General features: G+C 47.2%; 4 protein-coding genes across 5 annotated transcripts; all 4 read right to left on the bottom strand.

Annotated features, from left to right (window-relative positions):
- Window positions 1-48,926: 48,926 nt before the first annotated feature.
- On the bottom strand, window positions 48,927-58,426 carry MCM5 (minichromosome maintenance complex component 5). The gene is made up of 17 exons (XM_030959916.1): window positions 58,327-58,426; window positions 57,882-58,064; window positions 56,884-57,010; window positions 56,658-56,786; window positions 55,845-56,017; window positions 54,447-54,602; window positions 54,192-54,358; window positions 53,446-53,617; window positions 53,233-53,344; window positions 52,352-52,495; window positions 52,003-52,068; window positions 51,303-51,479; window positions 51,086-51,198; window positions 50,748-50,876; window positions 50,366-50,508; window positions 49,721-49,848; window positions 48,927-49,300 (listed from the first exon to the last, which is right to left on the bottom strand). The coding sequence occupies exons 2-17, from the start codon at window positions 58,046-58,048 to the stop codon at window positions 49,199-49,201; spliced, it is 2,205 nt and encodes a 734-aa protein (XP_030815776.1). The 5' UTR covers window positions 58,049-58,064; window positions 58,327-58,426; the 3' UTR covers window positions 48,927-49,198.
- Window positions 58,427-60,392: 1,966 nt separating this feature from the next.
- Window positions 60,393-66,628, bottom strand: HMOX1 (heme oxygenase 1). The gene is made up of 5 exons (XM_030960075.1): window positions 66,479-66,628; window positions 66,021-66,141; window positions 63,219-63,710; window positions 62,492-62,603; window positions 60,393-61,161 (listed from the first exon to the last, which is right to left on the bottom strand). Exons 1-5 carry the CDS (start codon window positions 66,508-66,510, stop codon window positions 61,025-61,027), a joined length of 894 nt encoding a protein of 297 aa, XP_030815935.1. The 5' UTR covers window positions 66,511-66,628; the 3' UTR covers window positions 60,393-61,024.
- Window positions 66,629-75,139: 8,511 nt separating this feature from the next.
- Window positions 75,140-96,273, bottom strand: TOM1 (target of myb1 membrane trafficking protein). 2 transcript variants are annotated; one of them, XM_030959783.1, is made up of 16 exons: window positions 96,178-96,273; window positions 88,604-88,688; window positions 86,783-86,861; window positions 86,468-86,617; window positions 86,221-86,355; window positions 85,826-85,972; window positions 84,778-84,894; window positions 84,196-84,329; window positions 83,528-83,561; window positions 82,861-82,969; window positions 81,738-81,858; window positions 79,314-79,389; window positions 78,846-78,908; window positions 77,095-77,154; window positions 76,725-76,761; window positions 75,140-76,619 (listed from the first exon to the last, which is right to left on the bottom strand). In XM_030959783.1, exons 1-16 carry the CDS (start codon window positions 96,227-96,229, stop codon window positions 76,471-76,473), a joined length of 1,548 nt encoding a protein of 515 aa, XP_030815643.1. In that variant the 5' UTR covers window positions 96,230-96,273; the 3' UTR covers window positions 75,140-76,470. The 2 variants fall into 2 exon arrangements, with proteins under 2 accessions (XP_030815643.1, XP_030815644.1); XM_030959784.1 differs by lacking the exon at window positions 78,846-78,908.
- A 1,040-nt stretch (window positions 96,274-97,313) lies between these two features.
- On the bottom strand, window positions 97,314-111,836 carry HMGXB4 (HMG-box containing 4). Its single transcript, XM_030960551.1, has 12 exons — window positions 111,646-111,836; window positions 109,508-109,613; window positions 108,798-108,913; window positions 107,392-107,467; window positions 105,534-106,458; window positions 105,305-105,317; window positions 104,042-104,123; window positions 103,606-103,670; window positions 103,205-103,310; window positions 102,477-102,646; window positions 101,190-101,312; window positions 97,314-99,607 (listed from the first exon to the last, which is right to left on the bottom strand). Exons 2-12 carry the CDS (start codon window positions 109,536-109,538, stop codon window positions 99,563-99,565), a joined length of 1,752 nt encoding a protein of 583 aa, XP_030816411.1. The 5' UTR covers window positions 109,539-109,613; window positions 111,646-111,836; the 3' UTR covers window positions 97,314-99,562.
- Between the last annotated feature and the right edge of the window lie 30,261 nt (window positions 111,837-142,097).

Below are 142,097 nucleotides of genomic sequence, written 5' to 3'. Positions count from 1 at the left end.
AAGAACTTCTCCTATGAAGACAACCCGAGAGACTGTCTCTCCTTTACTGGAGAAGAGAAGGGATTCCTTATAGCACCTTCTAGTACCTAAGTAGAGTCTAAAAGAAAGGAGAGGGGGTAGGACAACTAGTAATGATTTCAAACTGGGAAAAGAGAAATTTTGTATTAGAGTTAAGGAAAACAATACTTACTATGAGAGTAGTGAGGCACTGGAACAAGTTTTCCAAAGAAGTTTTGGATGTCCCATCCCTGGAAATATTCAAGTTCAGGCTGGCTGGAGCTTTGAGCAACTTGGTCTAGTGGAAGGAGTCCCTGCCCATGGCAGGGGAGGTGGAATGAAATGATCTTTAAGGTCTCTTCCAAAAGAAATTGCTCTGTGATTGTGTGGTTTGTTGATGCACTGGCCATTGGCATACGTAGCTGTTGTCTCTGCTGGCATGCAGGTCCTGCCAGCTCATCCGTGGGGTGCTCAGCTGTGGAAGGTGCCACAAATTGTGCAGTTGTGACTGGTACACAAGGTGCCTGTGTGGCTTTTGGCCCTGCCTAGACTGTGGGTGAGCAGAGATGGAGGACTACAGAGGGCAAGTCAAAGGAAGTGAAAGAATGTGGCAGAAAGAGGCTGGGTAGAAAGATGTACAGAGGAATGGGGAGAGACAAGAGGAAGTTAGAGCTGATGTGTGCTGCACTAACCACCTGGTTTCAAATGGTGAAGACCTAAATGAAGTGAGTTCCTATATGGGGAAGCACAACTGCTCCTCAGACTTCTTCAAGGAGTTCCTTCTCCAAAGAAGAGTGCAGCTCTTGGGCACCACACATGCAGCCCACGCTGGCACCAGGATGCAGGGCAGTATGGGCTCATACATTTGCACTGCCACCAGTAATTTAATACCTTCTGCAGCTTCAGGCACTGGCTGCAGCTGGAGACAGAGTCTGATGTGCTGGGCTAATGCAGCAGGACCAATCTGTTTCTCTCCACCTTAAGGCAAATGACAGAAGTGACAATCACATGCCATTCATCTCTGGTCACAATTAGTTAAAGACAAAAGATGTTCCAAGCCTTTTGTCTCCTCTTCAAAAGCAAATGCAAGGGAGATTAAATATTTAAACCAGTTTTTCTCTCTCTTTTCCCATTCCTTTTCACTTTCCTCATTATTCAGTAAAGCTCATTTTTCCACCCCCTCACCTTCCTTCCCTCCCTCCCACATTCATCCCTCCTGCTTGGTGCTTCTCCCTTCCAGCAGTGCTGAAAAGTTAGTGTTCAGGAGCCAGTAAACTGCAGGTACCAAGTCATATTCTGAACAGCAAGTAGATGAGCTGCTGATCTGCTACTGCCTCTGAATTATCTGTAGCTCCACCCCAGTGTTTAAACTCAGTGAAGGGCTCTCCAGGGGTGTTACACTGACTGGGAAAATAACTAATAATCATTAGCTATGAGTGAGAACAGTAATACTTGAGAGAATGCAGTTGGAGAAGGCATACAATTTAGAAAGTGGTGGTTTGACTTTTATTCTTGGTCCTGTCACAGAATTTGTGCACGGCTGTAATTTCTCAGCATCCTGGGGTGTAAAATGTATTAATAGTAATTACTGAGATCCCTGCAAAATGGAAAATATTGCTGTGAAAAATGAATTCAAGTCACCTCTTTTTTTTTTTTTTGCTGCATTTCTTGTGAATAAGTGCTTTATTACATTTTAATTAAATATTTTGGAGAAAAGACTGCATTTCTAGTCCCCCTCCTTTCCATTTGCCACTGGCACAGCATATCCAGATTTCCTTACCAGACATGCATGCATCCTTACATTTGCATTTCACTGCTGAACTTTTTAAAACTCTTCCCATCTTGGAAAATCTACTCAAAAGCAAAATTAAAGCTTAACTTCTCTCCCCTTATTTGGAAAAGCTTCAGGATAGAACATGGGGGAATAAAACAGCTGAAGTGTACAATGAATTTCCTTACCCTCGATGAATATCAATGTAGGGTTGTTTATGGTCTCTCAGACTCTCATGGAGCAAAAGCAATCCCTAACACATCCCTCTGTGTAGCTTATGATCCTGCTGGAGCAGAAGGGCAAGTCAGGCACCTGACAGTCACTACAGAGTGCTTCAGGAAGGAGTGGCTATAGGTAAACTTCACAATTTCCAGTTTCTATTTAGCATCCAATTTCCCTAGCTGCTCCCAGGCCCTGTGTCCACTCAGATAACTGCACACCTGTGAGGGAGCCAGCACATGTCTCTCCTGCTGAATGATGCTGGTACGAAGGAGTTCATTCAAAAAGGCTCAAAATCTCTCCCCTCACTGAAATCTTTCAAAAGACAAAGAGGAAAACAATTCCTTTTGGGCCATTTCTACAGCTGTGTTCCTAGTGATGTTGCTTGGATTCCCAAGATATGTACTCACATGTTCTCTTTCACCATCCCTTCTGACTTCCTACCAGGGCTGATGATCATCTCTTAAACATTTTTACCTGCAATGGGAATATGGACAACTAAGGAGAGCAGAGGGGAAGGAAGACTTGGGAGAAGATGAAGAGGACTGGGGATGAGAGTCCTGTAAGACTTCACAGAAAAATAGCTAACCAAAAGCAAAATTGAGCCCCATTGGATGCAGCTAAAAACAAAGATAAAACAAATGGAACAAGAAGAGGTGCATGAAAAATGCATGAAAGAGAGCATGACAAGCCAGAGCCCTCTGCATCCCACATGGTGCTGCCTGTGACCAACTATTCTATTGGGGTCTCCATTAAGAAGTGGCAGTTGCAAATCTGGGTCTGGCCACTATATTTGGTATCAGCTGGTTCCATATAAAGATTCCCAGTCAGAAACTCTTCTTGCCTAGTGATCTGTCAAGGCCAGAAAATTATTTCTCTAAGGATCTGGTTTCTCACATTCCTTCATACTCCACCAACACATTCAATCTATACCTGTGCCTCCAGAAAACAGGGTTAACTCACCTGTGAAACCTTTACAGGTCTTTACAGGTACAGCCTTCTAGCACAGCTCTGATAACACCAAGGTCTTTTTATGCCTGGCTGCCAAGCTTCTCTAAATCCAGTGCTTCTCCCTGAAGCCATAAGTGTGGACTGCATGATGACAAGCTGATCTCAGACAATTCCCTTGGTTGTCTTCCTGGAGCCAGAGCCTGAGCACTAAAGCTGTCTAATACTAAGTTATCTGCTTGGGTTTCCACCACTCCGTGGTGGCTCTGGCTCTACATCTGCATGATTCTGCGCAGGTTTTATTTGGGACTCGGTTTCACTGCAGTTATTAACAAGAACATGTGAATTAGAGCTCTGTGTCTTTGCACAGGGTTAATTGTTTCTGTGCCTTCCTCTATCTAAAGGATCAGTTCCATGTTAGAACCTGGGCATTTATGGTTCCTTTATTAAGAAAATAAGAATGTGCCAGGGATTGAAAAATGCTTCATCCCTTTGATTTGAGAGATATTATACGCCTTTATTTTTCATGAAAGGAAGCCAGTGAATGGGAATATCACTCTGAGGGAAGAACAGGTGATAATGACAGGTTGTTCTTTTATATTTCTTTTTTGTTCTTGTTCTGTTCCCCTCTCTCAAAGGACTGCAATCATGTACTCAAGAATCAAAGTAAAATCCATTATAATAATAATAAGGTAATACTATATAGTCTTAGTATAACTTTTTTGCTAATATCTCCATACATTCTGCAAATATCTAGGAAGTGAGTCTCAGTGTCTCAGGAACATAAATATTTTAGCAGTTTCCAGATGGAAAAACTGAATGTGCATACAGGTTTTAAACAGTTACTCCCAGGTTACTCAGAGTAAGCATCTCCAGACTTAAGCTCCTCCTGCCCACACTGCAAACTAACTGAAAACTGAGCAGCCATCACTAATGAGCCAGCTGCTGAGCATAAATTAATTGGTCCTGGTGAGAGATTATATAGCTTTTGGCTAGTTCAGAGCATGAGCAGAGTGAATTTTATCTGGCTGCAAAGGGCCACACAAATAATAGCCTTCAGGCTGCATGACTGGAAACAGTCCCCAGCATCATCTGTACAGCCAGGAGGTGACACAGCACACAGAGATGTGTGTATAACAACCTCATTGCAGACAACTAAAACCTTCCTGGGAAGTACACTAATGGACATGTTAACAACCTCATCTGCATCCTTGAAAGGAACCAGAGCACAAAAGTGCTTTGGCCCAGTTTTTAAAAGGCAGTGTTGCCTGCTACAATCTCTCCACAAATATATGTCAGGTCCTCAACATCATAAAACAGGCTTAAAAACTGCAACATTAAAACCAACTAGATAAGAGGAAAGAGACCCTCAGGGTGCTACAAGGTCAGTTTTTTCTCTGCAGTGGAAATGACTAGCATCTTGTTTTTAAACTAAAAAATCAAAACTCTGATCAAGGCTTCTGTATTTGCACATATTTACTGACAGGGGTCAAATTTGAATGGGCCCCTTTTGTTAATATGAAATTGGAGAATTTTTCTGAACCTACCTGGTTCCTCTGCCTGCAAATCTCTAACGATCTGTAATCAGGAAAATTCAGGTTTTTTAGCAACAGCTACAAGCAGGTCTTGTTTGTATGAAGACAGCAGTGCTGTTGCCTGCCTCCTCAGGGGCCAGATTTTAAGGCTGTGGCAATCCCCTTTGAGCCCTGCCCAGCAGAAGCAGGAGGGCAGCACCAGCCTTTTCTTGCTGTGAGTCTGTGTCCTCTGCCCAGGGTGCAGGCTGTGCTAGCCTGGCACCCCACTTTTAGCAATGTAAAGAGTGACCATTTTGACATGAAAGTCTATCAAAGTGCCTTTTTCTCTGGTGTAAATAACAAAGCGAGCTGCTGAATCAAAGGAAATAAGATCTAAGGCATCTTCTATGTGTTCTGGCTGAAGGCTTAGAGGATTTGTGCAGGAGTATAAATTTACCCATTACCTTTTCCATCACACTGCGCTCTCCCAGCCTTCCTCTGTCCAGAGGAGCTTGTTCCTCTTAGATAATTACACAACAGTCCAATTAACAAGAAAACTTCCCATCTTCAGCGCCCAATCAGACCACCAGATTATTAAAAGCTCCCATTGGCACTGACCTGCACTTTGCTTCAAATCAGAGGGCAACTGCATCTGTGAAACGAACAGAAGGGACAAATTTAATTACTGGCAAACTAACTCGTCAGGATTTCCATTCCTGCTTATTGCTGGAGTGTAGAGAAAAGAGTTTGTGGTTTATGTGGGAGGTCAAACAAAGATGGGAAAGGGGCTAACCATAAGAATTAGTGCTGGAAATCACTGTTAATTAAGATAAAATTCAAGAACAGGGAGCTGCTTCATCTGCCAGCCTCTTCTATGCAGCATAGATCTAAGCCACACTGCTTTTATGTTCGCTTTCAAGGACTTGACCCTTTTACCATACAACCTAGGTCCATATAGTGTCCTTCTTAAGCGAGGGGGTTGGTGAAGAGCCTAAGGAGTTAAAGATTTTCCACTTTTGCAGTTGAAGACCATTTATGTAAGCACCTGGAAACAGCGATTCCTCCTTCCCAGTGCCTTTGAAAGGCACTTTATTTTAATGCTACAGAAGGGAAAGCAGGATCACAGACTCATGCTGAACTTGTGATTCCTTTGATGGGTAGCAGCACAGCCTCTGTGCTGTCAATGAGGACTTGAAACCAAACTCAGCAGCAAAGGTAAAGTGTTTGGGACACTGAAGCAGAAGTGCTGCAAACAAGTTGCTCTGGCGCAGTCTCTCATCGGTGGCACAAGGGCCATGGCTGCACGCAGCTCGCAGAGTACTTCCCTCTGCTCCCCTGATGGAGCAGAGCCTCTGCTGCCGGCCGATCTGATCGTTTGTGTTGTTTCAGGATGGACTCCCGCTCCTGCGGGCCCACGGCATTGTTCAGACGGGAGGTGGATGGGAGGAACTACGCAAGTTGGCATAGCAACCTCAGGCTCTGCGCACTGAGGCTTATGCAACCACCAGCAGGTTGAGAAGGTGGGAAAGGGCACTTCCCTTCTCTCGCAGCCTCGTCAACAATTGCTTCACATCCTTGGCAATTAAGCAGAAATAAATGATCTGCCAGAGCTTTGAACTTCCTGCAAAGCCCTCCCCTTGCCTTGGTTTTCCTTCTGGAAGAATGACAAGCTTTTGGGCAACAGCAACAGCCTGCAAAGTGCCCTTCACCCCATCCATCACCCATGAGAGCATGACCTGAGAAAGGTTACTGGCTTTCTGGGTTTTACTCACCACCAGCAGCCAGGCAAGGGTGGTTCAGGTACAGAGTGCATGACTAAAAATAGGATGGATGACCCACTGGCTGCTGTGCTTTAGCCCTGACACACCCAGCCTTACCTAACCATGTGTTCCAGGTCTGCACCACAGAGACACAATGCTGCACCTCCAAGAAGAAAATGAAGAGGTTGTATGACAGCTTTTTGCTCTCCCTGCCAGTACAAAGCATGGAGGTTTCAGGTCCTAAGTGTTTTCAGGTGAACAGCTAAGCAGCTCTTCTGTCCTCCTCACTTAAGTGAAGGAAAAGGTGAAGAAAAGCCAGGGGTTCTGTTAGCGGAATGAATCTCCAGGATACTTTTCTAGCATGTAGTAGTTCATGGGGTTGATTGGAGATTTTCTTCCATCTTAGCTTATTGCACCCTCAGTTATGAGTTTTTTAGACACAACTAGCAACTGTATCTATCATGCTGGACAAATTTTATTTGTGAATACTGAAAAGGGCGAATAGGGAATAAATCTGATGTCCTCGCTGCAGCTGAGCTAATGTAAACTCTTGCCAGCAGGGAGAGCTTTAAAGTGGACAGATAGGCAGCTTGGTCAGAAGTGCAAAAGGGCACTGCACTGAGCTGAGCATATGGCTGGTCAATAACCACTGCAAATCCTTGTGGTTTTATAGTAAATCTCCTAACAGCTGATGAATCCTTCAGGATTTGGATCTATGTGATGAGAAGAATGAACTCCTCAGTTTTATTTTGATTTTAAAACAGAGAAAACAACACAAAGACAACAAAACAAAGTTTTCGTGAATGCAAAGAAAATTCTGTAAGCATCATTGGAATTAATCCTACAGATTCAAAGGTTTGGAAGTAAAGGCAGGTTATTCCTATGTTCAGTCAGAAAATAAATATTAATGACATGTAGGGCAGTCCCATGATTCAGTAAGAGGTGACTCATGCTTCAAGATGCTTGGCAGGCCAGCATTGACATTGCTACAAACACCTTCAGTGTCCCATTAGCACCTAGTCAGAGGTGCTAGGACTTCCCACAGGGCCAGCACAGAAGTAAAAAGCATTGGCTGCCCAGGTTAGTATCCCTCGGTGCCTTGGCCTGCCAAACACCACGGCAGGTGTTTCTCAGTGAACTTGGCCAAGCCTCTCAAGGATCATCAAAGATGGTGAGGAGCTCAGACACTTCTCAACTGCTCTGTGGCTGGATGGCTTTTTTCTATGTGGAAATCATCTCTAGGCAGGGTCAGTTTTCCAGCATTCCTAACACTGAGCTTCAGGGAATTTATTATATGACCTGATGAACAAAGCCAGACCATACACATTCTTTTGGGGTACTTCCAATTTTTCTCATCCTCTGGACAGGAGAAAACAGAGAAGGTGACAGGAGCTGAGCTATTCCAAAGAAGGATGTACTTTTGGAAAGGGAACAGCTGCTTGAGCTGCCTTTAACAGCCTTTGCAGCCCTCTGCCCCAACTCCTGTGTCACAACTGCCCTGTTTGTGGCACATGAGCATCATGAAAATGCAAAGAGGAGGGAGAAAGGGACTTTTACACCTTGTGCCAACATGTCTAGAGGAGAACACTGCTCCTGATAGAACCTGCCCAGAGCAAGAACAGATTTGTTGAGTTCACAATGAGGAAGAAGATTATGGTCTGTTCATGAGCACCTGGGCAAACTAACACTTACATGCAAGCCAGCCTGCACTGCAAGGTCCTCACATGTGGTGGTTTGGGTCTGTAAGCTTCCTTCAGGCTTCCCTTTTGATCAACTCCACGCTATAAAATGAATATGAAAATTGCAGGTAGCCCCAAGAATGACGGGGCAGGTACTGTCACTTCCCCTCTGATTATTGCTGAACGAAGATACACAGACCTAAGGCTGCAGCATGCCAGTCCCAACTACAATTAGATCACACAAAGTCATAAATAGCCAAGAAAAACGTTACAGAACAATTTTAAACTCTTCCTTCAGCTAAAGGTTTTGCATTCCCTAGTTGTCCCGCAGTTGCAGTGCAGAGAGGTCCGGGAATATCACCAGTATCTGTGTGTGGTAAGGGAGATGTCCCCCAGCTTCACTCAGACTGTTAGATCTTGCTGCTGACCTCACAGAGACAGTGTCTCCCTTCCTCACTGACCACCGTCTGTCCCAAGAGAGTCTGACAAAACAGGCCAGAGTTCTGTAGGGACACCACAGTCTTTTGAGGCTGTGATAGAACCCAATGCAGAAATGAAGGCCAAGCACACATGGGCTGCACAGCCAAGCGTGATTTGCTGCCTGCTGTTTCTCTCCAGTGTCTCTGCAGCTTTGCATTTCTGCCTTGACCTAGCAGCAAGAGTAACCCAGCACACAGACACAGTTAGGAAATCAAATCCCAGGTGTTGGAGGGAGTTGTGGGAGACATGGTGAGTGCCTCTCACAGTGCTTCCTTGCTGTTGAAGGAAGTGACAGGCAGTACATTTAAAATGTGGCTCTTGGAGGGGGTGCCTTGCAGGGGCTGGCAGAGGGACGGCATAGAGCTGCTCATTGTTCTCCTCTCTAGCTGCTACCCCCTCAGTCCTTCTGCTCACAAAGGGATTTACCAGCACTCCATGCCAGCCATTTTCTTGGATTTGGACTGATGACCAAAGCCACCCTCAGATGAGAGGACAGACAGATTCCTTCATATCTCTGCTGCTTTCTATAGCCTGCCATTGTCAGGGAGAGTAAAAGAGAATCACGAATACAGTGTCCAACCATGATGGAGTTGAAGTCAGTGGCTGTGGGGAAAGGCTGGCACTCTTGCCATCAGACCTTTAAGGAGCCCTGTAAGACAAGCAGATGCCAATCTGTGCTCAGTGCAGTGCTTGTTCTCTGCAAAACCTCCCTTTGCAGTCCCTTTTTGTCCAGTAAGAGAGAAGTGAGCATGCACTTAACAGAGCCCTGTTAGATACCCCACCCCAGTTGTGGCACCTTACCACTGTAGGCTTTGTCTCCAGTGGCATTTGGGGGTGGGAAGGGGGAACATTACAAATACTTTCCTCTGCCCCCTTCCTGCACACAAAACTTCCCTCTCACTCTCTAGTATTGACTCTTACCAGCCTGATGCAAAGTTAGGCACTGCTCCACTTGCTGTAAAGCTCTTCCTTTCTTCCAACACTCGTTGTTCCACATTGGGTACTGCAGACAGTAAGTGTCAGAAGGAAAACAACCGTGTTAACAGAAATGGATTTTTCTCTCCACACAGATGGACACCAAATATTTTTAAACACACTCTCACCAAGATGTGTTAATTTGTACCTTGGTAACCCCATGAGCCTTTCTTGTAAGAAAGCAAAAGAACAGATGGATAATATTATGAAACACCAGGGAGATGGATGGCGGCATAGTGGACACATTTGATCCTTCTCCAGTTCTCAGACAGGACTCCAACAAAGCACTTAATTTTTGAAGCCTAGCCTGCAGTCACACCTAACCCTGAGATCTGCAGATCAGTCTGGCTCAAAAGCACCAACCATGGTTGCATTAGCAGTCTAAAGAGAGAAAGGATATGTGGACAAGTCAGTAAGAGCAAGTTGTGTCAAATGCTAACTGCTGGAAACAGCAAAAAAGCACAGATGCTCCCTGGGAGGGAGAAACACACAGCAATAGTGTCTAAAGAGACAAGAGAGAGGAATAGCGGGCAGCAAATTGGTCTTGGCTCCACAGGTCAGGTATGTCAGCCAGAAAACTAAACACAAGCAGTGTGGTTGGCATTGCTTTCTGTCACAGCCTTGGAAGGCAACACTTACTACCTAGGTGACTGTGACCAGCAATTTTATGGAATAGTGATCTTGAGTGTGGGCACTCACCAGAAGAGTGCTGGGGAAACTCATTGCTTAGAGTCCAGCTCAGGTCACTCTCATCTCCCAGAGAGTCACATCTCCCTCTTCTCTCGGTCACACTTTGCCAGAATCCACCACAGGAATCTGTAAAAGAAGAAACCTGCTTTTTTACATACCTATTTTACCCTATTTAGAGCAGACACAAATCCAAACCACTGGAAGTGTGACCTGACCATCACATCACTGATGACTCAAGAATTTAGGACCCCAAATCTCACTGGGAGTACTCCTCTTTGATTGAGAAGGACCCTAGAACACTTTCCTCTGCTCTCTGGAGTTTGCTCATGTTGATAAAATGATACCTCTGCAAATAAAGGAATGATGAAACTTTGTGCATGAGGTACCCATAAAAAACACCCATAAAAGCGTTTCCTATAAAATTACTCCTTTGTGAAATGAGTAACTAAAATAAGAGCATCTCCTGCCTCAAATATAGATAGGTCTTTCTGCCCAACTTAAGGGCAGATGAAAGGCTTTCACCTATTAATGTTCCTGTGAAAAGCAGGCAGCAACATTTGGAAAAGGAAATGCATGGAAGAATGGCCCTGAAGAGAGCTTGGAGAAAGACTGCCATGCTGTATGCTCTTTCAAAGGTTTCAGGACCCAAGAAGAAAGAAGCTGCATGGAAGCAGGATTTCATACCTCCTTGTTAAACATCCATGTCAAAAATCTCCACCTCCACTAACAATTTCTTTGCTCGCTGGAAATTACCCTTTGTTTGAAAGACATAGCAGCTGTAGATCCATCCTTCCATAGGTAGTAAGGCCATTTCATATGGGAAATACCTAAAATGGGGCAATTAATAGAGGCTATAATAACCATAGTCCACAAAAGCCCCATGGATCCAGACATCAAGGAAAAGGGAGAACTGTTTGACATGGTTTGTGGAGCAGACATTATGTCCAGTGCCATGGATACTGAGATCCATTTGGTTTTGGACTGATCTCCAGGGAAAGTGGTGCAAGCCACTTTGCTTTTTTAACTTATATAAATCTTGACAGACTCAGACTCTGGGAGGTGCCCTGTAGTGAGCAGTCCTCTTCTGTCAAGGAATTACTATTGCAATAAACACCAGCCTGTCTTACCCTTAAACAACCCAAGCACAGCCCTGACCTTCACAAACAAGAGTCCCAGGAGTCCTCCAGGGCAGGCTGCAACATATTTCAGCCTTTGGACACAGCAGGGCAGAGAACTCTCACAATCAGAAATCCAGGTCTAGTCTGCCATTATGAAGATTGCTTGGAGGCAGTGCATATAAATAAATATGGAATGCACAGCTTAAAATGGGAAGCTGTCCATCTGACTGGCTCCTGGAATAATTTTCTTTGCTTCCACACTCAGACCCTGGGCAGCTTCCTCCCTGCCCTTGAGGTCTGGAGCTATTCTTGGTAGTGCCACTGGATTAATATTGCAGGAAACAGAGAGGTGATGTATGGTGCTGTCAGCCATGGACAGAGGAGAGCATGCCCTTCTCCCTAGGATGGAGACAACAGCACAATGAGTGTGGGAAGGTGTCAGTCAGCATTTGCATCCCTTCTCGAGGCTGGGCTCCTCTTCCAGCAACAGGAATGCTAATCATCTGGATGAGCTACTTGTTCCACTGCTCCAAGGCTGACTGGTACCAGCAATTAAAACTGCATTTCTTTATGGGGCAATTTGGCGTGATTGCCGCATCTTAGGAGCTCAGGCACTTTGGAGGCAGAGTTCAGAGCGGGCTTTGTCATCTGGAGGGGGCTGTAAAGGCCACACTGGCAATGAAGTGGACACTCATGTTGTACAGACCCTCTCAACATGTTAACTTGATTAGCATGTGCTTTGTGGAGGGTTTTTTTTGCTGTGTTTTGTGTTTCCATGCTGCAGATCAACTAATTTTCTTGGTCCAATTAGAGTTACAGCTGCTAAAGCCTAAGGCATGACTGGCTGATTGGGTTTTGAAGAATGTGACATTTTGCAGCTAAAAGCTTTATCAAGGCTAAGCAGCATTAACCTCTTTTCTTGACTCCTTTTTTCTCTTTAAGCAATAGAGATTTGCTGTCTCCAGCTGGACCCACTGCTCATGCCAGAGTCTGGGCAGCTCATGATAAATGATTGATTCTCCGCAGCTTTGCATCCCAGTCCTCCCAGCTCAGCCAGTGAGTGCCCCAGCCTACTGCCAGGGAAGGTAGATGCCTCTCATTAAACCATACACCTGGTGTGGAGCAGCCCCAATGTAAACACAGGTGTGGCACAAACTCCCCTACATGTCCTGGGTGGGCCAGGGCTCCCATTTGCTTTGGTAGGAGTGCCCCCATTTGCCTGCTCATCCCACTTCCCCAGACTGAGTGACTGCCACACAGGGATATAACATGTGGATATAACATTCCCTGCTTCTCTCCTCACAATCCTGCTGCACTGCACCTGCACACACACACCTAACTGCACACTCACAGAACACTCAGCGCACTGGGAGTTAAGGAGACATTACTTTAATAAACAGGCAGATTTAACACAAGCCAGCAATGCTGCCAGAATGGCCCCAAGCCCAGCTCCAACGTGACTCTGGAAAGGCCACCAGCACATGGATGAATGAGCCTTGGCCTCTCTGGCTTCTTGAAAGCGAAATGCCACGGCACAGAGAAACAGGCGTCCTTGTCACGGAGCTAACTCAGGCTGGGCAAGAGACACCTTGTCCTAAGGTGTCCTGAGCTTCCCTCTGTGTAATTCAGCTGAGAGATACTGGCTTGCAAAGATTTGATTAGGAGTCTTCTTCCAAAATGGCAACACTCCTTCACTCTGAAGGAGTGTTGCCCACTGAAGGAATTTCCTCCTCTCATCCCACCCAGCTTTCCCCATTCTTTAAAAGGGTCTTGAGAGAGAGGCTGCAGAGCTGTTCTGGATCATGTACTCCCTAAGCCAAAGGAAGAACCAGGGGTTCCCACAAACAGTATTTTTCTGTAGATACAGGCTCACAGCAAGAGCTTGATTTTAGAAGGGAAAGGATATCAAATCCTTCAAAATGTGTGTGCTTTGAGGATTAAATCATATTCATTGCAGCCTATTTGTATATTTAGCACATTTTCTTGGCAAAGATACAGATGCAATTCTCATTTCATTTACACAGCTGCAAATCCCCATCTAAATTAAAAGAAGAAGGTAAAGTCAGAGCCTGTAAATCCACTCTGGAAAATACATTCAGTCTTGTAAGTCACAGTTTACACTAGACCTTAGCCACAAGAGACTGAGAGGTTGTCTATTTACTGTTGGAGTGAGGATGCGGGACTTAGAGACAGTTTCCTTCTAGAAGCCAGTTCTGCTCCCATCTGGAACTGCAGAGCATCTCAGCACATTATGGGTAATTAGCTGCTCAGTGGTGAAAGACTGCTGTGGTTTCCTTTGGGATAAACCATATCCATAGTCCAAGCATTGAATGAGAGCCTGGCACCGTTGTCAGAGTCTGCATCTTTGCATCAGCATACTCAGCAATCCATAAAAAACACACTTCCCTATTCTTCCAAAGGAAGGTTTAAGCAAAAAAATGTGTGGGGAGAGATATACCATGGATATCTGGAACCACTGGATACACTGGTTGGAGTCAGTTCTGGAGGATGCCTTTTCCACTTGCTCAGGAAGAATTTAGAGATGATTCAAAACTGCTGCTAAGAGCCCAGTCCTAAATGGGACATGGGGATCAGCCAGTTCTCTCCAGTTTCCATCTCTCCTTACTGATAAAGCCAGCTTTGTGCAATTTCTCCTGCCTGTATTCATTATCAGTAGATTGGACTATTCTTTCAAGACTTTCTTTTTCAACTGAAATATGGTATTTTACTGTTACCATGTTTTTTACATCAGGTCCGAAATATGGCATCTCCATAACTTATTAGCCAGTCTGAACATGAACATGGATGTGGAGTTAAATATACAGTAAAAATCTGCTATATAGCTGATAATTCTGTCTTTAACATGTTTTCAACATGTAAAAAACTATACATGTTAATATAAATATCTGTGACTTTTACTCCTTCTATTTGAAACCTGGATCTGGACTCCAAGATTTTCCTGCAAGCCTTCAGACTTGGATTTGGCTTTTGACAGATGAAAACAAATACGAGAGGCTGGTGGATGGAACATCTCTGTTCAGTACTGATGTTGTTCAGAAAGCTGTGCATGTGTGTGGGGAAGGAGGGGCCCCGACAGCTCCCAAACACTGTGCAGCACACCAGCTTTGTGCCAGCTTTTGGCACATAGCCTGCCTGGGAGAAGAGCAGGGAAATCACGGGCTGGGCTGCAGTTACCACCTAGGCGGTGGACTGGTGGTCCCTCAGCCAGTCTGCACTGGTGTAAGTGCTAATAACAATCCTGTGCTGGGAACAGACCGAGCCCCCTCCCTGACAGCGCCCCAGGCAGCAGCAGAGGCAGTGGGAGAAAAATCAGTGTTTAATATTAAGAGATGGTTCAAGAGATGCCAATACTTGGGCAGGGGAATAGCCTGCTTCTTTGGACAAGAGCTCTGTCTGTCTTACTCCCCAGCAGTGGGACAGGGGTGATGTGATTCTCTGGGTCAGCCCTCTCATTGCAGAGTGTGGTCATGGGAACATCCACACTACACCTGTTAGCTTACTCCTAGTCTCTGCTGCAACAGATAAACCAGCTGCTACTGAGGCAAAAGCTGTGTGTGCTGCTGTGAACATTTAGCTGCGCCCTTCAGGGAGAATAGTGGAGTCCTCACCAGACTTGGCTTCCTCAGCCCTACACAGCCCTTCAGTATTGTACCCCCAGGCACTGACTACTTACCTCTTCTGCCAGGGTGCTTTTCTGACTCTTTCTCTGGCCCAGAGTGCTGACTGTCTGATGTGAGCCTTGGAGTAATCCCTAGGCACTCTGCCCAGCAACCACAGGAGGTTGATGTAACTTCCAGATCTATGGGAACTGGTTTTTAGATGATGTCCTCAGCAACTGCTAATCAGTGCTCCCCCGGCATCTGAGTTTTGATGGTGAGGTGGCATGTAACTTCCACCCAAGACCTTCTGGAGCAAATTTCTTAGATGGGGAGTTTCCAAGTCTAACTTGCCCCTTTAGGAGTTTAATAATGCCTATAAAGGCATGAAATAGCCTTTGATTAGGAACTCCTCACTGCTACTTATTTCTCTGGAGAATTCTGCTGTTTACAGCTTTGCTCATTCTTCTGTACTCTCACTCCCAACCAAATGGAGGTTGTTATTTTGGGGCTGCATTCAAAAACACCCATATGGGAAGAACATAAGTTGCTTCCAGAACAAAAATAAGCCATGGATATGTACATGCCTTAAAAAGACAGTCAGTCCCTGTCTGCTTCTTGCAGCGGTATTCAAGCACCTTGATCATTTGCAGTATTTACCCAGCAACTCAGTCAGCAAAGCACCTGGGAAAGATGGGATGTAACCATAACTCCCTTTTTAGATGTGTATTGGCTAGTTTAGGCACTGTCTTAGTCTACAAGGAAACCAATTGCAAACCCTAATTCTCCCAATTAATTGCTCAGGCATCTAATTCACAGTGGGTCACCTGGGCAGCCATCTCCTCCTCTCCTATAGCATCTGCCTGTAGCATCTTCTGCCTTTTTCCCCTTCCCTCTCTCCATGCAAGAGGTGCCTGCTATGCCTGGCTGTACCCTATCCAGCTGCCTTCACAGACTGAGGGGAGCAGGGGGACACAGATGGGACAGGCTGTGGAGGCTTCTTGTAGCCTTAAGGATCCACATTTGTTCCTCTGGAGCATAGGAAAGGTGCAGGACCAAGGTTTAAAATTAACAATTGTCAGGAGAGATTATTTGCTGTAAATTTAAAAAACTGGCTGAACCAGCTATTTGTTAAGAGTGAGAGTTTACTGAAGTGGTGGATTGCTTTCACAACTGAGATCCCTTTTGCAGCTGAATAACATTTTCCTTGCTTTTGTTTCTAGTTTACATCAGTCCAACAGTTAACCCACTCAAAGCTAAGAAGCAGAATAGATAATGAAAAGGGGAAGTCTGTTCTCTCCAAATTTAGGCTGATATCTAGTAGTTCTACAGACCTGATGAACACCAGAAGCAAAATAACTTCCATTAGCATATTTTCTTTGGGTAACAAACCATATGTTTTCTGTAAAGTCTTTTGATAAGTGACTTCTGTCCAGCACATGTAATGTTTGACTTCACTTATAATATCAGTTTGAATGCTAGTTTTCTGGATTGTAAGCTGTTTCCTAATGAAATTTATATAGATTAAGAATTTTAAAAATGTAACTATTTTAAAAACAGTGAATGGTTGTTCTGCTATACTAAGATATATAAGCATGTGGCCAAGTTGTTCTCTTGATTTGCAAATAGAAATACCTTATTTATTCTTCAGGGTGTAACTAGTTGCAAATCAGACTGTCAAGTAGTAAAGGGGAAAGAAAAACTACCTTTTTGTTTTTCCCCAGAAAACAATTTAAAAGAAAAAAATAAAAGGAAAAGAAAAAAAACCCCACAAAACCCTCAAACCCATGAATAACAATAATACATTAAACTTTCTTGTTTAGCTTTAGTCACAGCTAAATGCAGTGATTTTAAAAACACATTCATTTCAGCCAGCTGCCCTTGCAATGATGACCTGACATTTCTGAGGGGAGCAATCAAATATGATCCAGTTATTTGTTTGTCCACCTGTTACAAAGCAGGGATAGACAGGTCCCTGTGCTGGAATGAGATTGAGTTCCCGTGTCCTCTGGCTCAGCTATCTCTAACCTTGTGTGCACCATGCTGTCTTTGTGGGATCGTATTCTTGCCCGAGACATTCAAATGTGCTTCATTGCCTGGATCCTGGGGTCTGCTGAAAGGAGTGAAAGAATGGTATAGCTCACGTGTGCAATCTTTATGGGTGGTCCTTTCTTCCTGTGCCGGGGAGTTTGCTGTCTCTGTAAGAATCAACCTCCCACCCAGCCTTGCTCAGGACACTCCGGCTCAGGACACTGTGGACCTGAAATACCTTTCCAAGTACAGCAGCCTTGTCATGCAGTGCTTAATGTTTCTTGATCATGTAGCCAAGTAAGTTAGAAAGATTGATTGCCTTGTCTTTCCATGTTGCTGTAGCTCTGGGCTGGATGATGCGTGATTCTTGGCTCTCTTGGTCCAGCTTCACTCTTGCAGCTTCTCCTTGCCAACTTTTGTCAGCCCTTCAGTGCCTCCTCCAGCTTTTGCCACTGGTGGGTCTGTCTGCATGCTCAGTTCACAAGCTCCTAAAAAGGCTTTTGCTACAAATCCCTGGGTCTGTCCAGGACATGGATCTTTTTCAATGTGGGAAAGTCACTGCTGAGTTGACTTCTGCTGTCCCTGTGGACTTTGTAACCATGGCTCCTCTTCTTAGATGTGAGCAATGTTTTCTTCTAGCTCCCAGCAAACGTGTCTCAGCCGCACTGCAGATGTGGGGAGCCCATGTCTCCTAGGTAAGGATGCTTCCTTAGAGATACCTTGCAGATAAACACAGTGCCCTGTACTGGAAATACTCTGGGACATCCTTAAGGGGAACTTGAAGGGGAGCATTTACACCTAATTCGAGAACTCTCTACTCTTCCCTTCCTACATACAGCATACAAAAAATTAAAGTGCCCATATTTTGACTAAGAATCGGGTTAAGTCAAAGCCATATTTTAGGTGCAAGTGTACATCTGGGTGATGCTGCACCACAGACACCAGATCTTGATCATCACCAAGGCAGTTTTTCTGGGACATGTCCTTCAGTTCACCCCTGTCCAGGTGGCACCAGGTCTTTGCCACTCCTGGGAGAGCCAGGAGAAGTGTTGGTATCTGCAAGACACTGTGGCAGAGGAAGGGAGCCCTAGGAGGCAGGTGTGGAATGGGGAGATCAGCATGTTCCAGTCTTGCAGAAACCCTGGGAGTGAAAAGCCCAGCTGGTGTGAAGTCTTCAGATCCCACAGGAACAGGAGCTGCAGAAATTCCTCAGGAAGATGGATAAGTGCTCTCCCAAATTAGTCAGCATCTAAATATAGTAGCTCAACCCTAGCTGAATGACATGTAATCAGACCTCTTCCTCAATGCTGTATTATATTGTTAAGCTGCATTATCAAGAATAATCATCACATATGTGTGATTAATATATCAATACCAACGCAATGTATTAGAATTCATTTTTTTTCCCAGAGGGAACAGATATGGGAGTATGTAGTAGTGAAGACATCCTTTAAAGGCAGGCTTTAAACATTCTCAAAAATGAGTCATCTTGAGACGTGTGGGTCAAAAGATCGCTGTAAATATATCTGTTACAAACTTTAGGATAACTGCAGTTCACTGGCTTGCTTTTCAGGTGGGGAACTTTGTTCTTCCACTTTCCTGAATTTTAGGGGAACTTGGGGGTTTTTTTGGCCAAAAGGATTCAGGTTTTAGAAGTATAATTCTTAAAAATGTTAAATGGCCAGCTGAAAATATATAATAAAGACTAAATGACTCAATGATCACAAGAGCCTCCTCAAGAAGTTCAGATATTCCCACATTTATAAAATATGCCATGATGTTACAACAGCAAAGAGACTTTACAAGATTTCTGTGGAACGCAGAGCTTTTTAAAAAAATCATAGCTTTTTTCTAGAAAAATATCTTATGAAGGGCAGTAGCATCTTCTTAGAACAAAGGCCTGGGAGGACCAATTAACTCTATTCCCTTTTCCATGGCAAAGTGTATTGCAATACCCAGTTCACAAGCTCCACTTTAAAAGCATTGCTAGTTTTTCCTCACTAGTCCTCTCAGCAGAGGTTGCTCAAAGGTCAAATGCATTTGTGGAAAACTTCTGCTCATTTACCACTTTTCAACATTGTCCTGTGCCTGGAACAGCTGCTCTCCCAAGCTGGTATTTTCCTCCTGCCGTGTTTTGCTGAAACCAGACTCAAGAGATAGAAGGTTGTAGTCCTTCCTTGTCTGACAGCATCTCCTTAAACTCCCCAGGAAACTCCTTTCTCTGTCTTGGATTCACCTTTCCTGAACATGGCTTGACTAGGGTTGAATGCAGCCTGCTAGCCTGAGTTTCACTGCAGCTGATACCCACTATTCTTTAGATGTCTGAGCATCTGAACAGTTATTTTCTAATTCCCTGAAGAGGTACTCACATGTATCCTCAGAAAACCTGGACTCACCTCCTGTTCCCTTAGGAATATCTCTTTCCAAAGGCTTTTCATTTCAGAGGTGAATGCAGAACGGGTGATTAACCCATGAAATTTACCTTATCACAGCTGCTGTCATCTGCTTCCCTGTTTCCACCAGGATAAAGTCTCATTGAGATGAAATTCTTTTTGTGTAAAGTGAGTTCTCAAGGAAGGCGGCTTTGGGCAGTTTTGGCTGAAGCAGGCAGCAGATTACAAGCCTGTGTTGTATTTTTGGCTGTGCTGCTGATTTGATATTAAGCATTCAGCAGGTCATTCCTTCTCTGTGTCCCCTCCATCCATATTTCTGTTTTGTCTGTTCACACTTTTATGGTCCTTGGGGCACCAGCTCTTCACTATAAAGCACAGAATAAAGCCCAGCACAATGGCTCTAGGATTCAGTGACTAATTGCTGCTGTTTTAAATACTAAGAATTGCAATTCAACAGAAAATTTGTTTTTGAAGTAGGAATTCTGCTCTCATCCCAGAGGCTGATTACTCTGACGTAATCAGTGCACATTTCTAGTTTAGCTTTACCATTTCAGTCCAAAGCTGTAATACTGCGTCATGGGAGCTCAGGGCTTTAAGAATAGCTTCTTTCCTATTCACATCAGACCATTCAGCATGTAATCTTTTTATCTCCTGCTGCAAATGCTTCTTGTGGTGAGTCCAATCTTCTATTTCAGAATTATTTGAAGTGATTAGCTTTGACAGATTCTTAAATTTTGACTCCCAAACTTGATTTTTTGAGGTATTGAGCTTCATGATACATTTCCCCCCAGATTATGATCAAAAATGGAGCAGTGATTGTTGTTTGTTTGAAGCTGAATCTTATTTCCCTTTAGGCATCTGAATAAGGCAGTTTTCTGGAGCTTGATACTCACAGAGGAAACACAAGATTAAGAGCTTAATCAAACTAAGAAACAATGCCTGGCAGGAGCCAAATACCTCCCAGTCTCCTTCTCAGTATCAGCCTGTGCTTAGAATTCTCTGTTACAGAATTCCTGGTCAAGAACTTTCCAAAGAAGGTTTTTCTTTTTAATGTTTTCATACCCATCCACTGAAACTAAGGATTTGTTTCAGGGATAAACTATCTGAGTTGAAACTTGTCCTTGGGGGAGGTTGGTTGTAATTCTGCACTTTGCTGTGTGTTTTTTGCAATTGTTGAAACTGAAGAGGGAGACCCATCCCCTGGTAGAGTCATATCAATGCAGGAATAGAAGAATATTTGCCCTTCAAAAAACATCTGAGGATGGAAAAATATATTTACTATACATATTTATTCTGAAATATATCTCCTATTGAAGACTGCAGGCTGATTTCCATCTCAAATGAATCACAGACACTTGTACTGGCCTGCAGGGATGTTCTGTATCTATGTGGTCTTCTTATCCCAAAGAACTTGCAAATATCATCTTATCCCAAAGAACATGCAAATATCTTTACAGCCCATAGATATGTGATCCAGACATTAGTCCTCTCTATACACAGCTGGATTTACTTTAGGAAATTCACATCTGGTATGAAATGTGACATCTGTGTAACAGTCCAGAGAGAGCTTTAAGGTTCTCCAGAGTAAAAAAAAAATTTAAAAAGGAAAAAAATTTTAAAATTCTATCCCAAACTGCAGTTAAAGTCTGTGAGACTGGAATACGACCAGGACATAAGCAGTCTGACCACTGCTCTTTGAGAAGGTACTTGCAAATGACCATAAATTATGAGTAGCCTGAGTTTCTGTCTAATCAGAATTTAGAAGGTATATTGATACCTGAATATCACTCTCCTATTAAAAATATCATTACATTTCTGAGGAAAGAAAATGGTAGAGTTATGCCAAGCAGCAGGAAAAGAAACATCTACTTTGTAGGAGCTGGGCTAAAACTGGTCACTATCTTGCACTAACACTGTAAACAGGGATCCAGGAGGCAGCCAAAACACTGAAATAAAATGATGGGGTTTATACAAAAAAAAAGGGGTAAGTTGTCTCTTTAAATGGGAAATGAGAATTGTGGTAAAGCAATATATTTCTAACATTTTGCAAGTTACGCTGTTCATCTTTTGGACTGTAGGAGGTGGGATAAGTCTTTATCCTCCTCTGAAATGGATGATAGTTCCTTTTGCAAAGGATGGGACAAAAGGCTGCACTTTATTTTAATCATCCCTCTGACTCTAGCTGGTACTGAAAGCCACCTAATTGGCAGCCCACAAGAGTGAAATCTTCCACTTACTCACAAAAAAGCTGCAGCTGTGATAGTAGGAAGGCACCAGGAGAGGACTGTGGAGGAAATGCTTAGACCAAGTGAAAAAGGTGCTGTTCATAATACATTTGAACCATTCAATTCCATTGAAAATTATACTGGGGGGCTGTGATGTTGGCATCTGGCCATTGTGTCAAGGATCCCCTCCACTTTGCCTCTATTTATGTCACTCAATGAAAATCCATCAGGCAGGAACCAATTCCAGTTACTAAGGACCAAGGCTATGTTTGAATGAGTGGCTGCCAGGGCAAAGTATTTGCACTGCCTAAATTCAGTCTCTTTTGTAAGGATGCTCTTAAACCTGTAATCTCTGCATTGTTGAGGGTTTGATTACTAGTCTTTTAAAAAACTAAAAATACCTTCAGTTTTAATATAACTATTTTTAGCAAATATCTATAGTGAGGTAAGAAATATGTCAGCGAAGCCCAGCAGTTTTAGGTGAACAGCAGATACCAGCAGTTCAGCATCTAGACAGCATCAACACCCTGGCAAGCATTCCCCACCTCCTGGAGCAGTATGGTCTGAAATGTGTGTTTTCAAATCCAATGGCCACTTGTCTCTGGCAGGTTTGTCCTGCACTCTGTCCACAGCTAGGTCCCCTAATCCCTTCCCTTGCCCTGATACTGATGAGTTTCTGTACCTGCAGTGAATCAGATAACAGGGTTAGGTAAAAAAAAAAATTCTCAAGAGGTTTCTTTCTCTAAACCAGTGTACTGAAGGGGTCAAATAAGTCCCAGTTCCATCATGAAGGAGGGGAAAGAAAATAGTAGCTGCCACATAACTTTCTCATCTGGACGCTGTGTGGTGATGGCCACATGAGTCTCAGCCAAAGGCTGCAGTTAGGGTTTGGGAGAAGGTTAGGATTAGAAAACCCACAAAGCCTAGAGCTCCAGGAATACTGGAAGTGCAAAAGTCATGCCAAAGGGAGCATGGCACTGCCCCAACATCACTCCCTCTTGCACCTTGACTACCCATGGTGGCAGAGCGAAGGAGAGAAATCTCCCTTAAAGAATGGTATCATCAGAAGTTGGGTGAGCTACCTCAGATTGTGACCAGGAAAATGCCTGCAAAACCCCTTGTTTCCTAACTTACTCCAACTCAGCATTCTTCTGATGTAGGTGTTGGGAAGCACATATGCAGATGGAATTGACTGAATGAATAGATTTATATCTAATGGATTAATTGTTACTGGCTTGTGAATTCAAACCTCCATGGAGACAGAACATAAGTTGCCCTTGGAGTCCTTTCAGAAAGCAAAGTTGGTCCTTGGATTCTAAAAGCTTGTGAAACCATCCTAAGGACATTTCTGTTTGACAAGTTTAGGTCTGATGGCTCTACACAATAAGTCAGTGGAGCCATTTCTTTGTTAGTCTGAGTAAAGTGAGGGTGTCAAGGAGACGCCCAGGTAAGAGGAATGGAAAGGACCATGCCAACAAAAGGTAATAAGTCTGGGTCTGACAGAAAAATCCCTTCAGTCTGACATTGAAAATAGGGCTTAATATTCACTGATGGCAGCAAAAATATCCCAGGATGGCAGAGGATACACCTGGAAGGGACACAGCCAAATTAGACAGAATAACTCAAAGCCACATGGAATTTGAAACAGAGCAGAAGCCGTGTGTGGAGATGGGAACAGGTGTCCTTTATATACATGAAAGTCCTGGATAGAGGAGTTGAGTGGAATCTTGTACAATTGCACTCTTGTACAATATGCCCTCTGGTACATTGGGCCTCTGATCACTCATCTTCCCCCTAAAATTTGTGTTCCAGAGGTCCCTGTGGTCTTTAGTGCCCTCATCTCGTCCTCTTCTGAATCAAACCAGCCCGTTCACAAGTCCTTGTCCTTCCTATGCTAGAGCTCAGATCAGCTCAGTACCTTGGTACAGACCAACCATTTTTATTTTGTGGTTGAAGTGATTTTCCTTCAACTTAGTGAGTCAAATCTGCAAACCAAGGAGTCCACTGTGTGTCAGAGTACCCATGAGATGCTGCTGGGGGTTGTGACTTTTCTCCTCTACTGAAAGTCATACCCTGGATCCATGGCCGTGCTGGTTGTATGTGCCTGCAGCTGCTGCCATGACACAGAGTGCTTTTGTGAATTTAAATGAAGGGATTAGACTAAGAATCAGCTAACCTAAAGTGCAGCACTGCTTTGTTAGAATTAAAACCTTTCTACATTTTTCACTAGCTCTTTTATACTTTGTTTAAAAATACATTGCTTAGATATTTAATTTTCACGTTGACATGTTTCTGGCAGCTTTTTTTTCCTGCCTGTAAATACAGGACACAGTGCTATCTAATCCTTCTTTGGTTCTACATTTCAAGTATTTGTTGGTCAGGCTGGGGCCTATGCTGTCCCCTTATCCTGCAAAGGCAATATTGTTCCGCGGTCACCCTAAGCCAAGAGCCAGCTAAGTGCTGCTTCCTTCTGCTTAAGAGATCAGCCTTGTACAACAGCAACCTCTGCACAGTCTGACTCCTCATTCCAGCTGCTGCTTGAGGGAACCTCCTTCCTCTGCCTGCACCACTCAGGCAGGACAGAAACATGTAGGATGAAGTGGAAACTGCATGAAGGTGTTGAGACTCTCCCACATTCCCTAGAACTGGAATTCCTTTGTTCCTAGTTGATATGTTTACAAGGAAATTATTTTCATGGGTTAAAAGCTAGAGGAGCTTAGATGCTTATTTTATTAACCCCATTTTCATAGCTTAAAAGCCTGGGGAGCCTAGAGCAAAGACTTGAACATGGTGTGACTCTCACTGTGGAATCATTCTTCCTTCCTGAGCATAACCCAAGAGCTCTCTACCTGTTTTGTTGTTTTCACTAGAAAAGCATTCATAAAATGAAAGGACACCCATGAGAAACAGGGAACTAAAGGCAGAGTACATAGGACACAGCCAAAGCCAGAGAAAGTGACTGGATCAATGGCAACATCGGGGATTTGAGGATTTTGATCTCATGTTGAGCTGAGAAGGATGCTCTCAGTTTACTAACGGAGGAGAGAGCATGAGAACAACTCACTGTGTGTGCTGAGTAGCAATGCTGATTTACTCTAGCTGAGAATCCACATAATTGTTCCTCTGTGCAGAGGAGAAACAAGAGCTTGCAATAACTCTCTCCAATTAGCTCTGGAGAGATGAGTACTATTTGTTCCCCCTCCTTGCTGAAAATTCCCCTACCTTCCTTGCCCAGATCTCTCAAGCATCCTCCTGTGTAATGCTAGAGCAATCCTGTTATGTGATGACAGACACATCCAGCATATCAGGGAGGATGGGGAAGGGGCTGCAGTGGAACACAGCAGCTGTGGAGCCTGGTGTACTTTCTGTGGCAGTGTGCTACTGCAGTGCCTCTCTCACCCAGGCACCATGGATCAAAAGACACTCAGGACATTCAGCTCTGTCTGGCCCAGGAGGGCTTTGGGGAAGGAAATAGCCAGAGTATTGTGTCCTACACACAAGTTATGGGACACCTGGCCTGCTGCAAGGAAGAGTGAGGCAATTTGAGTTTCACATTTCAATCACCAGCCTCTATTGTCATGCCTCCCACCACCACTGCTTGCAAAAGTCCAAATCTGCCCATATTCCTTTATCCCTAGAGATTTTCTGTATTCTTGAGGAATATCTAAAATATGTGGGCTTCCTCCAGCCCTGTGGGTGAGTACTCTTTGCCATGGCTGTCTCTTCTCCTTAAATATCACAGAAGAACACAGACATGAACAGAAACAAGTCTGTAGTAGTTTACTGTGGAAGCCAGCCCAAGAGGTAAATAATAGGAAGGAGCACAGGTCCCCATGGGCTCAGAAGATCTGCTTGGCTCAAACTGCTGTGACATCTCAGTGCTGTGTACCTCCACTAGATGCTTCTGTCCCTGAGCAGCATTAGAGTGATGCATAGCCATTTGTTCTGGTTTGAAAGTAAACTAGGAGGAGAAATGAACCCCACTCTATTGCCTTAAGAGAGATTTCAGGTCATAGTTACAATTTACGAGAGAGATTCCAATAAATGCAACAATACAGAGGAAAAACTGACTTAAATTCACCAAGTCAGAGTACAACCTGTTGGTCAGGGTGGTTACAGTCCTGTTGAAAGCAATGGCCCTGTGAAATTTCTAGTCCTTCTCTGGGGGAATGGTGGTGGTGGTGGTGTCCTAGGCCTCCAAACCCAGAGATTATATAGCCTCAGGTTCAGGTGGGAATGCTCAGTACCTCCCCCAGGACAGCGACTTTCACAGTGGAATGATGCAATCCTGTAAGTCATGGAGGACTTTGGGAGTCCTTGATGGTCCCAGTGCTTGCAGCTGTCTATTCTGGTGGTGTCCTTGAGTTCATTATGGCCCATTAGAATAGATGATCCCTTCAGGATGGGTGTAACTGTGCTGGTGCTTCCCCCGGAGGGAGTTATCACAGCTGGGTCATTTGTGAAGAAAATGAACACTACCCTGCCTTGCAGAGTTTACCTCTTTTTCCTTATATCATTTAACACCCAGCTTGTAGCCTGAGGTGTCAGGTGTGCCCTAGGCAGCTCCTGCAAACCATGCACCATTAATAATTCATCAGAACCTACTTAAGAGGAGCAGAATACACACTTCTGTTACAGTCCTGTAGCACTACACTGGCACTCTACTTCTGTCATCAGGACACCATGGAAAAGGGAAGAGGGGAAAACTGACTGCAAGTTTTTTAAGATGTTGTTTCCTGAAACCCTTTCCTAGATTTCCTGATCTTTATGTTTTAGTGCACACCTGTCTCAGTTTTCCTTTGCTGCCTGCAGAGACAGCCCCTGTTCTCTTTCACAGTTCAGCTCTGCCGTGTGCCATGGGCCTGGCACTGCCACCTGGCCACAGGGAGCTGGCTCAAACCCAGGGCTGTGAGGAAACCCAGCCAGTGTCTGAACACAGAAGCTTTACCTTCAAGAAGCATGGTGTTATCTAAGGGCAGAAGTGAATTTGAGGGGTATGGTCTGTGTTTTCAGTGTGTTGTTCACAGGGAACCACAGGCAGTACACAACACTTCACATCTCTCACCCCAGGGTGTGTCTGGGCTCTGAGGGGCTTGGCTTCTCTGGCCACCATGGGCACAGCAATGCAAGCACAGCCTGCTTCATTGCAAGTGAGATCAAGAGCTCATAGTCTGCTGGCATTCTAATGGGTGAAAAACTTGAGCCAGTGTTTTGGGTTTCACCCTCTCCCCATTCCTGTTCAGCCAGCTTCAAAGCCATGTTGCTCAGCTGGCTGAGCTTAACCCTCTGCATTCCCATCTGCCTCTGCTTTAAATCACTTCTGTTCATTCAGTTCCTTACTGGGCTATGATGAATTAGTGTGGCTTTACTGTCACCCGAGAATACATACATGGTTTATTTTGGTTGTTCCAATTAACTCTATCTCTCTTTCCCCTCAGCTCTTCTCCTGGAGCCTTCTGCACTCCAGGTTTTCCTCCAACTTCTTCCCTGAGTGGTTGTGACATCCCATTTGCTGAATTAAAGAACCTGCAACGAGGAGGTGGCCAGAACCAGCTGTGTCCCTGCTCAGCCATTCCCACCTCTGCCCTCTGTTCTTTCCTTACACAGCCCTTGCTGCATCCCGTGCCTCCTCCTGGCCTCTCACCCCAGCACATATAGATCATCTGGAAGATGTTTTGACTAAATGGAACTACTTGCAAAACTGGGTCAAAATCAACAAATAATTTTGGCTGGGGAAAAAAAAGTTGCGAAAAGAGGAGGAATTTTGAAAATGCCATGCAATGTCACTTAGACATGTGCACAGTGAGATGTTCCATTTTGGAAAAACTTAAATCACATCAAAGATTTTCTGACTGACTTCAGACTTTCAAGGAGAATTCCAATCACAGGATTCCAAAACAGTGGGTTTTGTTAGTTGACTAGCGGTTTTGTATTAAAAAATAAAAAAATGTCAAAGAAGTGGCAGAAGATTCAGAAGACGATGTTTTCTCTTGGCCTGAGCAAAAAGGCCTAAGGATGACCTGAAACACCTTTACTTTCTGGTTTTCACTTATTTATTTCGAGAAAAAGATATGTAAAACTTTCTACTTCAGTTTGACCCAAACAATCCCCTCTACCTCTCCAATATTCATCCCAGTAAAAAGACACACTAAGAAGGATCCTCTTTCACTCAGTCCAAGCCGTGGCCTTGATTTCTACCATTTTAAACAGAATTTTGTACAGCTTCTTTCATCTTTGGCAACAGGGGCAGCTCCCCAAGACAGATTGGCTTTGCTGGGCTAACAGTAGCCTTTGAAAATCCACCCAGTAGGCACACCTAGAGTGTAAATATAATGTGAAGAGATTTGAAGTTAATGTAATGCACTTTTAATGCATCCAAGCCTAGAGGTAACAGCTTTCAGCACAATGTCTCACTCAGAAAATGAAGCCACTCCACTGAAGTTTGGAATTGAAATGGAAATGATCTTCCTGACTCATCCATCATGACATCCTCACCTTAAAAAAGCTTTGGTCATCAAGAGAAAAGATGGGATGTATTCTTTAATTCTGTTTCCATTATGCTGTCAGTTAATTTTCATGGAAATTCTGAGAAATCACTTGGGAGAGAGCCCAGGAAAAGAAGGCAAAGGAGGTTGGATTTTAAGTGGTTTATAGGAACTTTAAAGAGAAGACTCTGAGATTCATTTCTGAAGTGCAATGCCCCTTCCTCCAGCCAAGAACAGTCATAGCAGTGTCCTGGCATTCCAAGGAGCCAGGTCAGGACCTGCTGTGCAGGGGATGCGCCTGACCTGGCTTGGCCAAGGGCACTGTTACTCAAAGTGAGGGTGACAAAGGACAGCAGCAGCACCCAGAGCCACAGCCATACCCCGGCTGGCACGTCCCCAGCTGGTGCCTGCCCACCCCAGAGCTTGCTGGCTGTCACTACTCTGCTCTGTCACAGCAGTGACTTGTGCTCTCCCATCTGCATCCCATTCTGCACATCAGGGATTGCAGTGTGGGCTCATCTTCACCACACAAAGGTGTCAGCAGGAAATGTGACTTCAAAGGCTGGAAATGCCCCGCCATGAAACCAGGAGTCTGACTGCAGGGTCTGAATCTGGCTCAGAGCCGAAATGCGCAATCCTGTGAACCATTTGTGGCATTTCTTCTCCTCCAGCATCTCTTTGGTGTCTCTCATCACTGCCACTTGCTAATTAGCATGCTTATTGTGGGTTGCTTGCTTCTTTTGAAATGTGCTAAGACACACAGTTCTGGAAAAAGCCCACTGACAAACTTGAAACACCTGTAATTATCTGCAGTAATAGCTACAACTTGGGTCCAATGGCAGGGAGCCACGCTATCCTACTGTATCACATGCTCTGCCTATGAGCAGGCACATGTCCCCTGCCCCACAAAGCACCTTCCCCACAACCAAACTGCACTTGGTTCTCCTCAGCAAGGAGTGCTCATCACTGCCAGGCAGCAGCACCACTTCCACACCACGCTCAGAATGTGCCTGTTGCTACAGGGGATGATTGAGTACAGCTGCCAAAAATCACCAGGGAATCTTTAAACTCCACGGTTAAGATAATTTCACTGCCTTCCTTGTCATTTCCTTGTTAGATCTGAATTCTGTAGGACTCAGTCAGGACCCACCCCCTCTTTCTCACCGGGCCCACAGTGCTGAAATCAAATGCAACACTGTGAAACCTGAATCGCTGTATGTCTCCTTAATGAAACTTCAGGGCACAGGCAGTGTGGCACAGAAAACCACTTCTGGAGAAAACAAACATTGTGTTTTAACCAGCACCATCCTCCCTGCCTGATAAGGAGGACACCAGTTTGTAGGTTCTTCCATGTTCTTCCAACCTACGCATCAGCCCCAGCATCCTTGCTCAGATCACACAGCATCTGCACGATCTGAATCACACAGGCAGGGCTTATTCATTGTCACATGGCTGGGGAAACCCACACTCATCACTTGACATATCTGCAACTCAATCCAGGACAACAGAGAGACCCACAATTTAGGCAGCAGTTGGAAGCTCCCTCTCTGCAAGTTCTTGTGGGACATGGAGACCTGATGAAGCTGCTCAGGCCTCCAGGAAGCTCTGTAGCAATGAGTGCACCAGCCATGTCAGCACAAAACTGAGCGTCCTGAAAAATGCTTTATCTGAAACACAGAAGAGGAACAGGAAAGTTGAACCCAAAGAGCAGAACATTCTCTGCCCCTCATCTGAAATGGGCAGCACTCTCTGATCAGTCTAGAAAAAAAGAGCTCATCTCTACCTTAAAAGAGTAGCCAGCCTACCTGCTCACTCCTGGAGGTGCACCCATAAACCCTCCCTGCTCCTTTAGCTGGGTCCAGCTGCAGTGTTAACAGGGGCTAGGCTCTTGGGCTGATTCTTGTCACCTGTGCCATTCCCCATCACTAATTTAAAAATACTGGTATACTCCATTACTCTCTGCTAGGTGCAGCTTTCTGTGAGCCCACAGAGTAATTCCAGCTCAGGCTTCACAGTGTGGTGAAAGTACAAGATGGAGGAGAAGATGAGGCAGGAGTTCTACACTTGGCATTTGCAACATTTGCCCACCTGTGAAACACAGTGATCTGTAAAGGGATGGTGGCATTTCTTCATCACCCCTGAGATAATGTCTGTGCCTCTGGGCTTGCCTTGCTCACATCTGAATCACCCCATGATGGTTGCTTGCATTTCCCTTCCTGCTCTCTGCCGGGTTCTCACCTGAGCTTAGGAGCAAGCGAAGACATTGTCCCGTGTGGGCACACAGCAGTGACCACTGTGACACCTCTCCTGTGACACCCTGCCAGTGCAGGACAACCTTTGTGACCTTGTGTGTGTGAGCAGATGCATGACCATGAGGGGAGCAGAGGGTTTCCATCAGAGGCTGACACAGTCCCTCTGCTGACCAGGGCCAGCCACCATGTCAGAGGGAGGACAGTGAGGGACAGAGGCAGGGAGGGATGCTCCTCACTGCATGGATTAGAGCAGGAGGCTGGGAGGGTGCTTGGCCACTCTGTACCTCCCTGTCTTGGGTCTGCAGCCATGTGGCAGCAGATACTCTGCATGATCATGGCCCTTATCTTGGAGGGGCAAGAGGGGCCAAAGTGGTGATGGGAGGTGCCTTGGTCCTGCAGCCCATGGAGCTGGAGCTGAGCTATGAACCCAGGTTGGGACCTCCTGCCTCTCTTCCACAGCCCCCAGCCTACTGCCCTGGGTCCTGCTGGACACCAGTCCAAACCTCAGCTCTGGGTCTTTGACCACAGTGTAATATCCATCCTTGCAGCCAAAAGCACTTTGGAACATTGATGTCTAAGCACCTGGCTAAAACCATCATGGCAAAGGACCAAATCATGTCACCCATCCTCTTAATATAATTTAATATATACAGTGTGCATACATTCAATGGTCCAAACTGAGATCCACCAAAATAAACAGAAACAGCTGATATTTGACAGCTGTTTTTGCAGATGACATAACTAAATTTTCTAATCCTTTAATGTTTGTCTTTAATAGAGAAACATTATTTAATTGCATCTTATTTGCAAGGCAGTTTAAATTCATTTCATAAATAACCAGCGTAAAATTCCTTTACCTAAATATCTGTGGATTACTTTTGATTCTTTATCTCTGTTTCTTCTCATTACTAGTCTTCTTTTCCCCTCTCACATTACCTTAAAATGTAATTTTTCCTTTGTTCACCATACTTCTCCCTCCCTCCCTCTCTGCCTTCCTCTCTTTCTCTTTTTTTCCTTTCTTTCTCTTTCTTTCCTTTCTTTCTCTTTCTTCCTTTCCTTTCCTTTCCTTTCCTTTCCTTTCCTTTCCTTTCCTTTCCTTTCCTTTCCTTTCCTTTCCTTTCCTTTCCTTTCCTTTCCTTTCCTTTCCTTTCCTTTCCTTTCCTTTCCTTTCCTTTCCTTTCCTTTCCTTTCCTTTCCTTTCCTTTCCTTTCCTTTCCTTTCCTTTCCTTTCCTTTCCTTTCTTTATTTCTTTCTTTGAAATAATAATAATAAAAAAAAAGAGAGTGGATTTATTTAGTGTTTCTCATCTCGCTGTCCCATGGAAATAAGACATGAGACAATGCAGTCTGGCCGTCAGTCTCCCTAGTTTCTACAGTGAAAGCCTCAAACATAACAAATTCTTATGAGTTGCATGAAAACCAATGACCAAGTGAAGATATTCAAGCTAGGAATGTGCTGAGGGGGAGGCCACAGCATAAATTTGAATTATTTTTCCTGTTCAGTATGCAGTCAAGCCAAACTGCAAATGGGGATCAGACACATGATCACTGTGTTGTTTGGGCTCTTGAGTGGATATAGAGACAGGGACAGTGGGTAAAATTTTACAGGAGCTCACATTACATTCTTTCTGCTGTTCACTGCACAGCTTGCTTTCTGAATTTCCTAGAAGACATTTTATTACAGTAAAAATAAACAAAACCTCTGCTGCATCTGGTTTATGAGGGGGGAAAAAATGCTGGCACTGAGAAAGGGAAAACATAGGAATGACAGAACATAGAGAAAAAGGTTGTGGGACTAAATGCTGCCTCAGAGTTGTGAACAAAGAAACTGTTTCCTGCTGTTTCATTTCTGTTTTGTTCAAAGAAAGAGGGTTTCATATGCCTTCAGTGTAAATAAAGCAGGGCTGCAATAAGAAAATACATGGCTCCATTATTAGCTTTTTTCCCCTAAATGAAGCAGTCCTCAAGACTTTTAAAACTGGCTAAAAATACAAGTCAAAAATGGATAGTAGCTTTGTGAAGTGATCTAAAATGGTCCCGACATTGCACAGGCCTGGTGTGTGTGCTTTATCTTAACACTCCACTGGTGTTTATTTTATATGTGTTGCCACGTCAGAGCTCTGACAAGGCTGAGCTGAGTTTCCATTCCCCAGGAAACACTTAACCCTCCCCAGACCAACAGCCCTGTCCCAATGAACAGAGATCAACCTCCACCTCCTCCCCTTCTCCTGACCTTTCCCCACACCCCCTGCCTCCCCCCATCCACAGCACACCTTCTAAGCAATCCTGTCCTCAAGTGGCACCCGAATTGCAGTGCTGATGGCTCCAGAACACTACACTGGGCCTAGGAAATTCCCAGTTGTACTTTGAACTCTGAAATGTTAATACAGAAATCTTGGGTTTGTTGTTTTTCCCTTCTGGTTTTGAATTTCCATGTTGGTCTTTTTTGTTATGTTTGTCTCTTTTGACATAAAAAGTCTTTAAGAGATCTTCTCTTCTCTTCTCTTCTCTTCTCTTCTCTTCTCTTCTCTTCTCTTCTCTTCTCTTCTCTTCTCTTCTCTTCTCTTCTCTTCTCTTCTCTTCTCTTCTCTTCTCTTCTCTTCTCTTCTCTTCTCTTCTCTTCTCTTCTCTTCTCTTCTCTTCTCTTCTCTTCTCTCCTCTCCTCTCTCCTCTCTCTCTTTCTCTCTCTCCTCTCTCCTCTCTCTCTCTCTCTCTCTCTCCCTCTCTCTCTCCCCCTCTCTCTCTCTCCCTCTCCCCCCCCCCCTCCCTCCCCCCTCCCCCCCTCCACTCCCCCCCCCCCCCCCTCCTCCCCCCCTCCCTCCCTCCTTCCTCCCTCTTTCCCTTCCTTCCCCTCTTTCCTTCCTCCCCCCTTCCTCTTCCCTTTCCTTCCTCCCTTCCTTCCTTCCTTCCCTTCTTTCTTCCCTTCTCCTTCCTTCCTTTCCTTCCCTTCCTCTTCCCTTCCTCCTTCCCCTCCCCTTCCCCTTCCCCTCCTTCCTTCCCTTCTTCCTTTCCTTTCTTTCTTCTCTTCTCTTCTCTTCTCTCTCCCTTCCCTTTCCCCTTTTTTTATTTTGGTCACCTAGCTCATGGCTCCTGGGGTCTGGGTTTTAGAAAAGCAGCATCACAGGCCACAGATAAAGGTTGTGATAAAGATTGAGTGGTACTGGCATCTGTTTTAGTACACTTATTCTGTGATTCCTGCTCTTGTGGCTGTCCCTAGCTGTCAAAGAGCTTTTGCTTTTTTGACTCCCAACATCAGGCTCTTTACCCTCCTCGTGATGAAGAGGATTTTTGATGTCAAAAAACAAAATTATATGGATAAAGTGCTTCATGACTCTGTCCAAAAAGAAGTCACAGATTGTTTTGCTTTCCAAATTGTTTCAACAACCTCACACAAATCTCAAGCTCTGGAATCCTGATATCCCCATTTCTCAGATTTCAGACATCTTTTGCCTGCATGGGGCGCTGTCCAGTGACTGAAGCATTAAGGAAGTTTCATTTATTGAATTTTGTTTTCATTCTGTCTGTCTCTACTCTTCCCCACCCCACACCCCCTCAGGATTTTATAACCTCCATGCTCTATTTTGGCTAGTGATGTCAGAGGCAGAGCAGTTACCATGGAGAAGGGGACAGACTCCACTGAGATGGACACAAACATAGCCTAAATCTACAGCAAACCCGTGATTCATCAGCCAAATTGTGTGTCATCATTAATGACTTGCAAAAGGGGTCATTGATAATTTTTCATTTTAATGTATGTGGTGGTGGACAAGTTTATTAAAAACCTAATGAAAGACTGGCTAATGTTTACATCAGAAAAAGCCACAACACATGTTATTAATGAATAAGTGGAACAATATCAGGCACCCTCTGAAGAATGGTTACAAGAACATGGCTATAGAAACCAAGCTGGGGGCTGGAAATTTTCACTAAAAGAAAGCACAGTTACTCATTGCACGCTAGGATCAATGTCACAGTGATGCACAGAAAATGCAAGGAGCTCCTTAAATGGTGAGGAGAGAACAAATCCAATGGCACTAGGTTGATTAAAGGGCATCTCTATGAGGATGCAGTGATGTGTTTCAAAATATTTCTGCTTTTCTTTCTGTTGTTTTTTTATTCCTGGTGTTTGGCTTACTTCTTAAGTTTTGCTTATTATGTGAAATATTTCACTCCTGCATAACCCTCTTTTCTCAACAGCTGTTTAAACTTTTTCCTCTTCCATCACTCTAGGAACGTTTTCATAAGGTGAATGCTCCACAGTAACCTTTGCTTGCACATTTGCTCAGTACCAGGAGAGGGTCTAGGAACACCATTTGGCTCCAGAACACTGTGACTTGCCATGTGTTCTGGAGCCAAGTAAGTGTCTAAGATCAGTGAAAAATCCTATATACTACCTAGATTTAGGAAAAGCAGTTCAGAAACACCAAAGAACCCTTTTTTGGTCATAGAATTTAGCAGTGAGATGCTCTGCAAAAGTTTTCCATGAAAATAGCTTCCCACATTATTTCATAAGAATAGGAAATATTCTCATCTTATAAATAATAACAGAGCTGAGAGTTATTTGTTTTCTCAATTTCCTTTATGATTGGGAAGCTTTTTTGCTCACCATCGGGGTGCTGGGAGTGTTTCTCTCTCTAGCAATACAGAGGCTAGGCTGAAACACCAAATTCAGCTCCAGCTCACAATCCAGCATAGGCAGAACAGCATTCAGTTCATTCTTGTATAACTTTATAGTGTTTTGAAAATTGTCAAGTATAAAAATGTAGTTAAAATGACAGCACTAAGAGCTCTCTGGATGTTGGCAAAAAATGCTCATTATTGCTCCAGTGGAATTTCTTGATGAGCTGTAGCTGGCTTCTTCAGTGTTTATTAAGCACAGCACCCAGAAGCATCTCCTGGCTCAGGAATTCCTGTAACTTCTGATTTTCAGAAGGGTTCTTCTGAGGCAGCACCACTAAGGACTTACCCTGCATGCTGTACTCTTCCTTGTGCAAAACTGCCTGCTGGAAGAGGCAAAGGAAAGTTGGATCTCAGGCTAGTACCACCACATCTTTCTTTACCTTACATTCACCTTAGCTCCACTGGCATGAATCACATGAGCCTGCCTTGGAAATTGCGGAGTTGTAGGGGCTCCCAGGCCTTCAGGACCCAGGATTCTGGAGAGCACTCTTCCATGAGTACAGCATGTACACAACCCTTGTCCCTAGATGTCCTGACCCCTCTCAACTGGGCTTGTTCTCTGCCATGGAACAGAAAGTCCTGCTTGGGAGAGAGAGGTATAACACCCTTCAGAAACACTTCCCACCCTGCCAGAGCAGGGAAAGAAAAAATGGAAAAAAAAAAAAAGAAAACCCAACCAAACGGAAGACTCCCAACTGTGCTGCAGTACAAAGGAATATCTTGTTCTTTTTGAGATCCATATGGGAAACTTAAAATGAATTGATTTGCTTTATGGATTTTTAACTCTGAAGCCAAACAATCCCATGTATTAAAAAAAATTGTGGAATGGGAGATCCTGACACAGATCTGCAGTTCCAAGAGAAGAAGAAATACATCTCATTTCCCTCCATTTGTTTCCTTTCCTCATCTCTCATCTTCCAGCTAAGGGAGCATCCCTGCAGAGTGCTTTTAATTAAGCAAAACCCATTTGTTTAATGTCTGGAACCTGGGGAAGTAGGAGTAAACATTCCTGTGAAACACCAATGTAAATTTATTTAAGGGTGGGATTTTGTAATGACCAAATCACATCTTGTACTCAAACTCCACTTAAATAATCAGATTGAGAGTGCCCAGAGACTGCCTGGGAGCTGTTTTTAGAAGAAGAAATGTTTTGTTCTGTTATCTGAGCTGTCCCAGGACAATTCTGCTGAGAGGATGTTGTTACCAAAGGGTGTCCTAAGTGGGTACTCATGGAATGACCCTCTGTGCAAACTGAGAAAGACATGGAACACAGCATGACAAAATATTCTTGTAGAAAATCATCTGACTTTTCCCTTAATGTGTTTAGAAATTACCTATTTTATTCCTTCCAAGGTGAATCTTCACTCAATCCATCTTCATGAAGCTATCTTCACCAATTTCCACTCCTGGATTTGGTAGAAAATGAAGTATTGAAAATTAAAAAGTGGGTTTTTTTCTTCTGAAATTCTAGCATTTTTCTTTTCTCTGTGAGAAAGCAAACAATACTAACATGAAGTTTTGCAAAAAAAACCTCCTAACGTTTTTGCTTTCACTAAAATTTTCCATTTGTTGACCAGCCTTGCCTGCCAATAAAGACCCCTGCCTGTGCCCCCCTCCGACCCTCCTCAGGGTGAGATGTTGCTGGCTGAAAGCTCTCAAGGCAAGGGTTTCCAAGAAGGGACATTCACAGTGGCCTCAAAACAAATCTTCTGAAAGTGGTCACTGCTGGGTGTCCCAGCTTGCACGCTCTCCACAAATTGGCTCTGGCAAATCAAGTGGGGCTGACCTTTTTCTGAGTGAGTCATTTATTTCTGTGTACCTGTCATTGCCTGCTCCAGCTCCAGCCTGATGGCCTCAATACTCAGAGGTGATGCTTCTCACCTCCCTTCTGATTTCAGGTGCTCCTGGGTGTTAATCAACATGCTTTCATCTCTTTCTGCTGTCTTGTGCTCATTCCTCTGGATGTGGGAGATATGCTGCCACTGTCTCCTCAAAGCAGCAGTGTCTTCAGGCTTGGGGCTGAGTGCAGACCAGTCCTGAGAGGACATGCTGGCCTTCCTGGTGTGAGAGATGGAAGGTCTGTTGAGGAAAGTTACTGGAAAACCCATTTTACCATTGCATCTCACACTGGGTGTTAGCAAGTGGCCACGGGTGAAGCCCAGAGCAGTGCACAGCCAAGCTGGCAGCCCCAGGGTGCACAAAAGAAGGAAGAGTGCAGCCCCAGGGCACAGGAGCAGCTCTGCCCTGGTTACAAGAAGCTGGGATGGATCCAGTCCCACTGCCTCAGGGGTGTCATAGCACGCCTTGTTTGAGGACAGGCAGCTTTTAGGTGGAGAGCAAATTTCCAGGAGAAGCTCCTGCTAACCAACACCTAATCTCCCCTTCCTCATCTGCTCCTTTTCCTCTTTCTGGCGCTGTCAGTGATGCCACCCTCTCTGCTCTGTCACACATATACCAAAATCCTGTGTGACCTTCAGCTCCCTCTTCCCTTTCCTCCTTCCCTGACTTTATAACAAATCCCTGCAGTCACAGTTCAGCAGACCAGGGGTGGCAGGGCTTTGTTCCAGCCCTGGCACTGGGGCTGGTTCTGCACATCTGTACACACGCTATAAACAGTGCTTTCTGCCAATTGCTGAGACCAGAAAGCAGGGATTCATTCAGTCACAAGCCCCCTATTAAAAAAAAAAAGAAAAAAAGGAGAAATTGGAGCCATTTTCCTATTTTGGGATGTGGGAAATTGCAGGTCTCCCTGGTTATTTATGCTGGTAGTGTTTCCAGCCAGCAGTTCTCAAGGGTGTTGAGAAGGAGCCTACAGTGTCTTTTGGTTGAGCAGCAGAGTAATTTACAACTTACAGATGAGTGCACACACACAAAACCTTGTGCACATATCAAAGCCCAAGCACCAAAACTGCAGGCAACCACGGAGCCACACTGCAGAAACCTTCCTGACAGGCCCTGTGAGGAACTGTCAGAGGAAATGGCACATGGTCCTCTCCACCATCCTGGGAAAAATCCACGTCACCACACTCTGTCCTGTGAGGCAGCTTCTGCTGCTGCTGATCAGGTCCCCTCTGGACAGAGTGAGTCAACTCTGAGCAATAAAGTATTAGCAAAGCAACCACCATGGACCCACTGGGACTTCTCTAGAAAACCAGTTCTGCTTCATTCCCACCAATTCAACTTTACTCATCCCTTCTAATAGAAACTACAACACGAGCAAAAAATACTAACCTAACATGAAACAGACCTTCCCTCCTTATCTGAACACCCTACACTGATCCCACTCCCTGAAAGCCTCCACTGCTGGGGCAGACTGACTGCCTTGGGCTGGGGTACACACAATCTACTTTCAATGCCCTCTTCTCACATGGTGACTGTGATACCCTTATAGCCTGTACACTGAGAGGAGACAGACCCATTCCATGCAAAATAACAAAATGTGGTGGACAGGATCAAGGCCAGGACAATACTTTAATTTTGGTTAATAATGCTTCTCTATGCTTTTTCTTACATAGACTGAGAAGAGGTTTCTGTCTAAATATATAAAATGTGCGGCTCAGAAATATATTTAGCCCTCATGGCACAAAATAAACCTCCTAAATGGGGTTGCTGTAGGCTTGAGCACTTACTTGTCTAGTAAACTAGAACAATCTCAAATGTACTAATGACTATGGATTTTAAACAATTTCGTTATTAAATAATTGTGACATTAATCTCCAGCAAAACTGCCTCAGACCTCAACAGGCTCAGATCAAGGGATCCATTTGAAATGAGTATTTAGAGTGACCTCACATTCTTTCAATTTATTTTCCAGATCCCATCTTCATCTGCTGGGTATGTACCACACCTTTCCATCTATTGGCATGGCTCTGTACAAACAGCAGATAAGAAAGAGTAATTAGGTGGAGGGGCAGAGAGGAGCTCCATGAGGGACGAAGCTCATAGCCCTGCAGTACCAAACATCATGGGCAGAGCACAGCTGCAAAGAGGAACCTGTCACCAGGCATGGGACTGACTCCCTGTCAGTCTGCTGCAGTTGTGGAGGCCAAGAGAAGGAAAGGCAGGTGTAGGAGTGGAGGCTGGGGAGCTGGGACTGAGCTGAGCGTGCCTTTGCAGAACAGCCAGCGTTTCTCTGCCTGCCTCCTCAGAGGCAGCTGTGTGTTTTGTCTGAAGCCAATCTCTCACTGGAGCTGCTTGAGAGCAAGCACTGAAGAGCCCCTATTGTAAAAGCCACACAAAAACACAAAGGCGAGAGCCCAGAGTAAAAAATATTTCCATAATAAAACTGTCAGGGGAAAATGAGAGACTAGAAACATTTGTACTGCTGAGTAATTAGGAACAGTGACTGCTCTCTCCAAAGCACTTGAGATAAACTGTCTCCTTGGAGAGGAGCATTTGGGATGAGATGCACACATGGACCAGGGGAGTAGATGACCCAGGGAAGAGTGCCCAGGAGCTGCAGGGGATGGATACGTGGCTTGAGCTCCTGCCAAGGAGGTCAGAAATTCCCACTTCCTTGTGGGCTTCCAGATGTTTCTCCCACAATTTCTCCAAATTAGGTCACTCCCACACAGCCTACAAGGCAGAGCAGCCAGCGCTGGCCCACCCAGGGCAATGGGGAGGATGCTGAGGATGATGAAGCAGTGTCCACACTCCAGTGGACAAGGGGCAAAGAAAAGTCCCAGATGATGGTGGGATGTGATCTCAGAGTTGTGGCCCAGCCCAGGTGGGAAGTGCTCGTGTCACCGTGCTCTGTGCATGCACTCAGCCCAAGCTGGCACACGGGCACCTGTCCCTGGCCTCGCTGCACCCGTACTGTGGTGGCTCCTCAGCTGAGGTGTTTCTCTGCCAACAGAGGAGAGTTGACTTTGTCAAAGTCATATTTGCTCTAGCCAGCTGAGAGAGCTGTTCCCATGCTTAGCTTTCCACCAGCAAGGAATGAAATGTGGTGTCAGAGCCCCAGGTTATTTCTCAGCTAAATACTGAGAATCTGCCTCCTTCTATGAATGTCTGGGATTCAGTCTTCCCAGCACTGGACTAGTGCCTGTTCCCTGCTGCATCTCACAGCCCTTTTCCTACCCACACTGCTTTTACCACAGGGCTGGCTGCCTGTGACAGTGAAGAATAATAGCAGCAGATCACCAAAATTAAATTTCTCATCCTCCTTCTGCTCTTACTTCCCAGGTCACAGGAAGCCCTACCAAGAAGCTGCCAAACAATAATCAGGCCCTTCTAGGGCAAATGGTGATGAACTCCAGATCTGGATGGGCTTACAGACTCAGAAGAATTCGGTTCACATTTGGGTTTGCAAAGTGAGTCTGTCCAACAGGCACAGGAATACCTTCAGGCTGATTATTCCTCTTCCTCACTGTAATTAGGAGAAGGCATCTAGCTGATGGAGAAAAATCATGTTTGGTTCAGCTCACAGAGCTGAATGAAAAAGTCTGTGTTCCCTGAAAGCCACTCATGCACCTCATGGCTCAAAAGAAAAACTGTGGTTCTAGCAAGAGGACCCATCCCTTTGAACAAATCACCTGCTGTTTTTAGCCAGACACTGAGACACAGAAATGCACCAAATGAAATAACGGATGAAACACAGATGTGGAAACCAAGACAACCAAGAACTGATGGAGTTCAAATGACAGAAATAACCCTAACAGATCAATACCAGACTAGGCAGCCTGGAAGAACGTGTGGTCTCAAATAGTCGTCTATCAGACTGGGAGCAGAAGTTACTTTCATTTCAGAAATGATGAAGTCATTCACATGCCAGCTATAAAACACAAATGCCAGACCCTTGGCATTGTGCAGCTACCTGACAAAGGCATTAAGTTAGTTGGACTCATTTGAAGCACAGTCTTTTTATATTTTCAAAACACCGAGTTCTGTGCAAGTATTCAGGCTGCCATGGCAACATGGTACATTTGTTCCTGAGTGTCATTTCCCATCACAATTGGTTGGGCTTTTTCTTCAGAACTTTGCCCAACTTCAAAACTTTGGTTGCTGAGGCAACATCTCTCTTTAAAGGGAAGTGATTGGCTCTGCCTATCTGTGCCAAGGCAAGGGCTCTTCTGTGGAGACCGGCGTGCTATGGCAAGGGCGGAGGTGTTAGGGAGGCTACAAAGATATCCAGGGAAGCAGGGGGAGAGGAAGGAAGTGTGCTGAGAAGGGCAACACACACCTTCATGTGAGGCAGGTGGGACGGGCTCTGAGTGGGAGGCTCTAGGCTTAGCACAACGAGCTAATGTGCCACATTACATCAGTGAGGAGATTAAATGAGATCTCGTTGAGAAAACACTTTGCCTTTGATATATCCCGTGAGGATCTCGTGGAGATGCATAGTCCTCACAAGACCTCTGCAAGAAAGGAATTTGTCACTGGGCTTGTTTGACAAAAAAATTGATGGAGGCAGAGAGAGCTTGAATGAACTACTGAAGGTCATGCAGTAAATTAGTGGCTGATACAGGAATAAGCCCCTGGGGGTGTTATGTTTCATTTGTAAGATCATCATTTCTCTGATATTTAACTTATGCTTAAACAGAAACCAATTTTCCTTCTGCAGAGAAGCGCCGCAATCCCTTTTTCTCTCACTAACATATTACAGTGCTCACCTCTGCTATTTGTCAATGTATTTGGCTGAATGCACTGAAGCAGGGATTAGTTTCTTTCCAGATAGCGAGGCAAGGATCCGGACTCTTCCTGCCATCCTGCTGCAATCAATGTGATTACCACCAATGAGCATAACAGATCTGGGCAACACTTTGGGAACCAGGTTAGGACTGGGAAGTGGGATTGCCCTGGAATGGTTTACACAAGACCTCCCCTCCCAGCAGCTCCCACCAGCCCTGTGCTTTCCTTGCCTCCACCAGCACCCAGTGGTGCCCTGGGCAGCCTCTCACTGTTCCTTTTGTGCTGCTGTCACCTTCACATGAGGGAGGCCACAAAAGGGGCCAGAGAAAGCAGAGACATTAACTAGCAGAGAAGTTACAGTCATTTGGACTGTGCAGGTTTCACCTACCTCTTGCTGCTTGCAGTGACCCAGAACAGAACCATTGACATTCTTTTATGTCATAAGCAGGCGGATGACATGCTTTAAACAAATTACCACTTCAACAGGAGCTCTCCAAAGCCCTTGGCTATTGCAATGCCTGTGAGCCAGCACCTCTTCCAGCCTGGAGGTGCACACAGGATGTGCTGCTGAAAAGCAAAGCCAGTGAGTAAATCTATTGGGTTGGTACCAGCAAAGGCTTGACCAGAGGGCACAACTGATTCATTAGGCCAGCTCTTGCCAGGTGTCCACTTTCCAGCCTGTATCTCAGTGCCCCAGTTCCAGACTCTGATGGTGACTCTGATGCCTGTGTATGGGTCACTGGAGATTAGGCTTTGATTTCTTTCAATTTCAGCATTTCATAGCTGACTGCATAAGCAGAGCCAGATATAAACCCACTGCCTGGATCACCACCTGCCTGTTCCAAATCTGGGTCAATGTAGCATTAAAACACATAAACAGCCAACACAGCCCTGGCAGGCAGATGCAAGAAGAAAAGTAAACATGAGAAGTGCTCTTGATGTCAACAAAGAAACATACAGAGACAGGGGCCATCAAGCTTTGTCTTTCTCTTGTATTTAATTGTCCTTGATGCTTCCTTCCCATGGGTATTCAATTTGAACTGCCTCTTCCAAGCTGATGGAGGAGATCAAAAATGGCCTATGGTGGTGGCATGTCTGGCAGACAACCTCCCTGGAGCTGCATCCTCCACATCTGGGACATTTTCTTCTGTCCAAGTGACCACAAAAGCAGCCTGAGGAGTGACTCCCATGGTGATAATATTTTTAGAATTGTCTACACCCCAAGACTTCTCTTGCCTGTCTGGACACTGACTGCAGGAATTTTCCCTCACTGGTCCTGGATGTCTCATAGCCTTGGCTATGAACCCCAACTCATGTGTAGCAGCATTTACTGAGGTTATGAGACCTGAGGCAGAGCATTGCCTCTGCTCTCCCACGGGTAACACAGAACACCTCTGGGCCACACATGAACCAGGTGAAGAAGTCAAAGGAGGACCAAATGGCTCCTAAAATACTTCAGCACATGGCAGATGTTGAAAAAGACCTCAGGACCTCTTCCCTGCCTGCTGATCCCAGTGTGGGGGGAACAAGTCCTCTCCCATGCTCTAGCATCTGAGAATTGCCTGGGAGTCTCCTATTCCCAAAGACTGGATATTCAGCAGCTGCTGGACAGCCCAGCAAACAAACAAGCAACTTCTGCAAAACGTGTCTGGACATCAGCCATATTAACCATGAGTGCTGCTTTCCCATGTGGATACAACAGCTGTCCCTTGAAATAAACAGGAAACCATTTTATCCTCTGAGGAGCAAGAAAGGTGAAGGGGTCACGACTGTAAATTGTGTCTCTGGATTTGGGGCGTGCAGCATGAGCCACAAACAAATAGGTCTTCTGGTTTTTCTCATAGAGAAGGGACTCAAATACTGGGCTTTTCCTTCTGAGCTGGTTCTCTGACCTAGCATTACCCTTTTCTCCAGTGCAAGAGATACAACAGCAGAAGCTTCACCTTCTTTGCATGGGATTTATCTATTACTCTAAGTTGCATCTGTACCTGAGTAGGGGACAGTAAAGCCATGTTGGTGCAGTGTGGCAGTACTGATGTTACTGTGGAAACCACGGTATTTTAATTGCCTGACTCAGGAGAAGCCAGGTAAATCAGACATTGTAGTTCCCCCACTGCAGTAGCTATGCTGCCAAAAGATCTGGACTGAGTATGCAGGACTCTGGCACTGAGCAGTTTGTTAGAGCCATGTGCTGCTGGCAGAGCTGTTTTCCTCTGTATCTTTGGTTCTCCCCGGCTCATGCCCTCACCCTTCACCTGCTGGACCCACATGAATGACAAACCTCCCAGGCTGGTGACAGTCTGCACTCCTGGGCAGACCACCAAACACCGCCTCATTACAGGACACAAATGGAAGATAACTGATAATGTATACTGAGCACCTTATTCTGGTGCAAGGGTCTAGGACAGTGATATTGCCTGTATGCTAGATGAGCTGTCAACTGTTTCTCTAAAAATCTTATAAATATCTTTAACATTATGCACTTAGCTCCAGAGTCCTAGTGAAATATTGAAGTTCACCTTTTTGATCATTTTTGTCAAAGAGTGCAAAAAGTACCAGGTGCAGTTTGAAACCTGACAGACTCTATCAAGTGAAGGATTTCCAGAAAGGAAGGATGCCTGGGCATCTATTTATAGATGCATATTTAAAGTGCAGAGGTGCTGGGTGCTGATGGGCACACAGCACGTGGCCAGATATGGACAGACCTGCCTCCCGCTCAGCAAGCAGTCCATGGGTACCGGGATCAAGGCAAGCAGGATAGTGCCCCTGCTTTTATTCTGAGGGTCCAGAAGGCTTATAAACCAGTGCTGCCTGGCTTTCCTGGCCAGAGATCTGGGGGATTTCTGGCCAAATTACCCACACCCTAGTCTGAGAAAAAGAAAACAAAAGCTTTGTGAAAAAATAAAAAAGGGAGGCAAGATAAGGTGAAGATAAATAATGAGGAGAGGAGGTGGAGCACCTTGGCTGGTGAAAGCTGAAGGGCAAGGAGAGAGGAATGGCCAGGGAGCAGCAGATGGTCCAGGGAGTGTTCTCTGAGGAATGTCCCTTGGTGTCTTGTTCCTAAGAGGCAGTGCTGAAAGTTGATCCAGCAGGTTATAACCTGCTGTCCTGCCTGCCTGTGGAGCAGGGAGGCTTTTGCTAAGCACTCTGTAAGGTGGCAGGGTGGCATGGGACACACCACAATGGTCAGGAAGGGAAACAGGAAGGGATGACCATGCAGATGAGAAAAGAGAGCAGGTATGAGGCATGAAGAGGGGAGGAGGAGTAAATGGACTGCCTGGGATTGCTGGGAGAGACCTGGAGCAGAGGAGTCCAGGAAAGAGCAAAGGATGTTGCAAAAGGATGGCAAAACATGGCAAAGAGCAGTCCCAGAGATTGGTACATCACTGCTGTGGGAGAATGAGTGGTTTGGGCTTTTGAAGGAACCTAGCCCAGAATGAGGGGGTACAGGCTGCTAACCAAACTTAGAGGACTTGAGACTCAGCATGAGAGCCCCACCCAGCAGAGCACTTTACAGGCACCCCGACCCATGCATGGGCACTGTTCCACATGGCAGCCCAGCACTGCTGCACCATGGTCTTCCTTCATTTCTTCATCTTTTCTGGCATTGTCCAGAGCAAATCACAGGAATTTCTTTGTCTACAGGAGATAATTTCTCATCCTAACAAGGGCTGGAGAAGCCCTAGAATGTATTAATGTTACTTAAGCCAGCAGGTAAACTCTGCCACTGAGATTGGGCTACTGGTTCTCTCAGGCACTGCACAAAATCATGGTAAGAAGTGATCTGTGCTCCAAAAACATCATTATCCAGAACAGGCAAGGAGATAAAGTCACTTGCTCAACTAAGTCAGCAGCAGAAAGGGGGAAGGAGTCCCAACTTCATTTGTCTGAGATTGGTGCTTGCTGGACCAGATGAGATTGTTTCTCACATTGCCCATATCAGCCTATCCCACTCGCCAGTGTTTATCTCACATCCTTGAGCAATAGCCCTCAGGACTCTGCAGTTCAGTTCTGTTTTATTTCATGGAGGAAGTGACACTCACAACATGCTCAGAGGTTATGTTGCTGCATTGCAACAGCTCTCATCCCACACAGAGATGGAAGAAATCTGAGTGGTGCAGATGTGATGACTCAGCTTTGCTGGATTTTACAGTAGTGGAGCTCCACTGACATTTCACAGAAATATTCTGATGAGCTTCACAGAATCACAAATCCACTAGATTGGAAAAGACCTTTGAGATCATCAGGTCTGACCTATGACCTAATACCACCATGTCAACTAGACCATGGCATTAAGCACCATGTCCAGTCTTTCCTTACACACCTCCCTGGGCAGCCCATTCCAAGCATCTTTTCTGTGAAGAAATTCCTCCTAATGTTCCACCTAAACCTTCCCTGGTGCAACTTAAGGCTATGTCCTTGGACAACCAAAGATGCTGGCAAGAGCCCAGTGGACTGGATGTCTTTGGAGTGATCCACTCACACAGAGCAACCCATCTCATGCAGAATCAGATGTAGTTTACAAGTTCTCCAGGTACTAATTCATTGGGGCAAGAGGTCTTCTACAACAGCCCAAGCTGAATGAAAGGCACCTGATCCTTGTTGGTGCCTGCCTGGTTTGGGGTGATTACATTCATCCAGCTGTGCTTCCCAAAGAGCCAAGCCAGGGGTAGGGAAGGGGCTTCCTATGCCAGAGACAGCACTGAGGTGAGGAAGGGACAGGGTTAGGTCAGCAGGCCAGGTAAGGTAATGCTCTGCTGCTCAGATCCAACTTGCTAAGCCTGACTGGTTTTGCTCTCTCTGTTAGTATTTTTGCCATCTAACCACACTTGGACAGGACTTTATCCCAAATCTCAGCATGCCAGAACTTCAGATGAGACTGACACACCTTCACCAGGAGGATGATGGTTCTTTATCAAGTAGGTATCACCGTGCACCTACCCAACTGAGAACTGCTGTTCCTCACACAATTTCCACCTGCAGTGCTGTGCTCAACACAAGTCAGCACTAAGCAGTGAGCTCAAGTTCCAAACAACAGCAGTTGTGCACATTCCCAGCTACACTCCTTGGGATAACATTGCATGCATTAATTGCTAAAAGATGTTGTTTCACGTCCTATGTACACTTACATAACCTCATACCATATCATCAACACAGTTCTTGGCACAAAGAGATCAATCATTCTGATCCCCAGCACAGAAATCCACCTCAGCTCTTATCATGTCACGAACACAACACTAAAAAATTACAATTTCCAACCTCCACACCTGCCAACGCCCAGCACAGCTTGATCTTCCTGAAGATGATGGCTCATTTAAAACCTCTGAATGACACATGACCACCTCTGGCAGCCAGCAGCAGCCAAAGTCCAGCCATGTCCTATTGCTCCAGCACAGAAAAAAAACCATTGTGATGATGGGGGGGTATCTGAGGGAAGAAAGGAGGGAAGGGGGGAAAGGAAGGTACATGAGGGAAATTGAGTCCTTTGCACTGTGTTCCCTTACCCTACATCCATCTCCCTCCCCATGCAGCCCCACCACTGGGTGCTCTTTTCCAGCCTGGGAACAGAGGCTCAGTCTCCTCCAGAGGCAGCACTAGCAGCAGGCTGTGGATACTGATCCTGGACTCCAACACTCACTCCCGTTTGCTGGGCTCTTGTGCACCTCTGAAAGGACCACAGACAGACACTGCCTGCACCTCCAGAGCAAGCACAGGGCTACTTGTGGGACAGTGGCAGGGGCTGAGACCTGCAGGACCCATTACTACAGCTCTGCAGGGGCCGTGGCAGAAAACACCATGCTGCTGCCTCAGGCCTGGGCTGACCCTGCTCTGAGAGCCCCTCCTGATGCTGCAAGCTCGTGAGGAGGGCAGGATGCTCTCCAATAGACACCTGCAGTTTTGAGAACTTCGGTCTCTAGGGTAGGATGTGCCTGTTATTCCCACATCCACTTACACTTCTTCCTGGAGATGATCCCCTCCATGGAGCAGCAACATCCCTCTCTTATTTTTCCATCCAGGGAGCACTGTGAGGGCAGAAGGTGCCTTTTTTTTCCCTGAGGGGAAACCAAGGGGCCCTCTTTTGCCTCAGCATTGCTTGGGGCATCCAAAAAACACTGCAAGGTGCTTGGCACATGCAAAAACATGGGGCAATAAAATCACTAGAATGAGACACCCATACTGGGCTATTCTTTGGGAGTCTAGGCCAGCCTCCTCTTCCTTCTAGCCCTCCTCCACAAAGGCTGACCCTAACCAAAAAATTCGGAGAATGAAGAGCAGAAGGCTGTTCCTCCAATTTGCAGCCAGTCTCTTCCCATGCCACCGCCATCCAGCCCCTCCAGACTTCCAACTCTACAACCACACACGGAGTGCACCATGTGCCTCTCAAACCCCAGCAGCAGAGGGATGTTGTTGGACCCCCAAGTGCTGCAGTGGGGCCCAGCCCTCGTGTGGCAGCTGCCAGACTGAGTGCACAGCACAGCCCATTGGGATCCCTTGGTTTTCCCTCTAGGAGAAGGAGGCAGCGCCACAAGCAGGGCCACAGTTTGGCATCCTCGAGGCTCTGGTACCCTCTGCTGGCCCTGAACGTTTCTGTTGCTATTGAAACCTCTCCTGCGGTTTTTCAGCCTGAAAGCAGCCACAGGCACCAGCCTGTCCACCACGGGCAGCAGCTCTGCTCACCCAACACTGCTGCCTTCAAAGGCCCCACCACTGTCCTCACAGGCAAGGTGGCCCCAGGCTGCTGAGAGCAGGGACCTACCAGCACCATACATCTTCGTGAGAACACTTAAGAGAGCCAGTACTAATTTGCTAGAAATAACAAAAATCTACCAAGTTTTTAAGGGCAAGGCTGCGCTGCAAATGCAGAAGGGTGAGTAGCTGCACAAGGGCACCCTGGGGCAGTGTCCTGGTGTGTGGGACAATCTTCCCTAAGGCCACTGGCATAAAGGGGGAGGTGGCAGGGACTACTTGGAGGACAGCACACAGCCCATGGGGATTTATCCTTCATCTCCATCCTCACTGGAGCAAGCAGGGAACTCTGCCCATGCCTCAAGCAAGACTTTCACATAGCCCATTAACACTGCAGGGTAAAGGGTGTCCCTGCTGCAGCTCTGGAGGAGAGCAAAGAGGGGTTAGCAAAGAGCAGGGACCAAACAGCATATAATTTCCTTCACTGCCACTGGCTGAGGGGGAACAAAGCAGCAGACTGCACACAGGGAGTGGTAAAGGCCTCCTGCACTGCTGAGCCCAACTGGACAGCTTGTGCCAACAGGCCTCATGTCTTAATAGACAAACCCTGAGTGAGAAATGAGTTTCTGGCTTCAGGGCTGCTGGTGCTGCCCATGAGGATGGAGCCTGAGTGAGAGTAAGTGCGTAAGGGGGGGCAGGGAGGAGGGACACCTTTCTATCCAAAATCTTGCACCCCCTTCAAAGGAGGAAGGGTATCCATCCTCTCTGGCCCTCAGGGGCAAAGATTCCAAGCTACTAACATCAGGTTTTATTTTAATACAAACTAAAAGCATTTGGAGTTCAAAGAAACATGGACATGACACAGCAAGAGAGCACACAAGGGACGCCCTGACCACCACAAACCCTGGTTCAAGATGGAGGCCTGGGGCTTTTGGGCTCCCCAAGGAAAAGCTTCTTTCAGGAGCAGGCCCCAGCTCCCAGGGGCACTCTGCCTGCTCCTGGGCAGTGTCACAGCAGCAGTTCCCTCCTGGAGCCTGGGACAGGGAGGTCACTTGATGCGGTACAGGACCTTGCGCTGCATGCGGTGCTGGATCTCCCCCCGCCGCATCATCAGCTGCAGCACCTTGTAGATGGCGTGTTCTGGGTACTTCTGCAAAGGGGGAGAGCAGGGGAAGATGAGCCAGCATGGAACAGCCAACAGGAGCTCAGCAGGAACCTGCAACCTCTGTCAAAGCCTGGCTAGGACTCTCTAAAAGGAGCAAGCCCAAGACACTGATGCTTCCTTCCCCTTTCCCTACTTTAGATCTGACTGCAGCCAGTGTCACAAATCAAATAGCTCTGGTTTCAAGGGTAGGACCCCAAACCAGCCCCAGCCCTCAGAGCTTTTGCAGAAATTTACCTCAGTCTCCTTAAACTCTGCAATCACATTGCACACCATTCCCTACACACAACTTCTAAAGCACGACCAAAAAGCTCGCCAGTCCGCTCTTGGGGAAGGGGTTTCATGCCCCCAGCAGCAGCCTGGGGTCCCTGGTTTCACAGCCCAGCCCTCCATGGCTCCCTGACCCACCTGGCGCATGAAGTCCTGGACAATGCTGTGCTCGGACACCTGGGAGCCGATGGCAAAGCGGCGCTTGAGCTGCTTCTCAATGCGGGACAGCATCTCTTGGTCCTCCTGTGTTGTGAAGCCTTCTGCCCCTGCAGGGAGACACAGTGCTCAGTTCCTGTGTCTCCCACACCTGCACAGCTTACAGACTTTAGGGATCCCATGAACAACTCCACTGTAAAAGGCTGTGGAGCTCCAACCACAGAACTGAATATGGACCCGGCTGCTGGAGCTTTCTTCAAACCCTTTGTTCCATGCTGCTACCCAAGGAAACATTGTCTTCATGCCCATAGAAAAAGATTTTAGAGGATTAATAAATTTGGGGAACCACGTCCAGCACCAGATTCTGCCCTTGGGACCACAAGGGGCCAGACCAGCCCTCCCCTGGGCAGCACAGGAGATCCTCAGTGTCTGACTTTGCCCTCTCTGTGAGGCACAGCCCCACGATGGCCCCTTGCTGCCCAAAGCACTGCTTTGTCTTTGCTTAGGAAGGAGGTCCAGCACCTGCCTGACAGCCAGGTCCCGAGAGAGGAGCTCGTCTCTCCCTGCCCTGAGCAGCCAGGTCCAGCACGTCTCTCCTACCCCCCGCACAGAACATCTCCTCCTCACCTGACAGGCTGCCCGACATGGCCGCATCCAGCGTGGACACGTGGAAGAGCCGCAGGGCCTCCTCCACGTCTGTCTCGGTGGCAAAGGGCTGGAGCCTCATCTTCGCCAAGGACTCGGCAATGCGCACAATGGCCTCCAGCTGCCTGCAGCCACCAGAGACATTCCCTGCTTTCTACTGCAGCTTCAAGGGTGTTTTCTTCCCCCCAACTCCTGCCATCCCCCCCTACCCCACTCCATGCACCTCCTGCCTCCCCCCAGAGCACTTTCAGGGCTCAGGGCCACACCCTGACAGCCCAGCACCGTGACAGCCCCTTCCTGGGTGAGCCCAGTAACACAGGCCTAACCCCCGAGGTGCTGGGGGCGAGGAGCGGGTGCTGCTCACCGGACAGTGATGGGGATGCTGGAGCGGCGGTCGCTCTCCTGCTCGTGCTGGCGGGTGCCGCTGCGCATCAGCACGTAGCGGTTCTTCAGCTTCTCCGCCGCCCCTGCCGACAGCCGAGGGCCACACTTCCTGCAAGGGGGACACCAGCTGCGGCCAGCGCCCAAGGGGAGGCACCCCTCTCTTCCCTGGGTGCTGCAGCACCACTGAGAGCTCCTCTTGCAGCCTTTTCCCAAGGCAGGAGTTAAGAGAAAGGGCACCCAGAGTGCCGGGTGGTTTGCCTCTCACCACTGCCTCCCACTGTGCAGCCCGGGGGTGCCAAAGACACGCCCGTCACTCACATCCGACAGAAGGAGATGAGCTTCTTCAGCTTGTTCAGCTCGATCTCGCCCTCCACGGCCTGGGTCTGCGTCAAGGCACTCACATGTAAGGCCATCACGTGCTTGGCCAGCGTCTGGGAAAGCAGAAGGCAGTCAGAGAGCAGCAAGGCCCCTGCCTCCTCCTCCTCCCAAAGAAAGGGGCACTGTGACTCCCAGCTGCGCCCGCAGCTCCACGCACCATGTCTCGCTCCTCATTGTGCTCATCCTTAACGATGAAGATCATGTCAAATCGGGACAGGATGGTGGGCATAAAATCAATGTTCTCCTCGCCCTTGGTATCATCCCAGCGCCCAAAGACAGAGTTGGCAGCTGCCAGAACCGAGCAGCGGGAGTTGAGTGTGGTTGTGATTCCTGCCTGTGGGTGAAGGCAAAAAAAAAGGATGGTGTCAAGACCTCCTCCATGTCACAGCAGGTCATCATTCAGTGAAAGGTTGAAAGCCATTTTCAAGGACTCACTGTCAATCACTTTCATTTATATAAAGCCCCATAAGTAGCACTCAGTTGCTCTGTAATGGTGGGACAGGACCCACATGTCCTTCTGAAAGGGAACTGGCTTCAGCTGAGACTTGAGCACTGAGTAATTTAATTTAAAACCTCTTGTCGAGGGCAGAGACAGAGCTGAGTCCTCCAGGGCAGCTCTGGCACCAAGCATGGGTTTGCAGGTGCAGCCTGACAGCCACCAGCAAGGAGAAGCCATGAAGTTCAGGCTGCCCAAAGCCTCCAGGCAGGGCTGACTGGTCTCAGACCAGTGACACCAGCAACCATCAATACCACTGCCTGGGCTCTAAAATGGGCAGTTCTGGCAAAAGATGTGTGACCACTGGTTGCTGGGCTCTCAGATTCCCACCTCAGGGCAGCATGCTCAATCCACAGCTCACCTTGGCAATGGAGATGGTCTGCTGCTCCATCGCCTCGTGGATGGCCACACGGTCATCCTCCCGCATCTTCCCATCCCAGGTGAGAGAAACCAGGCAAGGAGAAAAAGTCACCATCAGTCACCTCTGCCACACACTTACTGAAGTGACCCCCAGCACAGCGGTCTGTGAGGACCTCTGCCCAAGAAGGCAGGATGTAACTGAATTTCCTTGCAACCCCATCCCCAACCTTCCCTGGAAGTGAGGGAGTGTCAGAGGAGTTGCCCTTCCTCCTGCAGCTCTGGGCTCTGCTGGGACAGGCTGGCATCCCAAGGGCTCTCCTTCCCACTCCCACAGGCAGCCCCAGAGGTACCTTGTCAAACTCATCGATGCACACCACTCCTCCATCTGCCAGCACCATGGCTCCTCCCTCCATGAAGAAATTCCTGGAGACAGGGTCACGGATCACCGAGGCTGTCAAGCCAGCAGCACTGCTGCCTTTTCCTGAGGTGTACACCTAGTGGCACATGGAACAAGGAAAGGGACAGGACATCAGCTGCAGCAGCACCCAGGAGCCCACTGCTCCAGCTGAGAGACAAAACATCCCTGGCACCACAAAATCCAGAGCTCCTGAGGGAAGAACCTCCAGGAAAAGCCCTCAGCACATGTAAAAACCAGATGTGCTGGGTGAAGAGCAGGGCTATTGCCTCATCCCAAGGCTCAGACTAAGCAGCTGTGACACACCGGAGGGCATGCAGACACAAACACAGATATTAAGTACAGAAGAGGGAGTGATTCATTGTTTGGTGGGCTGCTGTATTAGCTTTGTTTGCCCCTGGAGGGAACAATACAGTCAAAGGCTGAGTTTAATAGAGACTACAAAAAACCACAGCTGAAAACATAATTCTGTGCCTGGGCTCAAGCTGGAGGTCCGTGCCTGAGATGCAGTCAATTTAATTTGTCCTGACCAGCCAGCCCCTCTGCTGATCAAGTCTCAACAATAAACAGCAGCACCAGGCACATCTTTGGACATTTGCAAACAGCCTGGCTCACAGCATAATAAAAGGCATGACCTTCTTCACCTTCCCTCCCTCACTGCCCATCCCTTCTAGGCTGGTACTGGAAATGGCAGCTCACACCTCTGCCAGCAAGTCTGCCTGTGGATGCACAGGCAGGTGTCTTGTCTCTGGGGCTAGACAAGGAGCAGAAGAGAGAAAAGGGGGGCACTACAAGTGGGCACCTCAAACCACATACCCCAATGGGTGAACACTTCTCAACAAACTTCAGCAGCTGGGATTTGGCTGTGCCAGGGTCCCCCAGCATCAGCAAGTTGATGTCCCCTCTGCGGGTCAGGCCATCCGGGAGCCTGGAGTGATGGGGTTGGGAGAAGAGAGGGAGGAGAGATGGTAAGCATTTATTTTGATAACAAAACGCTGACTTTGGAAACAAGGGCTGACTCTTCCCCACCTCTTGCGGGAGCCCCCAAACAAGAGGCAGGCGATGGCCTTCTTGATGTCAGTGCTGCCGTAGATGGAGGGCGCGATGCTCTTGGCAATGGTCTCGTAGATGTTGGGCATGGCAGCAAGGCGACGAAGTTCCTCCTCTTCTTGAGGGGTCACCGAGCCACTGAAGCTATGTCCTGTACAGGGATGAGGGGAACGATGCAACGGTGAACAAATAGAGGTCTTAAGAGGAAATTGTATCACTCCTCCCATGCACACTAGAACCAAAATCCCCTCTTGAAAATCATGCCAAGTGCCACCAGATGGGAAGGGTGGAGAGGGCAAGCATCTGCTAACCCAGCAAGGCAGGCTGTGTCCTTAGAGGCTGATAAGAAAAAGCAAGGATCTTGGGCAAAGCAGCTCTGCAGGAACCAGAGGGAGAATTACAGTCAGGAGCATGTTTTAAATACAATCTTAACCATGGGCTTCAGCTGGGATCCTCAGGGATGGCTTAGCCCTGGAGGACCCAGGCTGAGACCTCCTCATTTAATATGACTGAGAAAAAGCCTTTACAGGACATGACTATAGAGAGCCCAGGACAAGTCAGACCCTGGAATGGCTTGAACCTTCTGCTACATAAACAGCAGAGAAGGACAAAGGCTGTGATTTCAAGCAGCCCTTGCTGAGGGATCACCTATGAACAGGGTGGGAAGTGTCTCCCAACAGCAGGCTACCAACACAGACCAAATGCACACCAAAGGCAGCCCTCACCTGAGCCCTCCATGTCCACCTGGATGCCCACCACGCGGATGTAGGCGCTCCGGATGCCCACCCCCACATTGTAATGGCTTTTGTTCTTGCTCTGTGCAGACTTCTTGATGGAGTAGATCCCCATGATAGTGACTCTGTTCCCTGGGACAACTTTGTCACACAGGTACCTAAGAGGAGACAGGCAGAGCATGGTGGTGGGAAAGGATGGCAGCAGCACCGGCCAGCAGGGGCAGGGTGGCAGGGCTGTGCCAGTACCTGTCACAGTAGAGCTGCAAGTGCCGGGGCATCTCCCCGTGTGGCACAGCGTCTGGAGACTCCTGCAGTTTCAGGACCTGGAAATCCACGCACTTGCACTTATCTGGCATGATAAAATAAGGGTCCAGAGGGCACCTTGGGCGGCCAGCTTGTTCTCTGTGCAGAGAGATCAGTCAGGGGAGGCTGTTAGCACTGAGGAGCACACCTTGGGGCACACCTGTGGAGGGGACAGCAGCGACAGCAAGGGACAGCTGCCCTTCCAAGCAGTGCCACATCAGCAGCTAAGGGCAGACACATGGGGCCGGACCAAAGGCCAGCAAGCTCTCTGTCCTGTCTTCTACAAGTGCCAAATGTGTACATGAGAGCAAGCCAGAGGCAGGGTGACACTCGTCTGAGCACTCTCCCTGCCTCCCACCCCTCCCCTGCTAGCTCTAACTCATTAATTACACAGAGGCTAGCAGCACAGACTCAGTGACACGGCAGGGCATTTTTCTTTACAACCTCATGCACGAAGCAAATGTTAAGTGGTTTCTGGTGAGAAAGCAATTAGCAATGTGACAAGGCTGACATTCACCTCCCAGTCTCTCAAGCCATATCTGCTTAGCTAGATTACAGGTTCTCTGAGACAAAGAGCAGGTCCACGTCCTGCTGCTGTCTCAGAGTGGCACGACTGATGCCTGACTCCATGCAGGGCTTTCAGGTAGGGCAACACCAGAGAGCAGATGCACTCATGCAGTCAGGGATCAGGAGCGAGGTGCTGTACAGACCACACACATTGGAAAGGATCCCTAGCCCAAACCCCTCTCCAAGCTGCATTAGAGTTTAGGTGCAGAAAATAAATACTGGCAGGTACGAGCCCAAAGACACAACCCACCAGGACTGGTTGCCTTGAGAGCTGCAGCACAATGGAAGTCTAATGCTCACAGTTCTCAGAGGCACCAGGAGCTGTAAAGCAGGATTAAAAGGCTAGTAGAAAAGCATCCCTAAGGAAGGTAACACAAAACAGCCCCCTCAGGAGAGGGAACGTAGAAGCAAGGACTTTGTTTGGAAAAGAGAAGACCAACTTAACACAGCATTATGGGACAGCTGGAGGCAGGAATGAACCTTTAGGCACAACAGGTGAAACTCCCTATGAATAAGAAGAACTCCCTGGACACAGTCACTCAATGCTGCATGCAGCACTGACTGTGCAGGGTCACAGCCAGCACGCCCACAGAGGGACAGCTAGAACTTGCCAGCCAGAACTGCACACTGGCACAGGGGCAGCACAAAGGGTGGAGGCAGAGCCGTGCAGATGCTGCTGCCTTGTGGAACAGGGACTCTGCAATGCATGGGATGCAGCAGGAGTGGGAGGAGGGAATGCAGTCTTTTCTGGCCCTACAGCCTGTCAGTCCTTACGTGTTGCACTTCCTGGGCAGGGCGTAGCCCTCCAGGCCCGGGCGCACGGCGATGTTGCTGATGGTGTTGCGGCAGCTGCGGCACTGGATGGTGATTCTGGTGGCCTTGGCTCTCACGGGGGTTGCTGCAATTACAATCCCAGGGATCTTCACAAGGTGGGACATCTGGTCAGACTGAAAAGGGAAAGGTGAAGGGAAGGTGAGAAAACCATCAATGGAAGATGGATGGGCAACTACAAAGCATGAGAGAAAAGGACAGAACACTCTGTGCAGGGCACCACCAGCAGCAGGAACCAGGAACCAGCAATAACAGCCCTCTGCAGTCAGACCTGAGCTGCAGAGTAACACTGCTTGTGTGAGTGACCTGTTGTGGTGTTTTTATTTAAATGGTATGCTCTGTCTCACCCCTCAAAAATGTACAGTTTATTCCAAGCCTCTGATCCTCCCTTGAAGTATCATGTATCTGTAGTCCCATCAGCCCAAGTCTTATTCTGTGCCTGTTAAGCTGTGGGGAGAGACCAGACTCTCTCTTGGCCCTTTTCTCCCCAGGCTCTCACTCTCTCCCCCTTTCCCTCTTCTCCCTCAGAAACCATGCTGCTCCCAGGGGTGGGACCCCCAATAAACCCTCACCTAATGAGCACCCTCAGAAGCCGTGTGGAGTCTCCTTGCCTGCCTGCTGCTACCAGGGAACATACAGCTCAGGGGGGCACCTGGGGACTCCCCAGGAACCCTCAAACAAACAGCAACAACCTGTCCTGAGCCATGTGACCAGATTCCCAAAGCTCCCTGCAATCACACCACACGCTTCACTCACCTTCAGGCTGCGGATGTTGGCGGCGTTGGCATCCGACCTCAGCATCACTTGGATGTCCTGGAGAGTCTCCTCCCCTGAGGGACGAGGACGAGTGACCTCATCTGCAACTTCTTTTGCTGCTTCTTCCAACTAGAGAGGGAACAATGGGCTATCAGTGGGTCTGTTACAGCAGAACATCAGAGCTGCTCTCGTGACAATATTCTGGGTTGCCAACCCCCATCCTTACCAGCTGCAGGTGCTCTGTTGGCTGCTTGTACAAATAGTCTGCGAGATCTTCATCAAAGCTGGCCAAGTCTTCCATCTCCACCTCCACCCAGTACTGCCCCAGGTTGTAATGCCGCTTGAGCTCATCCCTGCAAGGCAGAAACAGCAAAGGATTGCAGGGCAGAAAGCAGCAGTCACCCACAGTGCCCTTAGAACAAGCAGGGATCAGAAAAGGCAGGCTCTGCAGGGAGTCCTTGGTTTGAAAAGCAAGCAGGGAAAATCGGGTGAGTTCCAGGAGAAGCACAGGGGAAGCTGGGCAACCTTTCACCCAAGCCCACTTTGAAAGGTGACATAAGACCAGGGACACCAGTGCTGCAGTGGCAATGTAAAGTATTTACTGGAGTTACATGACCAGATAAACAAGGAGAAAACTTCTGTGTAGGATAATAACTACTATACATAAGATGTAGTTTTAAACAAAGGAAGTAATAACAGAACAGACAACATTTTTCTTTAAAATGCCAGGATTAATGAAATTCAGAGGTGAAAGCCTGTTCTAACCCTTGATTATGATGTATCTCCATGTTTTCTCAACATGTGTTGAGCTGCGTCTCCAAACTGCATAAACAAAAGGCGGCCAAAGGAACTTCATAGAGTGGGAAGGCATACGTGCAGAGTGGTGCACTGATTGAATGGACACAGACAATTCTCCAAACCAGAGAGCACTACAACTTCAAAGACAGACCTTGAATCTCAGAACTAAGTGCAAGCCTGGCAGTGTGGATCCCTCTATTGCTATCTTTTCCATTGGCTGGCTGCCTAAAAATTTGTGAGAACACCAGACCTCTGCTTTTCTATCAGGTTAAATACAAACATCTCTTAATACTGAGCTTTTCATGGCCTGCGAGAAGAGACAGAGCGGCTACTGTGTTTGTGGGGCGTGCACTGCAGGAGGGAGGTTAAGAGCGGACTGGATGTGCCGGTGGGGATGGGCAAGGCTCAGAAGGAGAAAAGGAGCACCTGTATTTGAAAGTGAAGCCCGTCCGGTCCGTGCCCACACGGTACTGCCGCAGGAACTCCTTGAACCGTTTCTGCAGCTGCGACTTCCGAACCTGCCCCTCGTCCACGGACGCGTCTCCCCCGAAACTGTCGCTGTAGTAAATCCCGGGGTCGTCGAAGCCGGACATCGCGGCCGCTGCTCCGCTGCGGGGCGGGAGCGCTGGCTCAGCCCCGGCCGCCTCCTTCCCCCGCCCCGCGGGATCGCCCCAGCCAAGTGCCCCGCGCCGCGCCCCACGCACGGGCCGCGCTCTTTCCCCGCAATGCCCCAGGGACAAGCTGACCCCGATCCCGATCCCGATCCCCATCCCCATCCCCATCCCCATCCCCATCCCCATCCCCATCCCCATCCCCATCCCCATCCCCATGCCCATCCCCATGCCCATCCCGATCCCCCGCCGCTCCGTACCTCGCTCCCCACCGGAACCCGCACCCAAAACTTTTTCGCGGGAAAAGCGGCGCGCGGCGGAAACCAAACCGGGGCAGGGAGCGCGCGCTGCCTCCGCCGCCGCGCGCTGCGATTGGCCCGCCCGCCGGCGTCGCCGCTGATTGGGCCGCAGCCGCCCCCTCGCCCCGCCCCGAGAGGGAGCGCGCGGCGCCGCTGCCGCCGTTGATTGGCCGGGGCGCTCCGCCCCCTGCCCGCCCCCAGCGGTGTGGCGCGAAATCGGGGAGGGAAGGCGGGGGGAGCGAAATGGCGGGCGGGCCGCACCATTGCGGCGGGCGCGGAGGGGGAGCGGGCGATTCCATCGCGGGCGGTGCGGGAGCACAGTGGATTAATTACTGCTGCAGGGTCCTGGGACAGCCGGGGGCCCCTCAGTGCTTCAGGGTCGCAGGACACGAGTCCTCCGGGACGCCTTCCTCATGGCTGTTTGTGAACTTAGGGGAAGGCCGGCAGGTCGCTGGGTGCGCAGTTTGGCCCTTCCAAAACCTGGAAATGCGCGCCCTAATGCAGTGAGCCGGGAGTGCATGGCGAGGGAGGGTTCAGCCTCAGCCCGCGGGAAATGAAGAGGGGTCATTGCTGCACAGAAACCGGGTCTACTTATAGAGATCATAGACAACTACAGACAAAGCCTTGGTCTCCATTTGTGCGGACTTGAGGCTCAGTCTGGAATCTCCGGTGTGTGGCAGCAATGGCTGTGAGATCCCCAAAGCGCCATCTCTCTCCTGGCATGAGCAGGGATGGTATGACACCTGTCAGAGCCCGTATTTTCCAGCTTTGATATTGCAGTCAGGCTTTCTGAGGAGAGGGGCTGAGTGTGGTACAGTGTGTATCTGAGCTCATTTGTTTGTCTCTTTGGGATCCGAGCTTCCTGAGCATGTTTGAATGAACTAAATGGTTTAGTTGGGGTGGTTTAGAGTGACTCAGTAGGTAGAACTTAGTTCAAATCTGAGTGAACAAGTTCTTGTATTTAAATAGCTATCAAGCCTCATATTCCTGCTCTTCAAACACCCGACTATCTTTTTCAAGAATTAACTATTTTTTTCTGGCAGGTGGATCCAAAGAGAGAACCATTAAAGGGGGCTGGGGAGGGGATGCAAAGTAGAAAAGAGCCTGAGAATGACAACAGTCCTGTTTTCCCACTGCTCATTCTCAGCAGGACCTGCCTTCTGATTCTTGTTCTTTGAGCAGGTTCAGTGCTGATCATTAAAGCAGATCAGTAGGAACACGTTTCTTTGGGATTAAGGTCACAGCCAGAACAGGCAGATCATGGAGACAGGTTGATCACAGAGGCTTTCTGGAATAAGGAGAGGACTCTGGGGTGATTAACACGGCAATTTTGTCAGTACGTGCAGTGCCATACCCAACTGCAGCCTCTCCTGTGCTGGGAGAGCTCCTGGAGCAGGCATGGCCTGTGGCTGGACACAAACCCAGCCCTCCAGATGTGCCTCAGCAGAAGGCAAGGAGAGCAAGCAGTGTGCATGGGCTGCTCCAGCAGTGCTGTGTGTTTGGAGTGCCTTTAGCCATCCCTCGTGTGTGCCAAGTCCTGGGAGTGAGGGTGAGGGCAGTGGTTGTGTGCTTGATGCCTCCCACTCAGTCACCTTGACCAAAACCTGGGGTGCCTTTAACTTTTGGGAGGTGAAAACACACGTGGCAATTCTGATTCCTGATGAAGCTGTTGCAGAGGCAGCCTGCAATGCAGCCCTTTGCTGGCACTTCAGGCAGAGCTTGCTGGTTTCAGCCAGCTGAGGGTCCCATCACCTTTTGCTTGTGACAGAATAGCAACCAGCTCTTATGTGCCACTTCCACCCCTTAAAAGTACTCTGCACGCTCACTGAATTTCGTGCTGTTTCTAGAAATAGAGAGAGCAGTGTGTAGGAGCTGAAGGAACCTGCCCCAGCTTAGAACAGGTTATTGTTAGCACTGGGTGGGAGCAGAGACTGGCTCTGATGATAGCTCCCACTTCTGTCTATTGTTGTGTCTGTGCAGGCAGCAGCTCCAAAAGACATAAAGCCAGGAGGAAGGAAGATACCTCCTTTTTCCCCAGGTATGGCTTTAATAATAGGAGACACCAGGCTCAAAGACTTTACATTGAAATTTATTATGTGTATAAATTATACAACCAGACAAGAATGACACTGTATGTCCAACAACTGTCTTTTGTTTTTCAAAGACAAAAATAATGGAAAAAAGAAATAACAAAGACCTACTAGTGTCATGTAAAACTAACCCATGGGAGCATGTAGCTCCGCAGAGAAAATGATCACAGTATTATCTAGCAGTATAAAAAAACTGAGCAAACAGAGCTCCGAGGAGCTCCATCTTTCTGAGGAAAGACAGATGCCAAAGCTGTGTTTCTGATCCTGTAGGGTTTTTGTAGGCATTCTGTAAAGCAATGACAATTCCTGGCCATTGTTTTTAGCCTTTTGCACCCTTGGTTTTTGGTGATAAAGTTAGTCTCTGAGAAGAGCTCACACCAAGCACAGGAGAAACTTTGCCTGAGGCCCCTTACAGCACTCTGATTTCCGGGGAGAAAAGTCTCCTAGTATTAGTGGCAGAACCAAGATCACAGTACCCAGTCAGGGGTAATTTCTCTCACAAGGACTGGGGAAGGTGGATTAGTTCAGGGTGAGGGAAGTCACAAAGAGGAGGTGAAGGTCCTGCTTTTTCACATGGCAAACAAGCCCACGGCGACCGTCATGGCGAGGCAGCTGAGCGCCACGACCCACCGCAGCAGGGAGGGGGTGCCTGCCGTGTCTGTGTGCCTCAGCTTTGTCCTCTCACTTTCCTTCCCAGCTGCTGCACCTGCATCAAATTGGGAGAACAAGCAAATAAAGTGAGAAGAGGTTGTGGCAAGAAGCTGCTAAGGTGCAGTGTTTGCTCTCCCCAGTGCCAGAGCACACCCTGCTGGATTTGTCCAGGGAAGAAGGAGAAAAGCCAGAGCCCAGCTGGGAGAAACAGTGGCAGCAGGTTCTGCTGTCCCAGAGGAGAGGGGAAGCAGCAGACTTGACCTGGAAATCACAAAGGCCATGGCCCCTCTGCCTGTAGGTGACTACCAGCCTCTTCCCTTGTCTCCTTATGGGCTTACACGTGCACTGTCCAGCTCCATCAAACCCCTGATGTGCTGAGGACAGACAAATACTGAAGCTAGGATTTTAAAAGGCATTTTGTGTCCTACTTCTCACTGATTTAATTAGTTAAGCATCTAAAGACCTTGAACAGTCTTCAGCACTCCAAGCAATTTCTGCAGTACAACTTCAGGATGGGATTCCTCATCCAACACCAAATGTTTCTGGAAATCTTACTTGTATGCATGTATTGGGAAAGGAATGGCAACATTTCACAGAGAACTTTTAATGCCTTTCCCACAGAAGCTGCTTTAAGCTTCAGTATCCAGAAATGCTTAAGGCAAGGTTTGCTTTTCATCTTTGCCATGGAAAAACTGTGGTTCAATTCAGGATGCACTGAAAACAAATCTCCATTTTAGTTTCAGAATGGGTAGGCCATAAGGGGTTTTTTATTTGAATTGTGTGTTCTCATGGAAACTACTCTGCTCTGCAAACATCTGAGCTCACTCCTCACTCAGGTACAGGCCTGGTTACATTCCACCATCCAGAGCAGTGCTCACTGTAAACCCAGCACACTCTCTGCACTGTTTTCAGCAATACTTCTGGGAGGCAGGAAAATGATCAGAGGGAGATACAGTCCAAAAGGACAGGCTGCTGGACAGGACTGTGTCCAGAAGAGCCTTCTGTCAGCATCACAGCACCATGGCTGGTCTGCAGCACCCAAAATTGATGCCTTTGCTTCTGTGAACTCAAGGTCAGTTTTCCCTGTGGTGAATGAACCTTGCATTTGTTAAAGCCCTAGAGGTGGAGAGAGAAGTCTCTTTTTGAAAAGCTTCCTCCCTGACACACTTTCTGAAGAGCCTACACGTTATCCTTGCTCTGCCATGTCTAGAAGAAGTTTTGCACACAGCAGTGCCTCTCCTTGCGCTGCCTGCTGATGGCTGGAGAAGAGATGGGGCAAGCACCTCATGCTTGTTTCCCAGTGGCTTTTACAAACAAGGACAGAGGAGGGGAGGAGGAGGGAAGGAAGGAGCACTGTGAAGCACCGGCCCCTGAAAGCGTCTTACCGTGCTGGTGTGATTTATTGACGCTCCTCGTGCGAAGCAGCTCTGCCTGTGGCTGCACAGGGTGACCATTCTGCTGGCCCTTGGACACCAGCTCCTGCAGCGCCTCGAACACCTGAGGACAAGGAACACTGTCTCATTAAGTAGCCTCTTGTTCTTTCCCTGGACCACCTGCCCCTTCCCCAGGCACTTTAGGAACTAGAGGAAGACACGAGGCTTCAGTCTAAGTCCACTGGCACATTTTGCATGGAACAAAAGTTGTCTGAGAGGTCAAAAGGATGTCTTTCAAACTTCTTGTTGTCTTTACAGGTTCTCCCTGAAGCTTTCAGCTGAGGAGAAAGCTATTGCCCACCTTCTGATGGGAAGGAAAGCAAGGTGCCTGTCACCTAGTCAGAGTGCACAGCGGATCTGTGTAACATCACCACAGAGGCAGGACAGATACTATGTAGTAATCCCCACTCCCAGTATTAACCCTCATTCATATCTGAATAGTGGCACATGGAAGAGACTGGATTCAAACACTAAGGGAGGGAGAAGAGCTTTTCAGAGACCATTGTTTTATTTGGCTGCCAGGTTGGAGAAGCATGGCCATCCAACTCTGACCAGCTCGCCCTGATCCACAACTTCTCATAAGCTGTCCAGTGCAAATACTGGCCTTGTATTTCCCCTGTAGCTATTTTCTTGTTTGAGAGAGGATGTGGGCTGGCAGGGCTGGCTGGTTGTTACTCACCCGTATATTTAACAGGAATGCTTTCTTGGCCTCCTCCGTGACTCTTTTCTTAGTGGCAAGGTCCATCTCGAGGGCATTCATGCGGGAGCGATAGAGCTGCTTGAACTTGGTGGCATTGGAGACCCCATCAAAGGTGAAGAAAGCCAGCCCTTCCCCAGTGCTGGGCAGCTGGAGGGCCTTCTGGGCAATTTTCTTCAGCACCTGCCCCCCAGACAGGTCTCCCAAATAGCGAGTGTAGGCATGGGCCACCAGGAGCTCTGGCTCGTTCTTGCCTATGTAGTGGAGCCTCTCGACGTATTTCTGAGTAGCCTCAGGACAGGGGATCTCTTCCCTCCAGTTTCTGCCATAGAAATACTTCAAGTCTTCTTCCAGGGCAGCTTTGCGGTGCAGCTCGGCCGGAAAATACAGAGGGGCATAAACGGGATTGTTCTTGTTACGTTCAATCTCTTCCTCCAGAGCAGAGTAGATAAAGTACAGGGATGCTGTAACCAGCTGAAAGAGAAGAAAGAGGGTGAGCTATAGGTGCATCTGTTTGTCGTTTTCAAGTCTGTGGGACCAATTGTACTAACAATAAAGGTACTCGTTGGCACACCCACTATGAGTCACAAACATCTGTGAGGTTGCAGATTTCCCATGTGGAAAACAGTGCAAGGTACAGGGAGACACTGTTTAGCGCTTCCCTTCTGCTTGAGATAGCCATCAGGTGAGCCCTTTTCAGCAGGTATTGGTCTTACTTGCTCTGAAGTCACTGCCTTGCCTTCAAGTTAAAGTCTGGCAGAGTGATGTGATGTAAACTGGAGCCCTGTTTAAGCATTCCTGGTCTCTTCCCGTTCCCTCAGTCAATAGGAGGGTATTCCCAAAGGTATCCTTTCTGGTACATTGTTCAAATTTGAATGCTCCAAAATGTGGCTTCCCTTTGTGGGGCCTTGTGAGATGATGACACACCCTTGTTATTTTTCAACATATTCATCCTGTCAGCATCCCACCGTCCTGGGAACTGAGGCACCACCACTCTGCTCACTCAGGCATGCAAGTGGGGTTGCCTCCTCGGTTGCCCCAGGGAGACAAGATAAAAGGGATTTGGAAGCCCAGCCTGCCTCTGAAAGATGCCTTTGTGAAGGAGTGCTGAGAGGCTGTGTTCTCCCCTCTATTTTGAAACCATTGTTATTGTTGTTTTTCCCAGCTTATGTGATACTTTCTTCTATCTGCCAACTTTTCCACGTGACCTGAGACAATATAGCTGTGTTCTTTCCTTTCCCAGGCATTCTGTTTTCAGAGGCTCTTACACCTTCACCACCCCTTCCTTACCCTGGGACCCCTTGTGAGCAGCAAATGGTAAAAATGAAGGTGTGGCAGTAGAGCTGGGTCAGGTTTGGGTAGGGGGGATTGTGCTGCTCACAGGAGAGAAAGCTGTTTACTTTCTCACAAAGCAGTCAGTTCTGCAATGAGAGAGTTCCTGTTTCAACCTTGCCCCACTGTGCCAGAAAATAGGACTTTGATAAGCACATGGGCAGTGACTGGTTGTGGAAACAAATATCCACCATCTGAGGAGTCACGTAGCAGGCCAGATATATAGGTCTGCCAAGACAGTAAACAAAACCAGTTTTTTAAACAGTAACCTGTTACCCAGCTTACCGGAAAAGAAACGAAACATGGGAACATTGCCTTCCAAATTAAGCAAAAATGTAGCTCAGCTGATTGTTTTCAGAGGCAGGTAGTGGTTTAATGAGAAATGTGGCTTTTAAACACTTGTTAATTTTTAAAATCCATGTCCCATCTCATTCGCCTGGCAGCATGTAAAAATCATCTAAGAAACCAAGTTCTATTCCTGAAGGTCTTTTTACAGCTTGCCTGTCTCAAAGATCACTGCCTAACCAATGCCATATTTCTTACATCAGGAAGTCAGCATCTGAGATTGAATTTATGCTCGCCTAAGTATGCTGGATGTCACCTGTCAGAAATAAGCAGTCTCTTTCCTACTTCTGTGGATTTATTTGCCAAGGAACAATCCAACAACAAAGTAATTAAGCCACAGGTTGAATCGGTAGCTGTTGTTTGCAAGTCCATGTGTCACTTCCTATTGCCTCTCAGGAATTTCTGGCCCAGGTGTTTGTTTTGGTTTTGCTCTTTGCTTTGTTATGTGGCTCAGATCCCAGGAATTGTATCTAGCCAGGTTAGGCTAATACATGGAAATGTTTCTCTTTTATCTTGAAAAAAGCAACAGGCTCCTGCTTGTTAGCAGCAGACACAGATTGCTCAAACTCAGTCTGGTTTTGAGTTATTGTTCATGATCTCAGCTGTGGTATAACTCAAGTGACAATGCAAAGTTCAGTGCCAGCAATGATCCCACATCCTCACTTTCTCACCATCCCATCATTATTTCTAGCTGCAGCTGCTTAGAGTGTTGTAAATACAGAATTCTCCCTCTTTTGGGCATTTCAGCTGCTCAAGTATCTGAACATAATTCTATCTCCATTATTATGACTGGCAATAATAACATGCAGGCATTTATGAAGCATCAGAAAAGCAATAGCTTTAGTCCCATCAACCTCTTTGTCCTTTTTCTCCTGTGTCAGCTTGGCTGCCCATTGTGATATGCAGAGTCCTTCCCCAATTTCTGCAAGGGGAGCCAGTAAGACCTCAGGGTGCAGAAGTCTCATGTTTTTCATAGGAGATGCTGATACATCATGTCCTCACACTCCTCACCTGTACTGGCCCCATCCTGCCCCCTTTAGTCCCCTGTCAGCCCATTGGATCTATCCGGTGAGGAATTCCCATCCCCAAGCAATGCTGCTGAAGTACCTTAAACTCCTGGAGTGACACCTGCCCCTTCTGGAAGTTCCTCATGAAGGGTGTGTTCTCTGCCTGCTCGTGCACCTCCTTGGTAGCTTCCTTCAGCAGTTCCGACAGGTCTGTGGACATCCTGGGGAAGAACAGTGAAACAGGTATTAGTGCTCTCTCCTCTGACAAAACAAAACAGATCTTCGCTCCCTAGGACAAAAGGGGGAGCCTGGGATGGCAGAAAAAGGAGCAGAGCGTTCCCGAGAGCAGAGCGTTCCCGAGAGATGTGCATGGGACCCAGAGAGCACCAGCTTTCCAAACAGTGTCCCGAGCAAAGACTGACAGACTCCATCCAGAGGTGGAGGCAGCAGCATGCCTTTCCCTGCAGAGCAGGAACGGGAACAGCATTCCTAAAAGCAAGGGGAGAAACACAACACTCCTCTGACAAAACTTCCCTCTCACTCCCGTCCCGCTCTCACCTCTCGGAGCTGTGTGACTGGGAAGTTTCCATGTTTCTCCACGTCCTTTCACTCCTCTGCTTCCCTGCTGTTGCTGGTGCTTTGCTCCTTCCTGTCAGCTCCCGGGACAGTGAGGCTCTGAGCTGGGCAGCGAGTCCCAGTCCAGCTTTATAGTGCCCGGCCACGTGAGCAGGAGCGCTGACCTCAGAGCAGCACAAACTTCTTGCAACACCGCAGCGCTTCCCTCCCAGCCCGCCGACACCCGCTCCTGGCCCCAGCCCCAGGAACCAGGAGGAAGTCACCAGATGCATCCTGATAACTAAGCAAAAACAAGAGGACGTCCAGAAACTTCTCTTTTGAGGGTGCCTGGCTCTGTAACCCTTTCAGTGCCTTGCCCTTGGCGGGCAGAGCCCGGGTACTGCCAGAGGTGCTCCTTGTCCTGGGCACGGCGGGGTTGGACAAGGAGGGTGGATTTCCAGAGCTGATGCCTGGGGCACAGAGGGCAGCCTCCTCGCCCTGCACCTGTCTGTGTGCCTTGCACCCTGCCTGGAGAGCTAATCCAGCCCTCACCCTCCCCTGCTCAGGCACAGCTCAGGTACAACCATCCCATCTCCCATGGCTGTGCTCAGGCACCACCAGCTCTGGCCTGCAGGCGCCAGACCTGCCCTTGTGCAGCTCCCCCTTGCCCTGGGCAGTGAGCCCTGTCACTTTGCACAGAGCCAGCACAGGTGTGCCAGCACCCATGCACAGCAAAACCCCTTCCATGCTCTCCTGCTCATGGAAACGATGGCATCTGATTTGTTTGACAGCTGGCTCCTGTCGTCACCACAGCAGCGTGCAGGGCAATTCAGGAAAATAGCACACCCATCTCCTAGATTCCCAGGAGGCTGGGGTAGCTGAAAAGATATCATACAGGACTTGGGGGACACTGAGAAAGTCTGCAGAGACTTTCAAAGGCAAATAATTCCTCTGATTTGGGAAAAGAGTTTGACATGGTTCTTCTGCCAGTAGCTGTTGCTCTGCTGAGTTTTTTTGGGATTTTTTTTATAAAGTGGTCAGTGAAGCAGCCAACAGGTGAAGCTGGGCCCTTCTTTCCCACCTGCAGCTATGCTGGAGGCTGGGCTAGCAGGGACAGGTGATGCACTGGCTGGTTGTACTTTGGAAAAGCACACATTTGTGCTCAGCCCAAAGGAGCAGAGCACCTAAAGCCACCATTCCCCTGCTTCTGTGGGTGTGAGAACCTCTGTGGTACAGTGGTGCAGGGGGTGGTAGGGAGGCAGAGCCTGGGTGGAAGGAGAAGGGCTGTGGCATCTGCTGTCCCTCTGCAGCTGCCCTCTCTGTGGGTGCTGCCGCCCAAGCCAAGCCTGTCTCCCTGTCACTGCACCCACACCAGCCCCAGCAGGGTTGGGGGCTGTAGGTTAAAAGGTTGTCCTGGAAAGAGTATCCTTCCACACTTCTTTTTTTGCCTCCAGCAGACATCTGGCATGCAGTGCTCGGGAAGGATTACTCAGCATTTCCATCCTGACTCAGCCAGACTTTTCCTGTCTTGCTTTTGTCTTTTAAAGCAACAGTGCACGCTAGCAAAAGCTGACATGTTCCATTCTTACCCCCATGCCACTGCAGACAACTTGCTTGCTTTTCTGGAAAGTAAAATAAATTTATCAGGATGTCTGAATCTTCAAAGCAAATGTGACAAAGCCCCAAACATCTCCTGAGAGTGCAGAGTCCATGTGTAGAGCAGACAGCCCCATGGCCTGTCCCTTCTGAAAGCATTGAAACCACAGTTTGCCACAGGAGCAGCCCCAAAATGAATGCTTCCCTCTGGCATAACTCCTTAAAACTCTAATTTTCTGTCATTTTCAGTGAGTCCTATTCTGACAGGGGAAGCTGGAGCACAAATTGAACCTCTAGCTCTAGTGGAGATAAGTAGGGTATAGAGGGAAATTACATGAGAATAAGAATTATATTATGAGAGTGTATTATTCATTTTGTGAAATACTATGTAAAAAATCCAATCCTCAAGCCCTGCCCCTCCTTTCACCTGCAGCCCTGGCAATGCACCCAGTTCTTCCCAAGGACTTTATGGGTGCTTTCAAGCCAGTGATTTTGTCCCCAGCGTGCCCACCTGCCTTCTTCCAAGAAGCTTCATGCTTGGGGGCCCTACAAAAGATATATCCCAAAGTCCTTTTCCTTTAATCCAGGATTGTGGAAGGTCTGAATGAGACTGGGGGGAAGAAAGAGAGGGTCTCTAGTCATGTTGCTACCATTTCAGGCAGGTTTTCTGGCTTGTAACCATACTGTCCCAGGAGATGGAGCAGTACCTCCTCTGGCTCTTGGGGCTTTACCTTCCCCTGGGCAGGTCACAAGAGATGCAGCTCACCTCTGCCAGGAGATTTGCAAAGGTGCTGACAAGCAAGCCATGCCCCATAAGTGATTCTCTGATTTGGGTTTCTTGGGATGGAGCAGTTGTGAGAGTCAGCCTAGTTCTCTGGAAAGGCCCAAATGCCCTGCAGCAAGATGGAAGGAGAACTGAAAGTGGGGTGTCATCATCTTTGCAGTTGCTGGCCTGGAGCATTTCTGTCCCCTCCCCACCCCCCAGTGTTGGATTGCTTCTGCTGTGCTGTTGCTTTATGGTGGGTGGGAGGTCAGTGACACCGAGGGAGCCAGTGTGCCAGCAGGGATTTGTGAGGGACCATCTCTTCCTCAAAGAGACCTCTGGAAGTTGGCACTTGAGAGCAATGAACGGGGAGGGAGGTGAGTGCTTTTAGTGGAAGGAGCAGACAGCTCCCAGAGCACAGTGGGCCATGGGGAATCAGAGGCCAGCCCATATCCAGGTCACTAGGAAATTCTGCTGGAATATCACTAAAGTCCCAGAGCTGTGGTCTCCGCTGTGCCTGCCAGAAGCCCTGCTGTCTCCTGCCCTTCCAGGAGCTGTGGCTGGGCGCTGCCAGAGCTACTCACTGTGAGGACACCAGCAAAACTGCCCAGGGGATTTCCAGCAAAGATGAATAAAGTAGCCTCAGGCAAGATATTTGTAAAAATTCTTGCTGGGCTTAAAAGCCTGTCTGCACATCCCAGCCCCTGAGAAAATGCTGAGTCACGAGATGGGAGATGAATGGTTAAAACCAACAGAAAGTTATTGAGGGGTCAGTGTTTCCATGTGGAACAGGGAAGTGAGGAATTTTCTCCTCTTTGTACATTAACAGCCTGTTTTGCCAGTAGATTTATGGCCAGAAATGTCTAGTTACACAGGCAGTCACGGGATGCCAAGTCAGCTCTCTGAGTCCCTTGTGGGCAGCACTGTTCCGTGCTGGGCTCTGGCAGGCAGCTCCCAGCGGCTCAGCCCGGCTTCCGTGGGGAAAACCGGCCTTAGCCAGCTCACAGGGGCTCATGGGCTCTCTCAAACCGTGACACAGCAAAATGCAGCTGCCTCGGAATGCTGAGTGCAAACCAGGCAGCTGAATCATCACTCAGGACCAGGATTTGCTGTGTAATGCTAGGGGAAAAAGGAGTTACAGTAACTGCTTAAAATGACTTGCTGGAGAAAGGAGTCTGTGCTGGGAGTGTACAGGGATATCCTGTGTGTTAATTTGTGTTTACCAAAGGGAGATTACCTCTCCCAGCCCCACCTTGGCAGAACTGACTGTGCTCCCTGCTCTCTGAGCATCTAAAAATCCCAGTCTAGGTCAAAGATAGGGGTGGAGAAAAAGGAGGTCAAGAGTCCAGTGCCCTGGAAATCCCTCTGGAGAGCCCAGGCACTGCAGCTGTCCATGGGGCTGGCACTGCTGGTACCTTTGGAGGTTGTATAGACAGGCATGGCTGTGCTAGGGAACCCCCCCCACAGCAACCCTGGAAAACAGTGTGGTGGGAAATGGAGGCACAGGCAAATTTCCCAGGATGAATGAACCAACATGACAAAAATGGGAAATGCAGATTACAATAAATATTTTCATATGGGTATATGTGTGCTGCAGCACACTGGTGTCTCCAGCACATAGCTGTGAGCAAGGAGAGAGCCTGGGCTGTCTGGAAACAGAGCAGGGAGAAGGAGGGAGAACAGAGCAAGTGCCCTGCAAGGCATGGGCCTGACCAGAGTCAGGCAGTGACTGTAAGCACACAGCAGGTGATGGGTACACTGGGCTGAAATTTTGGGAGAGGGTGCATGGAGCCCACCATGCTTCCTAGAGACTTGGTGGTCATGGGAATCCATCCTGTGTCCAGCTAGGAGCTGCTTTGGCAGCCAGAGGGAGGCGTGGAAGGGAATGGGGCAGTTTGCAAATAAAAATCCCATTTGTGCAAATGTTTCAGTAAGTGCTGCTGCCTCCTTTGTTTCAGTGCCACAACCGTGGAAAACAAAGTGTGCCCTGACTGTGAGACAGAACAAACCATGAAACTTGGATTTGAAAAATCACACATATGCAACAAAGAGGACCTTGTACCACACTGCTCACACCCTTTTCTCAGGAGAAGGAGGAACGGGAAGCCAAGTTTTGCACTGAAAGTGAGACCCAAGTCCCCCCTCCCCACAAGGTTTCCAAATCACCTCTGCTTGGTTCCCTAGCCCAGGGTACAGGAGAAGTGCTGGGCCGCAGGAAGGGGCTGTTTCTGGAGATTTCTCCAGTGTTCCGGAGCGCAGGGAGCGGGGCCAGGAGCAGCAGCTGCAATCTCAGCGCAGCGGAGGCACCGCCCTGCACGAACAGCCCGGCCTGGAGCGCTCCGTGACTCAGCAGAACCCCTCGCACAGCTGACTCAGCGTCGGCCCGGCCTGACCCTGACTCAGCAGCACGCCCAGCTGGGAAAAGGTGACTCAGCACCAGCGGGAGCCGGGTTTGGGGGCTGATGCCCTGGCCGAACGCGCGGCATCACTTGCAGCCACAGAGTGCTCCCCTTTCAGCTGTCCTTCCCAGAGCCGCCCCGGGTGAGGCAGGAGGGCTGGAAAAGCTGGTGTTCCAAGCTGGGAAAGCTGCAGCCCTCTCTGACCCGGGGACGCGGAGGATTGCCGTGTCCGTCTGCTGTGGGTCCGGGACAGTCTCTGCTCCATACGGGGGAATCAAGGCGTAGGAACTCTGGGGTGCCGGATGGGCACCCGCCTTTCGCCTGTGCTAGTGCAAAACAGCAAACCCAGGAACAATGTATGGGAACGAATCCATTTTAGAGACTGGCATTCGGGATGTGCCAAATTTAAGTGACTTAAGACACACAGAGGGTGTCTGTGGCACAGACTGTGCTCCCTCCTTCACTCATTACCAAAGATCGCTCCAGGGCAGGCAGGCAGGGCCTTATTTACTCCACCGAGCTGCTCTCTGTCTTGGGAGGGTGACAGATACACGCTGACAAAGAGAAATAAGCGAAAGAACGGTTAGAAAGGGCAGATATTACTTCAAAGACCTTAGTTTAGGGCATACTGGGCTCAGCACTGGAGAGCCCCGTGCACTATGGAGCTTACGGAATGCAGCTGGTACAGCAAAAGAGCCAGAACACCCCCCTTTTTGGGGGGATGCGTTCCCCAGCATCCCAGGCACCGAGGAATCAGGGCTTTGGGCTCAGCCCTTCCTCTGAGCAGTGCTGGGCACAGCAGGACCTCGGAGCGGTGGTGGCAGCTCTTTAGCTAAATAATCATTAACAAGGCAACGTGGGATTTGAATTGAAATGTTTGATTGCCGGGTGTGATCTGGCAGAGGCCGAGAGGGACCAAAGGTACTCGGCAAGTGGTGAGACTGGGGGTGCCTGGTGTGTGGTGAGCCACCCCCTGATTGCCCAGCTGGAGCTGGTGGTTCATGGTGTGTATGCCAGCACAAAACATGTCCCTGCCCAGGGGCAGTGGGGCACTGACGGCAGACACCCACACACCTTGAATTTTTAAATTTTCCTTTTTTTTTCTTCCTTTTTCTTTTTTGGACTAAGACTGCTAATGAGCTCAGAGAAATTGCCACCTCCTTCTCACTGAGACTGATCTGTCATTTAAGGTTTTGGGTTTTTGTTTGTTTGTTTGTTGGGTTTTTTTTTTTTTTTTTTTTTGGTCAAGCAGCTAAAAATACCAGTGAAGTGCCTCACAGCAACCTTTCTTAACACAGATTTTCCTACCACTCTGTGCTGGTGAAAGAAACTCCCCTAAAGCCACAGGAAAGCCGTGTCCTTGCCTCATCCTGCTGTCAAATTTGCTTCGTGCCTGATCCACGATTTTCTGCCGAGATTGGCCAGGAAAACAAGCGCCTGGATACACGCACATGCGAAAATCCCTGCTGCAGAGCCCCCAAGACTTTCCCTGGCAGGGCTGAGCCCCCAACCTCTCTCTTGCACAGTGTAGCAACCCCTGCACCCCCATCCAAGACTGCCTGGCAAGAGCCAATGTCCAGCCTTGCAGGAAGGCTACTGGAGACAGCGCTGCAGCACTCTTGGGCTCATGGGGAGTGATCCTGTCAGTGGCCATCTCTCTTCCCTTGCTCCTGAGCACTGCAGCACCTACTTTTCCTCTCATTTATTTATATCGTCTTCATCCACCCTTAGCAGCACCAACAGTAGTCTAAAGGAAAGGGGAAGTGGCTTTATTCTCATTTTGTGAAGGGAGGGAGAATTTTGTTATTCAGAATACGCTTTGAGGAAGTTTTGACACGGCAAAGCAACACGAAAGTCCTGTGGAATGGAGAACAGCCTTCCCAGTGTACTGGCTTGGGACACTTCTGTGAGACAATGCTGTGGGAAATCAGGACATATTTTTGTTATCACCCTTTAAAAAAAATTCATGTACTATTTGGAGGTTAGTGGTTGGTAAAAGAGAAACATGTAATTTTTTGCCTGTATGAGTGTGATGCTGGCATGCCCAGTATCACGCTACCCAAACATCATGGAAATTCTCATTAACTTTTAGTGTATATTTAGTTTTTAGAGATGTCAAGCAACTCTGACCCAGTACAAGGAAGTTATGTCTTTCTTCATCTGGCAGAGCAACAGCTGTTCTGGGTCATGCAAAATATCAGTCCAGGTCAGGATCCTGTTCCCAGAGTTGTTATTAATGGATGCCTAGGCAGAGCACAAGCACCCCTTCCCGTCCTCCGTGCAGTCACAACGTGTGGATGAATCCATGTTCTGGAGTGGTCGCTGTGCGGGGCCGCACAGGCCTGATGGCTGCAGCATAATAGACTACGGAAAAACTTTGTTTTGTTTCTGTCCCCGGAGGTGGCAGAGCCTTCTAAGCAGATCACTGCCAAGGGAGGGGCTGTTCTCTGCAATCGGGAAGCCCGGGCTCGGTGTGCGAGGGACCACAGCCATCTGGTGGTCAGAGCGAGCAGCGCTGTTCTTTCTAAAACAACATCAGAAAACTTAAAAATGGAAAGGCATTTAAAAGAATTCCTTACAGTGCTGTCATTTTTTTTCTTTTTCGCAATCATGAAGCAGTTTTTACCAATGCGAAGTGCCCAGCCTCTAATTAAAATGATCCCTTGCAGAACTAGCAGGTTTTTTTTTCCCTCAAGTTCCTTCTCAAAAGATACCTTGCAAAATTATTCAAGGTATTACTGGTGTAATCTATAATAAGTATGACAGTACTAATTTGGAATCTTTCCATGCCTTCATCCTTGAAAAAGAGCTACCTTGTCACAGTTGGATAAATCTCAGTGAAAAGCACTGTGACCATGGCTGGCTGCACAGTCGAGAGGGGACCGGCTCACCCCAGGAGTCACAAGCAGCACTCTGAATTTTCACCTGTTGGCCATCGATTCTAACTGCCCTCACTTGGCAGACACCAAAAATGCTTTCCATCTGTTTGTCCCTTGATGAAAATAGCAGCAACCCCTTTCTGCTGCACTCAAGTCTTCCTTGGGGACAGCTCCCTCTTGCCTTTGCCAGCTCCTGTGCTGGCTGCTTGGGGAATTAAAAACAAGGTGAGGGTGAAGATGGGGTCTTTGTCCTGAGGTGGGCTCAGGGCATCCCAGAGGCAGTAAGGAGGAGTTTGAACTCCCCATACTCAAGACATTCATTCACTCAGGATGTCTTTGTTTCTCCTTTCAGGGAATTTGCAGGCAGTGCTCTGAGGGAGCTGGAGGCATGAACCAGTGTTAAAGCATCACCAGTGTGAACAGGCTGGTACCGTGCACAAATGCTGACGGGGCACCAGGAGCCCTTCCTTCCCAGCTGAGGCAGGCAGCCCGAGGCCGGGAACTGGCCAGGGGGCTGGGCCTTGCTTGTTCTGGAGGCCCTTCTGGCCCCACAGCTACAGAAGCAGCCTGTGTTCCAGCCTGTGACCCTGCTCTTGCTTCCCCTCCTGCACGTGCTCCAGCAGGGGAAGCTCAGCCCTTTTGCCTCTCTTCAGATGACATTTTCAAATCCACTCAGCTTCCTTTTAAGGATCCCTCCCACAGCTCCCACTCAGCTGGATACTGGAGAGATGGTATAGGGACAACTGAGGATATGTCCGTGGATACCAGAGGGCCCTTTAGTAGCAAATGTATTTCTTGCATGTCTTTATAAGTGACTTATGGGCTGCAAGGTAGGTATTCAGATCTGGTCACAAGACACAGAGGGAAAGGAGAGGAGGTAGCTCACCCTCTTGCTATTTTGAGATGGCCTGTAATCACCTCCCCACAAGACTGTAGTAAAAAGCAGGGAGCACCCTCAGCCCCCATGCTGTTCTCTCAGCACCAGTGCCCTTGCCTTTTCATGGAGAGCAAATGTGGCTGCATGGTTTCATCCCTCTTCTCCCCACAGCATCCTCCCCTCCCCACACCAGCACTGACAGTACACACCATGCCTTCAAGGGAGGCTCAAGTCTTTGCTCCTTTAATGTGCAGTAAAAAAGTCAACTCTCCCACGCTCAAAAAGAAATCCCACGAGCAGGAGCCCTGAGCTTGGCACCCTCCTCCCTGGCTTTCATTTACAAGTGGGCAGCGTGTGCAGTTTGCTCTGAAGAGTTTTTTCCCCCATGTGCAGATGAACTCCTGGCTGCTGCAGGGCTCTTCTACTGGCATGAGATGACTGATGTCTCACTTCCCCTCTGTGCTCACTAGCTGAACAAGCTTCTGCAGCACCAGCACGTTCCCACTGGTGTAACAGTGCGGATGGAAGGGCCTTCTGCTTTAGGGGGATGCAGCTCTGTGACCCTGGCACACACAGCCATCCCGAGGGAGTCTGTAGCATTGGCCTGGCTCAGAGGGACTCCCCACACCACGGCACAATGTGATGGAAGGCATCAGTGGAAGGGAGGGAGGGAGGTAGGATCGCACTGGGATAAAAGTAGGATAATGGAGAATTAAATTAACTGCAAATAGTTTGCTGAAGGCACATCCTACCCCATGGGAGAGAGCCCCTTCAGCCTGGGGTACTGCTTGCAGTCCTGTGAGCTGCCAAGGGCTTGGACGACTGGCTGCCATGCAATGGAAACATCTGGGCTGTGGGCAGGATTCTGGATAAACTGATGGGGAAAGGGAGGCAAGGAGGAAAAGGGGTTGTGAGTGGGAAGGTGTTGCATACCACAAGCACTTGTGCAAGAGAGGTTAGAGCAACAGGGTCCCTCTACCATTATTAGTGTTCCTCTTCGGCCACCAGTAATGGTTCACATCCCCGTGCTTTCCAGTCTAACACTGGCAGGCAGAGGGCTGGAGATACATTCTGGGAGGGCTGAGGAAAGAGGCAGGCAGGAATGATTTCAGCAGCAGACTGCAGCCTCTCCTGTTTCTTGGGCAAGATCTCTAACTACCTCACTGGAGAGTAGGATGGGGGAGCTTCTTCCGGAGCTTCTTCTGCTTTGCCCACTCTGTACCATAAAAAGAAAAGCCCACTGAACTCCCACATTCTCTAGCAGCTTTGAAACCCCCTTTACAAGTCTATTGTATGATATTCCTAAACACAACAAAGATTATCTGAAGTCTGAAAGCAGCTTAAAAATAAAAACAACTCAAAGGTAAAACAGGAAGAGAATGGAGGAAGGGGACAGAGTCCTTCCTCTGCTGGCCCCTGGTTGGAGGCAAGCAAAACAGCACACACAGCCTCTTGCTCCACAGCACACCAGTCCATAGCATTCACAAGGCAAACATAGCATCATCTTCCTTTGCTTGCTTCTGATGATGGCTGGCAGCAGGAGGGGAGAGAGATGTCCCTGCTGAGGAGCTGGACAAAGTGGGGAGGCGGTCCGCAACTTTTGCTCGCTCTTCCAGAAATTTGTCAAACTCTGACGGCAAGAGAAGAGCAGAGCATTAGCAAAGAGGGAGGTTTGTGGAAGAGCCAAGGTGCTGCCAGGAAGAGCTCAAGACAAGGGTTGGCTGGCACATCTCACCTTCACTGGTGACACCTTTTGGATCCTCTGAATCTCCCTAGCAGAGAAGGAGAAGGGCATGGTTAGAAGGAAGATGGGTAAAGGCGTCTCACAGATGTGATTCTTTGCACACAGAGAGACACGACAGTGTTTCCCCCACTTCCATGGTACAGACATGTTGGAGGGGCCCTCAGTTCATTAGCTATGGCTCCCAGAAGGCTGATGATACTGTTGTGGTATCCCAAAGCCTATGTCCCTAGCTTTTCCTTCCCTCCCAGCAGTCTGTGCCACACATTCAGCGATGACAGTGCTGTTATACACTGCCTGAAGTGCAGCCCCACAGGAAACTCCAGCAGGACTGCTGGCTCCAAGAAGGCAGCCCCTCACTTACCACGTCAGTGGAGAGCCACTTTTCTATGTCTTCCATGAAATTGGCTTGAGGAACTGGTACCTGGGACAGAAAAAAAAGGGCAGTGAGGCCAAGAGAATAGAGGATGTTCCAGTAAATCCACTATGCAAAAAGAAAGCCCAACTCAGAAGCTCAGCCTCTCGCTCCACTGTGCAGTCAGCTCAGGCCCATCCAAATCCAGCTGGTGCCACTGCAAAGCTCTCCCAGCTATCAGTGCCATTGCTTACCTGCTTCCTCTGTCCCATCCATGCCCAGACATGCAGTTTCCAGGATACATGCCATTAAAAGCATCTGTGGTTTGGTGGTTGGCTTTGGGATATTAGGACTGGACCAGACTTTGCTTTTTGGTGAGGACCCAGTAGGTGGAAGTTGTCTGCTTGTGTAGGCAGCCAGAGAACAAGAGACATGCATTTCTCTACACCTTCTCCCTCTACAAACCAGTGACAGTCTGATGTCAAAGTCTGCACTGCTGAAGATATTGGAGGTGCCAGGTCTGACAGCACACAAAGGGGGAAAGACACCTGCCAAGAACTGATTCCCTGGTATGATCATGGAGCACAGCAGGATTTGATATCACACCAAACTACTGAAACGGACTCATCAAAGAGGAAGTAATCTACAATTAAATTTTACTTCCAGTAGGGATGAGGATAGCTCAGAAGAATTCATAGCCCTGGTCAATTTAAACAGCAAAGAGACATATTCCTTTGCTGAGGTAGCAGAGGTAACCTTGAAAGAAACAAAGTGTGATTCAAAACTCCAGATCCTTTTCTCCAGTCACGAGCTCCTGAACAAAGCTGAGCAAGAAGCAATCCTTGCTAGAGGCTCCCCAAGCAGAAGAATGAGAGAGTATTTGTGGGAACTTATTTATTAGTTTTCTAATATATATAGCTCCCTTGCCCTCAGGAAACACCAAGACCAAGAAAAAGAGCAACACTTTCATACCAAAGACAGATTTCCTCAAACCAGGGAGCAAGCACAGATAGTTATCACAGCTGGCAGATGGATGGGAACGGAAGATGATGTTTGAGATTAGGGAAGTTTCGAGGCAAACTGGCTTTGCCTGCCCAGAGAGGATCTTTTTGGGGTAGAAGTGCATTCAAGCCAACTGTACAGCATGTGGGGAAACTTCCTAGAGCAGACATCAGCCTGGGCTGTGCCCATTACCAGAAGACAGGCTAACAAGCTTCAGACCAGGAGCTGTCAAAGCCTCTGTGTGCTTGAGAGAATGTAATTGCAGGAATTCCTGCTGCCAAAAGACCAAATTCAAATGCCTGAAAGCTCAATCATTAGTTACAGGAGGAGGCCTTCAACAGGGTTAAAGTCAGAATGTGTTTTCCTTCAAACAAGGCACCTTGTGTTAAGGAGGAGAGACTGCAAGGAGAATGAATGGCAGCAGCCACCCACATGATGCCACCAGCTATTGCCTCTGCCTCAGACACCCGCCCCAAAACAGGCCATCCTCTAGCTCAGAGTGGCACATGTTCTCTTGGCCTCAGAGCTCCTAGGATTTTTTCCTACACACATATTTACTTGAGGAAGGACTGGCACACTGCCTGCTTCCTTCCCAAGCCTAGTCTCCACTACTGGCCCAGCCCAGGGTTGCTCCATTCCAGTTAGCAGTATCTGCTGATGTCTGCTGTGCATCCTCATGTGCTGTGCCAGTGATGCTTCTGTTTCAGCAGCCCCAGCCTCCTCCCTCCCTGCTGGCCCTCCACCACCTCAGATCTCACCATTCCTTGACGCATCATCCACTTTGTCAGCTGGGCTCCATCACTAGAGGCACCAGACTCCCCCTGGATGACAGAGAGTCTGCATTGCAGTGTGAGGGAGAGGGGAGGCAGCGGGGTTAAGGTGGGGGAAAGAATATACTAATACTGGTGGCCTACTTCTCTGATTGCAGAGAGAAGGTGACTGGACTTGGAAATTTGCTGAAGAGGAATAAAACATACATTTCCAGGTGGAAGTTTCCTCGGGGAGGGACATCCTTCAACTGCCTGAGGCAACCCCAGACTTTTCACAGTTCCTCACCTCAGGGCTTTAAAGAATGAGGTATGCAGCCCAGCTAGGAAATGCAGGTTGGTGGAGACTGGGAGTTATCATCACTTGACTTTTTCCCAACAGACAGCACCCTTACTTCCTTGGTGAGCCAGGAGGTTACTCCCATTCCTGGTGATGCAGTAAAAGCTGTGGCCACTTACCGCTCCTGTGTTCTGCTGCCGGGCATCCAGGGCACCAGCAAGGCCTTTGGTGGCTTGGGGGTCTTCGTACTTTACCCTGGAAGCAGAGAGGGAGACAACAGGCTGATGAGATGCCTGAGGGTGAAGAGCAGGAACTCCTAAATGACTGCACAACTTTTCATGCCTTGTCATTCTGCTACCAAGAGCTTCTAGAAAGGTGTGCAAAGCCCTTGTTATGGGTGTAGCCCACCACAAAACAGACTAATCTACTCACTGGAACATTGTGGGATACAACAGGACAGCCCTGGCACAGTGACAGAAGGATGACAAGGACTTATATGAAAACCAAGACACAGACTTACAGAGCTAGGTGTATTAACCACAACACTTACCTTCTTTGGGGTGGACTATAAAGAGAAAAAACTAACACAGACTGACCAGAATATTACAGATATTTCAGGAAGGATTTGAGCAACAGGCCCTCTCCTACATACTCACCTATCTTCACAGACACAAACAGCTCAAAACCAGCTCTTTAACTAATACCACGTGAGAAGTGATGGTGGCAGAGGTTCACTGGCTATGCTGGCCATAGATGAGACTGGATGATCAGAAGAGCCTAGTGTTGCTTCCAAGTCTCCAAATGCATCATCACAGCAATCTCTTTCCACACACAGACATGTCTCACCCATAATTTCCCTCATCCCAATCCTATATCCCCTCTAGGCTGCTACTGCACATGACAATGCCACACGTCACCGTTTGATCCATGCTGAGCGGGGAAAACTCTCCATGCTAGGAAAATGAAGCCTTTCACAGAAACTCTCCACAAGTTTCTTCTTCAGCTGCTCCCAGGCCCAATCCCACAGATCCAGCAGACCATCAAGTGGAGCTGTTTTTGTTGGGGGCCAGGGGCTTGGGCCACCGCTGCTCAAACTTCTCAAAGAAGTGCTCATCAGCGAAGGGGCCGCTGTGGACAATGGCATCCAGGATGAAGTACAGTGCTGCTATCATGCCACTGATGAGGAAAAATGGCAGGAAAGGCTTGAAGTGCCTTAAGCACTGCCTCACTGAGACACACATGAAGCATGGGGGGGTCAAAAACAAACCCCAGAGGCTCTGCTAGCACGTCCTGTTCAGGAACTGTAGAGCAATGGGTCTGTTCAAGTGGAGAGAGACACTGAGAGCAGAGGCTTGCAGTGAAATGTGAAACCTGAGCCACTAGAGGTTACCTGGCAGGAGTGCAAGTGCAGGCAGGAATAAATAGAAGATGTCTTGTTACTTGTGCAGAGATCATAAGCCTCAGCCTGTTAAGGACTGTGCTACAGCAGAGAGGATACAATTCCACCTCTGTCCAGAACGCCAGCACTGAGCACATACCAGTGGCTCTGGTTTCAGCCCCAGACTGGGTGCTGTTGATACAACTGTTTTTGTGCTGGACTGCCTCTGTCCTCAGGCAGCACAACCCACAGTAAAAGCGGTGGGGAAACCCAGGGACAAAACACACGAAGTTATGTGTAGGCCATGGGTTTCCCCACCACATTTACCAGAAGCAGTGTGAGGCAAAGGAATGGAAGGAGACATCAGTAGGAGACCTGAACTTGACACGTGTAAGAGACCTTAACTTGCTACTGGCCAGCTGCAGAACAAGGCACTCTAGTGGCTGCAGGAGTGCAGGAGCACTGGTCTTGGAGGGCTGGAGGCAGTGATGGGCCCATGGGCTCTACTGTTGGTACTCTATGGAGAGCAGTTAATGGCTCTGCCAGCCAAAGCAGCGTGAGATCAGCCACAGTCTATAAACCCAGGGAATCTGATCAGCACACCTCTTGTCAGCTCCTCCAGAACAAGGATTCAGGAATCTACTCTGCAGTGGAGAAGGCCTCTTTAGTTCAGCCAGCACTATGGAAACCCAGTTCTTAGTGCTTTACACCAGGAATCTCAAACGCACCATGGAAGAAGAAACATCGGTCCCACTTGCCAACAGGGAAGCTCAGGCACAGAACAGTGCCCTTTTGCAAGCCACAACTGACTGCGCTCTTCCTGCACTCCAGCTCAATACTCTGTCTGTTAGGCTGAATCAGTACTCAGCAGTTCCCAAATTCAACATCACCCCAGTCAGGACACATGAGTTCAGAGGCAAACAAGAAAACTGAGCCAGTCCCACTTCACACCTTCATTCCCAGACACTGAATCTCCCAGAACATGTGGGAGACCAATTCCTTCTCACCATACCCAGAGCCCACCATGAAGGGGAGATGATGGAAGCAGGAAAAAGGACTGGGAGCACAGAGCTCATGCTACAAACACTGTGTGTGTGAAGACTGCATTTCTGTTTCATCCTGCTGTCTCCCAGGAACTGCTGCTGGTCAGGGTGTAGCCCCATTTTCCCTGAGCCCTCGTCCTTTGCAAGAAGGCAGAAAGGACAGAGTGAGCTGCTCCACTCACCCTTTGCGCTGCTCAGCCAGCGAGCTGCCACGGGTCAGGGCAAACATGTCAAAGTCTTCCTCCAGCTTGCCAGAAGTGTCGAGGGAGTGCAGCCCTGCACTCACACTGCTTGAGCCCAGGTCTGTGGGAGAGAGAGTAGGGTGAGCAGGCAGCATAGAACAGTAAATGGAGGACTGTGGGCATGGAGAGTGCTGGATGGAAAACTGTCATCAGAACAGGCTAAACTACTCTAGCCCCACTCCTCCATCCTGCTCCCCAGCTGCAGCACAGTCTATGCATGTGTGCAGTCGGGGGTGAAGTAACAGAAGCTATTTCTTTGCCCACTCAGTAGATATTTTTGACTCAGTTTCAGACAGAAGCAGCAGCATCAATTTACTGATGCTGAAGGCTAGATGTTCCTGACCATCTTAGACAACTCTGGAGGGAATTGCTCCATAACCTCTGGAAGAAAATAACCTGTGCTTCTGGGCAAGCACCTCTGAGACAGATGAGTGGATTTTCATGACTCAGGCATCATCTGAAAAACACTTGACTTGAAAAATATCCCAGCTGGCTTGTCTGTAAAAACAGTCTGGTGCCGATTTTCTGCAACTGCATCCAGGCAGTGCTACGTAGGCTGTTGGTATGTCTTGAAGAACTCCCAGGACCCCTCAGGTTTTTTGAGTAAACAACCTGTCAAATCCTGGGTCCTGGGCCCAAGATGCTCATGGCTGCCTTTGCAGCATAGCTTCAGCTGCTCTGCTTCTCCCAGACCTCAGTGGTGAACCTGACACCACACAGCAAGAGAGGCAAGTAGGCAATGCTGCCAGGCATTGCAGAAGGAGCAATTTTATCCCCAATCCTGCTGGAAGGCCAGGTCCTTACCCACAGACTAATGCTGAGATCCTTCTTAAGTCATGGCCACCTCCTGCAATATGTGAGGTGAGGATGCCAAGACATATGCTTGAGTGCCTTGGGGCATATACAAGTTTCTTCATGAGTTTGTTAGTTGAAAACACATGGCATTTCTCTAGGTTACGCTAGGAATCTGACTAAATAATTTTGGGAGATGATTCAAGGGCAGGAAAGGATTTTCAAAGCAGCACAGGAGAAAGACTGAGGGGAAAACCGCATAGCAACACACTCATTCCAGCCAGCTGAGAGGAAAGGTTGCTGGTGACTTCAGGCTGTTTCAGTGCTGAAGGAGTATTGGGTCCCAGGTCAATCAAGCTGTTCTCTGCCTCATTTGGTGCCTTTGGAAGAAGAAAAAAGAAGATGGTGGAGAGTTTCTGAAGCTTGCATACCCTGACCCTACAATCCTAGCTCATTGATAGTGGAGAGGAAAACCTTTCTGCACCTATTGAAAGATATCAGCTGTGAAGAGGGAGAAGAGGGACAGTGATCAGAGAACTGGCTAGGAATAGTGTCCCAGGGCAGCATATGCCTGGGTAGCCAGCCTCCCAGCTCTGCTGGATGTCAGTAAGTAGGGTGAATGCTGGTTCAGAGGACAGGGTAGTGCTCAGAGTAGGCCCATATGGGAATTGGAATCTCATTATTCAATAACTATAACTGCTGCCGCTTTGCTCTAGCTCTTTGGGCAGGGCAGGAGAGGTTTGCAGTGGGAAATGGAGTGTCCCATGTACCAGGTGCTCTGCTTGGTTGGGAAAGCTCCCAGCTTGGCTGGGAAAGCAAAGCCCACCATTTCTAAGTGGGGCACACTGAACCTCCCTCCAAGTCCCCCCCAAGCAGGGCACTGCTGGACCTGCAGGATGCAAACCAAGCTGCAGAGAGGGGCAGTTGCTCTGAGTTACCTTAACAGGCTGTCCTGTCCGAAGTCGCTCGAACCTGCAAGAAAGGTGACAGGATGCATTTCAGTAGTGTGGGCTCATTCACCATAGCCCAAGAGATTTTTTATAAGACTTGGCACAGTCTGCCCTTTCCTACCCACTAGGAAAGGGGAACTATGGCTCAGGGCCCAATTTCCCCTCAAGTTACCCAAGCAAGACCCATAGAATTGATGTCTCCTGAGAGGTGGTGTGAGAAAGCTTCTTAGGATCTTCCACAGTTACTCATAACCAACAGCTCTCCTTACAGTTCATCTGGGGATGAACTAGCAAAGATGTGTTTGTTGAAATGGAAAAAAAAAAAAGCAGTGCTGATCCCATCTGGCAATTTCTTTCTGTCCCCATCCGTCTCAGAGCTAGAAAACCAGCTCTTTCCATGCAGTTGCCTCCTTCTTTTGGGTTATGCCACAGGGACATCTTTATACCCCATCAGGAACTTACACAGCAGCTTTTAAGGGGCAGGACTCAGTCAGCAAAAATTGAGAGCATTTGGCTTTGTTCTCAAAGATGGATGATACAGACTGATACATCTCGAGTATTATACTCTTGGGCAGATCAGAAGGATGGGATAGGCAGCCTTCATGGGCAGTAAAGTCTTGTGGGAGAGCAGGGAAGAGAGGGGAGCAGAGAGGTACCTTTCATGGCGCAGAAACACGTTATTGAGGTTGTCATTGATGAGGAGCAGCTCCTCAGTGAGTTGCTCATGGAGGACACGGGGAATCAGCTCCAGGACTCGCTGCTGCATGGCTCTGCATGTCCGATTCAGCTCCTGTTCAAAGCAGGGCAAGTCACCACTCACAAAGGTCACACTACGGCCGAGCACTCACAAATTTGGTATTCTGACTGGAACACAGATTCCAGAGGCTACTGGGATCTATCAGGAACTGTTGATGGGCAACAAATATTGGTGTGAGAGGTAAATTGAGTCTAAGCTTTACATGGAATAAGTGTATGCTTTTTGTATTACACATCACCCAGAAAGAAAGGCCCTAGGGGACTACAAGCTCCCTTGTGAAATAATTCCAGCCTTGGCAATGTGATCCACCACTGAAACTCTACCATCCTTGTGTCTTCCTTATCCCTTCACTCCCTGATAAGCCCCACACTAAACTGTTCAGTCATTCCCCACACCTGGCATGCATTGGGCCTCAGTCCACCAAGTAATTGCTAAATTGTGCTGCATGTGCCAGCCCTCCGCCCTGCCCAGGGTTCCTCACTTGCAGCAGTTCCAGGTCAGAAGGCTCAGCCTGGGATGGCACCAGCTCCGTCAACATCTCCGACATCACCTTTGTGTTCCCATTCACCACTTCCAGCTCACTGCGCAGCTTCCCGATCTGCAAAGGCAAACTGAAGTGACAGCTCTGCCAGGGCAGGCTGGGGACATGGCTGAGGTAGCTCTGAAGGCAGGGAATGGCACCATGTGTGCATGCCTGTTCACAGCCACCGGGGAGTTCATTTGTCACCACTCTAGCTGTCAGGAGCTCCCAGCAGGAAACCCTTCCATGACTTACCATCAAATTCATTTGCTGGTAGCAGATGCCAGGCCCTCACCTGGAATCTCAGCTGCCAGTCTAGCCTTGATTTTTAATAGCCAGCACAGGCTGCTGGTATGATTCAAATCTCTCCTCAGCTAACAGCTCCCATGTGGTAGCCATTTAAATGGTTTAATTTCCAAAGTGGTGTAAGAGAGGGGAAAAAATTAATTCCTATTCAACAGGAGAGCCTCAGCTAAGTGCGCAGTTGAAGCTTTAGTCCTCTGGTTTACAAGCCACTGCTGAGCCTCTTTAGAACTGTTTCTACCCTCTGTTCTGCAAGGGAACACAAAATACTGACAGCTAGGGGTTTGGTGCTGAACATGGTGTGGTATGAAGTCAGGGTGAGGAAGGAGAAAAGAGGATGGGGAAACAAGTGAGGAAGCCTGAGCCTTTGGAAGCCACATTGCCAGATAAGGTTGATTCATATAAAGTAAGCAGTGAGGCAAGATAAACAAAGATCATAAGGAGGCATCATGTACTCCACTTCCCTCTACCTGCAAGCAGCCCTGTCTTAGGGAAATGTAAGCACTCCATGGTTGCAGTATCCCAGTTCATCACTGTGACCACAGTGGAGCTCTGGGGAGCTCTCCAAGGACTGTGCTTTAGAGGAACAGCTCCTTGAAGACACAGGCTGGGGCAGGACCAGTACTGCAGTCCCAGAACAATGTCTGTGAAATAGCTTCAAACACAGGAAGAGTCAGCAACATCCTGGGACTTGTGTCCAACTCACCTGCTCTGGTGTGGGTGTGATGGGCGCGTCGCTGGATGTGCCTCTCCCAGGGGGCAGGGTGACAGGGTGGAGGATGGACTCCATCTGCTGAGGGGAGTTGACTGCAGGTGAGGTCTGTCCAGACTGAGAGTTGGAGCTATACACAGTCTACAAAGATGGGGAAAGTGACAGAGTGAAGGAAATGTTAGACACACATACTTGACAGGACAGTGCAACTAGAGGAGAAATATTGATGGCAGCTCCCCACCTGGTCCCAACAGCTCTTGGCTGTCCTGGAGCTTCTCACATCTCACCACCCAAAAACCCCCTAAATTTAAGACAGAGTTCCTGAAATCCCCTCATTGCTCCAGAACAGCAGCTGCCCAACATTCTTCTCTTCAGCAATGCTCCCATACCCTCTGTGGTGTGTGGATAGGTGACAGCATGTCCAGATCAGTCATGGGGAACTCCAAACCCTTCCGTCTCAGGTCTTCATAGACAGCAACGACACCAGTCAAGTCTGGAGAGCTGCGGAAGGCGTCCGCCCAGGACTGGGGAGAAAGATACAGGACAGCCCATTGGCACATACAACAGCCTTCTGTATAAACACTTAAAGACACACACTGTCTGCACTGGTGCAGATGCTCACATTTCTTGGCTCACCTGGATGAGGGTCAGCACCTTGTCATGCACTATAGCAGGTGGATTGTTCTTTGGCAGGATTGTTCTCACCAGGACACCTTCTACAAAGTCCTGGCTGGACACAAGGACGTGGAAACGATGGCCGCAGTTCTTAACGCAGGTTTCCAGGACCTTCAAAGGCAATAAACCATTAGCTGTAGCCTTCTCTGTCCTCATGTATTAGCCTTATTGGCTTTAGGGACATGAGTCTGTTCAGCATGTGTGCTAAAACTTGTGTTCAGCACTCAGCTTTACAGCAGGGTATCACAGAGCAGAGAAAGAGCCTTGACCGCTCACCGTCAAAGCCAGCATAACTTCATGGAAGTTCTTATTCCCTACAATTCTCTTCTTAATGGCTCGGAATGCATCTTTGGGCCTGAAGGAGAAATGAGATGAAGAAAGATCATCAGAAGGTTGAGGCAAAGCAAAACAGCCACAGGTTCTGGATGCCTCATACTCAGTGGGTGTCCCTCTTCACCATGTTTTCAGGATGGCTTGAAGCAGTGATTGGTAAAGCAGCTTTTGCTTGTGGTTCTGCAAGAGGAGTGAGGTTGGCTGATCATTTAGGTTGGAAAAGACCTTTTAGGGTCATCAAGTCCAACCATAAACCTAACACTGCAAAGTCCACCATTAAGCCATGTCCCTGAGTGCTATTACTGAAATTAGAGGCCTCCGTGCTGATGTCTGCAACAGCTCAAGGTGTTCAGAGCACAACAGAGTAAAAACAATGCTAGAAACACACTCCTGAGGGATAGAGCAAAATCCCATGGCAGAGAGACTGAAGAGGAGAAGATCACAGAAAAGCTTGGCATGGGTTACAAACAGGAAGGAGAGACCAATCTACAGCAATTCCTGTGTTACTCAAAAAGGAGATGTTTAACATTTCCCCGGAGAGAATGAGGCTCAAAAGCTGCAGAGGAGACACACTGGCAAAATCTTGCTTGTATGGGGCAGGTGGGTAAGAGAGCAACAGCATAGCAGGCCCTCATAAACCATTCTCAGAGGGGAGAAACACCATGGTCTCAGTCCACTGTGGTCTTAAGAGGGCACAAATGAACCAGATTCAGAGCACAGGAAGAGAAGCTGAGCTGGAAGAGCAGCGGTGCTGGAGGAGAAAAGTGGGGTGGAGACACTGACTCGGTGAGGAGGGGAGAAGTGTATTGGCCTGTGGGGCAGCCTGGTGTCAATGGATGGGCATTAGCAGGACAATGGGAGAGCCTGTCCAGCTGTGTTATCAGGTGCCCAGACCTGAAAGCGGCCACAGCTCAGGCCTGAAAACTGTGGACAGAGACGGGTGTATTTGCACTGTGGGGATAGTGGAAAAGGAGTGGTGACAGATCTATAAGTAGAGGTGTTTGACTTTGTTTCCATACATGTGAAGCTGAAAACTGGGCTTGCTAATCCTCTGTCAACATCACTGTGGGGTAGGACAGCAGGAGTGAAACCATCATGTTTTATTCCATGTAGCACCTTCCTTTTACATGCTGCTCTTGACATCTCCACTGTGAGAAAGAGCATTCTCCCTTGAATTCACTGGCAAATCCCCAGCTCCTGAGTTAACAAGTCTGGCAGATTGATTAACATCTCCCTGTAGGGAGAGGGAGACAAGAGCTCCCCCACCCACTCTGTGTGTTTTTGAGTGACTGTACATGAAAATACCTGAGAAGAAACCCAAGAAAGACTGGCACAGTAAGAAGACTGAATAGCAGCCCGAGATTTTCCCCTCTTCTCTCAGTCACCAGCCTTTAGATTTTTACATTCCCAGAGGAGAGAAAGAGAAGGGTATGAAGGGGGAATAAATCAAAGTGGAAGAAATGCAAATATGCCTTCTGGAGATGGGAGGCAGCCGGGCTTGAACAGAGGGCTGTCTGGGGACCCTGAAGGCCTGTTTGAATGGCTCCTGGCACTCACCAAGATTATAGAGAAGCATCTAATAAATGCTCTGACAGCTTTGCTACGTCTCTAGGTCTCCTAGCAGAGTCTTGTCTCAGGGATTGCAGGGAAGCCTAGCTTATTACCTCCAGCAGTGCATGCTACTACTCCTACAGCCCAGGGATGTGGTGTTACAGGGAATTCAGCGATCTGCCACTGGATATGGGCCCTTGCCAGCTCCCTTACCCTTCTTCAGTCTCGTTAATGATGTCACAGATCTCCATGTTGAGAGCCCAGTCCTCACTCCGCAGGGACCCATCGGTAGCTCTCTCTGGAAAACAGAAACCAAGGTGAAGAGCAGCCCCGGCACTCTTAAGCTCTCACAAGACCCCAGACCCCAGCCTGCTTCTCCCTGGCTGCCACTACAACACGTAAGGAGGCAAATTCATATGCAAATTCTGGGTCACCAAGTGCTCCCCACTAGGTGTCACCATGGCAGAGCACACTGCTGGGATGGTGGGTGCCCAGCTTTGCCCATGCCACCAATGCTACTGACACACAAACACATTCTGTGTGACCTCTGGTGTCCTGCACATGAAGAGAAGGGGCTCAGCATAACTTCAGCTCCACAGCTAAGGAAAAGGGGGCTTATTTGCTTTGTTACTGCAAGGCCAGAAACTGTTGAGTTCAGCCCGCTCACCCTGATACAGATCTAATGCCATAGCTCCAATTCTTGGTTTGTACCACATAAGGAGACAAAAGAATCAGTCCCCTTTTTTTTTGTACACCAGCTGTATAGAAACAAACAAGCAAACATAGAAAACCAAAGCAGGGTTTCTCTCATTTAATATTTACACCTTTCCCCTGAACTTCTGGCCTCTAGGGAGTGTAGGCAGAAGCAAACTGCAGGCTGAAGTCGAAGCAATATTGTTCCAGCTTTGATTGTGTCCCCTTTAATTAGGAATTCCTCAGTCAGCCTTGATGTTATTTATTCAAGGCAGAGATTTGGGAAATGAGCAGCTATTACTGGGAGCACCAGTGCCTCCACCCTGTAATCATCCATGTCTCAGTCCTAGCCATGCCTTTGACTGATGCCTTCAGGGACACCACCAGTAGAGAATGGCCAGCGGGGCCAGAAGGACCCAGGCACTCCCAAGACCACAGGGAAACACAGACACAGCAAATGGCAAGCAGAGGACAAAAACCATCCTTTCCAGCTCTCTCATCCTACAAAACACTTGACTTAGCACGGGGGCAAGAGAATTAAAACTGGCCAGACCTGTTCAGCACTTACCAGGTGCTCTTCAGGAGAGCTCAGTCCCAGAAAGGTACTTACAGAAATGCCTGCATTTTCAAAACTGCTGTCCCTGCAAAATCTGTGGCTCTCCCTCGCTGCTGTGAATCCTCTACCCCTTTAGAGAGGTCTTTCCTCTGCAGAGCTGCCTTTTTCTGCCTTTGACCCAGCAGCTAATGATCCCTGTGTAGGAATGAAATTAAATGCCCATTCACACAGTAATGAGATAAGGCCATAACACAGGAAGAAGATTTTTTAACTCCTGCCTGGGTAAGCACATCCATCATGTCTTGTTTAGGGTCAGGCACAGAGCTATTCACAGCACCGTGCAATGCAGCCTCTTATACACGTGTCCCTCCCACAGATTGCACACCACAGTGGGAAGCTATCTGCATCTTATCACAATCCAGCCACCACCTTTTCTGTTGGCTACAGAATGCATTGATTACACAGTAATTATGCTGATGACTTTGTGGCCACAGCCAGATGGAAAAGGGCAGACAGGGAAGGAGAGTGGCAGACTGTTCTTGATGCTCTTCCACCTTTCTAAAGCTCTGGCTATTACTGGAATAACCTTAAGGCTCCTTGATTCAGGTAAACTTTTGTCACTTTGAGTATTAACTTTACATAGGGATCCTGATCTCTGGCAGATCCAAGCTTCCTCAGTGAGGCACAGGAGGAAGAATTGCACTGGGTGATCTGGTGGAGAATACATCCAGGGCAATAGGCATGTCTGGTGCACCAGGGCATGTAGCAGCCAATGGGGGAAACTTTCGTAACACATGAGGGAAAATATTTTCCATTGGGGCTCCTTTGGGATCAGGACACAGCACAGAGCTCCAGGTTTCCTCCTGCCCTGGGACACCAGCCGTGCTGGCAGGCAGGCTGCAGCTCAGGTCAGTCTGATGTGTTTGGCTCATGTGGTCACCAAGCCCCCCTCACTTGCACTCTCCTCTGGGATCCCCTGGTCATGACACATCATGGTTTGAACAAGCCAGAAGTTTCCCTGCACTGTTCGCTGCCACTGGCAATAAATCACAGAAATCCACTACACAGGGGTTGCTCTGCTGGAAGTGAAGTCTACATCCACTCTTCTCACTGCACATGGAAGGAAAAACCCACAACTTGGGAACAGGGCTGAGCCTGCTTGGAAGCTCTGAGCTACAGAAAAAACAAAGGACAAAATAAAACCTGCATTTAACCAATCCTTGCTGTTCAAATCTCCCCAACCTTCTTTCGCATTGTACACAAACATGAATTTAATCTGCCAACACCCTTTCGTCACTTGCCAATGTTTGGTGGCACGCTGTGACCTGCTCCCCACCACCCTTTCCCTTCAAATGCACCAATCCTGCCAAGGTCAAGCAGCAGGTTTGCTTTTCCGAAAGGAATGTAAATAAACCATGTGTGCTCCTCCACCTGCCTGGCCATTTAGGGGAAAACTGGGCTTCCTCAGAAGTGACACACCCTGCCCCTGTTACCCCACAATATCATGGCCATCCTGCTACCATCACCCCAGTTTATACACTCATCAAGGGAGAGCTGCAGGAAAGCAGCAAACCTGCCATAAACACAACACAGGGTCACAAAATGCAAAGCTGGAAGAGCAGTATTAGAGCATATGGAAAACAGGAATGTGACCCTGAGGCAATTCCAAGGACAAAAGGCTTGAATTTACCTAGTACAAATTAAGGCCTGGCCTAGGTGGCGTTGGGAAAGCTGGAGCTAATGCCCTTCTAATCCTCCTTGCACTCTTCAAGCTGTAAGGGGCTGTCCAAACCTAGTAAGATATGGAGTTTTCTCCAAAATCCTGAACTTTGCCCTTCTGTAAAGCCTGCAGAAGGGAAGGAAACAAAATTTAATTAGTCACATGAAGGATCAGGGTGGCTGGCCCCATTTCATGAGCTGTAATTAGCACATGAGCTGTCTGCTCCACACGAAATCTGAGCCTGGGATGGCTGGGGACAGCAACAAGTCCCTAAAAAGAGCAAGCACAGGAGGCAGGGCATTGCCACATGCCCAGCACTCTGCCTGGTGGTCATCAGGCAGCATCTACTTGTGTGTGTTACCAGCTGAGCCTGACCTGCAGCAGAGAATTCCCCTGGCAGAGGTTATCGTGAGCCTGCGAATGCCATTCCCCCTCCAAGCCCCAAACCACTGGCTGCTGAATGCACAGGAGGCCCTTCATGGGGCTGCTCCAAAGCCACATTGTTGTGGCAGCCAGTCCGGCTCTCCGGGTGTGACAGCATTGGGGTTTGTCTGATTCCAGTCTGCTGCCTCACAAATTGCTCAGATGGACCCAGAACCACGCAGGACAGTGGTACGGGTTGAACCAGAGAATGGGCTCTTTTCCTGCATGGCACTGGATGTGCTCCTGCTGACTGCAGCTAGGTGATAAAAGTTATTTGGAACCAGCTGATAACGAAGAACTCCAAACATTGGCATAACTGGCACAAAGGAGCTGTACACTGCTTTGTGCTACGAGTACATTTCACAAGTTTGCTTCTTTTCAAGGTTATTGTGTCTGCCCTGGTGGCAGGGGAGAGCACACTGTGCAGCTGGGGATTCCACTCAGCTGTCCCTGCAGCAGCACACTGGCACTGCAGAAGTGTGGGGAAGTACAGGAGCCAGGGACAGAAGGTATTGTGCAGGCTCCTGTTCCCTTTGCTCCCCACCCCAGACCTGAAGCACTCATAACCAGCCAGATGCTGCTCAGAAATCCTTTGCCTGTGATATGCTCTGTCCCTCCTCCAAGTGAAGCCTTCAAACAGTGTTCCCTGCAGTGCTTCTTGCTGGCTCTAAGCTCCTCAGCAAAGCATCAAGCACCTTCTCACCCATTTCAGCAGGCGTTTGAGGACACCAGCAGTTCAATGCATGACACAGCTTAGGCTCAGCAGCAAACAATGCAAGATGTCCCTTCTTCCAACTTCATTTCAGTTCACAAACTCACAGGCCCAAATCAGCATCCTGTACAAGCCTCATGCTTTTACTTCCCTTGAGAGAACTTCAGCACCAGCTCTGTCAGGACTTCACCATTTAGCTGTATTCTTCCCCCAAAGCCTGAGAGCACAGTGTGCATTCTAGAGAGACCAGAGATATGGCTCCAAACCTAATTCAAGGACAGTGGTGGACACAGACTGCGCTGACACAGTGGTGTGGGTATGTGTGTCTCTGAACTCCTGCTCCTTTCCCGTGAATCAGCTCAAATTCTCAGGGATCAAGTGACTCTTCAACTGCTGTGTTTTCCCCTTTTCCTCCAGACAGAGGAGGAACAGAAGACAAGGCAATGCCTTTTTGAGAAGCACAACCTTGCAGGGACCCACAGAGCCCACAGAGGGGTGCAGCAACACCTGCAAGGTGGGATCCAAAAGGTTGTGGTGATTTTCTGGTATATTGTTTTGCATCTGCCTCTTCCTCACCCAGGAGCCTTACTTACTTGCTCCCTCTTTACAGTCTCGACTTTCCCTGGTCCTCATGCTTAAAATAACCCCCATCCATAAAAAATATCTGTGTCATCTCTGTGCTACACCGTTACTTCTATCCCTTGCCTGCCCTCACTCACTGAAATAACCTGCCTGTGTCCCTTTTGGTATTGCTATAATTACTAGTTATTTTAGACTTCCAGGGTAAGGAGAGAGCTCACTTGGTGGTTTCTTCTCCATTCTCTCACTTAAAGACAACTCACCTCCTTAGAATTAGATTTTCCATTTTGAAAATGGAAAAAAAGCTTCCCTTAGCTCCTAGATGGAGGCATAGTGGATTTCCCTTTCCAGAGGGGAATCTGAACTATGATACTTTAGGACTCTTTGGAAATTTTCCCACTGGTGTTTAAAAAAACTCACCACACAACAGAAACAAGTGAGTCTGTATTCCTCCTGGGAAGAGACATCACAGTGCAAAAACAGGAGAGGCAACTTTTGTGACTAAATCTCAGAACTGTGAGTAAGAAACTAGAAAACCTACTCCTCTGCAACTGACTCATTCTGTGACAGATCACTGAGATTATCTGAGCATTGCTTTCCTAGTCAGCAAAATAAATGGGTCTTACTAGATTAACATTAATGAAGGAATTTGAGAACATTGCTGCAGTGGCCACAGAGGACTTTTTTTTCCTTAGCCTTCATCTAAAGCTATTTTAGACTTTATAAGCTATATCAAGCATACGTGACTTTGCCCAAATAATTTACAAGGATGCAGCATTATCTTTCTGCAGTCAGCCCAGGGCAGCAGCACTGTGCAGGTTTGGTGATCAGGGTCAGGGGTTGGACATGCAGCTGACACAGACCTACCAAACGAGTTTGGGGAAGTCATGTTTGCGTCCCAAATTAAGCAGGGAAGATAGCATTTATCCACATCCCCAGGATGCTGATAGGCAATGTTCAAAAGGAGAAAATATTCACATTTTCAATCACCACCCCTTTCAAGTCCTCCAGAGTTCCTTTCTCATACGCTGTAATTCCTCCACTTCTTTGGACTCCCATAATCCCCAGTAAGAACTCCCTAGAATCACACCTCTGCTTCTCACCTCCTCTTGGACACTTTTGAAATATCTTTTCTTTTTTCCTCTTCTTTGCTGTTGGTTTGTTGCTTGGGAATCCCTTATTTAATTGAAACAAAGCCTAGAGGTATAACCCACTTACAATCTGGTTACTAAACTGACCAGAAGATCTGTGAGGCAACTTTCAGATTGCCTCTACCCAAACACAAGGACATATCTGATACACTCACTGAGGGAACAAAGAGCATTCATTCAGGAAAGGGCAGGAGATGGCTTCTCCTAGAACATGTGATGAAACATGTGATGTTCTGGGGGTATGTTGAAGATCATCTGGAGGACTTTGATAACGCAAAATCTTCCCTGATGATCCTTCCACCACCTGGCTGTAATGGATCTCACCTATCTGTCCCAACACCAGAGTGGCACATCACAATGCCCCTGACACACTTTGGGACAGTGTTAGGGTAGCCTCTAAAATCATTATACTAAAAGCATTAATTAAAGCAGCTGCTTGCTCTGTTTCCACCCTAGGCACAGCCTTCTATTCATCCATGCAAGGACACCAAAAAGACTGAATGTGGTACCAGATGTTCACAGCAAACAGCACAGGTCTGACAAGCAGTGAACAGCAAGAATGAGCAAGTGCATAAACTTACAAGTGGAGAGTTTAAATAGGCATCAGCCTTCAAGCATAATTTCAAGTCTCTTAGGCAATACAACATGGGAACAGAGAGTATTCATTCTAAGCATTTTAAGAGCTACATCCCTGCTCTGACACCAGTATGGCTGTTGAGGTGTTCTTCTAACTGTGGCATCTCTGCTCCACTTTCTCAGGCCACATCCTTCTCCCATGTTCCCCATCTGCCCTGAGCACAGGGACTGCAGGACGCCTTGTGCCCGCGGGCCTGCCAGGGCACAGGGTAGGTGCTGTGTTCATTGCTGGAGCTGGTGCTCCATGCTGTGAGCCACAGCCAGATGAAGAGCTCGTGCTGCAGGAGCCAGGGCATGGCCCTGCCAGGCACTGCTTCTCCCACACCTCAGTGCGGGGACGCTCAGGGTGGGCAAACACCCCCAGCTGCCCAGCGCTTGAGTCCTTTGGGTAGGGGACACTGGTCCCACTGGGCAAGCCCAGCCTGAGGCTGCTGTCCCTGCAGCCCCGCTGTCCCCTCAGCCCTCACTGACCCCATCCCACAGCCCCGCTGTCCCCTCAGCCCCGCTGTCCCCTCAGCCCTCACTGACCCCGTCCCACAGCCCCGCTGTCCCCTCAGCCCCGCTGTCCCCTCAGCCCTCACTGACCCCATCCCACAGCCCCGCTGTCCCCTCAGCCCCGCTGTCCCCTCAGCCCTCACTGGCCCCGTCCCACAGCCCCGCTGTCCCCTCAGCCCCGCTGTTCCCGCAGCCCTCACTGACCCCGTCCCACAGCCCCGCTGTCCCCTCAGCCCCGCTGTTCCCGCAGCCCTCACTGACCCCGTCCCACAGCCCCGCTGTCCCCTCAGCCCCGCTGTTCCCGCAGCCCTCACTGACCCCGTCCCACAGCCCCGGGGTCTCGAGGCCGCCCCTCATGCCGCCGCGGCTCACGCGCCCCGTTCCCGCCCGGCCGCGATAGGCTGCTCTCGCTGGAGCCCAGCCAATCAGCAGCTCCGCGAAGCCCCCGCAGAGGCGCGGGCGGGAATGGCCCCAAGCCAATCACGGGGCTCGGCGGTGCGGGGGGGCGTGGCGCGGACCACCGGCCTGCGGCCCCTTTAAGTGAGCAAACTTCACCTCGCCACCCCGAGACCCCCTCGCGCGCGGATTGGCTGGCGGGGCCCCCGACGGAGCCGCCTCGGGCTGCGCGCTCGCTATTGGTTGGCAGCACCCGTCAGTCACAGCAGAACTCTCTCCCGATTGGCCAGCGCCTGCTGGTCCCGCCGCGGAGGCGGGGGCCGGCGTTTCCCCGAGGAAGGGTCCGGCGGACGCCCCCGGGGGCGCGGGGCCGGACGGGCGAGCGGGGGCGCGGGGAGGGTCGGGGGGCGCGGGTGCGGTTCTCACCGATGCGCTGCCCCACGGGGGAGCTGAAGGGGTTCCCCAGCAGAAAGTCCATCGCCGCCGCCGCCGCGCCGCGATCAGCTGACGCTGCCGCCGCCGCCGCTCACGTGACCGCGCGCCAGCCGGGGCGGGCCCCGCCGGGCCCCGCTGTGACGCCACCGGCCGCCGCCCGGACCGGCCCCGCCGTGCCACGGGCTGAGGGAGGCGCGGGGCGGCTGCCGGGGTAGGGCCGTGTGCAAGCCGACCGGTCCCTGGTCCCGCTGGCCCTTAGCCCCGGGCGCAGGAACCGAGGGGCTCCCGCCAAGAGCCGCCGCCGCTTTCTGCAACCACGCCGAGCCCGTGCAGGACACCCGCGAGCCTGAGCGATGCCCAAAGCCCGGAGAGCCTGTGGCGATGGGGTTTTAGTTTTCCATAGCCCGGTGTGAGTAGGAAGGACTCCCGATACTCCCGGTAGGAGTTAGGAAGAAATTCTTTACTGTGAGGGCGGTGAGGCACTGGGACAGGTTGCCGAAGAGTTGTGGATGTCCATCCTTGGAAGTCTTCCAGGTCAGGTTGGATGGGGCTTTGAGCAAATTTTTTGTGGAAGGTGTCTCTGTGGCAGGGGTGTTGGAGATGATCTAAGGTCCCTTCCAACCCAAACCATTCTTGACTCTACACAGGGTGTTTGGCACGTTCTGGGCGTGCTCCTGGCCTAAGCAACTGCCCTGCCCAAGCTGAGGCTGCAATCAACCAACACCCATATCTGGAAAATGGGGACGTGTTAATAACCAGCACAAATCCTGCTCTAACGCTGCCACGCCTGACTTCCTGCATCACACACCTGAGTCCTGTGTACTGGTGTCACCTGAACGCCAGGAAGCTGAACCGAGGTGAGGCAGCAGGGAACACAAATGCCCTGGTGTTACCTGCAGTGCTCCATGCTACATCTCCCTTCTGGGGGGGTCCCAAGCAGTCAGGAACCTGAGTGATAATTTGGGTGACCAGTGTTGCTGGAAACAGTACAGCTTGCCTGCCAAGTGAGTGAGTTTAGGAGGGTTAGGATTGGACGTGTTTTGCTGAGAAACAGTAAATACAAGTAGTAACAACAGCTGCAGAAAACAGCACATGCCAGAAATAAATGACAATACTCCAGAAGTTTGAAAAAAAATTATATTGTAAGTACAGTACAAAAAAGTCTGTGTATAATTGTAATGTAATCTGGACCAAACAGCAAAGAAATAACAAAAATATAAAAACTGCTAAGTCTTGACAAAGTTTCCCTATAGTACCAAATACCACAAGATACAGATTATACAAAGTGTACAAATTTTAATAAAAATACAATACACCAGGGTGTTTTTCACTCTTCAAGAGTTTTCAGTTGTACAGAGGACAAAGCTAAGGTTGATCCCCTTCTGTTTCTTCAAAAGCAGATCTACCCCTTCACCACAATGCTCTCAGCTGTGAAGGACTGGAAAGAGCCAGTTATTTTGTGCTGCTTGCAACAGCAGATGCTTTAGTATGGGCCAGGATCTGAAGCAGGATTGGACTGCCTCCTTCCTGGCCCTTCCTATTTCCAGGCTCAATGGGATTTATCCTAAGCTGTTAAAATGTGTTTTGGCCTGATGGTCTGAGAACCTTCTGTGCCTCCTCTGCTGAGAAAACCCCTCACTGCACTGAGAAAAGTTCTGTAAGAGACAGACTACCTTGTATAGGCACATCTGGGGAATACGTGGCAAAGAGGCATGGGGAGAAAAACCCTCTACACCCCAGGATTTAATTTACTTCTGATTTGGGACTCAGCCACAATGAAGGACAGCTCACTTTCAACTGTCCTAAAAACCAGAAGCTAGACTTACTTGGAAGTAAAAAATGCCTCTTCTCTAATTTTAAAACTTTCCTGTTACAGAGCTGATAAGGCCTGAGTCAAATGATATTTCAGTTGTTCTGCCCACCTTCACAAGATAGCCTGTTTCTACAAACTCTTAGAATCTTCCTGGTGTTTCTTTACACAATGCCCATGCTTACTACTATGCATAGAGTTGATTCCTGCAGGAAGTGAGCCGAGACAAACTTGATTCACATTTTTCACACACTGTTGGCTGAGGGAGGAATTTTTGCTTTTAAATTATGTATATATATATAAATATATACACACACACACACAGAGAAATATACAGGATAAATTAAAATCTGTTACAGATATTGGTAAAAGTTAAATACATGTGATATGAACACCACATACACATACATACACACAGACAAAAGCCTAAACAGGAATCAAGTGTTCTCCTGCTGCTCCCTTTCCAGAGGAGCAGAAAACCAAACTCCAAGTATGTGGCTGGAAGGAAGGGAAACCAGTCAATCCACCCACATGTGCCTTACTTGGCCATAACTGCCTCAAACTGGCCACTGGTCGCTGCCTTGCAGCAGCACCACAGCTCCTGCAATAGTGCTGGTGAGAAAGATGGTGGATGAGCCATTTCACAAAACAGGTGCAAGATGGGCAGAAGCAATCCAAGTTTTTCCCATCTGCTTCTCTACTCCTTTCCATCAAAGCAGGCTGACCATGCCGTGGAAAAATCAGCAGGAGGTTCATTGTCTCAAGCCAGTGCAATGGGTTGATACATTTTGCTAATAATGATTTCAGTCCCCAAGGAAAAAATAAACTTGTTGTCATCTACTTCACTTCAAATACCAGCTAGCAGACCAGCCAGCCAACACTGACAACTTTCAGTTATTACTGACTGAGGCTTGGGGGTTGGAGAAAGTGACCAAGAGGCAAAAAGCTATCCAGCTTTTCCCTCAAGAAGTGTGTTTTAAACAGAAATAGTTACAAATAGGGCTGGTGAAGAATTCAGTTCTATTCCCTGGTCCAAAATGTGTAATCTCTACCTGCCCACAGAATATCAGAATACTTTAGTTTAGGCAGGGACAGCAGGACATCATCTGGTCCATCTCCCTGCTTAAAGCAAGTCCAACTAGAGCAGGCTGCTCATTCAGTTTTTGAATATCATCAAGGAAGGAAGGTCAAGAACCTCTCTGGGCCACCTGTTTCAATGACCCCTCTCATGGTGACAGCTTTCTTGTTTATATTGAGAAGTCCATTCTCTGTTTGCTTCCCCCACTAAACCTGAATTTAAGGCAAATATCTCAAAAGCTTTCTGAATTCTTCATACAAAATACTTTCAGACTGGAGGACATTTCACCCACCAACACAAAAGGGTCTTCTCAGCTTAAGTTCACAACTTTTCATAAAATAGAAGTCAAATAGTTACAATCCTATGTATATACTATACACATATAAAACTTTAAAAGCCTCCACATGGAGCCCCTTGGGAACGTTGGTGTAGTGCACATACACAAGTCAGTTACACAGAGGCTGAGTACATCCCAGGATCCTTTCCCATCAAAGTCCAGGCATGATGTAGGCAATGTTGTCTAGCGTGTTTGACTGGGAAAAGAAATTCGGTGGTTTTTAGTGTCAGGTAATAACTCGATATCTTTGAAAAATAGCACAGGTGAGGGTACTAAGCACAATTACTTGGGTTACAAGTTATCATAGGATGAGACAACCAAAGCTGCCTATTGATCACCTCTAATAGGGTGTCAAATGGCAAAAAGTGCCCTTCAGTTTTTCTTGGAAAAATAACAGAATTTTGAGAATAGGAATCCTTCTCATGCCCATCAGAAAAAAAGACCCAGCTGTATATTTTTCAGATGCAGTGTTTCAGTAAGCTCAAGCCTGTACTGGATAGCTGAAGGAGGCCTTAGGAGCAGCACCTTTAACTGAGAGATGGAGGAGCTGGATCTGCACCAGTTGTGATTCTAGAATTTAGCAATGCCACCTACTGTCTCAAATATAAATTGCAACACAACTGCTGGGGTTTATCCGTGTCTCAGAACACCACTGTTGTTATGTACCTGACTGTGAAAATCAGATTTATTATCAGGTCCTGAACAGGGCTTTCCAGAAGTGAAGCATAGCTGCCATAATTCACCTAAAGCTCCATTGCTCCTTGTAACAATAACTTGATCAAGTTTCTAATAAACGGACCACTGGTCACGTGGCATCACTTGGCAAGCAGGAAGGAAAAAAAGCATCACGTTTTCCATGGCTTATGATGGGAACACCCCACTGACTCAGCTTTTGTGCACAGAGCCAGTTTGTGGGTGTTCACAGACTAAATTTTCAACTTTGTTCCTGTTGTTGGCAGTCCATTTTTGTAATGAATAAACGTTTGGGCTGCCCTATTATGACATGTCAATTCATATCCCATTTTCGTTGCCCCCTCTGCCAGATTTGTTTTTAATCTCTGAAGTTTTGCAGACTGTATTTTTTAATTTTTGCTCCTCTCCTTTCCTGCTTTATTCATGTCTCCTGCAGGAAGTATGTAGGAAGTATGACTCCTGATGGCTGCTGCCATCTTAATCTATGTCCACACCAGGCTACACAGATGCCACGAGCTGTTGCTAAATCAGGACTCAATATTAAGAGTAGCTTAAAGCAGAAAAGAAACTGTAGTTATGCATCTCCTTAAGAGAGAGACTATTTTTCCTTTCTCAGAGAACGTCTCAGCCACTTGTAAAAGGTCCTACACTATCACATTAGGAATCCTGAGATCACAAATTGGTTTTTATGCTACTGAAGGAAAAACAGCGTGTGTGATAAAGAGCAGCTTGAAGGTGGTTTTATTTTTATGGAAAATTAGAACTTTCAAAAATACTGGTTTACTTTTATTTGATTTAGATTGATTGACTCCATCATGACTAAAACAGGACCTACCCACACTGCAATCCATGCTACAAATATTAGGTCAGTTGCTAGTGGGAGAAAAAAAGGTCGCACAATGTTGTACAACGGTAATATCTGTAAGAATTTCAATAAATATTTCTCTATAAAAGCCCATGACCAAGACAAATTTTCTTATTGCATTGGAATTATAGTTAGATTACACTGATTAATCAAAAAAAGCTCTATTTGTAATCTACTGAAATTAACAGTGCTAGAAAGAAAAGAACCACAAAGAACTCACCAAAACATGCTTTGGGCAGCCATTCAACTCAGGCAGTTGTGTGGTCAGACATGCCAGTGGGCCCAAAGCACAGATGATTGAGTCTAGGAGTACTGACAAACTTCCAGAAACAGCCACCATTCCCTGGTAATGAGGGAAGAAAAAAATTGGATAGGGATGAGTAGTGGAAATTGCACTTCTTTCTCAACTGTATCCACTCTCATGCAGATACTGTATCTTTAGCTCCTCCAGTCCACTTTCACTATTTACACAGTAACAAAACTCTGACTTGTGCTCCACAGAGACTGCTAGCTCAAAAACTTTCGATTTCAGTAGGCAACGAACTGGTGCAAGATAAAGGTAAGAATCAACAGAAAACACCACAAAGTTGTCAGTTGCATAAAACACTAATTCTATAAATTTCTGTAATATATTTTCTGTGCCATTTTGTACCATCTATTTTGTTAACCACATGAGTCCTAATGACAATAGTTGTTTTATTTTTGAAGGTAAAGAAATGCCAAGCCTGTAACAAATGCTTCAGTCACTGATACACTTTCAAGGAAAGGGAATTTGTCTGTGCTTTTCTGGGCTCTGTTTGTTCCTCTCATGATCTCTAATCAGTCATACCAAAACCAAAATGCAAGAACATTTATTTCACTGTTGCTAAAATAAGCAAGCATAGCGGGGTGAGATTATCATGCTACTCATAAAACTGAAGTGATATTATTTGAGACAAAAATATTTTCTCCTTAGAGGCTGGGCTGAGTTCTCTGTGAATGTGCATTCACAGAGTCACTGTCATTTAACAGCAGGAAACCATTAAAATGTGACATTATGTTACCAGGTAAATTGAAATAATTGTAGCCCCTATCCAAAGCACTGGCAATATGATACCGCCAGAAAACTAGAGGACATGCAAGAAGCTTCTTGGGGAAGGGTGACAGCTTTGTAAAAAGTAGAACAGTAACAGAATCTGACCACAGACTGACTAAATAGCAAGGAAGTACCAAATCCAAGGTGAACATACAGCAAGAAAAGACTGAAGAGTTTGCTGAACTACAAATTGGTTTCAAGGACTAGAGCTGCAAAGCACCTGTCTTTCTTTGATGCCTACTGTTTACTGAGGCCTTTTATTTCACTGAAAATAAAGAGCAATGCATCAAAGAAACAGGGCATGCCACCCCTAGTTTCTCTTCCTAACAGAAAACCACTGGTTAAACTTTTAAGAAAATAAAATAATCATCCCCTTGAATGCATTGTGTAGATTACAGGACATCACTGTGACATTGCTGGTTACAAGCTCACCTCTGTTTCCTGCAGTCTGTGTCCAATGAGGCTCAGAGATTCACCCAGTAACTGTAAATGTGCAGCTACATCAATGGGATCTGTCTCAGGGGCTTTGGCTGGTGAGGAAGGCACCACCACGGTGCTGGTGGGGGATTTTTTGTGAGGAGAAACCACTCCTGTTGGAGAAGCTGGAAAACACACTAATTAAAATTCCATATTCCTTGCTTTCACTCTTTTACTCACAAGCCTATTTAGTTACTAAAGTTCAACTCTCATAGGCATGAGATGCTTGAATAGTTCTGTTACCCCAGTCCCATAGTCTCTGGAGTTGAATTTTTTTTTACATGTACAGAATCTATCTACCTCAGCTGAATGCAACTGGGGAGATTTGTTATCAGAAATGCTAAACCAAGAACAACCCATCTTCTATCTAGCAGCAAACTAATTCCACTAGAACCTCCTTTCTGCCTCTTCTTCTTCTACATTTCAATCGTTAAACTGCCAAAACCAATAACATTCTACGAATCAGACAAGGAAATCTTCATGAAAAATGCTGGCATCACTCTCACTTTCACAGAAAAGTTGATTTGACTAGTGATTTAAATGTCATGCTTTAAACATGATTTAAATGTCATGTGAGAAAGCAGGCAGGGAGGTGAAGCAGGTAAGGACCTTTGTTTTTTATTCTACAGGCAACACTACCTTCCCCATCCGAGAAAAGAGATGAGACAAAGTGAAACAATTACCTTTCATTTTTGGAGCACCATCTGAAGATGATGCCTTTCTCTTCACAGTGGTGGCCTCTGCTTTATTCTGCTTGTGTTGGAGATACTGAGCCTTCTGTTTCCAGATCTGTGGTTACCATGGTAAGAAAAGAAAGATTCATAACATTAGGTAATTCTGTTACCTGATGCCAGGACCTGGAGGCAGAATGATGTTACATAGCTAGGAGGTGAAGCAATCCCATGAGAACAAAATGAATGCTTTTATATTTGCAAGGGCAAGATTTCCATATTTCCACCTTTACATGCTTTAAGGATATAGGTAACCTATTTCAAGGCATTGTGGCAGTGCTGCCACCACATTCTGATCTAAGCACCTAGTTCACAGAAATCATTTTACAAAAACATCTCACACAAACACTCACCAACTTATCCTTCTCGGGTAGCTGCTTCCACACTTCTGCAAGTTTTTTACTTAGCTCTCCAAAATCTGGCAGAAAGAAAGAAAGAAAGAAGAAAAATGTTTAAAAAAATTTGATCATAAAATCCTGGAGAGAACATAGGAAATTTACCCCTCCACACACATTTACAAAGCAAGCCATTCTACAACTGGAACTCTCCACACTGTCCTGAAAATGTGCATTCCTGTTACTCTCTAAAATTAAAAAAAAAAAAAGGCTGATAGTAAAACCACGAAATCCACTCCTAGCCCCTTTGCCATCTCTTATTCTAAATAACATTGGCAGATTCTTTGCATTATGTCCAAATTAAGAAGTTGGTCTGAAATGGAGACAATATGTTCTGCTGATTAATCTGATGGGTGTAAAATCAAGAGAAGAGAAGGCTGGATTATTCCCTTACCTATTCCAGGATGCTCAGACACAATATTTGTACGATATTCCTTACAGAACACTTGATAAGCAGACATGTTTTTCTTCTTTGGCTAGTCAGAAGAAGAAAGGAAACAAAGATTTTTAATTATGATGAGACTTTCTTCAATTTAATAAGAATTTGGCATTTATTAAAGACTTAAAGAAAGATATGGTACTTAGGTCAGGAAACTTAAAAAGCAGTCCTTTACATCTCCTGGCTGAATTTAGTCTTTACAGAAGTACAGGAATCAGCCAGAAACAGTCTTAGTACAGGGCTTATTTTGCAAAACTCAACAAGCTATTATTCTAAATTCAGGATCAACATACAACTTTGTTAATGCATTTCGGTTTTAAAACCTATAATAAAACCCAGTATCTGTTATTCTATTCACAGTACCTATTATAGATCTGTCAAAAGGATTAAGTCCTCATGATAATGTTTTGTTCCATTCCTTGCATCATTACAAAGTACTTACATTTGGCAGGAAAAGAGACTGTGCAGTACATTGACAGCAAAGGTATTGCAATTGCTGAGCTATGATCAGAGAAAGGTTCCGGAACAGAATAGGATAATGGCTGAAGAGATTTGGGCTCTGTCTGTCCATCTCCTCATACAAAGCATTATTTCTCTAGCTGAACACGCACAAGCTGCTTTTCCCCACTTACTTACACAGTTACAGCTATCTCATTTTTAAACTTGTTCACATGCTAGGTAGCACTTCTGCTACTCATATCTTTATGCAGCAACCATGGAAAACCAAACATATAAGTACAGGACAAAATTGGAACATAGTAGTCTATTAGAATTAGAATTTCATTTGAATACAGGAGTAAATGGGTAAATATCTTCACTTTTCAAGTAACAGCTTGATTCCTTTTTACAGGAACTTTGATCACTAGTCCAAAAGTCTGCCTGGGAATAGCTAGAGCCAGTCACATTAGAAAAAGATGCAGATGTGCTTGGTACATGACCCACACCAAGCAAAATTAAGTATAACTTTCTCAGAGAAGCTCTATTGGCTGAAGACTGACTGTACCGCAAAGCCAGAAGAACATATATTCCTTCTGCTACAAATAGAAATCACAGTATACAAATAGAATATTTTTCCAAATATGCTTCAGTTAAACCATTGATAATTGGTATCAGTTATCCTTTGTTTCAATTTAACATGCCTTTGTAATGGAGTGCCTAATTCACCATTACCCACCACCCAATTTCTATTTTCTGAAAAGAAATTAAAATTTTCCTTACTTTGTCTCTTTCTCTTTCCTTTTCTTTTTCTCTTTCCTTTTCTTTTTCTCTTTCCTTTTCTTTTTCTTTTTCTCTTTCCTTTTCTTTTTCTCTTTCCTTCTCCTTCTCTCTTTCCTTTTCTTTTTCTCTTTCCTTCTCCTTCTCTCTTTCCTTTTCTTTTTCTCTTTCCTTCTCCTTCTCTCTTTCCTTTTCTCTTTCCTTTTCCTTTTCCTTTTCCCATTTCTCAGACTTGTCCTTCTCCCTGTCTTCCTTTTTCTTCCTCTTCTCGCCTTGACCATCTGAGTGAAAAACAGCAGGAGGAGGTGGAGGGACACCATAGGGGGTACTGGCAGGTGGTGGTGATACTCTTACTTCTGCTACCGCCACAGGAGAGTGCCCAGAACTCTTTTTAGACTTGGAGTGCTTCTTCTCTCTGTGTTTCTCCTTGTCCTTTTTTTTCTTACTTTTTTTGGACTTCTTCTTCTTCTTGATTTCCCGGTAGGAATCGTCTATCACCAGCTCTCCAGCCTCCAACTCTCCACCAGAGGAAGAACCAGATTCTGGTGGTGCCTCCATACCTGAAACCTCGTACTCACTTCCATGGCCCTCTGAATGCAGAGAGGTGTCAGCACCAAAACTCTCAGAAGGTGGATGTGAGTCTGGAGGTGGTTTGTGCTTTTTCCGGGATGACTTCAGGAAGCTCTGCAGATCGTGCCCCAGCAGGAATGAGCCTTGCTCATCTCGAGCTGATTTCTTTGAAGATTTCTTTGCAGCTGCTGGTGCTGAAGAGTAGGCTAAAGAATCATCATCTGCTACACTACTTTTCTCTTTTGGTGAAAGGATGAGCTTCATCTTCAAGCCGTCAGGTTCACGAAGAGTAAGTGTCTCAGTGTTCACGTATAGAGGTTTCATTTTTTTAGATTTGTGGGAGCTGCTGTCATCCACTGAGTGCTCCCCACTGCTCCCACTCAGCTTCTTCTTGGGATGCTCCTTTCTGCTTTCAGAATGGCCAGAGGAAGAATGAGATGATTTTTCAGAGGTCCTCTTTGAAGACTTTGAGCTTGTGGCCAAAGGTGAGTTGATAGCCTTAAGTAAATCCATGGTTGTATCAGCTGAGGATGGGCTAGAAGCTGCTTTTTTCTTCTTCTTTGATGGTAGATCCAAAGGTGAGACACCTGAAAAAGATCAAAAGAAATGTACATTGAGATGATTCCCATTAAGATAGCAAAGAAAGGAAGTGAGAATCCTGTGGGCCTTCCAATTACAGGTGACAGATTTACAGCCTGGCTTAATAAGAACCACAGTCATCTCAGCACAGCCTTACTGATACAATTCAGAGGCTGTGACATCTGAGCTGGTCAAATAATTTAAGGAAGGGAGAGACTGCAGGGAAGTTCTTGAAGTTTTGTGAAACTCCATTTGTGACTTATGAAATAAAATATTTTGATGAAAATACATCTAACTGAAATTACACCTTAAGTGCAAGCTTTTTGTGACATTTTTAGCCAAGGTGAAACCAATGAGTTGAAAATATGAGCTTTTTCATTCTGGAGACAGATTTTGATGAAAGATGAAATTTCAGCTTGGCTTTCTTCTTCTACTGGACCAATAATAAATCCTAAATGTATTAAGCTTCTATGAGCTGAATTGTAATTTTCCAGCCAACTTATTAATTGTGAGAGTAACTGAACAAAAAAGCATTTCTTTGTCAACCTCAGACATTCTATTTTTTTAAATCCAGAGGAAGTTATACTACCTGTAAGTATAATTAGTTTTCAATGCAATAGGTAAACAGGAAAAACAAATGTCAAATGTGAAGGCATGAGTTAGAAAACTACAACTTGTCAATGAAAAGGGGGTGGAAGATCTCTACCCCCTACCATAGCAATCTGTTAAACCAGACTCTGAAAATATAATTCCCTAATCTTCTGCTGTCTGGTGCTGATAAGTGTCAGGTTTCTGATTAGCCCCTTCTAAGGCAGGTTGATGTATTCTCCTTCTATAAAATGCTAACTACAAAGGTTTAAGATGATGACACTGGTTTAAGAGCTTCCTTTCCTTAAAGTCATGATCTGTTAGCCCCTTCTCCTGCTTGATTACTTCCTTACCTCTGTAGCAGAACTCATCAGAGGAATGCTTTCTCTTCTTTTTGTGAGCTTCTGTCCCCGGAAAAAACTCACTGTCCTGGAATAAGAAGAAAAAAATTGCTGTCAAAAAGGAGGGAAATAATATCAGAGTCACATGGACTATTAACAGATAAAAATTTATAGGAGGCATCAAGGGTTATTTGTACCGCTATAACATCAAGGATCTGTAGGTATGAGCCAGGATCATCTTTCTAGGTGCTAAAAGAAAACCTACTCTGTCCCCCAGAGCACACAGTGTAGGTTTAAAGTAAGATGAAACACATGTCACAGATAGGTGGGAGAATACAAAAATATCATTAGTCAGGATTGCTTTCAGCACAATGGGCACCTAATTGACATAGAGCTTTCTGTAGGCACGGCAGCACAACAGGGCTCCAAGGAAACTGAAAGACAGATCTCTGCAGGGAGACCCCCAAGACAGAGGAGCAACATAAAAAGCACATTTGCAAAGTGCTGAGATATGGGCAGTGCAAGCCATCACTTGAAGATCAGCTGATAAATTGATAAAAGACTGACATCTACCCTTTAATAAAGCTAAGAAATAACTTCAGATACATAGACTGTCAAGCCTTGAAAACAAAAGAGAGTAGTTCATGCTTACTATGCTGAAAAAGAAGTAACAGGAGGTACAAAGAGGTGACAACTAGAATGATGGGACAAAATATGCCCTTAATATGCCATGTCACCTAATTATTATCTGTGGTTTTATCAATTTATAAAATAGAAATTGAAGCTCCTCTAAAGAATTCCAACCACAGGGCAGAAGATTTTAATTTTAAACAAGAATTTGCTTTTGAGATGAAAAAAAAAACCCAAATCACTAGATAGCCACCTCTGAGCTAACAACAGAAATTGTAGCTCAAAGAGGAAAGAAGTTTTTGAAGAAACTTAAGTTGCCACTATGTGATTTCAAGAGTTAAGGCCCCAAAGAGGTAAATAGGGCAAGTTCATTCTTCTCAAGAGCTATCATTTCAGGCTGTCTGCAGAATCAGGAAGACAACAGCGCATCAGTTAATATTCTGTCCATCCTTTGTTGGCTATTTCCAAAACCACATTTTTAAAAATGTGTGTAAGAAGTTATTAAGAGCATTTTCTTACTTGCAAGCTATGTCCCATCAACACAGAGACAACACTCCTACTACCTCATTTTCTGAGGCCAGAAAAGTTGGAATCAGGGGTTGATTCTCTCCTTTTCTCCAGGAAAGTTACTGAACAATACAGGACATGATTAGCTGTTCTTGTTGTCTTCTACATGCATTTCTAAATAAAAACAAATCAAAAAAAAAAAGGACAAGAAACCCATTCCATCCCATCAGTACCTTTATGCATATCCTTACACCCTGAACCTTTTCTCTGAGGGTTTCTACCTGAGTTGCTGTCTCGTCCTCCTCTTGCAGAAGATCCTTGTACGAGCGCTTTTTCTCTCGCTGTATCCTGCCAGGTGCCAGCCCGTCGTCAACACTTCGGTGACTCTCTAGGGACTCTGATTTATGGGAAATGGGAAAAAAGGAAGAAATTAAATACCACATTAAGGAATGACAGACAAGTGGACCACTCATAAAATATGCTAACAGAGGATACTGGCACAGTGATGCACAAAGCCCAACAAGCACAGAGGCCTGAAAGGTAACAAACAGTCTGTACTGTCTGACCAGAGGGATGGGGCTTGGTGCTCTAACACAGTAATTCCAGATTCAATCTCTAATGCCTCTATGTTCCTTCCTAAAGACAAGTGGATTTAGAAATGTTGTCATGACTAAATGTATCATTATCCCCTGTCCCATTGACTTGTCAGGGAGAAGAAAGGCTGCAGTGGCAGAGTTCCCAATCAGGGTGTCTGCAGTAGGAAATACCACCCATTTCTCTGAAGTTCTAATCCCAGTACTCTACACCTGAAAGTCAAGGGCTTGGGATCCTCCACTAACTTGGCCAGGTTAAATTTAAGGGCTCCACAGCATCCTAACTTCTTTCCCCCTCTGACTGCATGGCCTGGCAAGGGCTGTAAAGGGCATCCTTTTAAAAAATGTATTTGTTTATTCTTTTTGCAAATCCCTCTGAGATTATGAAGCAGCCATACCTTCTTTCTTCTTGGCGCCATCATAAGCCATGGTGGTCCTGCAGGAGCCTGTGAATGAGCTGCCACGTCTGGGCTCCTTCCCCCGTTCCCATCTATAGGAAAAGGTCTGAGAAACAGAGAATGAAAATAACCCTCCCATAAAGAAGAATCACTATATAAACGGGGAAACTTTCTCTGAACCAAATAAGGATTCTTTGGAAGACAGTGGGAAAGGAAATGACTGGTCACTCTTCAGGCTTGATAGATTTGGGTGTTCTAATCAAAATGGATATGGTATTATTTTAAATATAGGAAATACCATCCTTTCTTATAAAATATTTGAATCACTGAACTAATTCATTTACAAAAATAGAAAGAGGGTGAGAAGACAACTGAGTTTGGTTTTCATGATACACAAAACTGCACCCTGTGTCAAAGCCATTTTTTGTAGCAAAGAGTGGGATGTTTAAAGAGATTTCAAAACCCTTGAGTCTCAGATGAAGGAAAAGAAGGGACCAGACAGAAGGAATTAAATTACAAAATAATTATTATTGGGTTTTTTTTCACTAGAGGATCACACATTTTGTATTAGAGGTGTGTATCCTTCTGATGTGTTTCCCAATGCTACCACTGCAGCCATTCTGAATGCCAGCCTGGGAGAGGGGATGGAAGAGAGCATTCCTTTTAGCTAGGCCTGCAGCAACCCAACCTCTTCCCCCCAGGTTTCAGGCCTCCTCTAAGTGAGCCACTGTGCCAGCTAGGGGCATACAGCAGGACAGTGCTACTGTGGAACAGCCACACTCTGGCTCCCTCAGAGCAAACAGCTTTTGTTTCTCAGCCAGTGACCAGCTCAGCAAGATCAACGTTCTGCTCCTACGGGATTAATCCAGTGGCTGCCAGCTGCCTTTGTGTGTTTGTGCGTACGTGCACATGTGTAAACACCCAGGCACAAACACCATGAGCCTGCTCATCCCAGCTGGCATGGTAATCTCGCCACACTGAAGCTACATGGGAATAATCTGGGAACAGGGAACTGGTGCTTGTACATCCCCCATGCAACTCGATTTCATACAACAACTGGCTGAGGCTGACAGTGTACAATTCATTCATCCTATAGTGGTTATTTAACTGATGCAACAAAGTCACAACTAAATCAGGCTTGTGGGTACACACAAGATATTTGTTTAAATTCATAGGAATACATGCTATTTCTTCAGGCTTTGGGAAACCACCCACTGCTGAATGTCAAGACAGTGTTCTGACCATTATATATTCCTGGTAGCAAGCACAAGGATTCCACCTAAACACAAGAGCACTGCCTATGTACATGCAGAGAACACTGCACTCAGCAATAAGAAAGAGCATCTTGCCACTGGTGGGCTAATGATCTTAAACCAGACATTTTCAACATTTTGTGCTGTTTGCTTGTCAGACAGACTTCACTGAGAGGACACACAACACCAGAGTATTGTGCTCAAGACAGAAAGGGTCTAATACAGATACTGCTCTGCAAAACAAAGCTGAAGACATTCATTCATTAATGGATGACTTGGAGAGCCTAAGATTTCTTTGTACCTACATGCATACCTTTTAGTCTCGTTTTAGATCTTATCTGCTTGGCAAGGACAAAGCTTGATAGATACTGCCCAAAGGTGCTCAGAGCCCAGACCTCCAATCCGGCAAATACAAAACATACCCTTAACCACTCTCATCTTGTAAACCTCAATGAGGTTCCCCTGCTTCAAATTCCCGGGCTTCAGCAGCGATAGCACAGGCTCAGCGGGGAAGCTCTCCCTGCACGTCTTCCGCTCCTTAGAGCACATGCCTGCGGGTTCAAGGCCCAGCCTCGCTCTTCTGCAGCCCCGGGGCTCCGCACAGAGCCCCGCTCCTCGGTCCCGGTGCCGGCTGGCTGCGGAGGTGGCTCCCTCCCCCTGTGCCGCCAGCGCTCCGGGCCGGGGCCGTCAGGGCAGGCGACACCGCCGGCAGCTCCGCGCGCAGCCGGGAGCGCCAACCCCGGCACCGGCCCCTCCGTGGGCACGGCCCGGCGCCCGCTCCGTCCTGCGCATGCGCCCCGACACCCCCCGGAGCCCGGGCCCCGCCACCGCCGCCTCCGTTCAAAGCGGGGTCGTCCGACCCGCTCCCGCCCGCGCGCCCCTCACCCGAGCGGGCTCCAGCCTCACGCCAGCCCACGGCTCCGCCCCTGCAGCAGGCCCGGGCGTGCCCCGACTGCGGGGCCGCCCAGCGGCGACAAGGCCCGCCGGCGCCAAGCCGCGGCCACAGGGTGGGGACGAGCCGCGGCCGCCTCACTCGGCCCCGGCGCTTCCCGCCGCGCCGCCGCCCGCGGCCGCCATCTTGGACAGGGAGACAAGGGACCCGCGCCAGCGCCGGCCAGCCGAGCGCCGAGCGCCTCCAACGCGGCACCCGCGGGGCGGGGCGCCGGCTTGCCGAGCGCATCGATGAGCGGCGCGTCCCCGCGGGGCCGAGCGACACGCGGGGACACACGGGGGACATCTGTGCCCGGACCCGGCTCCGACCCCACCACCACCTGCGGAGGGGTGCCCACGTTCGCCCTAGCTTGGCACAGCCTGCTCTTGGTGTGTGCGGGCGCTGCGCGGTCCCGGCACAGCTTCCCCTCGCGTGTCCGTGCCCGTAGGAGGCTGTGCCGGCTGGGCTCGCAGCCCGGGCTGGCTGTCGGCCCCTTGTTGCTGCCGCGCTGGATCAGTGGGAAAGGGTGAAATCCTGTTATTAAATAGTTAAAAAGCATGCGAGATTAGGCACTCAGGCACATGAATGGGCACATCTCCCTCAAGACTGATTCCCCGAGGAGCTGCGTGGGTGCACTGCGCCGCTGGGGCAGCGATAAGCGCGACTGCACAGCCCACTCGGGACTGCTGCCCGCGAAGGCATCGCCCAGCCCTCCCACCTGTTCTTATCGATTGCCCAAAGGTGGCAGCCAAGAGAAAGGCAGATTGCCCCCAGCATCTTCTAAAGGGCTCATTCATTATTGTAAAGGCTTCAAGACAGAGGTTAAAAAAAGCTCAGTGAACAGCCAGGTCAGGAAGGAATCCTTTCCCCCACTCGGTTAGCCCTTCTTCACTCTGACCTGATGGGAGGTTCAACAAACCTCATTTCACCGTCACCTTAAATCTCATCATCTCCACTGACGCAAGAGGTGCCGTTTTATGGAGGTGCCGGCAGACACCCCCGTGACTCTGGCGGAGGCTGCTCACGGTCACATGCTGTCTGTCTGCAGACTGCTGTTCCCAGTGCCTGGGTCAGCCCTGACCCATCGCACACAGGCCAGTCCCCACCCCTACAGATCCGCCTTCTGCTCCTGCTGATGCTTTTGTGTCCTAACAGTACAGAATGATGACAGTAATTATTTGCAGTCCAGTAGGGCCTAGAGGAATTTGAAGAGAAGAGAGGCCAATGCCTGTTATGCTGTGTGAAAGTGTAGTTTGAGCCAAACTGGGGGGTACAGCCTGTACACACATCTCAGTGTCCGCAAGTGCAGCAGCTACAACAGGGCCAGCCCCCAGGCTGAGCACAAAGCCCGTGCTGATGTTCTCATGCATGTACACGTGTGCTGCTGGCAAAACCAAAATCACTTCTTGCCCTCCAGACTGTAACTGAGGGAGGAATCACCAACGTGGACAAGTGCCTCTGCAAATTTATGACCAGGATCTTGCCAGAGCCGAACCTGACATGACCTACTCCTTTACTTTTGCTTATTGGTGATGTTTCTAGGGGTCCCAGTGATGGGTTCATACCCCATTTGACAGTGCACAGCACAACAAAATTACAGTTCCCATGTTTTTATAGTCTGCAGCTATCTTGCTTGTGCTACAGGCTGTACATCTATGGACATGACAGAAACATCAGTCAATTCCTGGGCGCTCCTGACCTATGGGTCAGGTGGAGGCAGAATGGAAGCAAATCCGAGGATGTGAGCATGGTTGGGAGAGGCTACATGCAGCCCAAAGAAACAGGGATTCATATTGCTTTGAAAATTGAGAGCTTAAATTATCCTGGTATTTGATGATAGCAAGCATTTGGTAATGATAGCTAGTAAATGGGTGGGGATGGTATGTTTAATATTCTGCACCCTAGAAAGAGAACGTATTTGAGCTCCCCTGCAGTTTAATGTTTTTAGTGCTGGATGGCTCATACGTATTAGATTGTGTCAGGACTGTGTGTATATGAGAGAGAATGAATTTGCAGGTGAATTTGCAAAAATGAACATCTAGCAGGATACTTGCACATAAAGCCACTGAAGTACCAATCATTTAGACTTCCCTTGCTGAGATCCATCCAAGTTTCTTTCCTCCCACAGAACAAGCATAATAGTAATAATAATAGGAATTGTAATGGTAACAACAATAACATACAGTCCCTTCTACTGCACTTTTCATCAGCAAAGAAATGCTCAGAAAAATTCATTTCAATCATTCCCATTCTTCAGAGCTCATAAAGGGAACCAGCCAGCACAAAACATTGGCATTTATTAGGTGCTTTCAGACAGCTTAGCCTTTTGCTATTCTAGAAAATCCAGGAATCTCTTTAGAGTATACACCTAGATTAAACAGGTCGGGTGGGGAAAATGTCAGAATGCTGATAGTGAATTTAAGAGAGTCACAACCCCTTCAAGTCTTTAACACTTGACAGAACTGCTTCTTTGTACTCTGGAATATAAGAGGCTGTAGCAAGGGAATCAGAAAATCAAACAGTCCCTATAGCTTTTAAGACCTGAAGTGCAACTTCAGTCAGTCTCAGACTGTTGTGAGAATATTGCTTATTCCTTTTGCTCAGAGCATCTTGCATTCTTTTACCTACATCCCTGGGAAAGAAAAGCCAAAGGGTACAGGGTATGTTCCCTCAGGTGTCCTCTTGGTTGTGAGTTACCTATTGTATAAAATGCTCTTGGCAGTGCAGACCATCTTAGGATGTGTGTATAGTTCCCTATGCTTAATGCAAGATTAGCTTTGTACTAAGGGCTTACTGCCCATGAAGCCACCCAATCTGGCCTTGCTTTCCCCACTTTATTTTCACCATGCATCCTTACCTGCTTATTTTCTCCTGACTGAACAACAGTCCAAGCTGCTAGATTTAGTAGCCCTCTTTTGTTTCATTGGGTTTTAGTACTTAGTTTTGTGGTGTGTCAAGTGCAATGAGTGTAAGAGGAATGAGTAATGAGCATGAGCTTACAACCAAGTTACATACTGAATTAAATTCAGCACTCATCTGTGTGAACAATTATCAGTTTTACCTGTCATAGTTTTGCAACTCATAAATCTCTCTTCAATCCTTTCAGTTTCTCATATTTTTTCCCTAGACTCTGAGATGATTTGGCATTAACTGGAACAGGACCTGGTTTAAAACCTCTGCTCTCCACCTATGGAAGAAAAGCAGCACACAGGCAGTGCTACTCTTATAGCACTTGTTAGTCTTGTTAATGGTTTGCAGGGGCAGTGTTGCTCTTCTCTGTGCACATTACAGCACTTGTGTGTTGTGGCTGTTACCAGCTACCAAGCTGCCCTTAAACAGGAAAGTGGAGGAAGTGACCACGAGGTCACGGTGACTTTTGGTGTAATGAACCTTGCTTGCCTGCGTGCCAATTGCCTCACCCATATAATTTCCTAAGTCTTATGTATAAGCAATGCTGGTGACTCCTCTTTGGATACAAGGACTTGATTCCTTAGAGAATCAAAACTTCAAAAGTTTTGTTATGTGCATTGTTTCGGTGTTGGGGCTTTATTTAAATTACTTCTCATTTGTCTTTGCTTTTTTGCAGGATGCATTCATTTTCATGTCTCTTCATCGTTCAGTACAGTAATTAATGAAACCACAAAGGTGTGTGCATTCATTTGTAATGTCAGTACAGCAGCCTGAATGTTCCCTGGAGCCACAGCATCTGTCACAGTGGAGACACACCTTCTCCCCCTGCTCCTCGTACTGCACCCTCTGTATTCATGCTGAGAGGGCTAAGGTGAGATGGGAGGTCAGTGTCCATCTGGAAGGGAAATAGTATGGTAAACTAAAGTAGGATTTACGGGTCTGGAGAGGAAGAGCCTGTTCCTGGAAATAGTTAAGCAAAGGCGAAAGGACTATACCAGACTGATGCACAAAAAGGAAAGGCTAAATGCAGGCAATCTGTCAGCATTGAATTTGCCTCTTTTCACTGACTTTGCTGTCTCCCTTCTCACCAGCTGCCAGGGAGGTAGAATTGGTTTAATCTGAGTTTCATGGAGCCATGCAAGGCCTACTGCATTGCTTTCAGCACTGTGGTTGTCCTCCATGCCTGTTCCCTGGACACCTTGCTGGTATCTGCTCACAGCCCTGGTCCCATAAAACAGCAGACATTCAGCTCTATCTGTATTCTTGGTTTGCCTTTTTCTTTTTTCCCCTTGAATCTGTTAATGTATTTAAATTCCTCCTCTCATACCTTGATTCATTATAGCCATCTTCTGTACAGGTCAGACTGACTTGCTCTTCTCTTTTTAGACATTGTAGCATGATCCTTCACCTTTAGGAAAGAAAGCCTGTAATTCTGGGGGGCTTCATTCCTGCAGCTTTCTGTTAGTGATAGATCCAGAGTGTTGACATCTGTCCTGTACTGGGTAGCAGAAATTACCATATTACTAATATTTCTCTCCAGATAAATAGATGGCTCACGACCAAATCTGCATATTGCCTCTGCTTCTGGCTACAGATGCCATTGCTGGAGATCAGAAGTTTTGGGAAAGGCAGGAGATTTCACTGTTACCTGAACAGCTTGAAAGTGGCAGTGGAGTTTGCAGAGGCTGGCAACAGGACAGTGCTGCCTGCAAAATTTGTGAGATGCCAGCTGAGGTAATGCCAAGCTTGTGACTGTAGTGTGCCATGGTCTGTGGAGCTGCTGCAAAAATATGGGCAAGAGACAACATATTGTAGTGTGCCATGGTCTGTGAAGCTGCTGCAAAAATATGGGCAAGAGACAACATATGGAAAGGGCTCCAGACTCACCAAGGCTGGAGTCACAGTAAAGGCAAGGAAATGTACTGATGTGATGAGAGCTGAGGAATAACAAAAAGTTGTAAATTGCAGTGTGGTATGTTATCCCGACTCCCTGCTGGGCTAATTTGCCCCCGAGCAGGCAGCACGGGCCAGATAGCTCAGTCCTTCATGGGGACAGAGTGTCCAAGTACCCAGGCCGCTCTTAGCCGTTGGCTACCTTAGCAAGCTTATTGGTTATCAGCCCTTTAGTGATTATCAGCTCTCTTATGATTTCAGCTCTTTGCTTGCTAAGGCGCCCAGGCTTGTCAGGAAGCATACGCGAGAGAGGAGAAGGCAGCTGGATTTCCACAGTGATGTCTTTATTGGATGGTCTGTGAAGGGTTCCAGCGACAGCTCTTCTAACCAGAATGGGTTAAAACAGCCCTCTATATAGGGTATAAGTGTATCCAGACTTGTCCAATAGCAGGGGTTAAGGGAAAGTGACCTGTGGGGTTACAGAGAGATAAGCTGGGGTCCAAAAGGCAGAAGACAGGGGCTTTCTTTTCATCATGACTTGGCAATTCCTATCTTTAAGCCTCGGCCCTCCACAGAGCCCTAGCGGGCTTGGAGGCTGCTACAACGTGTTGGGAGAAGTTGGGGGTGTTGCAGGATATTTTATGTGTTTTACATAACAGGTAATTTTCAATGCTTTCAGGGTTACTGGATAAAACAACATGATCTAGATCATCAAGTGCTGTTCTCTGCTATTGTAGGCCCACTGTCATTCAATCCCTTATTGTAAGCTGATCAATCTTTATCCTTAAAGTAATCAAGTCTCATTCCCCCACAATGCTAACTGGGAGACAGAGTCTCTTTTGTCTGATGATTAGGAACCATCTCCTAATTACCAGCTTAAATGTATACCTGGTTAGTTTGCATTCATTTGTTCTTGTGCCAACTTCTTATTTTAGCTAATATAATTATTTTAATTATAATTATTGTCTTTTGTTGCTGTTTTTGCTCAGAAGTATTTATAGAGAGCTGTCGTACCTGCACTCCTTCTCATTTTGCAAATAGAATATGTCACTCAAAGGAAAGAAAAACTGTGCTGTATGGAAACATAAACCCCTCTTTCCCCAAATATGTAAAAGCAGTTAGCCCTTGGTATGGAGTTAAAGATAGCTGGTCAGGGATACAGTGGCTGTTTTTTGTGATTGCACTATTTTTTGTTCGCAAACTTTCTTAAAGAAGCCTCACCTCTCACTGTGCCACAATCTGAAATAAAATTAAGTCAAGCTCACTTTTCTGGGTTACAGGAGAACCTGTAAAAATAATGACTTGTGGCATTGCAGCCTGGTACAAGAGAACTATCTGATGGGCAATTCTGCAGTCTAGGCTGTGGCTGAGCTCATGCTGGGAAAGATGGAGGAATGAAAGGCCTCTATAAAATGAATTTTAGCTGTGCTTTGCACCAATCAGATAGAAGAGTCATAAAGCTGAGCTTAAAATTTTTGTGTGAAGACAGTATTGGACTGAAGTGCAAGTACAAATATGGGATAAACTTGAAATGAGAACATTTTCTTTGTAATGCACATCAGAAACCTTCAAAAGAAGTTAAGGTTCTTCAAGATGAATCAGAGTGGAAGCTCCTTCAGCTCGTTGCTCACTGCAGCATGCAACAACATTTTGAAATTTCTTTTTTTTCATCAATTGCTCTCCAGATGGAAGTTGAGGATCTTCCATATTATCTGGGGATGCTGAAGCTGTGACAGTCTGAGAAGCAGTTTTGATGAGGCTCCCAGTGGTTCTCAAATCTTTTCATGTGCCTGGTGTAGCAGGCAGGGACAGGCGTTTCGCAAGATATCGGGATGTCACGCGGAGATGCAGAAACCTCTCTCCCCCCTCTGTCCCCGATAACAATCACCCTTGGAATGTAGCCAAACTTGTACCCCCTCTAACATAGAAATACCAGTAACTTTCCACTGCTTGCTAAGCATCGTACGACCCCTTTCCTGACGTAGAGAAGCCCTATCTATAAAACCCCCTGAACTGTAACATTAAAGGCCTTTGACCGTCCACCACATTGGTGTCTGCGTGTGTCACTGGCCCGAGTGACCCATGAGGGAGTTGGGTTGCCGTGCTGTATTCTTTGAAACCAGGTCACCCCTTACCGCTACAAGTGGTGCCGAAACCCGGGAGAATCGTCTCCGCGGGTGACGGGATTCTCCTGGACAGAGACAGCGGCCACAGCGGCTGGAACGACTGTGGCGAGAGAAGGGGGACGCCCCGGGACCCGCGAGCCGAATGGAGGCGATAGCGAAGGTCGTAAGTTCGATGCATACACAATGGGGAATTAAGTGTGAGCTCAGGAATTTTACTCTTGCTGTGACAAGACTCCTAGAGCTTGGGGCTATTTCACGGCCCGTAGATATATTACATTCGGAGGTTTGGGAAAAATGCACTGCCTCCTTGGCAGAGGATACTAAATCCACAGGCAGTGGAAAAAGCCTGAAGGCGTGGGGTAAGGTAGAAATCGCCCTACGCCAAGCATTAGAAGAACACGAGACGTGGGAGGCCGCGCGGTCGCGTTTATTAGCCGTACCGAAGTTGGGGGTGGGTGCGGCGACACAGACCAGCCCCGAAAGCGAGCCGACCGAAAAAGAGATCACGCGGGGGCCGGGCGCGTTCCATCCCTCCCCGTGCCCGAGCCCAGATGCCCCGGAACCCTCAGGGTACCCCCCTGCCCTTCCGCGGGACCCGCCGAGTCCGAAACCCCCCCCTCGGAATCTCCCGGAAAAACCGCGGTTTCCCCTTCGGTCCCTTCCCCACCGGTCGCCGATCCGATGCAAACGGCGGAACAACGCGCGCGGTCTTTCTGGGGAGAGCTCGCGGACGCGGCCCGGGGTGCCGAGGCGGCGGCGGGCGCGGGCGCGCCGGGAGCGGCGGCGCCGTTCCCACCGCCATATTCGTTTGAAAATGGCGCGGGCGAGCCGGGGGAGGGGCGGAGTCAGCGGGACCACTCCGCGAAAAGCCCGCGAACAAAGACAGACGCGGAAACGCATGCGCGGGGGGCCAGCGCGGAGCGTGCATCCCGTCAGGGGCTGCAGACCCTGGCAAACGCGCCTGCGCGGGGAGGCGGCGGGGGGCGGACGCTCGCTTGGGAGCCGCGCCCCGTGCCACCACCATATAAGGGGGAGATCCCGCCCAGCGGGAGGCAGGGCAAGCCCAGGGGGCGGGAGCGACACCGCCCCCGAGGGGAGGAGCGGGGCCGGAGCCGAACGAAAAGGCAGGGAGGACCGGAAGTCTGTCAGCAGTTTACTTCCGACTCTGAGTGGAGCCAGAGCTCCCCAGACTGCTCCGCAACCGACAGCGACTCGGACGCGGAGAGAACAGAATTAATGCGGTTTCGGACGAAACCGAATAAAGCTAAAAATAAAACCGGGAATCAGCCACAGTACGAGCTCACTGACTGGGGAAAAATAAAAATAGCTTGTGCTGACTGGAAACCCGCGGAAACGGTGCACGCCTTTCCCGTAAGGGTCACGGGAGCCCAGGGAAACCAGCAGAGAACATACACTCCGGTAAACCCCAAAGAAGTTCAGGCGATTGTTAAAGCTATTTCAGAAAAAGGGATGAATTCAGGGGTGGTTTCCACACTTATAGACGGTCTTTTTAGCAATGACGATCTGCTTCCTTTTGATATTGCGCAAATAAGCCGCATGCTTTTTGATGGGGCGGGACGAATAGTCTTTAAGCAAGAATTGTGAGTTTCTGTTTACAGGACATGCTGATAGGTCGTCCGCGGGACGCGTACATTCCCCTTCCAGAAGAAAGTGACAGACGCCCGAGAGACCCGCACGGGCGAGACCCAAACATCAACAGTGTTTCTGCGTGATTTTGCTGTTGGGGTTGGTAGCCGGAGGGCAAGCCAGCCCAGAATACTACCCCCATCAGCCATTCAGGTGGGTCATGCGACATCTCACTGATGGCAAAACGCTCAGAGACATCACCACGCCGAACACCCCATCCTTCATACTTCGCGTTGCCGACCTGTTTCCAGGGCAACCAAAGCCAGACCCTCATTCCCCACACGCCACACACATGTACCTATCCTACTGGTGCCCAGCTTCAAACCCAGGAAAAAGTTACTGCAATTCCCCAGGGTGGGGATACTGTGGGCACTGGGGCTGTGAAACAATTGTTACGGACGCCAGGCCGTCAGGGCCCGGGTGGGACCCACAAGAGCCCGACAAGTTCCTACAGTTCACCTGGGCACCCGCAGGTTGCAAAACACCAGTCTTCATTCAGGGAAATTTCTATCGAAACCACTATAAAATTCCCAAAATTCGGAAATGCACTCACTACAACATGACAGTCCTGCAGCCAAATCACCCTGGCTGGGCTGTGGGCAAAGTGTGGACAGCAGTCCTTCAAGGGTCAAAACAGTGGGTGAACGTGCAAATTACCAGGCTCCAACCGTCAGCACCCCGAGCGGTTGGACCCAACAAAGTGATTAAAAGCACGCAGAAAGGGAGAAACATGACCTACCCCAAGGCCTTGCCCACAAAGGTCACCGACGTCCCGACCGGTGGCATGGAAACCTTCCAGATAGGTCGCTCGACCGGGTCAGAATCGGACCCAATCCTAAGTATGTTAGAAGCCACCTTCCTATCCCTAAACGAATCTAACCCTAACCTAACCAACTCCTGCTGGCTTTGTTATGATGTAAAACCCCCCTTTTACGAAGGAGTTGCTTTAGACATCCCCTTTAGCTATTCCACAGCCAAAGCCCCTCACCAGTGCAGGTGGGACACCCCCCGCAAAGGAATCACCCTGAGTCAAGTTACAGGTCGGGGGAGATGCTTTGGTAACGCAACCCTAGCCAAGCGAAAGGGCGACGTCTGTACCGAAGTAGTCCAGCCCGACAAGAAAAATAATAAGTGGGCAGTCCCGTCTGCATCGGGGATGTGGGTTTGCCAGAGATCTGGAGTGAGTCCCTGTGTGTTCCTTGCCAAATTCAGTACCTCTAACGACTTTTGTGTCCAAGTTCTGATCGTTCCTAGGGTCCTGTACCACTCAGACGAAGAGGTGTACCACCTATTCGAGGAACCCAGCCGGCTCCACAAAAGAGAAATATTAACAGGTATAACTATAGCGATGCTGCTCGGCCTAGGAGCAGCCGGAACGGCAACAGGTATCTCGGCCCTAGCAACTCAGCACCAAGGACTGTCACAGCTGCAGATGACCATTGACGAAGACCTGCAGAGGATCGAGAAATCCATTTCCTTCCTAGAGAAATCAGTCTCCTCACTCTCAGAAGTGGTCCTGCAGAACAGGCGAGGACTGGATCTCCTGCTCATGCAGCAAGGAGGCCTGTGCGCCGCCTTGAAAGAGGAATGCTGCTTCTATGCAGACCACACGGGAGTCGTTAGAGACTCCATGGCAGAACTCCGAAACAGACTAGCACAAAGACAGAGAGAAAGGGAAGCCCAACAGGGTTGGTTCGAGTCCTGGTTCAACCAATCACCTTGGCTAACCACTCTCATTTCTACCCTAGCAGGTCCATTGGCAATGCTGCTTTTAACTATCACCTTCGGGCCATGCCTTCTGAACAAGCTAGTCTCATTCGTTCGAGCCCGCCTGGAACGGAATAACATCCTGTTCGTGGGACGACAACAAATGCTGTGAATTCAACAGGGAACACTGCCAGTCGCAAGAAACTGGCCTGACAAAAACTCAGGTTTCCCAAAACCCCTTTCCCTTGTCAAACCCCAACCTTCTACCTCATGTTAGTGCCTATATATATATATATGACTACCTCACCCATTAGTGAAAGAGAGGGGGGGAGATGTAGCAGGCAGGGACAGGCGTTTCGCAAGATATCGGGATGTCACGCGGAGATGCAGAAACCTCTCTCCCCCCTCTGTCCCCGATAACAATCACCCTTGGAATGTAGCCAAACTTGTACCCCCTCTAACATAGAAATACCAGTAACTTTCCACTGCTTGCTAAGCATCGTACGACCCCTTTCCTGACGTAGAGAAGCCCCTATCTATAAAACCCCTGAACTGTAACATTAAAGGCCTTTGACCGTCCACCACATTGGTGTCTGCGTGTGTCACTGGCCCGAGTGACCCATGAGGGAGTTGGGTTGCCGTGCTGTATTCTTTGAAACCAGGTCACCCCTTACCGCTACAGCCTGGGCTGTGTACTGATCACTTGTACACAAGGGAAATAAATTGTCCTCCCAAGAAGTACTGGTCCTAAATAAGGCGCATGGGTCTGTGTGCCCCTCATTTATTTTGGTGAGAGGTCTAGGGAAGTGTTTGGTGGGTATCAGTCATGATTTCAGAATGGGGGAATGTAAAAAAAAAACCAAAAATCAACACAAAACCTGTTTGTTCCTATACAGGATGTAACAGTGTACTTATACAGAGAGAAGTAGAGAGATTATATCAGTGTATATCCCAGTCATAACTCATTTCTTTTCTTCACAGTACCAGCCAGGGAAGGCTATTGAGTGTTGGTGCTGAACTTGGAGCACAGAAAGAATGGGATATTTGACAGTCCTGGATTCAATTCATGGTTAAATGTCTCGGGTAATGGAAGCGTTTACCACATCACTCGAGAGCATTCTATCGTCTGCTAGATTTCATAAGAAAGGAGTTTTCTTTTTTATTTAGTTGAGCTGCTTGCTTTTTCTGAAGAAATAAATGACCAAATAAAAACCAAATCTGAAAACCCTCCCCACTGAGTCTATTTCAGTTGTTGCTGTTTTCCTCACATTTTCCTCCTTGAAATGCATTAGTTTCCAGTTGAAGGAATCTGAAGAAAAGATGATTATTACCAAGAAATTTGCAAATTAGCAGAGCTCAAAACACCCCCACAGCAGTGTTCTAGTAAAATAAGTGAGGCTGGGCCAAAACCTCTATATATTTATTTGGATCTTCTATATTTGGATTTAGCAATCCTATTACTGAGCTAAAATTTAGGACTCTTTAAGCACATTTGTCCTGGAAACAGCACTGGTAAATTACAAGCTCTGATAGGTGGGAGGATGAGGACAGTGTCTAAGATCTAACAAGGAGAAAAGTAACAGACATTCTTCCATTTCTATTAAGTGAATTTGCATATTTTCAGCACATTCAACAAATGAATAATTATGTGCTTGGACAAAATTAGTGGCTAAAGAGAAGCAAAATGCACCAAGTCTGGTGTGTGGGATATTGCAGTGCTATTATGCAAATTGGTGCTATGTCTTTAGCAGGAGTTTTCAGTTCAATTTAGATCTACTCCAAAGGAGGAGAAGAGTGTGTTTTAGTCAGACCCCTGGGATGAGACTATGCATGAAAAGACTCCCATATAAACAAAGATTGGAACATCAGTGAAAAGATGGAGAAGGGATGAAAAATGTACACCATGTAAGGTAGAGTGCAGAAGATGTGACCGCTAATCACTGAGGATTTTTTGTGAAACAAGGAGAAAGGAGAGCTTAGTGAAGAGGGAAATGACTGGTAATATGAAGCTTTGTGCTATGACAAAAGGAGGCAGTGGAAATCCCTGCTTTCAGGTTTCTTGAAGTACAGGAGCACAATTTTAAATAAGGCTGGAAATTGTGTTAATTCTAGTGTAATTACTGTAGTTGAAAATACACTTTTTATTCAAACTCTTCCATTCTGGAAAGCAGAGCCCTGCCATATTCCAGAACAGAAGGCAAATTTGAATTCTGAGAACCTGTCAAAAAATGCTTATGGGAGACAAATGATCACATAAATGTCAAATGCATCATTTCTTAAATGTTCCTGCTCTGGTCATTGCTAACAGTCATGTCTCAGCACTATCTTTTGGGCTGAACGTGGATCTACACAACCTTATGTTCATTATGTGCTGAAGACATCCAGCACTGTATTTTTCACTGTGTTCCTCTCTTTATTACAGGTAAGTTCACAGTTTATGTCTGTATTATTCTGCACTGCTAAGCTAGTGCTGCCTGCCAAGATTTACAGCATCTCCCCTTAAGCTCAAACGGTTATAAAAATCACTAGATGGCAGCAGTGCCATTTCTGGGCTCCTGTTGCCCTGAACTCCTGGTCTCAGCCTGTGCTCTGGGGCGCTCCTTGCAGCCAGTTCCCAGCTTTGCAGGGAATGCAAGGGCAGCCATACCTACCGAGAAAATACTTGCCTCTTCCTCAGCAAGGGATTCGTGTTCTCCATTTGGTGCCTTCACAAAGGCTGGGTTTTAATGGGTGATTCCCTATTTTTTCTTTAGATTCCTTGTTTTTCTCTGAAATGGCCCCGGTTTGTAGCTTGCAGACACTGGTATATACCCATGCTAATGGCTGTGTTGTTATGATACGTTATATGCTTCCAAGGTAGTGCAGGGTAACTAACTTAGCTTTGGCTGAGAGCAGAGAATATCCCTGGAACGAGCAGAGGTTCACTCCATGGCTCTGGTATGAAACCGGATAACAGGAATTTGTTAATGGCACTGTTTTTTGTTGTTGTGCTGTTGCAGTTGGCTTTGCTCAACAAAATACTAAAAGCAAAGTGCTAAGAGGAGAGAAATACACTGGAGAATTGAAAATCAGAATCATTTTGGCCTTGAACAATCCTCAAGTTTCCCAATTCAGGAATTTCCTGGGAAAAGGAATAATTCCAGTCAGTTCCCTAGCTACAACCATTAGACCCTGAGGCTCCCTAGTAGTGTGATGAATGGGTGCACAGCCTGGCTGGTGGTGTCAGTGTTGTTTTGCTTGCTTTTCAAATAAATCTCACCAAACTTAAGCAGTCTCCAGGATCCCTTCAAATGTCAGTGTCAAAACCAGGAGAAAATTCCCTCTAGTGGTCACAATCTGGTCTTTGTGGGTTCAGTAGCTCCTTCCCTGTCTGCTTCAATGACAAGCTGAACTCCGGGGCAGGGGCAAGAAGGAAAGGTTATTGTGATCCTTCTGGCTTGCTTTTTTTAAACAGATCCTTCCCCCCACTCTCCTCCCCCAACCAAAAACCAACCCTCACTTTTATTCCTCATTCAAAAAAAGCTCTTTTCAATGGAGTTTTAGGTCTGGAAATGGACAAAGGCAACTGTGTGCAAATGCACTGGGAAGGACATGGCTCTTGGCTCTTGTAACAGATTTTAAGATCACCTTCACCAAATTCTCACAAAATAAAAAAAGTGCTGCTGTGCTCTGCGAGAAGGCAGATGGGAGTTTCAAAAGTGAGGGTCATCAAATGTAATTCTGGATAGAGATTCTTCCAAGGTCACCTCCTCTGTAATTTATGAAAGTACTGATTTATTTTTTTAAATTGATACTGGGGGTTGGAGCATCTGGAAACTCTCGCAAGGTTAAGGGCTTAATTCTTATTCCCACAAGTTCCTATTACAATTTGCTGGTGGAAAGAATCCTCCAAACTGGTGCTAATCCATGCATTTTGAGGCTATCTTTACCCAGCCAGAGCTGTGGAAAGGTAAGTAGAAAAGAAAAGGAGACAATTTTGTGTGTTTGCACACCCAAACACACATTTTGGGCTACAAATTTTCACTTTCTCATTCTCCCTCCTACTTCACTTGTTCCATGCTGTCCTTCAGCAGGGGTTGGAGTTTTGAAATGGTTTTAAAACAAAAATACTTGCTCTGTTTTATTATGAGCATATTTCAGGGGGAAAATGGATTGTATTTTTATTGGACTGAATGCATTCAATTGCAGCAACTTTTATTATTTTGAAGCAAAGTTTTGTTATTCAAACAAAAGCCTAAGTGGTACCTACTATGCCAACTCTAAGCATTTTTCTACAGCTCATTTTTAAATTAGCCTTTAGGATTTACTTGACTAAATCAAGCCTCAGGAAAGAGAAGCTTGCAGGGGGGAAATCACTGCATTAGAGGTGATAAAATGAGGAATGAGAGAGACGAACATCAGTGCAAACTCATCAGCATTAGAATAAACTCAGAAATAGACATTCTACATTTCCATAATGCTGTCAGCTGCCACTACAGAGACAGGGATCTATTACTTCTGTTTATACTGCTGCTAACTTAATTTATAGCAATTTATTGTATAAAAGTAGACAGTAACTTGACTGGCTGGGAAAAAAAAACCCCTTTGTGCTGAAAATAAAAATGATAATGCACATAATAGATTTCTGAAAGTAATTTGAATGGCCGGTTGAAACACAAGGTGAGTTAGATATATTTTTAGTAAAGCTCAGCACTAATTCCCTACTTTCATATGCACACTTGCAGATGGATCGATAAAGGGCAGACATGGGACATTTACTTTGTAAGATTGGATGGGCCCAGGTTATTCACCACTTGCAGGCTTCTTTATTTTGCTATGGCTGCATGGGGAGATGAAGCAAGAGCAGGAATGGGCACAATACCCCCAGGGCTGAAATCAGGTGCCTATTCATGATCAGCTTTGTCAGAAAATAATCTGACACAGCCTTGTCCCAGAAAAAAATGGGCAGTTCATGTCATTTCTGTCCAGATGGTGGAGAGGATAAGAAACACCAAGCTTTCCACAGCTTTCAATCTAAGGAAGTATCTATAAGATATTTTTCAGGCAGGCCTGATTTTGCTCTAAACCAGCTGACACAAGCTCCAGACTGGGGGCTTTTGTTAATGCCTGTGCCTCATCTCAGTGTCTCAGCTTGGACTTAGCCCTGTGCTCACCACCACTGCTCCATGTTGGGTCTGGAGCTGATGGCATCCTGTCAGATTGGCTCCAGAGCAAGCTGAAATTGGTTTGCAAGATCCCATGAAGATCCCTACCTAGAGGTGGTGGGATTTCAGCCCTTGTTAAAGCCTGTGGCCTGACCCTGTCAGACCTGTCCTGCTCTCAAGCAGTGGTCCTTGGTCTCTTCATTCCCTGAGCAGGAGTCTGGGCCTTCTCTGTAGCAAACAAGCCTCTTGGTGAGAAGTTTGCTCTTCTTAAGTACCTTTCAGGCCCCCTTAGAAGTAGTTCATGAGTCTCTAGGGGTGCATAAACCAGAGACAGAAGAGCATAGTTCTGGCAAGTCTAAGGGATATAATCATCAGCCTGTAGGTAAACATGTGCTTAAATGTTTTGCTGCTCAGAGACGAACTGCTGAACCAGGGCCTTGGGAGCTGCCTTGCCACCACAGTTACTCCCTTAATGACAAGAAGTTGATCTTCAGACTGAGGTGGAATGCTTTTCTGTTGCACATAACCTGGTTTTGCAGGGAAAAGAAAAGGGAGGATAGGGCTGGCAATAGTTTGTGGCAATCTGTGCTCAGAATTAAAATATATGGGAGCAAAATTAGAAGTACTGTCACTGCTGTGCAGATACTACCAGGTTTGACTAAAACAGGGGATGAGGTGGCTGAGAACTGGGTTGCATGGACCAAGCGACAAAAGGAGAAGTGTAACACAGAAGCAGCCAGGCCTGGCACATCTGATACAGACTTCTGTGGAGAGAGGCATGAGGAGTTTGCACAGTGTCAGCTTTCTGTCTCCAGAGAGTGCTGGTCCAGAAGAATCTCACATCTCAGGACGTTGTCATGAGCAAAAAAGGCCCTGTCACATTTGGCACCACAGTGATCCCACTGTCTCAGCGGCATTCCCAGTGGCATCCCCAGCATTTCCAGGATTAACAGTTGTGTTTGCCCTCATGTGGATGTCACTTCAGAACTGCAAGGACTCCAATGATAGCCTGTGTTTCTCAGCCCAGCTCTTTCCATGTCTTTCATAATCTGGAGGCCTCCAGTGTACTTTCCCCTGAGCAGCTGCAGGTTGTCACCACATCCTCCCCTTCCACAGCTGTGGAAATTTCTGAGGTTTGTGCTGCTGTGCAGGATCAGCTTGGGAGAGGATTGGCAGAGTCCCCTCACAGCCTTTGCATGGACTCCCTCCAGCATGGCAACTCACCTGGCATACACAGAGCACCCAGGGGAGCCCCCTCTGAAAGGCCAAGCTCTCAGGCTGGGACTTCCTGCTTTGCCTGTGTCAGTGCCTCAGGATCAAACCAGTGGTTGAACTACTTGGTTGATGCCGGTGCTGCTTCAGTTGTGAGCTTTGTCCAAATAGTTGTTGACAAAACAAAGCTGGACTATGTTCAAAAGTCAAAATAGTTCTCTCTGCTTCAGGCCCTGGACCCCTTAATTTGTGGCTAATGGAGGCTTATCCAGCTGCTAGCCACAAACTCTTCCTGCTGCAGGACTATGCTCTATTATATGTCCCTGCTCCGCTCAAAGGGAAAAGAGGAGCCAAGAGAAGTGCTGAATTTAGAATGGCTTTTGATTTAATGTTTCAAAGCTTTACAAAATACTCAGGCAGGGGTCTGTGTAGGCTCCTCATTCTAACTGAAATTTCAGGTTAAGAAAAACAAGCTGTTGATTCATTGACTCAGGTCTTTAGTTCTGCAAACCAGCAGGGAATTGATTTATAAAAGGTGAGAGTCTAGGACAGTCTGGAAGCCCACATCATGAGTAAGCATACAAAAAGATTTATAAGAGTGCAAAAGGATAATGCTTCTGGTCCTTATTGGTTTTTAGCTGCTTAAATACCACAGTAGGTGTCAGAAGATTAATAACTTTGAGGATCTGCCATCTTGCACATCATTGAAAAAACTCCTAATGGGGTTAAAAGAGCACAGACAAATTTTCTGAAGTTTGGCGTACGTCAGCACCTGTTACAGTCTCTCCAAATTCATACAGTCAAGCAGACAACACTGGCATGTGCAACAGCATTGTGGGAAGGGAGGGAAATGTCACAATGTGTGGAAAAAGGTGACGGGTCTAAGACATGGTGCCATATGAAGCAGGATGCCAGGCTGGTTGTTGGAACAGGGACTAGACAGGGGGTGAGGAGTGACACTGAAGTAGTGAGCGTTGAAGTGCAAAGCCACACACGTGTCAAGTTAAAATCTTCTCACTGTACAGGATGTACCCACACAAAAAGAAACATTGCCTATAATTTCAAGCCTGCTTGCTGCTCCTTGAGGGTCTCAGCATAACAGTTTATTATTGATGTGAAAGCAAGAGCTTCCTAGTTAATTAAAGATTTGAACTTTAAAAGCTTTGATCATAGGGATGATTTGTGCTCACTTCAGCCCAACTTACTTAACATATAGAATAGCTCATGACAGCATTTTTGATAGTAAACATTTACAAATCATTTTCTGACCACACATCAGAAAGAAGTTAAGAGTCAGTTAGCTGTGCAATGTAATGCATCCAAATGCAACACATACCACACTACTCAGCCACTCTGCAGATTATAAACATCACACATTGCATTTGAATAGCTGCACTCTCAGGTCTGCAGAACTCCATGAGGTTTGCCTTCAAGTGCCATCCTGCTCTGAAAAGCAGGCTGTAAAAAGCTCATTTTGTGGCTCTGTGTTTATTCAATTGTTCTAATCCTTGTCAGATCGCAGTGGTTACAAGAAGGTCATAGAATCATAGTGGTTTGTGTTAGAAGAGACTTTAAGCTCATCTCATTCCAACCTCCCTGCCATGGGCAGGGCCACCTTCCACTAGACCAGGTTGTTTAAAGCCCTATCCAAACTGGCCTTGAACATCTCCAGAGATGGACCATCCACTGTTTCTCTGGACAGCCTATTCCACTGCCTCACCACCCTCACAGTAATTTATTCCTAGTATCTAATCTATTTGTACCTTTTCAATTTAAAGACATTAGCCCTTGTCCTACCTCTACATGACCCTGTAAAAAGTCCCTCTTCAGCTCTCTTGTAGCACCCTCTAAGTACTTACAAGTGTGATAAGTTCTTCCCAGAGCCTTCTCTTCTCCAGGTTGAACAACCCCAGCTCTCTCAGCCTGTCTTCATAGGAGCAGTACTCCATCCCTCTGATCACCTTTGGCCTTCTCTGGACTTGCTCCAACAGGTACATGTTCCTTCTCACATTGGGTGTCCCCAGAGCTGGATGCAGCACTCCAGGTGGGATCCCACCACAGCAGAACAGAGGGCCAGAATCCCCTCCCTTGCCTTGCTGCCACACTGCTCTGGATGTGGCCCCAGATAGGGTTGGCTTTCTTGGCCTGCAAGTATGCACTGTAATGGAAGGATGCTTCCTTCTATTCAAGGAAGATGTCTTTTTCCTTCTGTTTCACAGCTCAAGATGGGTTCAGAGAAGAAAGGTAGATTGTCCTTCCATGTCAACTCAAAGAGGATAACTGATACATGAAAGATTTCATCCCATGTTTTCCACCATGTTTGGGCAGCCCTTGTTTTCTCACCTGATAGCACTGCTGCTGGAGCATTCACCATGGTATTTGCTTTTTACAGAAGCCAGCTTTACCTTCCCTGCCCAGCATCATTGAGGCTGAGTTGCATTTCAAGGTAAGGCAGACCATAGGTCAGCTGTGGTGTGGCCTCCTTCTTTTGGGGTCTGTTCTCAAAGGTCTGTCCAGCTTTAGACTCCTGGGGATGGATAAAAAGCACCATCAGACACCAAAGGGTGCACATCTGCTTGTGTGTGCATGAATCAACATCCCTGGCTAACAGATGAGAGGGAAGCCAAATGAAGTGAGACGTGGGGTATTGAGCACATCTGTCAGAAACATCTGTCAGAAAAGCTGAGCACAGTTTCACTGCTGTGCAATGCTCATTCCTTTTCAGTAGTTACTGACTGGGCCTTCTAGGTCTTATTTAGCTCTCCTAGATAGCTGACTCCTACCTGTCCTCCTTTCTTTCCTTTCCTTTTGTGGAGGTTTTCCTCTTGTTTCAGCAGGCAGGCACAGATGGACACATGCTGAGACTTTGGCCTTGTTGTCAAGAGAGGGCTTTCCAGGAGGCAGGGGGCAGAAGGGACCTGGCAGGAGGAAAGGTGCTGTGAGCTCCAACATGGCACAGTGTCCTTTTTGTGCTTTTTGGGGTGATAAGTTCCACCTTGAGGTCTTTTGGTTGGGGTGTACTCAGGCGTCTCTTCCTTATGGATCCTCTAATTTCTGTGAATGTTGAGCTCACTCTGAATGATTTTTTTTCAGCTGTGCTATTCAAGTATTCACCACTCAGACAGCTTTTCTCCATTGACTTATTGGGATGTAAAAGTCTCTGGCCCTCTTTGTCCAGCCTGGCTGGACTCACAATCAGCCTCTTCAGAAGCCACTCATGGGAAGGGAGAAGGACTGGAACCTGATAGTTTTATTAGATTTTTTAAAATTAACTTTGTTCCTGTGGGAAAGCAAGGTAAAAAGTACACATCCAGTGAGTTTCCCACCATCTAAGAAGATGACTATAATACTTTTGCATCTGGTTTCTTCTGACATACCTGTGGGTCTCATGGTCTGCTCTGACAAGCTTCAAGGAAATGCTGATAATGAGCAATCTTGGCTTTTCCCAACATGCTTGTTTGTTTTCTTCCTACTCCACTCTACAGCAAGGACAAGGTCTCATGTGGGGTCCTATCTACACTATCTTGACAGAAACAATTACACTTCTTGCTTTAATTAACAGTGAGCTTGACTTTCCTTTCTAGAACCAGAAGATGAATTTTCCTTACCTGTAGCTGTGCAGCTTTCTCTGACCTGGAGATCAGACAGGTGCATGACAGGAAGCACCCAGTTTCTTTCAGGGTTCCCACAGGTATCACCATGGGGAGAGACTCTCCCTCGCTTTTTCTGAGAATGAACTGCTCAAATCCCTCTATAATCTCTAAGGGAGAGGAATTAACTCAGACATAAACACTGCCTTCAGATACAAGCTCCTTATCTGAGAGCTGAGCAGGGCTTTGTACGAGAGCCCCTTAGGAGGCATTCCATCACAGGCTTCCCTTCCAAAGCAAGCAGTCAGATGGTGAGCCCCCCAGCAAGAGACAGCGATACAGCTTAAACTACCCTGCTTAGCAGCCCCAGCAGCCTTAAGCAGGTTTGCCAGGCTGTTGGCACTGCTCTGACACAGGGAGTCCCTGACCTTGCTGTGCTGCCTCACACCCACAGGCTTGAAGGCCAGGTGGGGCTGGAGGAGCGCTGCCTTTGCCAGCATCCCCAGCTGCATGTGCTTGACTTTTGGTAGTGGTGCTCCCGGCCCCCCTGCTGGCTGTGCAATCCATAAATGGCCCTTGATGACCTCCATTGTTGTCCTTGGGCCCTGACAAGGTCTCATCTCTGGGAGTGGCTGTAGATTAGCAGATTAGTAGTAACATAGGAAGAGGGAAATCACCTGGGAAGTAACAGTCATAAAACAAAATAGTTATCCTCTCACTCAAGGGCAGTTTAGAGGAAGGTGAGAACAAAAGATAGTTTCTTCCTTTTATATCATTTCAAGAGAAACAGGGAAAAGAGAGCCTCTGTTCTGCCTAAGCATCCAGAGGGACAAATGGATGTTGGAGGAGCAGAAATGGAAATTCTGTCCTTCCCCATCCCTATTCACCATTAAGAATCAAAAAGAGAGAGGATATTCAGTGCCTGGAGAGGAGACTGCTGGTGGCCGAAAAGGTACTGAAAACCTGCTGTAACAGAGCCTGGAAGAGGCAGGGGAGGAAAGGAGTGAATAGTTGATGACGAGGGGAACTAATGAGACCTGGGTCAAGACACTCCAATTGAAACTTTTTCTGTGGTTGGGGCATTTGAAAGGTTTCTTATCCATATGGACTGTCCTGAGTCTAATGAGCTGTGAGTTCAGCCAGCAGACTTTCCATTATTTAGGACATGGAGACTATGTCCTCTACACAGACATCCTTTTTTTTCTAAGAAACCTTTAATTTATGCCTGTTATTCCAATTAAAATCAGCTGAAATTGCCCAGTGAGCTCAGGGGAGTGAGGAAAGGACAGGCAGACAACTGAACAGAGACACATGTGTATTAGCTCATCTCCACAAACATAATTGTTTGAATCCCATTTCTATAGAAAATATCTGATTTTTCAGCACGTGGAAGACCATGAGAGCCTTAGGGGCATGAAGGACTGTGCAAATGGGATGCTCAGTTTTTATTGTCCAACTTCCATCACTTTTCTAGAGAAGGAGAAATGCCACATATGATGCCTGAAATCTTCAGCCAGAATCTACCTCCAGCTTCTTCCCTGCAATTATTTTCTCTATGGAAGAAAATGGTTTCTTTGCTCTCAATCTCTAACTCATGCTTTCTTCTTCTCTTTTTTTCCCCCCCATAAACATCATGAAGTCATTATTTGAAAAGAGGGAAAGAGGGAGAGATTAATTAAGAAGCTTGTGTTCCAGTTTGAGTCTTTCACTGGTAATCAGAAACTGCTTGAGTTGTGCTTTCAGGGGTTTGTAATATGAACAAAATCTCTGGATAAGGAGACAGGCTGTAATTAATTTCTCTCTTCAGGACAATTACAGATATAAATAGTAAAACAAAGACTGACAAACATCAGCAGAACTGCCCACATTGTATGTACTCCATTGTAATGTGGCTCACTAGCAGATTATTTTCTACTCAAGGTCAGTGATTCACAGCATGAAAAGGATATGGCACAGGATTTCTAGGATTTCTAGCCTTTGCTAGCACACACCTGATAATCATCACTTCAGCCACTTCTCCAAGTGGAAAAGAAACCAAGCATAGGAAATAAATTTTTCCTTCTCATCCCATCCCTGCACTATCCTGTCCTCTGGAGAGCTGGCAGCAGAAACTAGTTAAACTAGGGTAGTTTGAGCATGAGTGCAATAGTATTGTGAGCAGCAGGAAGCCTTAGCAAGGAGATGAAAGGGAAGGATTGGCAGAAGTCTCTAGCTGCTTTTCAGCATCTTAGGTTTCATGGAAAAAAATAAGTGCCTGGCTGCCAGGGCTCTGCAGCAAATTCGAAATGTGAGAACTGGCCTAGTGTTGCAGCACTGAAGAAGTTTGCAGAGAGCTGCAGGAGCAGCTGTGATGTGTGAATGGCACTGGTTTGTTTTGGTTTGTTTCCTCACAGCCATCACAGACACTTGCAGGGAATGTTTTGTTGCTGCCCAAAGAAGCCTGGGGAGAAGAAGGAGAAAGCTGGGCTCACAGAGGTTCATGTGCTCTCCTCAGGCAAGCCAGGGGCCTGGGCAAAGTTTTGGGCTGTAAGACAGCAGTGGATAGGGCCGGGGGAGAACATGTCCTTGCTTTCATATCCTGTGAGGATGGGGAGATGGAATGTTTTGGAGGATGGGCCCTTTGTACAGGCCAGTCCAAAACCAAGGGAAATTGCTAATGTAGGATAACAGCCAGCTATTTCTGGAGCTCTTCATTAGCAGCTATCAATGTTCTTGCAAAGCAGGTCCACAGCATCCCTGACTGTTTTATAGAGAGTGACAAAGAGGCCTGAGAGTACACAGACCAATGCACTCACAATTTCTGCTAGCAGCAGACACTCTGTTTTCCAAGACCCATCTTGAGCCCTACTCCAAAACTACAGCTTATTTTAGGGGCAAAGCCCCTAAAAAAAGCCCCAAAGAGCTAAACTATGAGCAGCTTCCAAAGCCAGTCGATGCCATAGCAATAAAAACTGCTTCTGTTGCTCTCTCCAGGCTTGTCAACAGCAATATCCAGCTCTGTGTGTATATTAGGAGTAGAAATGAGGGGATAACTCACTTTGAAAGCTTTCTTCTGTGGTTTGTGTAAAGATTTTATCAACTTGTTCTTTCACTGACAATCTGCCTAAAATGAAGGACTTTTCTTTGAAAAGGACTTCCCTTTGAAAACAGGGACTCCAGTACCTGCTTTCAAATAAGCAGAGAGAAAGCAATAGTCAGGGACTGGCTGAATAATGCAACAGGCTCCTTTCAGAGGACAACAGGAAGGATCAAGCTGATGAGAGGTCAGAAATCATTGTTTGTCAGGTGAAGAAAAATGTAGAAGATATTGAAAGGTCCAGAGAAGGTCAGTGAAGACACAAGTGTCATTGAATTTACAGATGATGAGAGATTGCAGGGACTCTTTAGCCAGAAATGATGACTAGTTGGAGGTAGCCTTGTCTGAGACATTCACAATGATTAAAGATGGAAAGTGAAATTGATTGCTTCTTCCTTTCTCTCCTTTTTTTTTCTTTAAACTCTGTCCTGCAACACGGGAACAAGGGGTCATTCACTGAAATTAAAGGGCAGCAGCTTTAAAGCTGATTTTTTTTTTTTTTAATGCTGCATGTAGTTTATCCATTGAATGTATTGCCCCTCTCCCTGAGGTCACGGATGCAAAGGCTGTGGCTGGATTTTAAAGAGGCTGGACTAATTTCACAACCCTTTACAACACACCTAAGGCAAGGCAAAAAGGGCAGGTATTGGATCACATGCTTTGGGGTAAAACCTGAAAAATCCTGCTCCTGAGGCAAGATGGACATCTCTTTGTCAGAGCATGGCAGGCAGTTGAAATGGGCTAAAATAAACATGCTCACCCCTGCGCCACACTCTTTTGTGAGGAGTTTCTGCCTCCCTCTGGAAGCGCTTGAAGGGAACATGAGGCTCAACTCAGCTTCTCTCATTCCCAGGATGGGATCTTAACAAAGATTCACCTTCTCAGCTGCTGTAAGCCATGAATTAGTCCATCCCATGCCTCAGTTCCACCACAGGAGGCTGCAGATGCAGGGTGACAGCAATTCTGCAGCCAAGGAAGAGTCACTGTAGGATGGGAAGAACCTCAAAGGCACGGATGGGAGGGAGGTTAATGATGCACATGCTGCTTTGAGAAGCACTTGTGAGAATCAAACATTATTGTCAGACTGACAAGGTAAGCCTTCTGTCAAAGAAACAAATATATGCCAAGCCTAGTGCATGGCTTTTGAGTACTCTCCAGAGCAACTGAGTTCAGAGCTGAAGGACAGATTCAACTCTCAAGCTCATTTGGCCTTGTCTTTTCTTGAGGAAGATACCAACCATCATGTTTAGTACTTTGGGAAGAGATGGTTTCCAAAGAGATTCATTGGCCATGAAACTCCATCTATTAGGGAACAAAGGACAGACAAAGCTGCAACTCTGCTGTGACATGAGTCTCTGGGTGATTCTGCCAAGGATGAAGGACTCTCCATTTCAACACCTGGGCCCTACAGGTAAAATTAGAGCCTTCTAAAGTGCCATAGATGGCTCACACAGAGGAAATAATAGTCTGGGGGTTATCTTTGGGGGCTGGGATACAGTTTTGTTTGCCATTCTGTTTTCAAGGGAAGGTGGTGATGAACATACATGTTTGTTTGAAAAAGAGATGCCCTCTGGCACAACACAGATTAGGATTTATTAGTGGATCCTTCTCTGGAAATATCAGTGCTTACATTCCTGTGTCCTGGAGAGCCATCAGACATTTCTAGTGTTAAGGGAAACACAGGGCTCTTAATGCCCTTTCCCAGAATTTTCTGAAGTAGAGATTACATGTCACTGCCCCTTGGCCCTTCTCATGCCATTGATTTTCTTTTTTTTCTTTCTTTCACAGCAGGGGCCATGACTAATAGATGAGGTTCTTTATTGCTCTGCTGTGCCACCAGACACAGTTTTCCCACTTCACCAGTTAAAATAGGATATTGTCATCCTATTGACAATGCTGTCATCTCACTAAAATGTTGCATGATGCCCTCCCAGTGACGACTTTAGCCAGGCAAAGCTGTTATCTTCATGATTTCCTGCAGAGTTTTGGGGTGAGATCCCCCTTCACCTGCACACTCTTCACACTGTGATCTTACCAGGATAACTTCCTGATTAGTTCCATTAAAATAAGTAAACCCTTGTTCTCTTCCCTGTCACTTCACCTGGATCCTGCATGGCCAGCTGGAGAGGATGCGTTAAGCAGTGATGGACTGTCTCTCAAACTGACATAGAAGAGCAGACTTCTTGTGAATTTTTTCCAAATCCCCACACAGTGCCCTCCACTGAGATTGCTGTTGATCAGGTGGAGCTCTTTTCCATCTGGGCTACAAACATGCACATATACACAGAGGAAGGATTATTAATAATGCAGCAGTGATTGTGATGAGCCATGATAGGTGGTGACAGAAACTGGGAGATGAATAGATTCAAATCAGTGTGGTTGGCAGGTATGTGAAATATTATTGTGTTAGAGAGAAGGCCTTTAGCACTATCATGCCAATACCTCAGGCAAGAGATCCAGAACTGAGGCTGTCAGTCAAATTTGATTTTTCTTAGGTTCCTCTCACCCATCACTGATGTGTAGGAGTTCCTTTTATCAAGCAATATCAGTGGTGTCTGTCACTGGTTCTTTCCTCTTTCCTCCCTTTTTGACTCCAGGAGAAAGAGAGCAAAATTAAAACAAGCAAATAGAGAGTAGGAGAACTGGTGCATCTGTGGGACCTGTGCTACGAAGAGGACTGAATGACACTACAGGCCATTTAATAGATCTATCCAGGCTCCCAGTGCTAAAGCAATCATCAGATGTGAACTCAGTAAGAAAGATATTCCACTGCAAAGAGAATCGCCCTCATGTATGGAAATGTGATTACTTTTTGAGACTAAGAAGAGAAAATGTGAAGTTTTCCAAACAATCCATTGATCAGGCTTATGCTTTTCTTGATACTTTAGACAGTAAAGGCTGAAAATAATTCTAAATTTGAACCCTGCCGTCATTGTCTGAATTTTATCTCACAGAAGAGCAAAATGTCCTGCTGTTTTTTTCCTCTGATCCTTCTTGAAGGAATGTTTCCTGTTTTTCAGCCCTAAGAAATCAAGGCTGAAAAGAATGGTGTGGTTGACAGTACCACAGTCATATGCAGTGACACTCTTGGCAGTATGGGAATGTTGAACTCTTGAGTGAAGGTCACATCAAATGATCTGTGTGCAGTTAAACATGTTTGCACATACTGCTCATCAAATAATTTTGAATAATGAGGTGCAGGTGCAAAAGTCTTGATGTGTTTGCAGGAGCTTCATGATCAGAAATAAGAGCTTAAAATTTGCCATCTTAAGTTGCTCCTGACAGAATAATCAGTGTGCTCTGATGTGCCCTGTGGTTGCACCCCCTGTTCTGCACCCGAATTACAGATGGAGGAGATGGCTTAACCCTCCCCATCTAAATGTTTTAACGAGCCAGTTTTCCCAGTCTGCAAAGCAAGAAATCTCAAAAGCAGACTCACTGAAAGGTAGATTGGGTCTGAGGAATTCAGAATGAAAACCAAAACTGGCTTGGATTCAGAGGAGACTGGAGGTGACCAAGATTTTATGAAATGAGGGCATTGGCATTGGTAGCCAATCCTGTCAGCCCTTGGGTCCTTGTTTCCTCATTTTACAAACAGCATTCATGTTCCACACAGCTCTGTTCTGAGGAGAGATGACTTGGCCCAGGCTGGCTTGCTGTGAACCAGTGAGCTGTGCTGGTTCATATCCCCAAAGGCCACATCCAGATGTGTGTGAAGGAGAGGAACCAGTGATCTGGATGAGGTGAGCACTGTTCCTCATCCCAGGCTGGGCTGAGTGGACACAGTCACAGCCAATCCTCTGTGATCCATAAGCCTCTGTGTTTGGGGCAGTGTTTTATTGACTCTGCAGTTGTGGGAAGAAGCACCCGCATCTCATGAGAGGGCAGATTGGACACCGTGGCCAAGAGCTAGGCAGGACTGCTGCCTGGGCAATCCCTTGCCTCCAAGAGACTTTAGCCTTTAGGAATTTAGGAATACTTCAGACAACTTAATACTACCTATGGTATAGATATGTCCAGCTTTCCTGACCCTACAAAATCATGTCAACAACTTTTGACAGCCAAGGGTCAGCAGACATCATGTGCTTCCTGGAGCCAAGGCTGGGAGAATTTTTGGGAGAGATTTACAGGCAGGGATTGACAAAGCCTGGCCAGAAATCCTGTTTCTTCATGGGGAGAAGGGACTAGACTGCAAGAAAAGTTAGTCTGGTCTTTGAATTTGTTGTCCCCCTCACACATACCTTTCTCTGATGGCAATGTGTCCTAAGATAAGAGCACCAGGTGGGTATTGCAGGAGGAACTTTCTGGTTGCTTGCATAATTAATACATTCCAGTGGTGGGGGAGTTGAGATATTTTCATTTGACTTTGGTGCACACTGGCTTACAGAAGGGCATAAAATACTGCTGGAGACTGGGACAACTTGGCAAATTGGTCTCCCAAAGTTGCAGCCTGCAGGGTACATCCAGTCTAAAGGCAGGGAACACTGACCTTTGGACAGATGATTAAAAAGATTAATATCTGGTCAAATACAGAGATAAAATCCTAAAATAGCTACATAGGTCCTTTGTTGTTTTGTAGTTGGGAATTCAGCAGGGCCAAAGACTGGAAACATGTACATTTCTAGTCAAATCGGCTTATAACCCTTTAAACTGTTGACCAAATTGGACACTAAGTGGGCCTAGCGGTCTCACTGAAACTCATGACTCAACAGGAGGGACCATGACCTGATAATACTGTAATTAATCCATTGTAATAGTTGATGAAGCTGTTGTTTAGATACCACATTGGCAATATTTAGATATTGTATTAGTAATAAATCTCATCATAATCTTCCATATAATCACTGTGTCCTACTTCTCACACCCAGCTGAGAGCTTTCTCTCCACTACTATGCCACAGGGACTGGTTTGACTCAGACATGAGGATGGGACTATGAGTTTTAATCCATTTCCCATCATAGCTGGGGAGCTGGATTACCTGCAGCTCCTGCACTGCCATGCCTCTGTCAGGGGACAGATCCTACATTTGACCTGTGCTTGAATTGTTTCTGAGTCTTGACTCAGAACCACTGGCTGGTGGCTTCTGATTAAAGGTCAGAGGTATAGACATGGGGATAGATGTCTTTGTTTAGGTTACTCTAGTGCCTGTACCAGTGCTGGTCAGTAACTATACCATGATCTAGACTAGCTGTATCTCTGATGAGGCTCTCCGAGAGGGCAGCAGCTCTTCCCTGGATTGAATCTGTTTTGATTATAAAGAGAGGACAGCAATCTCTAGGACTGTTGGCTTGGCATATTACAGGGGTCCTATATGTTAATGTAATTATACATATTAACATCTCCTGAGAAAAATCCAGATAATTCTTAAATTGGCACAGAGACTATACTGTTAAAAGTGGTCAGCCTGCTGGCTGTTCCATTTCAATTACCTTTATGCTCATTTGGTGCCACTGAAGTGAAGCCATTTTCACTGATTAGTGCCAAGAACTGACAGATATGCTATTCCTTTTTGTTTTCTCTTTTTCAAAGTTGTTTTTAGTGCTGGTGAGCAGTGCCAAAATTACAGCTCTGCAGGCTGTGGTGTTTCATTCAGCCAGGGAACTAATTCTAGCACAGTATGAGCAAAAGATGCTTTGCTCAGGAATGGAGGCACTGAGAAAGCAGGAATCAGTCAGCTGCACCTCCTCTTTTAGCTGTGTGGTGCATACTCCCAACGCTGGGGATGGAGTGGCAGCTTTGTGAATTTTCACAGCCCTAAATCAGCTACATGAGGCCCATTTTGACTTTCCTGGGAAAAGGCATCATTTTTGGACTAGAGAGAGTAGGTGGAAGGGGATCCTACACTTGTGCAGTGCTCAGACACTTTTTTAGTGCCTGACTGTGGTAATGGGATGTGCACACAGGGAGTAGCAGAATGAAGAGAGTCAGTCTTCTTCTGTCAGAGATAGCATTTAGTTGAGCTCCTTATATCCATGTAGCACATTTCCATGGGGATAAGGTTGTGGAAATGCTGCAGCCCAGTTAGCAAGGGTCTGTGCCTGCCTGCATAAGGGTTGCTCCTTGTGCCTTGGGCACATTTACATTGGAAAGGATCCTTAAGATCATTGAGTCCAACTATTCACCTAAAACTACCAAGGCCTGCCACCAAACCATGCCCTTACTGCTTGGATGGAAACTGTTGGTACTGATGTCTCCTTGGTGTACTCTCATGGAGCAGGTGGATGAGCCCTCTTGTACCCCTGCTAAAGGGACTGGCAAAAATCAGGTTGCACAAAGCACAACACAAAAGGTGGGATAACAGTGGTCTCCAGCTACTTGCCATGCACCTGGGCACATTGACACACACAACTAGGCTATGGTCCTTTTTGTGCCCTTGTAGGCAGGGGAAAACAGTCACATCAAGTCTGGGCTGGGCTTCTTGGTTTGCTTAAAGCATAGCCAAGCAATGCAGGGTCTTCAGGACAGGCCAAATGCTCCCATGAGGAAAAAGAAATTAACTCTCAATGCTTTTGTACAACATCACTTCCCATTTCCGTGAAGCTGCTCAACACATACTAATGAATGGCAAGGGCCTCGGTCACCAGGAAAGCCACAAACAGCCTTGCTGCTTGCATCTCACCCCCTTCTCCCCACCCTGCTGCCTCTCTTCCTGGAGCCCTAAGAAAAAAGAGGAGAAAAGTGGGTATTTATGAGACTGTCAGGGATAAACAAATGGCAGGTGTACTTGAAGCCATACTTTCCCTCTGACATTTTGTTATCATAATTATTATTTCAGTTGTCTTTGGAGGGTAATCAACATTGTCTCCCCATGAATGTGCTTAGTAAAAATGTGTCAAATGCACATGAGAATCCATTTATTGCTTCTGTGTTGCAGGAAGCTGAAATTACTGCTTAAATAACCTCTCAGTTCAAGTGAGGGTAAATCAATGCCAACCATGGAGAACAAAGAGTGCAGATTTTACTCTTGCGACCCAAAGCTGCACACGATCACAATTCATCTGATCTTCTCATCTTGCCAAATGAAATTGGAGGTGAATTACCTGTCTTTTTCCAGCTGGTATCCCAATGATGTGGACAGGAGCTGCATTATTACAATAGTTT

Source organism: Camarhynchus parvulus, chromosome 1A, assembly GCF_901933205.1.
Source record: "Camarhynchus parvulus chromosome 1A, STF_HiC, whole genome shotgun sequence".
NCBI classification, from domain to species: domain Eukaryota; kingdom Metazoa; phylum Chordata; class Aves; order Passeriformes; family Thraupidae; genus Camarhynchus; species Camarhynchus parvulus.
The sequence above is the reverse complement of the archived record's forward strand: the minus strand, read 5'-3'. Positions and strand labels throughout refer to the sequence as shown.

Coding starts and splice junctions, on each gene's coding strand:
- MCM5 (XM_030959916.1), bottom strand. CDS start 58,048: ATGTCCGGCTTCGACGACCCCGGGATTTACTACAGCGACAGTTTCGGG. Junction 56,787..56,883: donor CAACAGAGCACCTGCAGCTG/GTAAGGATGGGG, acceptor TTCCCTCTCTAG/TTGGAAGAAGCAGCAAAAGA. Junction 51,199..51,302: donor ACAATGAGGAGCGAGACATG/GTGCGTGGAGCT, acceptor CTGCTTTCCCAG/ACGCTGGCCAAGCACGTGAT.
- HMOX1 (XM_030960075.1), bottom strand. CDS start 66,510: ATGGAAACTTCCCAGTCACACAGCTCCGAGAG. Junction 66,142..66,478: donor CAGTCACACAGCTCCGAGAG/GTGAGAGCGGGA, acceptor GTTCTTCCCCAG/GATGTCCACAGACCTGTCGG. Junction 62,604..63,218: donor CATTCCTGTTAAATATACGG/GTGAGTAACAAC, acceptor CCTTGTCCTCAG/GTGTTCGAGGCGCTGCAGGA.
- TOM1 (XM_030959783.1), bottom strand. CDS start 96,229: ATGGACTTTCTGCTGGGGAACCCCTTCAGCTCCCCCGTGGGGCAGCGC. Junction 84,895..85,825: donor TCACACCCACACCAGAGCAG/GTGAGTTGGACA, acceptor TTGCCTTTGCAG/ATCGGGAAGCTGCGCAGTGA. Junction 76,620..76,724: donor AAAAGGTGTCACCAGTGAAG/GTGAGATGTGCC, acceptor TCTTGCCGTCAG/AGTTTGACAAATTTCTGGAA.
- HMGXB4 (XM_030960551.1), bottom strand. CDS start 109,538: ATGGCTTATGATGGCGCCAAGAAGAAAGAAG. Junction 106,459..107,391: donor TGATGAGTTCTGCTACAGAG/GTAAGGAAGTAA, acceptor GATCTTTTTCAG/GTGTCTCACCTTTGGATCTA. Junction 102,647..103,204: donor TGGTGCTCCAAAAATGAAAG/GTAATTGTTTCA, acceptor TGTGTTTTCCAG/CTTCTCCAACAGGAGTGGTT.